The sequence below is a fragment of the Hydra vulgaris genome, chromosome 12 (assembly GCF_038396675.1).
Source record: "Hydra vulgaris chromosome 12, alternate assembly HydraT2T_AEP".
In the NCBI taxonomy this organism is placed as follows: Eukaryota; Metazoa; Cnidaria; class Hydrozoa; order Anthoathecata; family Hydridae; genus Hydra; species Hydra vulgaris.
Window position 1 is genome coordinate 71,520,014 of NC_088931.1, and position 112,079 is coordinate 71,632,092.

The following is a 112,079-nucleotide window of genomic DNA, read 5'->3' on the forward strand; positions in this document are numbered from 1 at the left end:
GTGAGCAATTGTTGCAAAGCCGCCGTTAACTTACATAGACTCATAAAATGTATGGCTATAATTGGAATCTCCATATAGTAGCATTGTTGAGCAGTTTATATTAGATAGCATCTGCCGAGCGGAAGTGATCTATGTGATACACTGAGTAAAAACCTGATTATTAAGGTCATAAGGACAATATAAGCATCCGAGGAGAAACGATTCTTCACTTATTTTTATTTTTCGCCAGATTTGTTCGATTGGTGTTGGGTTAAGCTGAGTAGAATTAACTTGAAATTAAATTTTGACCTGGAGTTTATTGAAAATCTTTTTTTTTGTAAGTAATTTAAAAACAGATAGCTATATTTTAAATATGGAGAATAAATATTTTTATCTATTTTTATATTTATTTTTTTAAATGAAAATGATAGAGTAATCGTTCAATGAGATTTTTGAAACTTTAAACTTTGACCCTTTTTAGGAGGATATTATTGATAACGTATCTAATAAAAGTTTAAATATTTTTCAAGAAACTCGAAAAAACTTAATTAACACACCATGTTTTAATTCTTTTGACTTCAAAGTATCAAAAGATCATAATTCTTTATAAAGAAAATTCTTTTTCTGTTTTACACATAAACATTAGAAGCATGCAGCAAAGTATTAAAAAGTTGAAATAATTCTTAAGTATTTTTAGATTAGGCGCCTAACGTCATATCTCTTTCAAAGACTTGGTATGATTCAGAAAGTTTTCTGGAATTGAATTATATCTATAGATTGAATTTAATGGCAATTCAAGATTTCAGATGGCAAACTATATATAGTTTGCCAACTTATAAAAAAATCGGCCAAGCAAGAAACGGTGGGGAAAAAAAGGTGGATCAGGAGTTCATGTTTAGATAAATATGCTTATAAAATAAAAAAACTTTGTTTATTAAAAACTAACTTTGAAAGTCTTTTCATTGGTATTATTAACTATAACTGCAGAAATATATAGGTTTAGGCCCATATAGTTAAAATATTTAGGGAAAAGTGGGGTGAGGGGGTTGGGTTCATTTTGGAACAATGAGGTAGTTTAGAGTAGCAAATAAATATCTTGCTCAATTGTCATAACAACAACTGCAATTTAAAATATTCTCATTAATAACTACCTACAAACAACATATAAAACTGAAATAAATGTAGTTATTTTTAATGAAACAAGGTTAAGCAAACCTCTGTTTTATATATTAAAATCTTAACCAACGTACGGTTTTTTCCCTGATGCTCTTAAAATAGGTAAAATAGTTCCAAAATCAAAAATGCAGTAATCATTTTGGCACTAATCAATTTAGCTTTGCAAAAAACATATTTACCTTTGCAGTGTTTGTTGATTTATCCAAACCATTTGAAACAGTCGATTATTGCATTTTCTTAGATATAATAAAGCATTACAATATAACTAACTCAATCTATAGCTGGATCAAAAGTTGTCTCACAGATCGAAAGCAGTATATGCATAATCTATAATCCGCATTATTTAATGTCTTGTGCAGAGTTCCTCTTGGGTCGATCTATGGTCCGCTCCTATTTTTGATTTACGTTAATGACTTTTAATGCATCATTAAAACTGAGTTCAATAAGGTTTGCTCACAATAATAATCTATTTCTTCCCAATAATTAAACAACTATATACGGATATTAATATTGAGCTTAATAAAGTAAATATTTGGTTTAGGGCAAACAAACTATCCCTTACCTTAATGTTGAGAAAATAAATTATACTTTGTTCCACACATAAAAAAAAATTAAACACGCCTCAGTTGCCCAATCAGTTTTTAAACAATATACTTGTTAAGAAGCAAGTCAATGTAAAGTTCTTAATCATGAAAATTTATCCTGGTTACCCCAACTAAAATATATTCAGTCAATTACCAAAACTATTTGCGTTATACGTTAATTCGCAAAGTTTCAAATTGATATATTTTGGCCTGATTCACTGTTTAAAAAATCATTGCTATGTCAACTATGCCAATATACTATGGGCAAGTACGAAAATAACAAAACTTCAACAAATTTACAGGTTAAAATAACACGCTTGTAGAATCATATTCTCAAACCGTAAACGTGAACATGCAAAACATTTTATGAAAGATATGAAAATGATAGATGTGTTTGAAATATCTATCTATCAGCATTTTTATATAAAAAAGTTATATTATGTATATAAAGTTTTTTTATTTTATTTAATTTTATCTCTTACTTTAAACACTTATATTTTTTATTTTATTTTATCTCTGACTATGAATTTAATGCCATACGACATGTTATTTAAGTTTTTATATAGAGAATTTATAAAAGTATTGTGATGATGTGATGTTGCCTTATCTTTTTTAAGCCCTATCTAATTTAATATTCTTTTTTTGAATTTTTTTTCTTGTATTTTTATTTAACCGTTTAATAACATTTACAATTTAAAAGTATATAAATAAAAATATTGCTCGGAGAAGAAAAAGATATTATTTTGTCTCATCACCGAGTCGCCGTTCGTACGTATTTACAAAAACAGTAATATTTATGTATACTTTACCAATTTTTTATTGAAAAATTTAAAAATAAAATAAATAACAATTAGTTTAAGAAATATTTAAAGAGCAATAATCAAATGAAGAAAAAAAAATTAAAGATAAAAGAGCACGTATTTGCAAGAACCATAATATATACCAAAGAGTTATAATATAGAGTGTTCCCGTGACCTACGGGAACACTCTATATTAGAACTCTTTGGTATAATTTATATATATATATATATATATATATATATATATATATATATATATATATATATATATATATATATATATATATATATATATATATATATATATATATATATATATATATATATATATATATATAACGGGTGATGCAGAAGTTATCGGACAAATCCTAATTTCATCATTTGAGCATAATAATTAGTTTTTGTGGTTGCGTAGGCAAAAACGTTCTATAAAATATAAACTTTATTATTTGAAACACAATTATTTAAAATGAGGTTAAATGCAGCTGAACGAGAATCTTTTCGAAAGCGACTAAAAATGTTTTTTGTAAATAAACCTAATATTAAAAAAAAAAAATCGTAAATCATTTTGAAAAGGAAGGATTTGCTCGAAGTACAATATATGAAAACCTAAAAAGACTTGAAACTGTTCAATCGTTTTCTGATAGAAAGCACCCTGGTCGTCCGACATCCTGGACTAGAGAAAAGAAAGCCGAATTAACAATACTTGTCAACAATCGAAAAGGGGTCAGTCAGAGAAAAATAAATATTAAATTCGGTGTAAATCAATCGACAATTGGTCGTCAGTTAAAAAAAATGAATATTAAATATAGAAAACTGAAAAGACTCCAAAATACACTATAGAACAACAAATAAAGGCAAAGAATAGAAGCAGGAAACTTGTTAACCAACTCTATAACACAAAATTGCTTCTAGTCATTGATGACGAAAAATACTTTTGTTTTGCAGGGGATAACATACCTGGAAATTCTGGATACTACACAAACAACAAAAAGACATGCCCAGAAAGCGTTCGTTTTATAGGAAAAGAGAAATTTCCACAAAAATTATTAATGTGGATAGCCATATCTGACCGTGGTATGTCCGAGCCATTGTTTCGCACTTCCAAGGCTGTAGCGATCAATACATCAATCTATATTAATGAATGTTTAGAAAAACGACTTCTTCCATTTATTCACAAGTATCATGGAGACTTTAACTATTTATTTTGGCCAGATTTAGCAAGTTCTCATTATTCTAAAGGTTCTCTAAATTGGATGAACCAATATGTCTATTACGTTGATAAAGAATCCAATCCCCCAAATGTGCCTCAAGCACGACCAATTGAAAATTTTTGGGGACATTTGGCACAGAAGGTTTACGAGGGAGATTGGCAAGCTTCAACAGAGCAAGTTTTGATTGATCGCATTAAACTAAAACTACAAGAAATTGATTTAAACTTTTTACAGTCGCTTATGAAAGGCGTCAGAGCAAAACTGAGATCAATTGCAGATAGTGGTGTTTTTTCATATAAAAAATGATATATTTTTATTAAAAGATAAATGCTTTATTAAAAAAAATATAATAGTAGTTTGTTTTTTATTTATAAATAAGTTATTGACGTTTTTATTTTGTCCGATAACCTCCGCATCACCCGTTATATATATATATATATATATATATATATATATATATATATATATATATATATATATATATATATATATATATATATATGTATGTATATATACATATATATCCAATATGGCGGCCAAAACTGTTCATACGATGAAAATATAAAATCTTATGTAGTTTGGTTTTCGAGGTCATTGCTTATAATTTAGGAGTTAAATTAGAGTAAAAACGTTGTAAAATTATTTCCAAAATTATACTATTATTAAAAAAAACATGAATTTGTAATTTTAATTTTTTTTTTTTTTTAAATTGGTAAAAGATTAAGTCAAATATATGTAAAAAAATTGTTTATGTTAAACCACTTGTATATAAATTGAACCACTTGTATCTAAATTGGATGTTGAACCACTTGTATCTAAATTGGAATCGTTCCTTGTCTCTTGTCTGGTGACTTCAGGTTGTTTTAACAATTTTATAGCTTCTTGATGTAGAGATTTTTCCGGTCTCTGGGGCAATTTTCTGATGATCAAGAGAAATGGATCTGATGTCAATAAGAGCCTATTAAAAATGTTTCTCATATTCGATTCTCTAGAGCATTTTCTTGAATGATGTAATCTGAAGTTTTTAATGTTCTTATTGCGTGACTCTTGGGCATCTTCAGAAAGTTGTCCAATTGGTAAAAGGGCTTTTTTTATAATTTCTGCTCCATGGATTAACACTCTATGTTCAGATGTAGGCATGTAATACTACGGATATAAAGCAACAAATAAATGGGCAGTATTTAGAAATTGTCTTTATATTTTTCATCATCTATATCAAACCCGCTCGAAATTACCTGCAAAATAACATGAAGTTGGTGAATTAAATTTTCATCGACTCCTGTTAGCAGATATAGCAGCATTTTTAAAAAAGCGGCGCGCTGTATTTCCATCGTTAGAGCTTTCATATCCTGGCTTAGGTTGATCAACGATAAACCCCAGTTTTATCCTAAATTGAGTTTGTATTTCTTCCTTACGTATTTTCCTAAATTGAGTTTGTATTTCTTCCTTACGACTTTACCGTCTATCATAGTAAAGGACATACAATAAGTTACTAAAATGGATTTTCAGTTTTTTTCATTAGCATATGGTGCAAGACCCTCAATTTGCAGTTCAATGTTGGTAATTTCTTTCAATGTTGACTGTACATCTTCATGTACAAACTGCAATCGTATTGGTCTGTAAAATCGCGGAGATGATAGACTAGGATTTTTCCACACAATAGTTGCTTCACCCGTCACGTAATTGTTGTTCATTAATAGTAAAGGTACAAGAGAAGTATAAAAAATGCTTTCATCAGATTTTCCAGTCTCATTAAATTTTTGTTTATTAAACACTTTGACCGCTACTAATTTTTTAGTACTAATTTTTGCAGAATTTCCGGATTTAAAGAATCAATGACATCAGCCTGAAGTTGTATAACTCTAGATGTGGTATGATCAAGTAAAGCTAGTAGTTCAATTTATGCGCACGACTCACTAACAGTGTGTACGACTCACTAACAGTATGTGTACACAACTGATGGATAACAACGTTTTTTTGCTTTTTCTACTTCAAGGTATGATGGGTATAATTTGCATTTATGTGCCTAGCTACATTTCTTGATAGTTGATAAGAGTGCTTTGATTCTCCTTTCTCGATAATTAAAGAAAGTGCTTCGTCTGGGGTTAAAGGTACTTCATTTTGTGAATGAACAGTGGATATATATTTTGAGGCTCTTGTTGGGGTTGTTAAAGCGACATCCTTAACAACTTGAGCAGCATGTACTTGACCAGAAGTCCTTCAACTCATTTGAGCAGCATATGCCAATTCTTCTGTAGAAAAAGTAGAACGTTCTTCTCGAGTCTTTCGCCTCTTTGATCTATCACTAGATAAAACAAAAGATTGCGAAGGTCGCCCATATGTTCCTTTTTTATTATCATTCTTCACAATCTTCTCAGATGTTGTGCATTCAGTATTATTTAATTTTGAAAATTGTACGGTGCCCTTTAACCATTCTTCATTTTATTTCAGAAAAAATTCTTCCTATTTTCATGCTGCTCTCCATCTCGATCGAAAATTTGCAAATAACCGTGATAATGACATTTCATCCTCACCTACTTGTATCACATGTTCCGTTTTTTTGAAAATTGCATCTGTCAAAACATCAATGATGAATTTATATTCATTTTTTAAACTGTCTTTCACGATAAAGAATATATCTTTTCTTGACAGTTCCGTATTTGAAGATTTGGAAGTCTCTGTAAAAAAAATACAGTTATAACTGCTGAGAGTTCTTTGAGGACTATTTTATAAAATTTTGAGATTATCATAAAAAGGAACGAGAAGTAACTTGTAAAGCAAATATTTATAATAATAAATTATTGTATTAAAATGTTATTAGTGCTATTAAATAATGTTAATCCACTAATTTCCATGACCATTATAAGACACTAATCTATATTTATAGATTAATGTCGCACCACGCATTCCTCCATAAAAACTACTATCTCTCTATTAAAATGGTACTCAATGGCAGCCAGTTTTTTACTATGTTATATTTAACACTATAAACTATCAATTCCTTGTCGAAAAAAGGTGGATAACCGCGGTTAAATTTTTAAAACTACATTAGAAAATCAATTTTAGAAAAAAAATTTACAATTTTTTATGTGTACTTGTCGCGCGATTTAAATATTAAAAAAATTAAAATTTAAGCAGCCGTGGCGCAGTGGTAGCGCACTTGCCTCAGAAAACTAGGATCCGTGGTTCAAACCCCCTTCTGGGCAAGTTTTACAACATTGGTTTTGAAGGAGGCGTGAACTTCCAATTAAATGCTTATCCCCGGTGCTCTGTGATAAGACCGTTAGGACTTCTTGTGGCACCTAAAAAAAATTGAAAAAAAAAATAGCAATAACTGTGCATTACCATATATTCTACATACCTCCAGAAAGTGATTCCATTTTTCTAAATTACAATTGAAAAAGTTTCTTTAGTTTAACTGCACTTTAAAATAGGCAAGAGTTTTTCGACGTGTCCACTTGTTTAGTGCGTACCGAATGGAGGCTAAATGATGTCCAGGTCACCCTAAAGCAGGCATATACCTGCCCTGTTCAAAATTTTGTATTAGGACTATCTGTAAACGAGATCTGAATGTAAAAAGACAAAAATATTAAACTCAAAAATTTGACTTTTGGCCACGAAATCGGGATTTCGTCCCACGGTGCGGTGTGTCTTTTAGAATATGTAATTTTAACCTTGTTCTAACAGGTTTTATCTACCTACATGATTCAGTGAGGCCTGCCTTGATTATAAGCTTTCGTGATTTTATAGGCCTTTATATCCTCAGCTGTATAAAAACTTGGTGATCAGTTTAGGTTTCAGCTTTTATTTTATTTTTTATGCCTTTTTTTAAGATTTGTGATCATTTCTGTTTTTGGAGGGCACATCCAGTGTTTTTTAGTACAACATTTCTTTACAGTTCATATAGTTATATCACAAAGAGAGAGAGTGTACTCTCTCTCACTTTGTGTTACATACATATATAATATATGTATATAACACAAAGTATAATAAAAAATTAACTTTTTTAAAGCATTTGGTGTTCCTGTATCATTAAGCAATAGAGATAAGCTTCGCCTAACCCATAGTTTTGAAACAAAAAAATGCGAAAAAAAGAAGAATATTAGAACTATCAGCTATAAAAAAAAGTCATGTACAAACAAATGAGTTGGTTAAAATAAGAATAGCTTAACTTCAAAACACATTTGAGTTAAGTCAATATTTATAATTACAATGCGTCATTATATTAAGTTTAGGACTGGTATAAGTCATCAGTGACCCCTGGGTGAAGTAGTATGTAGGGATTTTTCTACATAAACCAAATAAAGAATTTAATAAAACCTAATAAATATCAAATTGAGGAAAATTTAACTTACACCATTATAGTTCTTACCAGCTCAAATGATCATTAATTTTAAATGATGTATACAATTTTTATAATTTGGACAATATACACATTAATTAAATGCAACAGATGGCCTTGGTATTATAAGTTGTGGCCATGCTAACAACATGAAATTACACTACAGAACTAACTGCTATATATATGTATATATACATATATACATATATATATATATATATATATATATATATATATATATATATACATATATATATATACATATATATATATATATATATATATATATATATATATATATATATATATATATATATACATATATATATATACATATATATATACATATATATATATGTATATATATACAATATAGTTAGCTCTGTATTGTAATTTCAAGTTGTATACTTCAATATATATATATATATATATATATATATATATATATATATATATATATATATATATATATATATATATATATATATATATATTCATATATATATATACATATATATTCATACACACATACTTTAAAACTCTATTAACATCTAGAAGGAACCTACAAGATGTGGAAACACTCACAGGGCTCGTTTAACAATCCATAAGACAAATGTGTTCTAAGTACAGAGAAGTACTAGCCATTCTTTATGTAGTTATGCTATATACCTTCTAGCATACTACAGAGAAGGATTAAGGATTAAAAGGTGCATATAGTGAGGCTTATACAAATTTTTTTTTCTACTACTAATTTAGGGAGAAAAAAAAGCAAGAAACCCTGTTGGTTCTATTGAGAAATATTCTTGGAAACAAGTTGAGTGTTTGGATGAAATTTCATCCTACCCTAATGGTTTTAAAATAAACTTTTCTGAACTAACAAGTAAATTTTCTGTGACAAACAAAAAAGGTAATAGCTTTAAATGTCTGAGGTATAATATATTTACAAAAATAATAAACTAATAATAAATGTATTATGCTAATAAATTAGTTTTACCATTTTAACAGTAATAAGTACCAATAAAAAAACAAGAATTTTCAACAAAACAGTTTTTATGTATTACACCCGCAAACGGAGGCCAAGTACTGAAAACACTTTTAGAATCTATGAACTGTGTTCTAAAAAGATTAAATCTAAAAAGAAAAATGTCAGATAATACATACTTTGATGGCTTTAATATTAACAATATACAATATAGAAGAAAAAAACGGGGGCATTTTTAACCTTACTTTCACTTAACATAAAAAGGTTGAACTTTTCCTATTTTATTAATCATTCATGTTTTAACTCATTTATAGGTTAAACCTGCCATACATCAGAGATATATTTTTGCCATGCGAGCCAACTAATAAAAATATAAAGCAACAACTCAAAAAAAATAGACGATGGAACGTATAATTCAGGGGAAAAGATTGTACCCCAAAGATATGAAAAAGTATTTATATTATCTGAAAATCAAACAATTAAAAAAAAGAGGTTCATATTGAAGGCAGAAAAATTTCCTTGAAAGATATATGACTAAATATGTTCAAAGACCATGAGATTTTTATGAAATTGTTGATGCTCTTAATAATATTCACAAATATAAAAATGAGAATGACACCCTAACTAAAAAAGACCTGATAAATATACTTAAAACTTACGAAAGAACGAGGAATATAATTTTTTGGCATAATTGCTCCAGTATATCTAATCACACTCACTTTCTTGTTACTCTTAGCGTAATGTATGATACAGTAATATTTTTAAGTAGCTTTGAATATAAAAAAAAGTATGGAGAGGAAATAAATGTTCAAGCAGAGGTCGAAAAGCCTTATTTATACATACTTGGTAGATATCCCTCTAATGCCCTGCAACTTTTGCATAGCGATGACAGGATTAATGACATTTTGAAATTGAGCAGTCCCTAAGAATTCAAGGGAACACTTACTTTAGATGTTGCACGAATATTCAAAGGTGACAATCCAGCAGCACAACTGAAAGCCGGTCATCAGAAGGGTGGTAATTATTTTTGTTGGGCATGCAACATGCATGCAGATCTTTCTGATAATATTTCTATATCACTAAGCTTCCCATACACTTCCTTACAAAATTGTATAGACCATATAAATGCAAGTAACACCTCACAGCTGGCAGTAAACCAAGGAAAAAAATTATATTCATGTCTAAAAAAAGATCAGATTGAACAAGAGCTTTATGAAGAAATATTCAATTTCCATTAAATACATCTGTCAAAAAATTAAAGAAGCTTTTGGCAAATGAAATGCATGGAGTGCAAGAGTTGCCTGCCCTTTTTTTTAAAAAACCAGATTTTTCTTTAACACAACTAAATCTTTTACACTATGAAATTTTAAATAATGAACCAATCCATGATATTTCAAACCATATTAAAAATATATTTGATGAGTTGCCATATTTAGTGGAAAAATAATATAAAAAATTGTAGAAAATATAATTTTCAATGGCATTGAAGCAAAAAATGCTGCCAACTATTGAAAAAGTTTATTAATAGTTACTAACTGGATTCTAGAACATTATAAGGTTGGTCACTTTGTTTTAAAATTTTTACTAACTCTGTGCAAAATACAAAACATCCTTTATATGCCAGAAGAATCTAGATCAACAGTATTCTTCGTTTAATAAATACCCCATTTGTACATGCAATAATTATAAAAGAACATTTAGAAACAAATTTAAAAAATAGCAAGCGAAAATTCTTTGGTGCATACTATCACACATCCCATGCTCCACTACAGTATAGGTTGTTTGCAGATCTTATGTCTAATGTGGAAAAAGAAGAAGCAATGTTTCAAAATTTGAAACTGTCTACAAACACATCTTCTAATCATCATTCAGATAATGTTATTTTTAATCCAATAATCCGCAACCAAGCAAAAAGATATTTAAAGTAAGGAAAACATTAAGTAGACTATGTAATGGTTGGTAGAGTTTGTTTCAATACTTCACAAATTCTACCAACCATTACATAGTCTACTTAATGACACAAAAATATAATTTACTTGGATTAAAATAAATAGCGATGAAAATCGAAAACTTTTAGAAAATCAGCTGACTATTTGGTAGAAGGCATTAATGTATGGTGGAAAAAAGTTGAAGATGGAGTAGTACTATTTGATATAAACTACCCCAATAATTCGAAAAAAATATTTTCCCATTTTCGTTCCTCCTCAATGCAACAACAGTCAAAGTACTTAGAAAAATGCTGGAAACATTGTTTGGAAAACAAACATAAAATTCCCGCTTATAAAATCACAGTTGGTGCAAATGTGTTTTATTTAGACACACTTCAATACTTTCAAGATTTTAACACTGAAAATATATCTAGAAATAGTATTTTATCACTAGATATAATTTTGATTTAATTATATCAAAGTTTTTCAAATTAGTATTAAGAACAGTTATTTAAATAATACAATTATTCTTAATAACAACATCTAATGTTATTATTATTGTATTATAAAAGAACGTAAATGTTATAAAAAATATGTTTATAATGTGTTTACTACATAATCATTATGTTATATTAATATGTTATAACTACTTAATATGTAGTATGTGTATGTAGTTATAATTATATAAGAATATAATCGTTATGTAGTGCATAACCATTGAATGTACAGTTACGTATTAATGTTGATGACCCAAAAGAAATAGCTAGTGAGTTAAATAAATTTTTTGTATCTGTTGGCCCAAATTTATCTAAAAACATTCCAGACATGCTAAATCCTATAATTAATTGTGTTTTTCCACTTAAAACAAATTTAAATGCTTTTGAAGTATCATTTTCAGAATTTGAAAGTGCCTTTAAAATGCTAAAATCTAATAAAGCAGTATGTCCAGACGACATCAGTGGAAACATAGTCATTAGTTCATATAACAACATAAAAGATATTTTATTTAAGGTTTTTAAATGTTCAATAAATCAGGGAATTTTTCCTGAACAACTGAAAGTAGCTAAAGTTACTCCTATATTCAAAGGAGGTGAACTAAAAAATGTAAATAATTATCGTCCAATCTCAGTTCTTTCTGTTTTTTCTAAAATATTTAAAAGAATTTTATTTAACAAAATATTTAATCATCTCTCTGTTAATAATATACTTTATAACAATCAGTATGGTTTTAAAAAGAATAACTCAACTGAACACGCAGTAATTCAACTCACTCGATGCATTACAAATTCCTTTGAAAAATCACAGTTTACTTTTGGCGTTTTTATAGACTTATCTAAAGCCTTTGATACCATCAATCACGTCATTCTCATAAAAAAACTGAAACAATATGGTATCACCGGTGAAGTCTTGACATTATTAAAAAACTACTTAAAAAATCGTAAAAAATTTGTTTACATTGATGAATCTAACCCTTCAAATGTTTTAGAAATAGCCTGTGGAGTTCCACAGGGTTCCATACTTAGACCACTATTATTTCTTATTTATATAAATGATCTATATAGAGCCTCTAACTTAATGACAATAATGTTTGCGGATGATACCAATCTTTTTCTATCCAACAAAAACATCAATCATTTGTTTCATGATATGAATATTGAACTGAAAAAAATTTCAGACTGGTTCAAATCAAATAAACTTTCGCTAAACATTGAAAAAACCAAATATATTCTCTTTCATCCAGTTTCAAAAAAGCATATTCTACCATGCAAAATGCCTGTGCTTATTCTTGATAACATTCCTATAAAAAGAATCACGTACACAAATTTTTTAGGTATCATTATAGATGAAAATCTTTCGTGGAAGTACCATATCGATAACTTATGCCATAAAATATCCAAAAGTATTGGAATTCTTTATAAATCAAGAAGTATTTTAATGAGACATACTTTAATTAAGTTATATTACTCTTTGATACACTGTCATATTAGTTATGGCAATGTCGCGTGGGGGAGTACGCACAAAAGTAAGTTAAAACCTCTCCATTGTCAACAGAAGCATGTAGGACGTCTTATAAATTTAAAAGATCGTTTTACTCATGCAAAGCCTCTTTTATTTAACATGAACATTCTTTATATTTATGAGGTTAATATTTTCAAGGTTCTTTGTTTTATGTTTAAATGTAAAATTAATTTATGTCCAGTTTCTTTTAGTGATTTATATTCATGTAAAGAAAAAAACAAATATATACTCCGAAATAATAATTTTATACGACAACCAAAATGTAAAACAAATATCGGCAAATCCTGCTTTCCATTCCGTGGAGCATTTTTATGGAACAAAATAGTCTTAAAAAATTTTGATTTTACTCATGAATGGAGTTATCCAGTATTTAAAAAAAAACTAAAAGAAATAATTTTTAAAATTGATGACATATTTCTTTATTTTTGAATGCTTGGTTTTGATGGCTTCATAAGATAGCTTTATATTTTAGTTTTGAATATATTTGACCACGAACGATATTTATATTTTTGTCAAGTCAAGAGTTTTTATCTTGTAACTTTATTTTATTGTATTTAACTTATTTAATTTATGTTCTAGCGGCTCTCGATGACAAGACCTAGTAGTCTTCTGCGAGTCTCCGCGTTCTTTATATTAAAAAATATATATATATATTTTAGTATTTATATAATATATTTTAACGATTTATTTTAACATGTAACACTAGTTTTATTCAGATTGTAATAAAAAGAACAAAAAAAAAAAAAAAGGCAGGTCTTGCGTCAGTGCAAGTGCCACAAATACAGAGAAAAGCTGGGATATCCTTTACAGCAACAGAGTACGTAGAATTAGCATCAAAATCCATTGTGAATATCACAAGTAATCCTATTATCGAAATAGGGCCAATAACAGAGATTAGTGACCAATCATCTATACAAGAAACAGATAATAAACAAGTTATCATAATTGCAGCAGATAAAGGAGCAGAACTACAATATTCAGAAACATTCAGAAACTAAAACATTACCGAAACTTAGAGAGTGACTGTAGAAATGGGTAATTATGAAGTACCTGTAACTGCAGCGGCGGACCTAATTCTAGCAGAAAAGATTATTCAGAAGCAACCAGACAACGTTGTAAGCGTCAATGAAAATGTTCCTGCCAAATTTCTAGAGCTGAAAATGCAAAGATGATTGATAAAAAGCAATTTATTGTATTAGGGCCAAATCAGCCAAAAAAACATTTAAGGTTATCTAAATATTACACTGAATCAGTTAAAGTTAATGACATTGAAGTTGTGCAGATGAGGTCATGGCTGATCTACTAAAATTTTGTCTAGTAATAGAGAGTACTCTATTACTAGACAAAATTTTTGCATTGTTTGTTTATGCTTTGGATGAAGAGAGGACGCAAATTCTTTACGTAATGGGTTTGATAATTGGTCAAACTTAAATCACATCATAACAAAGCATTGCACCCAGAAAAACCATCGAAATGCTGCTGAAGCTATGGTTCATGTATTACCAGACTCCAAAATTGATAAAGTATTAAATAATGAAACCATGAGACATCTGAACAAAAAATGTAAAAAAACGGAGAAACTACACCAATACCTAATACAAGTTATTGATGCTATTTGGTATTTGATTGCAGAGAGAATTTTTTTACGTACAAATGAGGAAGCCAACTTTTACAATGACTCTGAAAAAAATCTTTCAATGTCGTGCGGGTAAATTTCTAAGTTTGTTAAATTTACTGAGTCAATATGATGAGGTTCTGAGTGAAAAACTTTCAAATATTTGCAGTACTCAATAACAATCTTCTGGAAGGGGTGCTAGAATTACGTTTCTTTCTAATTAAACACAAAGCAAGCTAATCCATACTATGACACAGATGGTTAAGAAGGATATTTCAGAAGAGATAAATAATTCAGTATTTTTTTCACTATCAGCTGATGGTACCACTGAAATAACACTAAGCAAGCAAACTTTTATTACTATTGTATAACGTTATGTTACGCTTGTGCAGAAGAGGCCGTTGTAAAGGAACATCTGATTTTAATGGTTGAAACTGAAACAACTACTGGTGAAGAAATAAGTGAAAAGATAAACTCAAATCAAATAACATAGATATTCAAAAGTGTGTGGCTAACGGGTGATGCGGAAGTTATCGGACAAAATAAAAACGTCAATAACTTATTTATAAATAAAAAAACAAACTACTATTATATTTTTTTTAAATAAAGCACTTATCTTTTAATAAAAATATATCATTTTTTATATGAAAAAACACCACCATCTGCAATTGATCTCAATTTTGCTCTGACGCCTTTCATAAGCGACTGTAAAAAGTTTAAATCAATTTCTTGTAGTTTTAGTTTAATGCGATCAATCAAAACTTGCTCTGTTGAAGCTTGCCAATCTCCCTCGTAAACCTTCTGTGCCAAATGTCCCCAAAAATTTTCAATTGGTCGTGCTTGAGGCACATTTGGGGGATTGGATTCTTTATCAACGTAATAGACATATTGGTTCATCCAATTTAGAGAACCTTTAGAATAATGAGAACTTGCTAAATCTGGCCAAAATAAATAGTTAAAGTCTCCATGATACTTGTGAATAAATGGAAGAAGTCGTTTTTCTAAACATTCATTAATATAGATTGATGTATTGATCGCTACAGCCTTGGAAGTGCGAAACAATGGCTCGGACATACCACGGTCAGATATGGCTATCCACATTAATAATTTTTGTGGAAATTTCTCTTTTCCTATAAAACGAACGCTTTCTGGGCATGTCTTTTTGTTGTTTGTGTAGTATCCAGAATTTCCAGGTATGTTATCCCCTGCAAAACAAAAGTATTTTTCGTCATCAATTACTAGAAGCGATTTTGTGTTATAGAGTTGGTTAACTAGTTTCCTGCTTCTATTCTTTGCCTTTATTTGTTGTTCTATAGTGTATTTTGGAGTCTTTTCACGTTTTCTATATTTAATATTCATTTTTTTTAACTGACGACCAATTGTCGATTGATTTACACCGAATTTAATATTTATTTTTCTCTGACTGACCCCTTTTCGATTGTTGACAAGTATTGTTAATTCGGCTTTCTTTTCTCTAGTCCAGGATGTCGGACGACCAGGGTGCTTTCTATCAGAAAACGATTGAACAGCTTCAAGTCTTTTTAGGTTATCACATATTGTACTTCGAGCAAATCCTTCCTTTTCAAAATGATTTACGATTTTTTTTTTTTAATATTAGGTTTATTTACAAAAAACATTTTTAGTCGCTTTTGAAAAGGTTCTCGTTCAGCTGCATTTAACCTCATTTTAAATAATTGTGTTTCAAATAATAAAGTTTATATTTTATAGAACGTTTTTGCCTACGCATAAAACCACAAAAACTAATTATTATGTTCAAATAATGAAATTAGGATTTGTCCGATAACTACCGCATCATCCGTTATGTCTTTTGATGGTGCGAGCAGTATGCAAGGAATAAAAAAAAGAAGTTGCAACACATTTAAAGCTGTGTTCTCCCGAATGCTGACACTATAACCTGCAGTAATCGATTGCCTTGGACAAATTTTCAATTACATGGAATTTAAAATGAATATTCGAAGCAAAGCACAAGGTCTTTAATCCCAATTTAAGTCATGAAACAATTGTGACTTTATGTCTCTTCAAATAAATTTTTACTATCTTGGGTCCCCTAAATGAAATTCTTCAGGGAGCAACACTTTATTTTTCCACTGCTATAATTTCTGTCGATGTATCACTGGAAAAGCTTCAAGTACTAAGGGACAGTGCTGGCCAAAATTCTATTTTATCTGCTGTTAAAATTGCAACTGAAGCTCAGCTTGAACCGCAAACATTTGTTGAGAAAAGAATTCCCAGAAAGAAACGACTAGACTTCGATGAAAGAGAAGATGAGCAGCTTACTCAGGGTAAAGATCAGTGGCTAGCAGAAGTGTTTTATACAGTAGTGGATTCAGCAATTGCAGTTCTAGGATAATAAAACGTTGTCTTCTTTCCTCGCCATTTACAATTTTATGGTGAAGATTTTGCTAGAAGCTGTATTCCCCTTGTTGCAGTTCTATACAAGATACTCAATACAATTCCAACAAATTCAGCAGAGTGTGAGAGAGTTTCCTGCAAACTAAAACTTCTCAAAACTCGTCTAGCAAATTGGTTGACATCAGAGCATGTTGGGGATCGTGTTTTCTTGTCAGTGGAACATGAGAAAATGGGAATTTGACGCATTCAGATATAATAAAAAACTATCCTTTTACAAATGAGTTACGTAATATTTTGTATCCATAAAAAACTTTTTTTAGTATAAATATAATTTTCCTTGATCACTTATTTGTACCTCGTTAAGAGTACTTCACTGGGCCCCTCTTCTAAAACTTCGTACCTACTTTTTAGGTGCCACCATGTCCCTGATATATATATATATATATATATATATATATATATATATATATATATATATATATATATATATATATATATATATATATATATATATATATATATATATATATATATATATATATATATATATATATATATATATATATATATATAACAACATTATTATGCATAATATGGTACGCATACTGCAAAAATTATGGCTCAATGGTTGTGTACTTAACTGTACATTCAATGGTTATACACTACATAACGATTAAATTCTTATATAATTATAACTACATATATATACTACATATTAAGTAGTTATAACACTACATATTAAATAGTTATAACTACATATATAATATACGTAGTTATAACTAGATAAATAATATATGTAAAAATATACATATATATATATATATATATATATATATATATATATATATATATATATATATATATATATATATATAGCATTACTATGTATATCTGATGATATATATTATTACTATGTATATATGATATATAGTATTATTTAATAACATTATATTGAGATTTATTATTGTTATCAAAAATGAATTTTTATTCATGATATAGAAAAATATATCACTTCTAATTATTAAGTTAAGTTTAACAAAAAAAATATATATTCAACAAAATACTTTGTTTCTTTACTAGGGGAGAGTGGGGCACCATGACACACTTTTAGTTTTTGCTTCCTAACTATTTTTTTAATAGGCTTTTTTTTTAAGCGATTAGTTTAATTTGTAGAATAAACTTATGCCTACGAAATAAATTCTATAAATTACCAAAGTATAACATGTTAAACTTGTGAGACTTGTAAAAGTAAAATTAGAAATTTGTATCAAGGTCCCCACCCATGGGTTACCTTGAAACACACAATGAGCATCATTCAAAAAGTGAATAAAAAGTATATAACATAGAGGAAAAGCAGAATTATTTTTAAAATATAAACAAAATAATATTTATAATCCTAATAATGCATCGAATGGTCCAAATCACATTTCAGAAGACCAGATAATATATCGTTTCATGATAAAAAAAAAATTTCAAAATATAGTTCTATTAGTTACTGTTTCACTATATAAAAATGGTTGTCACAACTCTTAAGATGCCTCCACAATTACAATGTTTCATGGTGCCCCATGTATCATCGTGCCCCACTCTTCCCTAAATATTTTCTTACTCCATCGCAAAAGATATGTTAAGTTTTAAACAATATCTAAACAAATGTTGCAGACTGGAAAAAAATATATTTGTTGAGAACAAATAAGACAAAAAAGTTTGAGAACTTGCATTAATGCGGTTGAGATGTACTCCAGTCTTAATAAAAAATCATATTTTTTTGATTGTATAGAATAGACTAGAGATGTAACATCAAAAGTGATTTTGCCGAATACTAAATACTCGGCTAGGCGCTCGGCCGAAGCACAGAATATTCGGCTGCCAAATGTTCGACGACATTTAGTTGATTTGAAGGTTATGTCTTGTTTAATTGAATTGTATATGTTAACTACGCTGTGGACGTTTATGCTTCATTTGTGACTAGGCCGTGGCACAGCATGCATTATTTGTTGAGTGTTACATCAAATTGTTTTAACTATAGTTATGTTTAAAAGCATCATACTTTTCAAATCATTCAAAAAGATTTCAAAAATAAATAGCTCAGGTATATCTTGCATTTCTGAGGTAATTTCAGAAGTTGCAAAAGATTGATATAGCACAAAGAACTCTAAACTTTTTTTAAATAATATCTTGCCACAACCTGCCTTTTTTATTGAATCACATTCTAACTCTAATTTCAGGGGTTTAGTTATCACAATCTTTCTCGGAGAACCATTACCGGTGTCTAGTAGCACCGGTGATGCTTTATCTCTACTTTGACGAAGTGAAGATGAAATCTTCGAGTATTTTTAGTATTGCAATTCTATTGTAATTTTCATACAAAGTCTTCGTATGAAAAAAAAAATGTAAATGAAAAAAATTAAACTGATGTCCACAAAAAATATGCGCACATATGATAATGTGGAAAAGAAAAAATCAAATTGCAAATGAAATTAGTTTTTACATGAAACTGTTTGCTTATATTGGACAAGAAACCCTTACAAGTTGTGGTCAGCAAACGCAATTCATTCTCCTTACAGAACTTGCTGAAATTTTCTTATTATATGCTGGTGACAGTGTTGTGGGGATAGTGAATAGCTATTTGTGGAAGTATGATTAGTTTAAGAGGAAAAACGCAATCATTTGCTACCAAAGAAATTGTTTTTATCATAACTTGCCACCTATAGATTTTAGGTATCAAATACGTCAGTTATTTGAAAATAAAAAAAATTGTTATATCTAATCTGCTTTTATATGTTTTTTTCGTTACAATCTGGAATTTGGTATTTTTCCATATAGTATTAGTAAAAAAAGTAGCCGAATAGACCGAATAATTATTACCAAATATTTTAGTTTTATAAATAGAAGTTATTTTATTTTATTATTAAAAACTGTAAAAATATATATTTTTAAGTTACCGTTATTGGCCACCAACTGGCATAACCGAAAGCTTTAATACATTTTTATGTAATAATATTTTAATAAAAAAGTTTAAAAAGAAAATAAATTAAGCTATTTATTTGGTGACGTAAATTTATATAGTTTTAAATGCCACGCTAATAACGACATCAAAAAGTTACGCGATGATTTATTTCAGAACAGTTTAATTCCATTAGTTAACAAACCAACAAGAGTAACAACTACGTCAGCTTCTTTAACAAACAACATTATAACAAGTGAATTTTAAAAGACATCTTTAAATAGTTTAATATATAGTTAAATAAAAACTTCTATGTGGATGTAACTCTTTATTTTTTTGAATTAATTTTTGTTTAATATTTGAAGGGAGTATAGATATACTCACTTATATATAGATAGAATACCCTTATCAAGTGTATATATATATATCTGATGAGTATTGATGAAACAGTGTTAAATGAAAAAAAATTTTGTTAAGTGATTTTCTACTAATTTATGATTGCTCTGTTCTTTTAAGAACATTAAGCACTCCATTTTGTAGAATACATTTTTAAGTTGTTTAAATATATATAATAACCCAGTAAACACAGATTGGTTCAGAATTGGTCAATATTTAGTCAAAATCGATCGAAAAACGGAAAAAACGTTTAGCGACCTATTATTGACTAAAAATCGACGCTTGATTTGAAATGTATATTTCAAACTATTTTATATATAAGTTTACTAAACGTCAATTTAATGCCTAGAATATCGACTTACATTAGTAACATTGTAAACCTTTAAACGACCTTAATTAAACGTAAATACTTATAGATTTGAAATCTACGCTTTAAATTTTTAATATATACGTTTATTTAACGTCGATCAAACGTTTACAATATTGACTAATATAAGTTGTTATTCTAAACGTTTAATCGACGTTTAATAAACGTTTATTGTACTATAATATAGTAATATAGCCATTGGTCAGAAACTTCTCTTCACTGCTTAAGTCACGCGGTTTAGATAAGCATAATTAAAACTCATTAAAAAAAAATTATTTTATTAGCTAAATAATTAAATTAGACTTTAATACGTTTTCAAGATCCACTTCCTTACAACAACTGAATGCAAAACGACTGATAAATAAGTAATAAACGAGTGTTAGGTGCGCCATTTTAATTCATGGAAGTTACTAAACTACTATACAAATCTACCTTCCTAAAGGCCAACAGATCAATTAAATTATTAAAATAAAATTTACATAAGTTTATAACTTTATATATAGTTTTATAAAATAAAACTATAGTATAAGAAATGTAGTATAAAAGTTTATAAACATATTATGATAGTTATTAAAAATACCAAAATTAAAACCAGGTCATTTATAACTATACCTTATTTATAAATTTCATCGCTTTTATGACAATATCTTATTTATAAATTTCAAGACCTATATAGCTCTTATAACTTATATAAAGTTAAAAAGTTATAACGTAATTTTAATTTATATTAGTTTTAAAACTTAAATGAATTGAAATTACGTTAACTAAATCAAGGAAACTATTAGACAAGATCTAAAAGTTTAATATACGTTTACTTAGACTAAATCTAAACGCTTTATATACGTTAATTAGATTAGATTTAAACGTAAGTTAGACAAAATCTAAACGCTTTATATACGTATAATAATCCTATAACAAACGTCTAAAAAACGAAAGAGTATAGACGTTTTATGGACGTTTGTTCTAAACGCTAATCTGGATTTTATTCTAAACGAATAATCGATCCAAACGTTCTGTTAAAACGTTGTTTTGACGTTTAATAGACGTTTGTGTGTTTACTGGGAATAATAAAAATAATAATAATAACAATAATAAAAATAATAATAATAACTAGACATTAAAGTGCCATTATTTACAACAATGACAATAGTGATGAAGTAATTCAGAAGTACTAAAATAAGTTAGCTATGAGTTTGAAAAGCGTTTATAAAAAGTTCATATTTTAGTCCTTTTTTAAATGTTTCTAAAGAGGTTGAGTTTCGCGTGTTCATAGACAAACCATTCCAAATTCGAACTCTGAGCCCAGAGAAGTTTTTTGTTGACGACGTGTAAGTTGAAAACTGTCTAATGATCTAGAATTTTGTTTTGAAGTTCGGACTTCTAAGAGTTCAAATAAATATGCAGAAGATTTAGGTAATAAAATTTTATATGTGATTACTGATATCTTATAGATTATTCTTTGATTTATTGGAAACCGATAAAGAGATTTCAGCAATATTTCTGAATTTAAACGAATAAGAGAATGGAAAAAGATTCGAGATAAACTATTTTGAATTCGTTGGAGTTTTTTAATATTTTTTTGATAAATACCAGATAAAAGACTGTTACAATAGTCAAGCTGAGAGTTAACAATGCTTCATGCAATTGTATTTGCAGCTTCTTTAGTCAGACATGGACGAATGTGGCGAAGTGCACGAAAATGGTAGTTGCAGGATTTAATAGGATTGTTTATGTACTTTTCCATAGAGAGCGATGAATCTAGGGTGACACACAGGATTTTTACTGAATTTATCGTAGTTAGTGTTGTTCTAGAAAAAACAATTTTTGAATCATTTTTATGTTTGCTAATTTGTTTTCTAGATCCAAATAAAACAGCTTCTGTTTTATTTAGGTTAAGCAGAAGTCCATTTTCTAGAAACCACTTTGTTACTGCATTAGCACACAGATTGATTTTGTTAATGTTATCTTTACCTGGGCTGATGACAGCATAAAGTTGGGTATCATTAGCATATTGATGATGATTGGTACCGAGTTTAGCTATAATACGATATATAAGTGAAGCAAACATGGAAAATAGAAATGGGCCTATTACACTACCCTGTGGTACTCTTGTTGAACTTGCTATCAGTCTAGATTTTTTTAATCCAATAGAAAATAAGACTTTTGAGAGTACAAGTATGATGTCAGCCATTTTAGTGCAATATCTATGACACCAAGTTCCTCCTTAATACGGGCAATCAGCAGGCTGTAGTAAATTGTATTAAATGCTGAAGATATATCCAGAGATAGGAGAATAGTGTTCAAAGCATCATCAATATTTAGCCGGATGTCATTGCATATCTTTAATAGTGCTTTTTTGGTTGAGTGATTCAATCTAAAACCAGATTGTAAAGGATTGAAGTTATTAGATGAAGTTACGTGTGGAAGTTATTTGAGCAACTTTATAAGAGGCTAGAAAAATTCCAGAAAAGTTTGAATGAGAGGTCAGCAAGGTGAGCTATAACTGAACCGAAAAGTTTGACACATCTGTAGGTGTGACTGTACCAAATGTTGTTAAAATATCTACCGGGGGATATAACTCTGCGATGAATTTAGATTTTGGGTTTTTTGCAAGCCTTTCCTGGATAGTATTTTTATACTTTCAAGTTTGCGTATGAAATATTGACTTATTATGTTGCATTTTCCCTCTGGTATTGTGTTTTTAATTTTAGAACTATTTGAATGTAGTAATTTCTTGACAATATTCCATGTTTCTTTCTGGTTACCATATGCTGAATTTAGTTTTGCCTTATAATGATTACATGAATTTATGAATTGCTGCTGATGCCTTACGGCATGCAATTTGATATAGTTTTTTATCTGATAAGTTTCCAGTTTTTTTATAACAACGCTCCCGTTTAAGACGTCTGACTTTTTTTTTCTTGGCATCTAAAGATAACAATTTATCATCATGTTTACCAGGTCGCATTGAATATTTCCAAATGGGTGAAAAATGATCGAGAACAGTTGTTATATTTGCTCTTATTTGTTCAGCATAATCATCCACATTGTTTTCAGGTGATAAGCAACATAGCATCACTTGCAATTCTTTTACAAAGCATGACAAGTTTAGTTTTCTAAAGATTCGTTTTGAAAACCAAACAGTTTTACTATTTGAAAGTTGATGATAAAGTGCAACTCGAATCATATAGTGATCTGAAATACCCTCATCAGTTACTTGAATATATATATATATATATATATATATATATATATATATATATATATATATATATATATATATATATTTATATATATATATTTATATATATATAAATATACATATATATATATATATATATATATATATATATATATATATATATATATATATGTATATATATATATAAATACAGGGGTGGCGCCAGCGTTTTTGGTCTTCGAGATATCAAACTTCCAGATATGGAGCAAACTCTAAACATATATATGTTTATACTTATGTCAAATAAGGATCCTTTGCAAAAAATTGCGATGATTGGATCCAGGGAACAACAAAGACTCAAAATTTTTGTCCCTCTGCCGCAAACGTGAGAGCAACAATTCGATGAAACAATTTTTGTACTATTTTCAAGTAGACTTATATTCATCGAAAAATTTTAAGTTTCATAGTATAATTTCTGAGCGTTCAAAAATTATGACTATATAAAATTTGCAACCCCCCTCAAATTGAGTGGAGTTTATATGGTCATATTTTTTGTGTTTTTATCTTATAAGAGGCATATTTTGATGCAAAACTATGATAATTTTTTAGTCTCTCAATAAGGACAACTATTACTTATTTTACTAGGACTGAAGGATATAGATTAATGATATCAAAACACACTTGGATCTATCACTGTCAATGTTTCATGATTTACCTAAGGTTAAAAATTGTTGAGAATTTTTTAAATGTGTATTGTTTTTATTGAGGATGGGTTGTATCATATCAGTTATGAACTTTGAAATTTTGTATCCACCCGTTCCAATAATGCTTACGATAACTCGCATCGGGTAGTTTTTTTAAGGTTTGTCGGCTTTTATGACTCCATACAAACGAGGTTGTATCACTCGGGTAAAGATCTTTATATTCTTTAGCCGTAAATCGATCTGCTTTATTTCGTTTTCTGAGTTTGTTTTGAACTTTACGAATTACTTGTGAAGTTGGATCATAGTTGAGTTTTTTTGTTTTGCCTCCTAAATGTTCTTGTATATATCTAAAGCTATAAAAATTAATAGTGAAAATGTAGATAATCCAAAAAAAATTGCAAGTTAATTAAACAAATTTTTTTGTATCTGTAAGAGCAAACTTATTTAAAAACATTCCAGACATGTTAACTCCTATAAAATAATTTTGAGTTTCTACTAACAACTAGTTTAAATGGCGAACTAAAAAATGTTAGTAATTATCGTTTAATCTTAGCCCTAGCTGTTATTTCCAAAATTTTAGAAAAAATTTTATTCAACCGAATATTTAATCATCTCTCTGTAAATAATATACTCTATGATAATCAGTACAATTTTTAAAAAAATTACTTTACTGAATATGCAGTGGTTTAACTCACTCGATGCATTACAAATCCCTTTGAAAAATCTCAACTTATATAATCATTTTTATAGACTTATATATATAGCTTTTGATACAATCGATTACAACAATCTCATAAAAAAATTTAAACATTATGGTATTGCTGGCAAAGTCTCAATATTATTAAAAAATTACTTCAAAAATCGTAAATAATTTGTTAACATTAATACATTCCTCCTCTTCTAACGTTTTAGAAATGTCATATGAAGCTCTACAGGATTCCACTATTATTTCTTACTTATATTAATGACCTTCATAGAGCCTCTAACTAGGGATGGCAATCCCGGGATCCCGGGATCGCGAAATCCCGGGATTACAGACAAATTCATGATCCCGAAATCCCGGGATTAGTCTCTAAAATTTCCCGGGATTTCGGGATTGTAATAAACAATAAATAAAAACAAAAATTGATTAAACTTAATTTATTTATTTAAAATGTCTAAATTTTCGCTATAAAATTTGTTGAGCTGCTTATTCTCCATGCAATGTTTTCCTTTTATTTTTTAAATTCTTAACGTTGGCGTGATTGTCACAAGTTCTTTAACATTAAAAGTTATCAAATACGGAAGGTATATTAAATAAACTTTATTTATTAATTCGAAGTATAATTGTTTTCACATAGGTTCATTTTGAATTATGAATAAAGATAATTAGTCAATAAATAGCTTAAAATATAACTTTTTTTTTTCAATAAGATAGAAATTAGCCTAATACCATGACTAACTAAGCTGAATTCAACAGCACAAATCTCATATGGAAACATTTTTTAAAAGGAGCAGATGAAACAGCTTTATGCAAAGTAATTACATGCAAAAAAATATTAAAAATTGCTGGTGGTTCAACAAAAGGTCTTCATACCCATTTACTTTCCATACATAAAATTAAATTAACATCGCAGGAAACAAGTTTATCCACGACACCTTCAACTTCAAAAGAATTATTAGAACCGAAAAAGAAAAAACCGAAAATCACAAGTTATTTTCCAACAACATCGAAAAAAGATGAATGCCTACCTGAAGTATTTGCCCGTATGGCAGCAAAAGATGGTATATCATTTAATACAATTTGCAACTCTTCTGATATACGAGCTGGGTTAGTTGCACGAGGCTTTAAAAATGTCCCAAAATCACGAAACACTATTCGAAAAATGGTGTTAGAGTACTATGAACAGGTTAAAAAACTAGTTATAAAGGAAATAATTGATCAAATATCAAGAGGCTTCAAGTTTTCCTTAACGCTTGATGAGTGGACTTCTTTTGGAAACTGCAGATACATGAATGTGAACGTACACGAGTTGAAAAGTTATTGGAATTTAGGTTTGATTCGCATTTTAGGATCTATGCCAGCAGAAAAGTGCGTTTCACTTCTAAACGAAAGACTCAACAATTTTAAAATAAAACTTGAGGACGATATCATTGGTATTACCACGGATGGTGCAAGCGTCATGAAGAAACTTGGAAAAATTATAGAAAGTGATCAACAACTATGCTTTGCCCACGCTCTACAGCTGGCAGTAATATCAGTTCTTTATAAAAATGACCCCAATTACTTGGAAATCGATGAAATTTTAGATGATGAGCACACTACCTTTGCAAGTTTAGAGAACCACAGTGATGAAGAAAAAGATAATGATTGTATTAATGACTATGCTTCTGAAGAGGAAGATTGTATTCAAGATTCAAATAATTCATTTTTGTTTTATGAAACCTCTGAGGTTACTATTAAACACCAAGTTTTTGGACCTGTTTTAACAAAGGTCAGGAAAATTGTAAAAATCTTTAAAAGGTCCCCAACTAAAAATAAAAATTATTTACAAAAGTACGTAAAAATTGAGTTTGGAAAGGTCATCCATTTGATTATGGATTGTAAAACCCGATGGAGCAGCTTATTGCTTATGCTCGAAAGATTTTACAAATTAAAATATTGTGTTAAAAAGGCATTTCTAGATTTAGAATTAGATTCCAAAATTGACGATTCAATTAAGATGGACGAAAATGAATATAAAATTGTATCTGATTTAGTAGCACTTTTGACTCCTGTTAAAGCCACTGTGGAAGCACTTTGTCGACGAGACGAAACTTTAATTACAGCTGACATTGCAGTAGAGTTTATGTTGACCAAAATAAAACAACAAAAATCTGAAATCGGGAATAAACTGTATGCTGCTTTGAGTCACCGAATTAAAGAGAGGAGAACACCATTAAGTTTATTATCTTCATAATGGCCAGGTTACATCAACAAAAATCACAGATGTTTTTGTACCAAATACAAGTAATCAAAATAAAAAGATTATAGTAAGCATGATAAAGCGTTTTCATCCCGCAGATATAGCATCAGCAGCAGACAGCAGTTGTGATGTTCAGCTAAACCAGGTTTTAAGAAGCAACGAAGGTGATAAGAAAGTCAAAACAATTAGTGAACAATTAAACGAAGTTATGGAAAAAGGATTGATAGCTATACGAACAACACCTATAAGGGTAGAAAGTATAACTTCTAAGATTCAAAAAGAAATGTTTTTAGTTGAAAGTGGTGGCACAAGAGGTGATCACCTTCAAAAAGTGTATAGCTATATTCTATCTACACGACCAACAAGTGTAGAGTCTGAACGAGCATTCTCAGCCGCTGGGTTTTTATGCTCTAAAAATCGAACACGATTAAACGATGAAATGATGGACGCTTTGAGTTTTTTAAGGTGGAGCTTTCAAAACGAATTATAACTCTTATATATTAATGTATACTTATATTATTTTTAAACATTGTTATTTTGTGTTATCGTTTAAAGGTGTTATTTATAGTTTAAATTACTTTACTTCATCAGTTAAATTAATCATATAATAGTGTTTGATAATTAAAAGTTCTTCGCAGGCTTTATCTTCTATGATTGTAAGTTTTTCATTCAATCCCGGGATTTCCCGGGATTTCCCGGGGACAAATTTGTAATCCCGAAATCCTGGGATTGAGAATTTCCGGGATTTTTGCCATCCCTACCTCTAACTTAATGACAATAATGTTTGAGGATTATACATATCTTTTTTTATTCCTCAAAAATATCAAAAAATTATTTCTTGTGCTCAATGGTCTTAAAGGACATATCAGTTATATTTTAAAACTGTATGTATGTGTTAATATATGTGTGTGCGTGCAGTGGCGTAGCTAGCATGGGTGACACCCGGGGTGGACATTGATGGTATCATCCCTTGAAAACAGTTAAAATTAACATTATGTAAAAGAAAAAAAACTAGATAAGCTTGAAGTATGATTTTAATTCAACAATTTAATTAAACATTACAAAAAGTATTCCTGCACCATCTATAACCTATAAATATAGTAATATAAGTAAAATAATTAAAAAGTTAATAAGGAAAAAAAAATGAACAATATATCTTCAATACTTTAAGCAAAACATGAGACTTCTCAGCCTTGGCATTTCTTTTAAAAGCTCTACTTCGGATAGCTCATTATAAAAAGTGGTCAATCTCTGAACACCTCAACTCTTCTTCAGTTGCTGATAGAAGACACTTAGCTTGAACAGCCTCAAACATTTGGTACTTCCTTGATCGCTGTTGATCTGGTCTGCAGTTCAGAAATAAAACGATCAATACACTCCAGCATTGCCCTATTGGTTTTTTCTTGCATAGTGAGTCCAGCATCTCTGAGTTGTTCTCCTGTCATTCTCTTCTTGAACCTTAATCTTTATTCTACTGTTTTTCAAAATTGGTCTGCTTTTAAAAGTGCCTCTTCAATTGCATGCTCCACTAAGTGACTGCACTTCTCGTGCAGAAAAAGTCTTCATGCCTCTAACTTGGTTACTACTTTGTCAAGAGTTAAGCCTTTAGTCTGCAGATACTGCTGTGTCAAATTAACTTCCTCAAGTAAAGCAGCCCAAAAGTAAAAGTAGCATAAAAACGTGAAATCACAGACAGCAGGTAAAATACCTTGTGCTGCACCTCTTGTTTCCACATTTTCACGAAGATCACATAGAGTTTTAATCGCCGCCACATATTCATCAAACTTATCTTTTACCGGTTTAACAGCAGCATGATGTGCACTCCAGCGTGTTTTTGATAGCCTATTAACCAAAATTGCAGCGTGTTCAATTAAAACATCCCATCGATGGGTGGAAGCAGCAAAGAATAAATACATTCTCTCAAGAGTTCCAAAAAATGTTACACATAAATCATTTTCAGAAAAAGAGTGTTAAGCGAATAATCTACGCATCCGATAAAAATAGCTTTCTTGTTCTTTCTTTTCAGAATGGCTTGAACACCTCCATTAATTCCAGACATTGCGGCAGCATTATCATAACCTTGCGCTCTGCATGTCATTATGTCAACTCCATCACTTTCTAATCACTTTCTCACCATTTAAAGGAAAAAATCTAAGAAACACTTCTCTAACTTTCCGTGGTAGATTAACACATATCTGATTGATGACAATCTAGATCGTCATCTGATATCTCATGACTATGTAATTTTGGGCTCAGCTTCCACCACTGCTGAAACCCAGTGACAAATTTTAATTTTTGTTCTGTTACATTAACAATAAAGAGTCTGCAGCAAAAATTGTACAATTTCTCACTGATGAGCGAGTAAACCATCCATGACCGCAGTATTTTCTCACCATTTAGCATCTTCGTGTAGAAACATTCTATAGACAGATGGCGCATATCTCCTTTAGTCTTTGCATATTGCCTTGCCACTGTACTGAAAGACCCATCCTTGTTCTAAAAAAGAACCACTTCCTCTTTTGATAATTTCAACTCTAAAATAATCTGGAACAGGTGCATTCCAGAAAGAAGCATCAGATAAATTATTCTATTTTTCTCATTTTCAGCATGCACTTTTCTTTCAAAGTCATTCATTGCTATTTCATTGTGTATTTCCGCATCAATCTTTTAGTGATTCACATCCTTTTTTTTCTGTTGTTTTGTTATTAGGGTGCCCCAAAAAGACCTAACGGTCTTGTCACAGAGCACCGCGGAAGTGCATTTAACTAGGAAGTTCACGCCTCCTTCCTTACAGTGACGCGAATATATGTCCAGAGTTCGTTATGAACCTGGATCTCCTGCTTCTAAAGCAAGCTAACCACTGCGCTCTAACCACTGCGCCACGTCCGCAAAGTAGTTAGAGCCACTTTTTAGCTTTTCGCAGCTCTCATCCACTAGGCCTCTATGATTTGTGCATTCCATGTGGCAAGATGGAACATTCTATACTAATATATATATATATAATATATGTATATATATATATATATATATATATATATATATATATATATATATATATATATATATATATATATATATATATATATATATATATATATATATATATATATATATAATATGTTGGTAATGATGGCTATTTGGCAAACAGCTAATTCTCAGTTAAATATGATTAGTCAACGCTGTGATCAATTTTAAAAAGATTTTTTGAAATGTTGGTTGTTCTTAAAATAATAATAACGAATGGGTTTTATTAATAAAGTATATAAATTATTATTTATAAATATATAAGATCAATATACCTTAAATTAAAATTCCTGTTTAGTTGTAACTGTACATCCAAGGTAACCACGTATTTTATTTAAATAAATTAATATTTAAAATAAATGTTTATTTTGTTAGATTTTTAGAATTCGTTATTTTTAGAATTATTTTGGAATTCTTTATTTTTAGAATTTGATTTTAGAATTTGTTAGATTTTTGGTGTATCTTAGTAGATTTTGGTATAATAAATTAAATTTTTTATCATTTTTTGGTGTCACCTCTTGATGGTGTCACCTGGTGCGGCCCGCACCCCTAGTGATGCCCCTGGGTGCGTGTGTTAAAGAGCATAGCAGTTATAATTTATAACTGTGTTTTCCTTTGGAAGTGAGGAAACTAGCTTATCAGTATGGAAAAGCAAATAGCATAAAAATGCCTCATAATTGGAGCGCAAATGAAGCAGCTGGAGAAGACTGGTTTAGTGCTTACCTCAAAAGGCACAAAAAATAGTTAATAACAAAACCTGAGATAACAAGTCAAGCACATGTTTCCAGTTTTAATCCAACAAATGTTCAAAAGTTTTACAACAATTTACAAACTGTTCTTAATCGTTTAAAGTTGGAAAATGGAGATATTTGGAATATGGATGAAACTAGTATTACCACAGTTCAAACTCCAGATCATATTGTAGGAAGAAAAGGTTTAAAACAAATTGGACGTGTTACTTCGGCTGAGAGAGGCAATTTAGTAACTGTGGCAGTTATTGTTTCTGCCAGTGGAAATTCAATTCCTCCGTTTTTTATTCCGTTATTTCCTCGTGTAAAATTTAATAGCTATTTTTTAAATGGTGCTCTTAATGGAAGTGAAGGCGCTGCAAACTCATCTGGTTGGATGACCGAAGTTTAATTTTTGCAGTTTCCCATCATTCTGTCAAATATGCCTGAAGTACAAAAGAACAACCCGTTTTGTTGCTATTAGAAAATCATGACTCTCATTTTTCAGTAGAGGCTTAAGATTATTTCAAAGAAAATGGGGTTTTGCTCATTTACTCCTCATTGCAGCCCCAAACTTCAACCACTTGATCGAAGTGTATTTGAATCTTTTAAAAAATACACAAACACAGCTTGCGATGCATTGATGACAATGCACCCTAGTTCCAATGCAAAAAAGCTAAGATAGTATTAAGATGAGTAAAAGATCAACTAGTAAAGGAAGTATACACTTAATGGAAAAAAGCTTGAATCGTCCAAATAGTTCTGTAGAAAAGGAGTGTTTTTGTTTGATTTGTGTTAGAATGTTCTCTAAAAGTAAACCAGAAGAAGTCTGGGTTCAATGAACCCAATGCCACTTTTGGGCTCACGAGTCATGCATAATCGGAAACTCTTTGTTTTTCATTTGCATTAGATGCTGCTAGCAAATTAGTTGAAAGTATTCTTATAATAAAACGATATACGTTTTAATTTATATAGTATAACCATAAATTGGGAATACTGTTTTGTTTTCACTTTTTTCACTTTTTTATACTTTTTAATTATGTTTACTCTTTGACGTAAAATGTTACAGTGACTTGATTCAAAAGTTTGATGATATTAAAAAAAGTATATTTCACTTATAATTCCTTTAAAAAAATAGGGGGTGGGGGTTAAAATATTATTGGAATACATATAAACAGGACTTTAAATTTTAATTTTTATTGTTTTGAGTCAACTTACCCCTTGTGTATAAGCAGTCAGCGCAATTTTTTTTTTTTTTTTTGAGGGCCCGGGAAGACCCCAAGAATTTTTTTTGTAAATGAATGCAACTTTTATAAGTTACCCAAATTCATACTCTTTGAGAATATACTTTAATATTTTCAAAAAAATGTGTCGTTAAGCCTAAAGAGTTCATCGAGTAAAAACCGAGTAAACTAGTCCCTGTCTTCCCAACTTTGGCTACTTTTTGAAATGAAAACTTTCAAGTGTTCGAAACGTAAACTGTTACTTTCCTGGGGAGGTCAATTGAGGCATTATCAATAATTCTAAAAGAAAACTATCAAGTTTCACAGGATAGCTTGTGTTTCATTGTTAGTGATTTTCAAAGGCACATTGTTCCGTCATTTAATACACAAAGGACCAAGGCGTCACGGAAAGTGGAAGCTTTTTTATCTAACAACAGTAATTGGTTAGATTCTGAATATAGTGTATTTTTATCAAAATCAAAAAAACCAATAACAGACCCCAAGCCATATACATTGTTTGAAAAACGTGGAAGACCGTGCATGTCTTATGAAGATTTGTCAGAGACCAGTAAAAAAAAAAGTTCCACATTAATTAAGGAAATTGGATTCGAGCACATCTTTAATGCATATCTTCAGGCATTACATTCAATAAGAGAAGAAACAGAAGCAAAGCTTGTGAAGGTATTATAGATTGCCGAGAAAGAAAAAAAGATCTCTGTCTCAAGTTTTATGGAAAACACAAACGCTTTACTGACGGATGAAGAAGCACTTAGTGTGTTTGTTGATTTAGATTTAATTAAAGCACAATACTTGAGGAAGTTGACATACAAAAAAACAGTTCTTTATTCCCACCATATTACAAGTCGAAAGAAATCAAACAGACCTGCTATCCACCATCTTCTGCAATAGATATTTCGAATACAGATGCAAAAATTGTGGAGCTGAAAGATTTATTGGATCACACTGTAGTTAAAATTTTGACTATAGACTCCGTGTACAATAATAAATTTGAACAATTAATTTTGTATAGTAAATGGGGTTGTGATGGCTCCACTGGCCGAAGCGAGTACAAGCAGAAACTTTCAGAGGAATCTGAACTTATTTCTGATGCAAATTTATTTATTAGTTCTTTGGTACCAATCAGATTAGTTGATGAGGTAACTAGCGCAGTTGTTTGGCAAAATCCGACTCCTTCGCCTGTACGTTTTGTCGAACTATATGCATAGAATTTTGCAAAGAGACTCTTGAGAAAAAAGATTGTTGTTGATGAAATAAAAAGCCTAGTATACTCTTTACGGTCATCTATAATTAACAAAAGTTGTAAAGGAATACAAGTGAAACGCGAACTTTTTTTAACAATGATAGATGGAAAAGTGTCTCAGGTATTAACGGGTACGCCTTTTGCGTCTACATGTAGATCATGTGGAGCTACTTCACGACAATTGAACGATTTGACTAAAGTGTCTCCGTGAACTGAAAATGAAAGTTCTTATCAATACGCACTGTCGACATTACATGCCTGGATTCGATGTATGGAAATGGTATAACATATTTCCTATAACCTATCTATCTGAACATGGTCATGTAAAAGTAAAGAAAAAAAATGACAAAAGAAAGTGAAGATGACTTTAAGTACAGAAACGTTTTTATGAGCAACTAAGGTTAATCATCAACAAACCAAAACAAGTAAGTTGTAATACAACGATGGTAATATTAGAGATTTTTTTAACAATGCAAGCAGCTCTTCTGAATCACTTGAGTAAATGAAAAATTGATTAAGCAACTTTACATAATTTTGCGACTTTACATAATTAAGCGACTTTACATAATTAAGCGACAGTTACATAATTTTAATGCTACAGAAGCTGCCCACATTTATGTGAGTAATTATAGCCGGTACTATATGCCTTCTTCAGCACACGAAATTTTAATTCACGGAGAAAATATCATAAAACATTTTGCAGTACTGCTTATCGGTCAACTTTCAGAAGATGCGCAAGAATCCGGTACTAAAGATTATAAAAAATTTTGCCTTCGTCACCTCAGGAAATGTTCTTGATTAACTACAAATGAGAACGTATTTCATACTCTTCTGTAAACTTCCAATCCTTACATCACCAGCAAAATGTCCAAGAACTTGATGAAGATACTTAGCACCTTTTAAAAGTCGACCTATAATTTATTCCATTAAAATTCACTGTATAAAAATTGTTATTAATAAACTATTATGAATATTTCTATAATAAGTATTTTATTAACTCTTGAAAATATTCATGCAAATATTAAAATATATGCAAATTGATTAAATACACGCAACAATTAAAAAATCAAATTAATAAAGCAATTAAGCCTTAAAAAAGAAAACGTTTGTTAAAAAGTTTAAAAAGTACGTGCTTATTTTTTGTCTAGAGTTTAGCCGAAAGCTCGTATAAATGTTTTATATATATATATATAAATTTAATATGAATATATTTTCCGATTGAATAAGCACTTTTTGTATTTTGTTTTGAATACTTTTAAAAATTTTTCATATAATTTAAAAAGAACATGTTTAGTTAAAAATAAAATTAAAATGACAATTTTGAAGTTTTTAATTTTTATTTACAACTTTTATATTAAATTTTTTTTTTTTTTAAAAAAAAAATACTTCCTTAGAAGCGTCAAATACTAATTTACATTAGTGCAAAATTTCGACACTTAATCTTTAGTAACAAAAAAGTTATTGACTTTTGATCTAAAACAGATCTTTATTTTCCACAGTGTAGCGTTATTTTGTAAAAACGATTCAGCACTAGAGATTTCACAAGCTTATATACTTGTTATTATAAACCCTGTGCCGGGTACCCGTACTTGGACCCGGTGTTTTTTACCGGGTACCCGAAATCAGGAACTCGGCATAAACTAGTTCCGGCACATCTCTAGCTTTGACATTGAAGAGTTACTAGATGAGATCTGTATTAATACCCTTAAAAAGACCCTTGCTAACTCATGCCATCCCATAACTACTAAATAAGCTCACAACAACAACAGAAACTTAAACAGATTTCCATTTACTCTGAATACAGTAAAGACCACTACCTATCAAAAACCTTTATTCAAAAATATCTCTGCACTGTTTGTGATGATATTGTGATGACGTCTCTCTGCCACGAAACATTGTGAGCTGCATTGCCTTTTCAATGCACAAATGATATATTTTTTTACCTGCATTTTTAACAAGCTTTTGTTTAATATTTAAAGACAGATAAAACTGTATAATTCATTACTTGTAATGCTTTTGAATTTTAAATAAAGATTTATAAAATTAAATAAAAATATAAAGTGCGATATTATTATACTGATTGATATTCCTATATTGAAGAATGGTTAGACTCTTACAGAGTCCTCTATAGAGGACTCTGTAAGAGTTTAAAATTGTGAATACGATAAAAATAAAAGGTACAACCTTAGCAGATGCAAACTTTGCAATGGATTGTATATATGATTTCCATGAGAGGTTCCTAGTGAATGACTAGAAGTAAAGTATACTTTACTTCTAGTCATTACTTCTACTAGAAGTAAAGTATACTTTACTTCTAGTAGAAGTAAAGTATACTTTACTTCTAGTCATTCACTAGGAACCTCTCATGGAAATCATATATACAATCCATTGCAAAGTTTGCATCTGCTAAGGTTGTACCTTTTATTTTTATCGTATTCGCAATTTTCTTACGGTCGCTTACGTTCTCTATCTCTTCAATTTTTATTATTTATCCCTGTATGGAATACTGCTGTCATACTTTGGCTGGCTCTTTTGATAACGTTCTTTCTTGTCTAGACTAGGTCCAAAAAATTATTGTAAAAGTTGGGCTTGTTCTATTTTCCAAGCTCGAGCCACTGTCATCATTCAAATACTATTTTGATTGCTACAAATACTATTTTGATCGCTGCTCAAACAAACTATCATCTCTGATTTCATCAATCAAAATTTGTTTTTACTTGACACGTTAGTTATTAAAGCCGCGTCCTTATAAGGCCGTTTTCCACAAGACGAAATATTCTCGCGAAGCGAATTATTTTGTCGATAACTGTGCGCAGATTAAACATTTCTCGCAATTATTCTGATGCAGCGTTTCTGCAGCGTAAAAAAAAGTCGGATTCACTTCGACTTTTTGCGAATCGCCATTAGCGAAAACCAATAAGTTTTGAAAATTATATCACGTGATGTCAACAGTAAAGTGGCAAAGAAACAAAATTCTTAACTTGGCGTTCTTATTGATTTTCTATGAACTCATTCTAAACATAAGCAAGCATTAGTAAATTCATCAAATAAAGAGCAAGACATAAACCGAAAATTTACAAATGTAAATTTGCAAACTGTCAATACGGAAAGTTACACTTCATAAGAAAGTTTATCTTCAAGTGGCCACACGAAGATAACCCATTTTGTGAAAAACCCTACATGGTGGAAAACGGCCTTTTCTGTATCTGTCGCTTTATGCTCTGAAAATTTTTATTCGTCTCGTTTTTTTCTTGTACAATGCTTTACAACTTTTTCTCATCTTCTTGCTCATCCTTTAAAACTTTTTCTCATCTTTTCCCGACTCATACAATTTACTATTTTTTTAAGTCTTTACTCAACAGTTTTCTTGCTCTTTAACAATTTACATTAACATTTATCGCGACAAATTTTCCCAAGATATTTAGCTCAAAATTAAAACTTTTCGATTTATCTTCTAGACTTCATTTCCGAAATATTTTATAAGTTAAAACAATTTATTAATAAAAAAGAATAAATTGTAAAACACAATTATTGGTAGCCTGCATAATATTTAAAGTCTGTAGATCAATCAATTGTAAACTTGTAAAGTAAACTGATTATAGCCTAAGTATAACAATTTCTACCTTGAGCATATACAACAATTTTTACCTAGAACAGATACAACAAATTCTATCTAGAACAGATACACTTACTTAAGTACTTTAGATAAACACTTGATATCTTAAACCAATAGAGTTGTTATATAAACCAATAAGTTTGTTAAAATGGAAATATTCTTCAGACATAAGGTGGTTTCCCTAGAAAAAATTATTTTCTTTTATTGTAATATGATTTTTATATAGAATAGTTTGTGTTTAAACTTTTTAAAACTGGAAAGAAATATAAATTTAAAGAATATAGGTTAAGGACAAAATGAGCATTTTTTACTATTTTAGGAGCAAAACTATGTTGTGACAATAACTTACAAGCCATTAATGTATATAATATGAAATTTAGTACACTGATAAGTCACATATATAAAGGGAATGAGCGAGAAAAAAAAATTCACATACCATCTAAAAAACTCATAATTGCAGTCAACGTAAAAAATTACAACCCTTTACGTAAATACAAAATTGAAATAAATTAAAATGAAACAAAAAATCAGTAATTTCTTTCCACTCAGTTTCTAGGAATATATTTGAAGAGTGTTTCCTGAAAATTTCAAATCATAAAGTTTAGTATTTATGAAAATATGTTTGAAGTACTTAAAATTGCATGAAAATTTTGCTTTGTAAAAATGCTATTTAAAACATATAGGGATCATCCATAAATTATGCAACGAAAAATATATTTCCAAAACGGAAGTAGAAGATATTAAGCTCTTTTACGCGGCGATTTTCATTAAACTAAATAGGCTACTTTTTTTTTTTTTCAAATCAAGACTCTGCGAGAGAGAACTTTTGATCTTTTTTGTTTTGTTCATTGTGAAAGCTTGCGTTTTGTAATTTATAGACGATTCCTTGCACAAAAAAATGCTAAAAATAATTTTAAATAATGCTAAAAATAATTTTAAAATTCTAAAATCCTAATTTTCCAAGCATTTATTTCAAAAGGCCTATTAAATATAATATCATTGGAAAAGGTATAGAAAGGCTTTTTTTGAAATTTGTTTTTTTTCTTGTGTAACCGCCTTAATAATTGTAATGTAAATATTTTTGTTGATGCCAATTAATAATATCTCGAATACAAATATGTCATAGTTAATTTTTATATTAACTTGTGTTGACACGTCTGTGACCTAACAATGAAGAATGTGCATGCACATGTAATGCAAATGTTCCTAAAACTCGGTCTTAAGTTATTTAAGTTAATACCACCTTAATAAAATTTACAAGAAAAGTAATTCCTTTTTGTATGTTTAAAATGTCTATAAAATCCTCAAATTATATTCATTAATGCTTCTTCATTTAACTTTTTTTAAATGCAAGCATTTTGAGAGAACTCTTTTTAAAAATTATAGTCGATTTTATGTCAATAATCAAATGTGCTGCACTTCTAATATACCGGCTATCGTTAGCTAGATTCTAACAAAATTGACAAAACAGTAGTAACGCCGTGCCAGAGTTCTCAACGTTTTTCAATAAAAATTTTCAAGCCTGAATGAGAGATTGCTTTATACTCGTAATACTTCTTAGAATATATACATGATCAATATATAAATGACTGCTTAAATCAATTATGTATATTTTTGTAATTATCTGATTATCCAATTTTTCAACAAATTTACCTATCTTGTCATTGAATAATAAAAATGTACGCATGACATTTAAGTCAAACTAGAATTGATTTGAATCGTTCATTCATACCTAAGTATATCGATATTAAATACATGGTATATCAGTATTGTTGTTTTGATTGATGAACTTTGCAATTTTGTCGACCTAATACCAAACCAAAAAGAACTTGATCTTAAGGGATTTGTGTTGTTTAACCTTTGCTTACACTTGTATTAAACACGCCAACACAGCATTTTTAATTTTAACACGTAATTGCTCGTTTGTATGATTTATAATGTGAGTGTTACCAACTTCTAACTGAATCATTGCATCGATATCAGGCTAAATTTCACATTAAAAAAAATTTAATTAACTAACGTTTTAAATAAACAAATCTTAATTAGTAGCAAAAAATTTTAATAATCAAATAATAATCAAAACTCTTATATAATTATAAAAACTCATAACTACACTTGTAATCCTTTATATGTCCTAAAAATCCTTTAAACCATTTTCATGGTTACAAACTGTTAATGTTTGTAACATTGTTCAACACGTAAACAAACAAACGTTTGGTTTCCTTTCCACAAACATAGATGAAAAAGTAAGAGGAACAACTTTTAAGTTTATATGCAACTGATAACGTATAATTATTACAAATAATAAATTAATAAAAAATATTCTAAACCTGTTTAATAAGAGCATTTTTAATTTTTGTTCAAAATTTAAAAATGCTCTTATTAAAAGAATGAAGACACTAGGGGAAGTTTGTGTACCTAGGGCCACCCCGCTTTATTTGAAAACTGTAAAGTTTTAAGTTATGCTTCTCAGTCGGATGATTATAAAAGTGTTTGTTAATAGATGACTTTTTTCGTAGCGCTATCAGATCTTGTACCTGTGGCCATATAGTTTGCTTGTACCTATGTGTGTGTTCCTCTGATAAAGGATTTGTTTGATCATAAGCTAGATTGTTGAATTTTGATTGTTGCAGAGCGTTTTTTTATTTCGCGGTTGTTTTGGGATTACCATTTTACGCGTAGACTTATTCGCAAAATGGTGGAGGCCTGGGAAAAAAAATCCTAAAACATTTTACCCCCTTTTTAAAGTAAAATAATAATATAGTATAATTTTAAACTTTACTATTTTAAACAACACTTAAATTCATCGACAGATTTTAAATTTCATTCAAAAATATTGCAAGTTACCAAAGTTATGATCATGCAAAATGTAAAATCTTTATTATTTTTTTTTTAAAAACAAGCTTTGAAATTTTGAAATTTTGCATGATCATAGCTTTTGTAGTTTACAATATTTTTGAATAAAATCTAAAAAAAAATCTAAATTTAGTTTATGTTGAAAATTTTACTAAATCACTGCCCTCACGTTTTGGGAGGTGGGAGGGGTCAAACGTTTTGGGGTTTGTTTTTCCCCCATAGTCTACCATTGCGATTTTTCGGATGTATATATATACATATATATATATATATATATACATATATATATATATATATACATATATATATATATATATATATATATATATATATATATATATATATATATATATATATATATATATATATATATATATATATATATATATATATATATATATATATATATATATATATATATATATTCGCAAAATGGTGGAGGCCTGGGAAAAAAAATCCTAAAACATTTTACCCCCTTTTTAAAGTAAAATAATAATATAGTATAATTTTAAACTTTACTATTTTAAACAACACTTAAATTCATCGACAGATTTTAAATTTCATTCAAAAATATTGCAAGTTACCAAAGTTATGATCATGCAAAATGTAAAATCTTTATTATTTTTTTTTTAAAAACAAGCTTTGAAATTTTGAAATTTTGCATGATCATAGCTTTTGTAGTTTACAATATTTTTGAATAAAATCTAAAAAAAAATCTAAATTTAGTTTATGTTGAAAATTTTACTAAATCACTGCCCTCACGTTTTGGGAGGTGGGAGGGGTCAAACGTTTTGGGGTTTGTTTTTCCCCCATAGTCTACCATTGCGATTTTTCGGATGTATATATATACATATATATATATATATATATACATATATATATATATATATATATATATATATATATATATATATATATATATATATATATATATATATATATATATATATATATATATATATATATATATATATATATATATATATATATATATATATATATATATATATATATATATATATATATATATATATATATATATATATATATATATATATATATATATATATATATATATATATATATATATATAGTAAAAAACACTTATCTAACTTTTATCTTCGACTTGGAGTTTCACCATTGCTGGATCATCAGGAAGAGTTCTCTTCCTAATGATCCAGCAATGGTGAAACTCCAAGTCGAAGATAAAAGTTAGATAAGTGTTTTTTACTAATTAATTATTGCTCTGTTCTTTAAGAACATTGAGCACTCTATTTGTAAAATACACTAACATAATTTACATATATATATATATACATATATATATATATATATATATATATATATATATATATATATATATATATATATATATATATATATATATATATATATATATATATATATATATATATATATATATATATATATATATATATATATATATACATATATATGTATATATATACATATATATGTATGTATATTAGTAGAAAATCACTTAACAAAAATTTTTTTTCATTTTACAGTGTTTCATCAACTAAGATTCATCAGAAATGCATTTCTGATGAATCTTTGTTGATGAAACACAGTGTAAAATGTAAAAAAATTGTTGTTAAGTGATTTTCTACTAATATATAATTGCTCTGTTCTTTTAAGAACATTGAGCACTCTATTGTGTAGAATACATTTGAAAGTTGTTTAAATATATATATATATATATATATATATGTATGTATATATATACATATATTGAAAGTATACACGTTTGAACATTGAGGAGGGGGTCCTAAATCAGTGGTTTTACTGCATACGTACTTTATGGATGTCCCCAAACATAAAAATAGAAAATACAACCTCGAAACTTCCAAGAGAAAAGTAGTTGTATTCTATACCAAAAATATTAGTAAAAAAATAACAAAATACAACTCACAAAATGGATAATGTGGCCACTTCCTGTTGATTCAACTTCTGCATTATTAATGCCTTGCTATAAAATTATTTATGTTAAATGTAAAAAAAAAAATTGTTAAAAAACTATTTATGTCAAATCTAAAAAAAATTTTTGCTATAAAATTATTAATGTAACTTAGTCATTTACAAAAAAAAAAAAAATACTATAAAACTATTAATATTAAAGTATGAAAAATATTGCTATAAAATGTTAATCAAATGTCAAAATATTTATATTACTTAGTTAAATTTAAGTAGAGGCTATTTTAGACCATTTTCGATAGCGTCGACCGTATTTGGGCGCCACCCAAATTAAAATTTGAGGACTTTTTTTTTTTTTTTAACGTTTTTATTACGTTTTTACGGCAAATATCGCTTTTTTCGTGAAAAAAACGCCGATTCTCCGCTAAAGTTCGCCGGAACGAGGAGGTACCGCCGCCCAAATTTTTTTCATAGAATAGGCCCTGCTAAGACAAAATAAAACTTTCAAAATATTTTAAACTAAGAAATTATTTTTTGATAAGTTTTGAATATGCTAGTCTTTAACACAACAAATATATTGTTTAGTTTTGCTTAAAACAATCCAGTGAAGAGTGAATCCAGTCACTACACACAGTCATTCTACTTTTAGTAATCAAGAATTAAATTTGAAATGAAAATAATTCATTAAAAAAGTAACAATACCATTTTTAAAGCAGAGATGAACTGATTAACATCAATGCTTCCGAACAACTGCTTACCAACTTTCGATCTTAAAAAATAGTTAGTTAGAGTTACTTTTATAAGCAAAACTATTTATCACAAAACTACTAAGAAATCCAAAATAAAATACATTTCGTTATCTAAATCAACTGGTTTTAATGTATGTCTGTTGTCACGTGTCACAACTTTAGCTCTAACAGAAGCAATTGCTAATCCATCTTCAATTTGTTTAGGACATAGTGACTTAGCAACCTAATTAAAAACTAAATATAGCAACAAGGTGACTTAAAAACCAAAAAGAAACAAAAATTAGAAAAAATTTATATAATAAACTTAATAATTGAACAGCCAAATTGAAAAATGCCAGCAACGCAATAGAAAATAGAACATAACTTAAAAGTTTATTTTCTTATTATAATTAACTCGAAAATTTAAAAAAACATCAAAGTTTTTTACCTCAGGTGAAAGTGTTACTTTAGCAAATGTTTTGTGAAGAGGTATATCAATTACGTCCATGTATTGGAAAGCACGAACTGGTATATCCTTAAAAATCAATATAGGTTTATAAACTTTGTTATTTATATATGCAGTTTTATGTAAACTTATTATAAATATATTTATTTTTGAGTGTGTGTATATATGTATATATATATATATATATATATATATATATATATATATATATATATATATATATATATATATATATATATACATATATGTGTGTGTGTGTATGTATATATATATATATATATATATATATATATGTATGAATACACACATATATGTGTATATATACACACATATATGTGTATATATATATATATATATATATATATATACACACACACATATATATACATATATATATATATATATATATATATATATATATATATATATATATATATATATATATATATATATATATATATATAATATATATATATATGTATATATATATATATAAGTATATATATATACATATTTACATAAAAACTTTATTTAAACTTACAGTGTTAATAGTTAAATCTGTTCTCTGTGGCATTAACACTGGTGGTGTTTGATATGCTTCTGGGATAACTACCAAACCTGGCTAAAAATTAAAATAGTTATATCAGATGCAAGGAACAAGATTGAATACACATAATTATATACAAATATGGGTTATAAATGGGTATGGGTTCAAATACTTTTATTCTAGATTTTCATTACTAATTTAAATATAAGTATTTAATATTAAATATATGCATATACTAAATAACCTCTTAATTTGCTAGTACTCAAAATCATTGCTTTAATAATAAAATTATTGCAAAATAAATTTTAAAAATTATTAATATTCCAGCCTATATCTAACTTGATGTCTTTGAATTTCATAATACTTAAACTTTTGAATAAAATTGTACCTTTATATCTCGTAACAGTTTATTGGATTGGTGAAAATTAAGACGTGGATCGATAGGACAAAACACAGCCTACATAGAAAATTTATTTTATTTATATTATATGTGTAACAAATTTAATTAAATTTATACAATCGATGATAAATAGTCAATATAAAACAAAATATAAATGGTAATTTTTAAAAATTAAAAAAAATGTTGTACATAAGTTGTATGCGTAAATTACAAACATGAAAACAAAAGTGAAACAACACAAGTAGAAACAATTAAGCAACATTTATGGTTGTTGCCACTGAAATTACAACATGAAAGTACACCCTGAAATTACACCCCGTAAAATGAAAGTAGTCATACTCAGATGCTTTTTTATAAAACTATAATCAACCAGAATTAACAGATGCTTACTGACATGTACAAAGAGTAATTATTCTTAATAAAACCTAAAATTAAACAAATGATTAGGCAATGATTGTTTTATTATTTTAATATTATTATGTTAACAATACTAGAAGAAAACCGACTGAAAAAGTGAATAATTTTATACTAGGATGAAATGACCACTCTTGTAACTCATCGAATTATTGTTGTTCATTGTTGCTGTTCAAATAAAGAATATTGTTAAAGCTGCAAAATACGGATAGACTTTAGCAACCACTATTTAAGTTGGAAGTAACCAGTTTTTAAAAGTTAAAGGTTGCTAGAAAGTGAGAGTCAACAAACAAAAACAAAAAAAACAAAAAATTGACAGAAGACTTTGGAAACTTTTTTTAATCAAAAAAAAAATGTAAAAGGTGAATATATACAAATGATATGATTAATAAAAAAAATTAAAAGACTGATTACATAATGATTTGGAATGATCAAAGCAACCTCCCAAGTTTATAAAAGTAGAAACTACAGATGCCATTTTCAGAAAACTAAACGCCAGAAAATACCTTTTTGCATCGCCTTCTTGCAATGATAAAATGACATTTGTTCTCCATAGAGTTTTTCTTGTGAAAAAAAAAATAAAGAGATGATTCTAATAAGAAGTAGGAACTGATATATAATCTGATATTTTTGACTTTTGACGGAATTTTTAATGGCCTTTTGATGAAATACTTAATGGCTGAACTCATTAGGAGATAGCTGAGTTTAGAACTGTTCACTAATTAGAAGATAACTGAGCTTAGAGCTGTGCACTCATTAGAAGATAACTGAGCTTAGAGCTGAGCACTCATTAGGAAAAAACCGTGCTTAGAGCTGTGCACTCATTCAAAGATAACTGAGCTCAGAGATGTTCACTCATTAGGAGATAACAGAAGGTAATCCATAGCCACTAACAAGAAAGCACAAGCAAAAACTAATATAATTCCATAAACTAGGAACTCAAAGAAATAAAGTATATTTGTAAAGAACATTTTAAAAATATCAGAAAATACTTAAAAGTAAAAATCACAACTTAATAGAACACAAAACATATAAATCATGTGTTTATAAGGTCTATGTATATTATTCAGTACAAAACATTTTCATGACAATTCAGAAAGCCATTCAAAAAAAGAGAGGCAATGCAATTAGTGTCCTTAATGAATAAAAATGAAAATTCTAAAATTCAACTGTTCTTTTTTTTTTTAAGCAAATTTACACATAAGAAAGCTGAGAGAAACCATTATTTAAATTTTTATTAGAGACAAAATAAAAAGAGTTAGAGAAGAAAATGACAGAATAAACTAAAAAATGAGACAGAAAAATATGGAAAGGAGGGAGAATTCCAAAGCATAAATGTTTGAGGAAAAACACTTGATGAATAAATGCTTTTTTGAGCATAAAGGAACTTTTATAGTAAAAGGTTTGCGGACTCAGCTGAAGCAGATACAACTTCATGAACAGTTCATTTTCAGGCCATTTTTAAAAGAGAAAGAGCATCTTTAGAAAAACCAACACAAAATATGACAGCAGTATTCTGTATAATAAAAAATGAGAAATTTATTGAGGTTGGAATGGAATCAGGAGTAAGAAAAAGGCAAGCATGATAAATAAGAGGGCGCCTTTGCAGATGCTAACTTTGCAAGGAATTGTTTACATAGTTTCTGTGAGAGGTCAGTTGTGAAAGATAACCAGAGAAGAGGTTAAATAGAGAACTTAATAAGAGTGTTGATATTTATTATCAATTTTTATTGGAACAATTATTAACAGTAAACAACTGAGTTTTGTTTTAAAATTCACAAGCCAGTGAAGAAGAGTGCAAACCTGCAGAAAAGAAATCACTTTCTAGATTGGCTGCCTATTCTAAGCAAATAAAAAGCGATGAATTTTAGTCGAGACTGAAACATATAGCTATGTCATTAATAAAAAAAGCCACCATAGAAGTAAAATATCAGGAAGATAGTTAATAAAGATGAATAACAACACAGGACCAAGGATGGAATCTTGTTGTAGCCCAAAAGTTACTTTTGGGGTACTACAAGCAAGGGTGCAGAATTCATCGATTTTTGGGACTCTGAGGTCAAAAATGATGGACTCCTTGAACTTTTGTTTTGTTTAAAATGTTTGATTCTCAAGATTTTACAGATAAGAAAACCCCGAAAAAGCAATAGGGTACTAATAAATTTTATCGTATGAATTAAAAGTAAAAGTTAGTTTGTCCCATAGTAAATGAATAATAAAAATTAATAAGAATAACGGAACTCTGAATAAAAAAAGAAAACTGTACATTTTATGTGTCAACACTCTTATTGCAAATTTTTAAACGATCAAGTATTATTTATTTTTTTTATTTATTTTTTTTAAATTAAGGTTTTACAATAAATAGTGTAGGCATAAACTGCCTGTCAACCTAATTATATAATACTTGACAATTACAGAGTTTGTATAGCTAATAGAAAATAAAATGTGGATTAGTCATAGAGTAGCCATTCATTTTTTAGATGATTGTCTAGAAGCAGTTTAAACGTTTTTAAAGATAACGCTGATACAATGTGATTAGGAAGAGAGTTCCATTTATTTATTATTCTTAGAGAAAAAAAATTCATACGTAAATTTAATCGCGAAGATTGTTTTTTTATTTTATATATATGACCACGAGTAATAAATTTACTATCTATTTCAAAAAGACTTCTGTCACTATTGTTGTTTTTGCACCATTTGTAGACGTTGATTAGGTCTGCACGAAGTAGCCTGTATTTTACAGTTGTCATATTTAATGCCAACAATCTTTGTTCATACGGTAGATCCTGTAATCCATTGATTCGTTTCGAAGCTCTTCTTAACACATTTTCTAGTTGCCGTTTGTCTTTGAGAAGTCCAGGGTTACAGATTGATCCACAGTATTCTAGGTGAGGGCGGACTAGTGCTGAAAATAGTTTTTTGAAGGATAATAAGTCTGGATATGATGTAAATGTTCTTTTTATTATTCCTATTATTTGTGTGGCTTTGTTGACTTAAATAGTTGTATGTTTGGAAAATAATAAGTTCGAATCTATGTGAACACCTAAATCTCGTTCGCAATTTGTGGTTTTAATGTTTACTTCTATATTTTTTTCTGGATCATGCATATTATAAGTATGGGATTTGTTGTTGTTTCCTAAGTGCATTACAGAACATTTATCAATGTTAAATTTCATTCCCCATTTTTGAGACCATGTAACAAGAGCGTCGATGTCATTTTGTAATTCTTGCGCAGATTGAGTATTTTCAATAGAACGGAAGATTTTGGTATCGTCAGCAAAAAGAGCAGCTTTTGATTTGATTACTTCAGGGATATCGTTGACATATATAATAAAAAGTAAAGCTGAAAGGACGGAGCCTTGGGGAACTCCACTTTTAACGGGTACCCAGTTTGAATAATTTCCATTAACAACAACTCTTTGTCTACGATTTTTCAAAAAGTTTTTAATCCAATATAGTATTGATCCATTTATACCATAAGCTTTAAGTTTCGAAATAAGAAATTTAAGTGGAACTTTGTCAAAGGCTTTTTCAAAATCAAGATAAATGTTGTCGATGGGAATATTATTATCAAGTGATGACGTCCAATAATTAATTACAGTTAAAAGGTTAGTTAAGCAGGAATGATCTGGACGAAATCCATATTGGTGTGGACTTAATAAGTTATTTTTAATCAGGTGTGTCATAATATGATTTTTTATAATTTTTTCAAAGATTTTTATTAAAGTACAAGTTATACTGATAGGTCTATAATTAAGTGCTTTTGATCTGTCTCCTTTTTTGAATATGGGTGTAATTGTTGCGTCTTTCCATATTTGGGGTATTGATCCACTCTCAAGTACTTTGTTAAAAATAGTAGATAGATGTTTAGACAATTGAAAGCAAGTTTTCTTAAATATTATTGGGTGTAATGCATCAGGGCCTGGTGATTTAGATGAGTTTAGACTTTTGAGGTATGTTTCGATATTTTCCGGACTTAGATCAATATTGTTTGTTAGTGGATTTACATTTTTATATGTTAGGTTAAATGGTGGTGTTGCTGTTATTTTTTTGTTTGAAAAAGTATCAGCAAAACAAATATTGAATAGATGAGCTTTATCTAGATCAGTAGTTGCAACAATATTATTGTATTGGATGTCAGGGAATGCTTCTTTGTTTTTTCTTTTTGATTTGACATACGAGTAAAATGCTTTTGGATTTTGGTCTATGTCTCTCGCCAGTTTTTTTTCAAATTCAATAATTGCTTTTCTGCACGCAGTTTTTGCTTTGTTTCGTGAAATGCGGTACTCATTATATGTTTCTTCATTTCTGTTCAATATATATTGACAATATTTCTCTCGTTTAAATTTAAGTTCGTTGATTATTTGAAAGTCAATCCACTTTGAGCGTTTTTTATTATTAAAGTTAGATTTTGGGATATTATTGTTGATAGTAGTTTTAAGTTTATTGAAAAAGATACTCCATAGTTGGTCTGAGTTGGATGTTGAACAGAGTTTAATATTTGCAAGGTCTTCATTAATTTTGTCATAGTTCCCTTTTGTGTATAAATGCATTGTATGGTATTGTGGTAAATTTATAATAGATTCAATCGATACAGCAAAGTAGAGTAGTTGATGATGACTTTTGCCAATGGGTGCTAGATGAGTTAAAAAGGAGATCATGTTTTCATCAGAAGTAAATAAGAGGTCAATTGTAGAAGGATTTTGATTTTGTCTGATGTGTGTTGCATTTGAAATATGTTGGGTTAAAAAAGAATCGCAAATATTTTCAGTAAATTTAATTGATTTAGAGGAATTTGTAATAGGCTGTTTTGGATTTTGCCAGATGATATCTGGGTAGTTAAAATCTCCTATAATAAGAATGTTTGGATATTTGTTTGAAAGTTTGGCAATATGTTGATTTATGCAGTTAGTGTTTTCATCGTTACTATTTGGTGATCTGTAATATAAACTTAACAATAACTTAGAAGTTTTCGTTGCAATTTCACAACTGAGCGATTCAGTTGGAAATATATCTAGGTTTATTAGGGATGACTTTAGTTTGTTATGTATTGCTAAACCTCTTCGGCAAGAACTATTCTTGTGATTTGTATGTAGTAAGTAATTTTCAATAGCAAACTCGAGATCATTAACTTCAATTTTTTTATTTTTAGGCAGAGTTTCTGTTAAAAAAATAATTTCGGGTTTCAGATTGTTTACAATTTGTTTGAGCTCGTGGCGTTTATTTAGGAAGGAGTCGATGTTTGTGTATATAGCTTTGACGGATTTAATTTCAGTAACTTTTTTAATGGTTTGAAAATTAATCTAATTTTTTATAGTTTTTTTATATTTTTTGTTTACTGAAATTAAGTTTGATGACTTCGTTGCGCCTAATGCACCATCGAAAGGGTGAGTTTGGTTCATTTTCAAGGAGAATTTGGTTTTTCTTATTTCTTTCTTTTCTAAGTTGAGAATCGATTTGCCTTTCGGCGAGTGTCATATCTGGATTAATGAAGACGTTTGTATATTTTATCTTTTTGCGCAATATCCTAGCGGCAAGTAAAACTTTATTACGTTCGCTGTTTTCAGGAAGTACTGCAATAATGGGCGGAGGAGTTTTTGAGTCTTTTTTGTTTTTTAATCTTATTATTTTAATAGGTTTTTCATTGCCTTTACCAATTTCCTCAAATATCTCGTCAATTATTTTTTTGTCGTCGTTGTTTTTTTCAAGTTCATTTATTTTTTTTGATTCTGGAATTCCAAAAACGATAATGTTCTTTTCACGCTTTTTTTTTTCTTCCTGTTCAGATATTATAGTTTTGGTAATTGAGTTTACAACAATAGCTTTTTCTGCAGATTTATTTTTGTGATAAAGATTTGACCAAAATGTAGCTGAACTATTTTCGGTTTCTTTTTTCGATTCTAATAATTCAATTCTTTTTATAAGTCTTTGAATAGTTTCGTTTTGATCACGTATAATATCGGATAGTTCCGAACAGCTAAGTTTACCTTGCTTAATCATGAATATTGTTATGACGTCGTGTCTTATTACACAGGGACTGTGTAATAAGACACACGATGAAATTATATTTTAGTTAGAATAATAGCTTTTTTAAAAATATTTTATTGAAACCACATTTATTTTGTAGCAGGATTGTGCGTAACACAACATGAAATGCATTCTAATGGAATGAAATGGTAGAAATACTGCATACTTCCTGGTGACAAATATTATACTGAGGTATAATATTTGTCACCAGGAAGTCATATTTTATGTAAGTCTCGTTGTCCATCAAAATGCACCCACTCGATTTTGTCAAAACTTGGGTGAAAAGTTTTCATGCTCGTGTTTTGGCAGAGGAATTTTATTTGCCAGAACGATTTGGACATTTAATTGCTAAGAAAGACTTGTAATTGTAGTATTTCTTATGTTCGCAGACAAGGCAGGATTTTTTTTAAAAGAACAACGAATTTTGTTAAAAAATTTTTTCTTCCTCATCCTTTAGCTTGTTTGATGGATAAAGTCTTCCTATATTGTTTTATAACCCTTCCAATAGTAGATTTAGGAGTTATAATAGCTTGTGAGACTCGTTTACACTTCTATGATTTTCTTCATGAATGTACAAGATTTATTTCTAATTTTCAAATTGCTTTGATGACATTTTCATAAACTATAATTTGAATTTCCTTTTTTTCTGTTTTTCGACAACTACTATCATTAAGGGCCATCCATAAAGTACATTTTTTTTTTTTTTTAAACATCTTCGCTTCCAACAAGGCTGCAAGCAGCCACTACTTAAAGTTGGAAGTTACTGAAAGAGAAAAGATGAAGATTGTAGAGCAAGATAACGATTGACGGACGACTAAAAAGATCGCAAATTATATGAATCAGGAAAGCAAGATGAAGGAAGCGAATTCCAAAGAGCTGATGTTCGAGGAAAAAAACTAGACAAATAAGCGTTTTTGGAGCACTTAGGAACAGTCACAGAAAAAGGATGACACTTAACTGAATAACGAGTAACACGAGAATTATAGTAGATGGCACAAAAGAGGCTAGCTCTTTAGAGCAGTGCCCATTATAACATTTGTAGAAAAGAGAAAGAGAAGCAACACTACGACGATGTGATAATGGTTGGAGGTTGGCTGCAAGAGCAGGTCCAACTATGTTTACAATGCGTTTTTGCACCTTGTCTAAAAGAGAAAGGACATCATTAGAAGATCCACCCCAGATATGGCAACAATATTCCATACAAGGGTGGATTTGAGATTTATAGAGATAGAGAATAGAATCCGAAGTAAGAAAGTGACGAGCTCGATAAAGAGATGCAACCTTAGCAGATGCTAATTTTGCAACTGATTTGATATATGGTTCCCAAGAAAGATTGGAAGTAAGAGTTAATCCTAGAAGATAAAGAGTAGATGACTCATCGAGTACATCACCGTTCATAAATATAGAAAGATCTAAATTATTGCGATAACAATTGGCTGAAAAAAATTGAGTTTTATCTGTATTGAAGTTCACCAGCCACTGTGAGCCCCATGCTGTAGCAGAAGTGAGATCTTATCACAACAAGAATAAATGGTAGTATCATCAGCAAACAATGTCACCTTAGATGTGAGAATATCTGGAAGATCATTGATGTAAATTAAAAAGAGTATAAGGCCTAGGATAGAACCTTGAGGAACCCCAAAAGTTACAGAATAAGAAGAAGAGTGCTGTCCATCGAGGACAACTTTTATGCTATGATTGGAAAGGAAGGATTCAATATTCTTAAAGATGTTGCCAGATACACCATAAGAAGAAAGCTTATGGAGAAGACCAGCATGCCAAACTTTATCAAAAGCTTTTGAAATGTCTAGAGCGATGGCCTTAACCTCTCCGCCTTTATCTAATGCTTTCTAATGGTTTCTAGCAGTAATAAACAGACGTCTGTTTTCTGGAGAATTGTTTAGATGATAAATATGGAAGTAATGGTTTCGATTGGCAATCGCAGCAGCACAGTGTGAGGAAAACCATGGAGGAGAGTGAGGCTTGACCTGGAATTGTAGAGAGGGAACAAAAGATTCCATGCCAGCCTGAATCCACAAAGTTATGTAAGATGCGCATTTGTCGACAGGAAGACAAAAGATTTCTATCCAAGGGCCATCATGAAGAAAATCACGGAAAGAATCCCAGTCAGCTTTACTGTAGTTGTAAAAGCTATGATAATAGGGGGATTCAGGTGATAAAGAAGAATGAGATATTAGTTTTAGAGAGATCAAACTATGATCAGAAGCACCTAAGGGTGAATGTGGAGAAACTGAGCACTGACTAGGATCAGAAACAAGACATAAGTCGAGTAGAGAAGGTAAATGATTCGGGTTGTCAGGAAAGCGAGTTGGAAAGTTGACTATTTGAGTTAGGGATTGTGAAAAGCAAAAGTTGTGGGCTTTAAAGCCTGCAGAGTCACTGACACTAGAGCCAAGCCATTCAGAGTGGTGAGCATTAAAGTCACAGACAACAACTATATTAGCTGATGGATAAAGAGAGAGGGCTTGGTCAATATGATCAGAAATAACATAAATAAGAGTGCAGTCTTGAGATGAAGGAGAGCAATATAGAACAAATAGAAAGGCAATAGAGTGAAGGGTGCTAAACGAAAGCACATGAAAGAATAGTCTGTGGATTTAAATCTAGTTTCATGACAAATGGGTGAATTCTTACGAATGTAAATGCCCAGGCCAAGCATGTGACTATTGGAGTCTTTACGAATTAAAGGAAGATAACCATCAACACTAAGATCGCAAGATGAGACAGCTGAACTCAAATTAGTTTCACAAAGAGCAAGTAGGTCTGGTGAACATATGCAGGTATGGAGGGAGGGGGGTTTTCCAAAAGCATACCAACACTTACAAGGGGGGCAGAGGTGTTAAAGACAGTGAGTATGTACGGTGTTTGACGATCTATCCTAAACTTGATTTTATTATTTATTTTTTTTAAAACACTGAATTTCACGTGTGTAACAAATCAGTAATGTGTTTTTTTCTGACTTTAGTCACAACTTTTTTTTTTAATTTCTTTATAAATAATGACGAGAGAAAAAAGAAATCAAGTGACAATCATTGCAAATATTTTTTATTTTTTGCAACATAACTTGATTGTTAGCGAAATGAGAAGCAAAAGACGTCAAATAAAAGCAAACTTTTTTTGAATTCTTTTTTTTAAATTACTGTACACAAACTGGTTTTATCATTTCTCTTAAAATGTTAAAGTATGTTGTAACATTTTAAGATTTAAATAAGTACAGAGAAACATCAAATAAACTAAATTTTTTTGTTTTTAATGTCTTGAAATATTTATGCATTGGCAAAGGGGTAGGGGAGGTCTTTAATTTAAAAAAAAATGTGTACGTATGCAAAGGAGGAGGAAGGGTCTTCGAAAGTGTACAGGTTTGTACAAGGGGGAAGGGGGTCCTAAATCAGTAGTTTTACTGCGTACGTACTTTATGGATGTCCCCTTCCTTGATTAAATTATTGTTATTATTATTATTTTTTTTTTTAATGTGTTAGTAATTTATTTTAAATGTGGTTTTCGTTTCTCACTTTTTTTGATTTCATGCTTTTTTTGCATTAAGTTATTAGATTCAAGATGAGAGATTAATTAATGTTTGTTAATTAAAGATTTTAAAAACTTGCTTATGATAGGAAGAAAACTAATGGGATGGTAGTTAGTCTAGTCAGATCAATTTCCATTATTTTTGAAAATAGAGTTAGCAGGCTGGAAAATAAGACTCTGTTATACACTTATTAAATAGTTTTGAAAGTGTAGACGACGGCTCCAGAGAACACTTCTGCAAGATAATAACAGGTATGTTATCATCTTGCAGAAGTGTTCCACAAGCTGTGGAAGAGTCTATGCAGAAATCACTTTAGATACAGAAGCTGGAGTGATACAAACGTCAAGCAACGGATCAACTGTTGGCTATAACTGATCAACGGATCAATTGTTGGCTATATCAGGTAGAACGCTACTAGTGGAATCAAAAATGATACTAATGAGAAGTTCTTAGCAAACAATTCAGTTTTGTCATTAGGTGAGGTGACAAAATCTGAACCATACAAGAAAGGTGGAATAACAGATTTCCCCTTATTATAATATGATTCCCTTATTGTAATATGATATGATAAAAAGATTCTCCAGAAGTCTGTGGAGCCTAGTTTTTGAGATGATATACAAGATTTTGTGGCCTGAGAATAGCGAGCTTTGGCATTAGACAAAATCTTTTTACAACGGTTTCTAGCAATATTAAAAAGACTTATGTTTTCCAAAGAATCATTACGCAGATAGATATGAAAGTAATGGTTACAATTAGAAACTGCAGCAGTGCAATGGGAGAAGAGCCATAGAGAAGAGTAAGGCTTGACTTGGAATTGTCAAGAGGGAATAAAGGATTACATGCCAACCTGAATCCAAGAAGCTATGTAAGAAGCACATTTGTCAGAAGGAAAATGAAAGATTTCTACTCAAGGGCCACCACAAAGAAAACCACGACAAGAGTCCCAGTCAGCTTTAAGGTAGTTGTAAGAGGTACGATGATAGGGGGATTCTGATGATGAAAAAGAGTGAGATAATAGTTATAAGAGATCAAACCGTGATCAGAAGCACCTAAGGGTGAAAGTGGAGAAACTGAGCACTGACTAGAATCAGAAACAAGGTAGTAGAGAACGTAAATGACTCAGATTGTCTGGAAAGCGAGTTGAAAAGTTGACTAATTGAGTTAGAGATGAACATCATCCATGCGCAATATGGCACTGTTAGTACTCTGATACTTTATGGCTGTTGATGGAACCAGCCTCTCTGAGAGCTACCACAGAGTTTGGGAAACTTGACTATCAGCCGGCCTCAGAACCATAAAACTGAGTTTTATAGCTGTACCCTCATAAGGAGATAATAGAACGAGTTGCCTGGTCATAAAAACAGAAACAAAAGCAAAACATCCTAAACTGGAAACAATGTCAAAAGCCTAATAGATGAAGAAGGGGTGTGAGGCTGGTCAACAGATAGAATCTCTATACCCCTTAGTACATAAGCCTTATTAACTACAAATTAAATTATAAAGTTATAAGAAAAAATGAATTCAATATATACTTCATCAATAAGCCAAACCCCATTTAAATAAAAAATTATTCATGCACAATAAAACCATGTCAATTAACTCAGATGTAACACGATTACAATGATTTTGGGTTATGTGCTTCAAAAAGGAAAACAGTTTCAAAACACTTTTTGGAGATATGAGCAATGATAAAGCAACAGCAGGCATCTGAATAAAACTTTAGAAAGGACTCAATTGCTTTTAATGGGTCAAGTTTTAAACATATGTCCAAGTTATTTACTGTGGTGCAAAACAATTTAATATGGATTACTGGAGTGCTAGTTTTGATTGGTATATATTTTTGCTGCTTCTTATCTTTTCCTTTTTTTTCTAACATTATGAAAAATTCAGCTTTCTAGATAATTGATGTAAAAGGCTTCTTAAGCGAGCTTTTGTGACACATGCAGTTTCCTCACCACTCAACTTGTTTATTTTTTATCAGGTACCATGAATTAAAATGCATCCTTAAAAAAAATTGCTGCGCAAGAAAATTTTTGTTTGTTTGAAGAGGTATTTTTATAAACATTTTACGTGTTTTTTGTGAGCTACTAAGGACGCTATTTTCCACTTTAATAGCTTGTTAGTTTAACTTTATAATGCTTTAAAAAATGAAAGATGCAAAAATGCAAAGACTAATCTCCATTTATAAAATGATCAAATACTAATTTAAACTTGTTTCAAAAAATACTATTTCTTATGAAAGGAAATTTAATTTTGAAATGCTTGAGCAAACTTTGCAGCTTTAAATTGTTGACCGTGTTGTTATGTCAAATTGTTGACTTTTTTAAGATTTTTTAATTGTATTAGCAAGAATTTAAAGGTAACATTTTGTGTGCCATAGTTTGTCTTTGAAAAAGTTTGTTGACAAGGTAAACTTTTAAAATGATTTAAAAATATCTGCATGTTAGCAAATTCCAAACCTATATGGAATCTGGCTAAATAAATTGGATAATAAATAAATAGATTGGGAACAAGTACACAAGGAGGTGTAAACATCCTGGTTAAATGCCCTTCTGCAGTACTTTGTGACAAGACTTTTTTATTTTGGAGCACCTTGACAACTAAAAAAAAAAATACCAGGAGTCCTAAAATCTTCATGGACTCCTAAGACTCAATACTCTTGGCAAAAATAGGGAATTTAGGACCACAAACTCCGTATCCCTGACAACAAGGTTCTAATCTTTTAAGTTCTAAGTTTTAGAATAATATAAATCTTTAAATTCGAAATTTTAGTTCCACTGCAAAAATCTGTAAACTTGATCCTTTTATTTAACAAAAATACAATCTCAACCATTGGTTAGCTGTTAGGTCAGAACTGCTAAATGCTGAAAATCATTCTTAGGACTGAATCAACAATAATGATTATTTTTTATCACAGACTGTAATAGATTTTGAATTTATTTTCAGTAAAATCATATTTAAACAAATTAAATTAAAAACTAAATTGACTTTCATAGATAATTAAAAACTAAACTTACTTTCATAGATAATGGCTGATAAGGTGTTAAAGCTTCAAGGTACGGGAATTCAGAATCTAAACGATAACTTAAATAAAAATCATCATCATTACCATTACCATCACCACCACCACCATCATCATCATCATCATATTATCATCATCATCATCATCATCATCATCATCATCATCATCATCATCATCATCATCATCATCATTATCATCATTATCACATCATTATCACATCATTATCATCATTAAAACTTACCAATAAATATAACTGTGTTTCCACTTTCATGACCCCACAAATTTAAAAAATGTACTACATCTCCAAAGCGCAATGATGGATGGCCAGTAAAAACTATTGAAGGAGTTTTCAAACTGCTGCTCAATCCACCTAACAACAAGAAAAAATTTCATATTAAAAAGTTTAATACTTTATTAAATAATGTTTCTGAAAGCTTTTTTTAAAAATATTCTGTCATAATACAAATGGAAAAAATATTTTTTACTGTGCAAATTTTCATAATGTTTTATTCTTCCATTTTTTACCAGCTGAAATGAAGAATAGACATCATTATATACACTTACTATATTTACTACTGTAATTTATATAAAAAGTACATCAATTAGATTTTATATAAAAAGTCAAAGAGACAGTATAAAAATATAGGGGAAAACCTTAATGAATGAAACAGTTTTTGTGAAAATACTCTTTTTATCTTACTTTAGTACATCATAGTGCAAGAGTTAATCAAACTATTTTTAATATATAAATTAAAGAACTTAAAAAACTTAAAAAACTTAAAACAAACAAAATCAGTTCCACATATGTCTATTTGTAAAAAGAGTGATTTATTGGATCAGGGCATTTATCCCATTCATTGAGAACTACTCATTGAATAGGAAAAAACAGTTATTGAATGTGACAAATATAAATAAGTAAAAAATGAAAAGAAGTTAATAGTAAGTTTCAAGTAAGTTTAGCAGTAAAAGTTGTTTCTACTGCTAGAGATGCCAAACACCATGCATATGGTATACATGTACGCAATTGGAGCATCATAAGAAATTTTTACTTTAAGGAGGCATAAACATGTTTGCATATTGACAAACCTAACAAATTTTTATTTTAAAAACCAAAATAACTCAATGAATTTTATTTAAAATAGAATATATGATTTTTTTTAAGTGAGACGAAAATTTTTTTTTAAGTAAGACGAAAATAGTGCAGTGTAAAAGTTTATATTTCATTAATATAATTTTATATATGTTTCCATTAATATAATTTTATATATGTTTCCATTAATATAATTTTATATATGTTTCCATTAATATAATTTTATATATGTTTCCATTAATATAATTTTATATATGTTTCCATTAATATAATTTTATATATGTTTCCATTAATATAATTTTATATATGTTTCCATTAATATAATTTTATATATGTTTCCATTAATATAATTTTATATATGTTTCCATTAATATAATTTTATATATGTTTCCATTAATATAATTTTATATATGTTTCCATTAATATAATTTTATATATGTTTCCATTAATATAATTTTATATATGTTTCCATTAATATAATTTTATATGTTTCCATTAATATAATTTTATATATGTTTCCATTAATATAATTTTATATATGTTTCCATTAATATAATTTTATATATGTTTCCATTAATATAATTTTATATATGTTTCCATCAATATAATTTTATATATGTTTCCATTAATATAATTTTATATATGTTTCCATTAATATAATTTTATACATGTTTCCATTAATATAAGTTATTTATTAGCTTATTAAGTATCTAACTTACTTTAAAAAACTCAACAACAAAGCAACTTATTAGTTATAAAAAATTTAATTTGTTTAACCAACAAATTAAAACAAAACTAATTGCTTTTCACAAAATAGTAATAAAAGTTAAGTATATTAAAGGAAGTCTAAAAGATATTACCTAAAAAAATTTTTAATTACTTAAATCTAACTTTAAAGTGAAAGTATATTGATTGATTACTTTGAATTTCAAACAGTTTAAATTTAAAGTAAAGGATTGGCCACACTCGTTTAGAACTGCACCATTAGAACTGGGATTAACATTAAATGAAATAAAAAATATGTGACCATAACTAAGTTGCCAAAATATTTTTTTTCAACAGTTTGTTTGAACAAGTCCCATTCAATAATCATTACTTTATCCTATTCAATTAACTTCCCACATTATCCATAAATATAGGGTCAGACTACAACATTACTTTTACGTGAATGGTTTTAAATTTTAAAAACTAGAGACAAACGTGTATTTAAAAATGGAGTTTAATTTTCCATAACTTCAGTAATCACTGAAAAATCAGAAAAACAAAATTATTTTTTAAAATTACTTTTTGTTCTTCAAAACACGATATCATCTAATGCCATTATGCTTAGACCATAATAGGAATAATGATTCGATCTATTGAATGGATGTTCTCCCCTATACTTTTGTAATACTTTAGTATACTAAGTAAAAACTACAAACCTCATGATGTAAAAAAGGTGGTTCAGGCAAATACACTTTTGCTTGTTTATTTGTATTAAGCCTATATAGTAAAATTATTCATTAAAAATATTGATTATTAAAATGAATTAAAATCTAATTATATATATGTGAAATACAAAAAAAAATACAAAAACTCAACTGTATATTTTGGAAGTTAATACGTAGAGCAATTAAAAATAAGTTAATAGAGAGCATGAAAAAATCCTTATAGATTACTGCTATATACTCCTTGAACACTTTACTGATAAATTTTGGGGTATTGCTATATACAGCTACAGGGGTGTACACTCAGATTTTTGTCAGTCACCAGAAGGGTGACTGAAAGTAACCAGTTTGTTAATTTTGGTTGCTTAACAACTTTTTTGAGTTGCCGGTTGCTACTTTTTATAAAAATTTTCAAATTCAGCAGATTTTTCGCATATTCTAGTCATTTATCATTATAGGACTAAGTGTAGACTAGAAACAACTTGGTTAAATAAAAGTAATATTGTAAACTATTGATAACATTCACATTCACCGGAAAATTGTTTGGGTAAAATCTCTAAAATATATTTTGCTCTAATTTTGCTCTAGATGAGCTGTTTTTTTTTTGTTTTTTTTTAATTTTTCTTAATTTTTATATAAGTGTTGACTAAAAAAGCCTAAAAAACAAGTATATTACAAAAATATATACCTTAACTTGTATGTATGGGAAATGTTTGGATATCGGCAAAAAATAACTATTAGCAAATTCCGGAATTCAGAATAGTTAGCAAAACTATTCTGAATTCCGGAAATATCTGGAAAAAGATAATCCCTGATTTATAGATAGATTTAATCAGTTAGATAAGATATTTGTAATCGTAATGTATGTTCTTAAAGGTATTATATCAAAATAACTTGACATAATATTGAATTAATAAGAAACAAAAAATACATTTGTGAAAAGAATTCTCTTAACCAAAAGTACTTCTCCCTTTTTATATTAAATAAAAGTAATTTTAAATTTCCTTTTGCGTATAATAATCTATGATTATCTATGATGGAGAGACTTTTATTTTACATAATAAATTAGTAAGCAGACAATTAGAAAAAACTTTAATAAAAATTTAATAATAAATTTGTAAAAATGTAAAAATAAAATAGTATTGTTGCTTAAACAATAAACCAATTTAGTTTTTATTTAGGAAGTATTTTATTAAATACGATAAAACGCCCATACAATTTTCCTATGTTCTAATTAATAAAAGAAAACGCAAAAAAAAAAACTGTGACACTTAAAAATAAAGTTTTATTATTATTTTAGATAGTTACTTTCCTTATAGAATTTTTAAATTAAAAAAAAACAAAAACAAACTAAAACTGACGATAAAAATCAATAATCTCCCTTTGATGCAATTGAGTTGCCATTTTGGGTGACTTAATTGCATCAAAGGAATATTTTAAGTCGCTCTTCACAAAATTCGGTTCTCTAGTACCATTGGACAACCACGAGTGTACACCTCTGATGCAATTGAGTCGCCATTTGAGTGTACACCTCTTGATGCAATTGAGTCGCCATTTTGGGCGACTTAATTGCATCTAAGGGATATTTTAAGTCGCCTTTCACAAAATTTGGTCCTCTAGTACCATTGGACAACCACGAGTGTGCACCTCTGACCTAGGAAACTTTCCTGACAAATTTTGAAAATCTTTTACAGGCATCCATATAAGAAATTGCAGTTTGAAGTTTTTGGAAAAAATCTAAAAAATTGTAAAAATTCATTTTTGTTTTTCACGATGTGTCACAACATTATTGCACTAAGATACTAAGCCATACAAAAAATAACTAATAGAACACTTTTATAATTTATTAGTAGTATCAAATAGTTGTTCTAAAAGTATCAAGTTTTTACAGTTTTAAAACAAAATATCTGCAATATCTTTAAATAAAAAAATCTGGAATAATTTCTTCAAAATTTTAAGCATGTTTCTTTTGAATTCTACAAAACACTAGAGAAGCTGGGTTTTATATCTTTGCCAGTGAGTAAACTTAAAATGCATTGTTACTGTTACGTGTTTACTAAACAATTCATGTGCAGACCAATGTCGATCTATAAACTCAAAAATGTGATAAAAATTGTGTGTACTTTAGGAGCATTTTAACTGGAAGAAAAAGAAAAGAACCTTTGAAATTTTTAATTTTTTTCTGAAGTCCTTTCTTAAGTGACCTTACAAACATCTCTAAATTTTCAATAGAAACTTGAGCTTCACAAGCCTTTTCAACAAATCTTTGCAGAATGTCAACATTTTACTTAAGTTTCTGACATTCATTTTCTGCAAATTGGCCCCTAAAATGCTTGAAGTTGATTGAAGTTGAATATGCAACAAAGCTGGCCATTCTCTTACTTCTTGCCAAAGTTTTTTAAGATTTTTGAAGAGAACTTTAGTTAAAGTATAGCAATACAAAATTTTATTCTTTTTTCTAATCTCTTTAACTTGCATAATGATGAAAATGCAAGACTAAAGCTCAGAGGACACATATAATACCAATCAATGCATATTTTTGAAGTGATGCTTTTGATTTAAAAAAAATTATTAAAATCAATTAGTGTATATCATAGTTTCCAGTTTGACTTGTACACTAATAAAACTGTCATTGTTGACTTGTACTCTAATAAAACTGTCATTGACTTGTACACTAATAAAACTGTAATTGTTGACATGTTGACATTTTAGAACTGTTTAAATCAACTTTTTTTTTTTTTAAAGAAGTATAAAGCAAGTGTTGCAGATTTTTTTTTCAACTGAATAACGGGTGATGCAGAAGTTATCGGGCAAAATAAAAATGTCAATAACTTATTTATAAATAAAAAAACAAACTACTATTATATTTTTTTTAAATAAAGCATTTATCTTTTAATAAAAATATATCATTTTTTATATGAAAAAACACCACCATCTGCAATTGATCTCGATTTTGCTCTGACGCCTTTCATATGCGACTGTAAAAAGTTTAAATCAATTTCTTGTAGTTTTAGTTTAATGAGATCAATCAAAACTTGCTCTGTTGAAGCTTGCCAATCTCCCTTGTAAACCTTCTGTGCCAAATAATGCGGTAGTGGTGTAGTGGTAAAGCGCTTGCTTTACAAGCAAGAGGCTCCGAGTTCGATCCCCACCACGTCCCTGGTAGTACCGCGCTCAACTTGTTTCTCCGCGCAGCGGCCTTGTTTGTCAAGGTTCGTGTTTCGGAGTTATAGAGTTGAGAGAGGGTTATAACCACTATTAAGTAGCCTCCTCATATGTAGTGGCCTTCTTGGCCTTGAGGAGGTGAATAACAAAAAAAAAAAATGTCCCCAAAAATTTTCAATTGGTCGTGCTTGAGGCACATTTGGGGGATTGGATTCTTTATCAACGTAATAGACATATTGGTTCATCCAATTTAGAGAACCTTTAGAATAATGAGAACTTGCTAAATCTGGCCAAAATAAATAGTTAAAGTCTCCATGATACTTATGAATAAATGGAAGAAGTCGTTTTTCTAAACATTCATTAATATAGATTGATGAATTGATCACTACAGCCTTGGAAGTGCGAAACAATGGCACGGACATACCATGGTCAGATATGGCTATCCACATTAATAATTTTTTGGAAATTTCTCTTTTCCTATAAAACGAACGCTTTCTGGGCATGTCTTTTTGTTGTTTGTGTAGTATCCAGAATTTCCAGGCATGTTGTCCCCTGCAAAACAAACGTATTTTTCGTCATCGATGACTAGAAGCAATTTTGTGTTATATAGTTGGTTAACAAGTTTCCTGCTTCTTTTCTTTGCCTTTGTTGTTCTGTAGTGTATTTTGGAGTCTTTTCACGTTTGCTATATTTAATATTCATTTTTTTTAACTGACGACCAATTGTCGATTGATTTACACTGAATTTAATACCTATTTTTCTCTGACTGACCCCTTTTCGATTGTTGACAAGTATTGTTAATTCGGCTTTCTTTTCTCTAGTCCAGGATGTCGGACAACCAGGGTGCTTTCTATCAGGAAACGATTGAACAGTTTCAAGTCTTTTTAGGTTATCATATATTGTACTTCGAGCAAATCCTTCCTTTTTAAAATGATTTACGATCTTTTTTTTTTTTAATATTAGGTTTATTTACAAAAAACATTTTTAGTCGCTTTCGAAAAGATTCTCGTTCAGCTGCATTTAACCTCATTTTAAATAATTGTGTTTCAAATAATAAAGTTTATATTTTATAGAATGTTTATGCCTAGGCATAAATCCACAAAAACTAATTATTATGCTCAAATAATGAAATTAGGATTTGTCTGATAACTTCTGCATCACCTGTTAAGATTTGCTCTAAATATAAAATCTAAGCCTGCTTTAATTTAAAGTTATTGTATTTTTCTATAAGAGTGGAGGGTGACCATTTTTAAATGTGATGTAAACCTCTTTTTAAGAAGTTAAAATATATTTTTTAACTAAAATCTATGTACATTTTAGGGACTAAAATGTAATAAATATGTCAAAATGTTTGTTGTTAATCATTTTATTTATAAAAGTATGAGTATTGTTTGAAGAAATTAATACCATCAAATTGTACACTTTGTTCTTTGTTGTCAGATTGTTGTTAAATAAGCTATTAGTAAAAAATCACATTTATTGTCTCATTTGTTTATTTTCTCACTATTCTGTCTAATGATTTAATGTTTATATATTTTTTCATCTCTGGCTTATCATTTTTTAATTACTCTGAATCTGTTTTGTGTGATAGCTATTGTCTCTACTTATCAGGCAAGATTTATATTTCTCATACTATTGGAGTTACCACATTTTCTACCATATTTCCTACTAACTAATTTTGTACTAACCACAAACTATCTTAATTTAGTTTTGATGTTTTTGAGTGGTATTTACTTATTATATTTATAAAACATATTGCAGTCATAAAAGAAACGGTAAGTTACTCTTAATTATTAATTACTATTTTCTATTTGCTTTGTGTTATTTCTATACATTAAAATTGTTTATTTTAATACATGCGCATACATGCATGTGTACAAATTTGTCTCTTCTAATGTAAGTGTACATGATATTTATATGTATTTACAGCTTTGTTTATGGTCACACCACATGCATCCCTCACCACCCTCACAAGATCTCTAAGAATGTTGGAGCTGTGTTAAAAACTGGGATAGGGATTGGGATTTTCGGCATTTATAGTCCTTTTATATTTCAATATTGACTAGCATGGTGTAGAGTGCGAGCGGTGAGATCTGTTGCAAGGACACACCCCTGATAAGTGGCGTTAGTGCAGGTCTTAAGCTCTCCGGAACGTTATTGGTGATCGCAGTGCATTCCTAAGGAGGGAAATCACCATTCATCCACTACTTAATTCTAATTGGTTATTATGGCACCAATATTTTTTTTACCTTTTACACCAATGAATTTTAGCGCTTTTGTGAGCTTTATGTTATGAATTTGTTACATTAACGACATTTATATATTTTTATGTTACACAGGTGATTATCAGTTTTGAATTTATTATCTAGAGTTTGGACCATAAATAGTATCACATTTATCAGACTATTTTTTTTCTTTTTATATTGCCCAGCTATCATTTATTATCATTTTATTCACTATTTTGTTATCTACTTATTTTATTGTTTTAGTATGGTGCAATTATGTTAGTAATGGTTACCATTAATAAACCAGCAGATTTATATTGACTTGTTTATTCATAGATCATTGTCTTATCATTTGCTAAGAATGACTAGAGGTTAGTTATGGTTTCCCTTTTCCTGAGTTACTAAATTTTATTTTTCCTACTAAATAGTCTTTACATTTATGTTTTTTACCTTAATGACATCATCTACAATCTGATTCTATTATCACATCTCTCAGGTCTACGTAACTAGACGGCTCCATTGGTCACTTTTTGCGATCTTTGTGTCGCATAAACAAAAAAATTTATTCTTTGTGGCTGGTGAGCCCTGACTTCTTCCAATGTATACCACAACGACAAAACGGACATTAGGCTATCCCGCTGGATGTGGTTACGACGCTCAATAACCTAATGACTAGGATGACACTCACGCACACATTCATTCGGAAGCTCCACAATGCGAGTTGGATCAGCGTTCGCTGACTATGTGCTCAGATCTAAAATCTCACTTCATAGCACATCATTCCACACCAGTACAGGGTCGTAGCTCCTTTGGCAAAGAGTGATGGCGTGTGGCCTACGGCGACTAATGTATGCATTTGATCAATTGAAATCCATTATGTAGGTCTTACATCTGGCTCTGATGTACTAGCCCATAAGCGCAAGTAGTGAGTGTGTTTAGCTTTCTATTCACTCGATTTGAAAGTGAACGAAAACATAACGAGACCATACTAGACAACCAAACAAAACACACTAATGCACTACATTATCACACCTGTAGATATCAACAGTCTTTAAAATCAGTAGATAAAATATTTGTTCTTTGTTGCATATGTTTTACACATAGAGTGACTAGAGCGTTAGTTGTTTTTCACCACGCCCCCTTAGCATTCGTTCTTCGTTCTTCTACTTCACAAAAGTCTTGACACATTTTGTATTTTCTTATGATTTTTATTTTTTATTTAATGACACCATCTAAAATCTATTTTTATTTTCATGTCTCCCAGGTCTACGTAACTGGACGACTTCGTTGATCACTATTTGGGATCTTTGTGTCGCATAAACAATTACAAATTGTTACTAACTTTATTTTTTGTAAAAGTTTGTTATTATTGTGTAAGAAAATTTTAATCTTAAAGAAAATAAAAAGTAATAAACAAAAATGAGATTTTGAAATTTATTGGCTTCTTTACTAAAACCTTTTAAAGCAATTTCTTACATAGATGTTGGTAAAAGATTTTGAAAATACTCCAGGAAGGTATTATAGGTATATATAACAACACTCTCGCCCCCCCCCCCTCCTCCTAAAAAAAAAATTTTATTATTCTTTTAAAGTATTAACATTCAATATTTAAAAGGTGTAATACATTTTTGGATTTTTTGCATTAATTGTTTTTGTGTTAAAAGTGAAAGTACAATAGCCACTCACCACTCAGCATAAATATTAGCATAAGCTAAAGAACTATCTGCTACTGGTGATATAAAATAAATAGGAATAAATGAAAGACCAGATCCATCCATAAATGCACACAAATATTCAAACAAATCAAAAATGACTCCCTAAAGAACAATCAAAAAATAAACCCTAGTGTGTTAATTTTTTTTCTAAATGTAAAGTAGCTATATTTCTTAAGCTTAAATTTTCTTTCTAAATTTCTTCTAAATCAAAGTCTTTTTGGTCATTATTTTTGATCATGTCACTAACTGTAATTATTCACAGAACAAAGTGTTTATTAAAGATAAGGTAGTAATAACCATTAAAGGAAAGATAGTAATTATTATTAAAAGAAAGGAAGTAATTACCAATAAAAAAAAAGGTATTAATAATCATTAAAGAAAAGGTACACACTAAAAATTAAAGGTAGAAATTTTTAGTTAAGGTAGGATATGTGATATACCCTTAGTAAGGTACAATTATACCTTTAAGTTAGAAAATTGTATGACAAATAATTGTTTTTAATATAATTTTCTACCCTAAAAGGTAGAAAACTATACCTTACTAAGGGTATATCACATATCCTACCCTAAGGTAGAAATTTCTACCTTTTTTTAGTGTGTAGTAATTACCATTAAAGCAAAGGTAGTAATTACCACTATAATAAAAGTAAATACCATTAAAATACTCCTGATCTGAAAACAAGTTAATGACAGAAAAAGTAAGAAAATAAAATATAATAGGTTGAATAAATTTTTTTCTAGTTAAAAAAAACTTATTCAACCTATTCATGTCTCATTTAAATAAAAAAATGACATTATGGGAACCTGCCCAAATAAACACAAGTAGAACAATGTTAAACTAAAAAAAATCTTTTACATGCTACATAAAGTAATTTGACACTCATTACACATGAGTAATTATATACATACATATTTACATTACACACACATAAAAATGTGTACTAAGCTATGTAATAGAGTAATAGGGTGGATAATACTTTTTAAGTTTTTGAAACTTTTTTAATTTTTTTTTATTTTTAACATCTTCGCTTTCAACAAGGCTGCAAGCAACCACTATTAGAGTTGGAAGTTACTGGAAGAGAAAAGATTAAGTTTATAGAGCAAGATAACAATTGACAGATGACTTAAAAGATTGCAACCTATATAAAAAAGGAAACCAAGATGAAGAAAGCAAATTCAAAAGAACTGATAATTGAGGAAAAAAAACTGGACAAATAAAAGTTTTTGGAGCACTTAGGACTAGTCACAGAAAAAAGACAAGACTTAATTGAATGACAAGTAACATGAGAGTGAATTTTAGTAGATGGCACAAGAGATGCTAGCTCTTTAGAGCAGTGCCCATTATTGTATTTGTAGAAAAGAGAAAGAGAAGCAAAATTACGACAATGTGATAATGGTTGGAGGTTGGCCGCAAGAGCGGGTCCATCTATATTTACAATGCGTTTTTGCACCTTGTTTAAAAGAGAAAGGGCATCATTCTGGATCTCTATAAATCTCAAATCTGTCCTTGAATGGAATACTGTTGCCCACCTATGGCAACAGTATTCCATTCAAGGACAAATTTGAGATTTATAGAGATAAAGAATAGAATCCAGAGTAAGAAAGTGGCGAACACGATAAATAGATGCAACCTTAGCAGGTGCTAGTTTTGCAATGGATTTGATATATGGTTTCCAAGAAAGATCGGAAGTAAGAGTTAATCCTAGAGAAGGAAGGGTAGATGACTCAACGAGTACATTACCATTCATAAATATAGGAAGATTTAAAGTATTGCGGTAACGATTGGCTAAAAAATATTGTGTTTTATCTTAATTAAAGTTCACCAGCCACTGTGAGCCCCATGCTGTAGCATAGGTGAGATCCTTTTCAAGCTCTAATGCCTCCTCCAAACAATTGGAGAGTGTTGGCTTCTTATCAAGACAAGAATAAATGGTAGTATTATCAGCAAACAATGCCAAAATGGGAAAGTGGATAAACTTTTTTTAATGAAAAACCATATATGATAAAATGTGAACAAATTTTTTTTTAAGCATAAAATATTTTTAAGTGGGGTGCAGATTTAATGTTTTTTTTTTTCCTTTTAGTTTTTAAGCTTATGAAAAAAAAAATCAAAGGAATGTTAAAATATGTTGCTTTAAAAATTTAAAAATAGACATAAAAAAATTAGTTCCTTAAATGATGTCTTTTAAAGTGTAAACAAAATGGTTATAAGTATATTTAATTTTAAATATAGTTTGGACTGAAGTTTATGTTGGTTTTAGTGTGTTATGTGTTTAGAGTGAAGTTTATATTGGTTTTAGTATGTTATAGAGAAAGGGTCTCCTATCCAAAAGGTTTACTTCAAGGGCATGTTATAGATAATCAAACATTTATTATAAATATTAACCTTGAAAAATAAAAGATCTTTATGTTATAAAGCGATTTACTAGCAATGAAAAAATGAAATTATTTAATCAGTACTAAACTATGCAAAATTGCTTAAGTACAATAAAAATATCATGCTGCATCTCTGAAGAATTAAAACATTTTAAATTGAGATATATGGCCAGTAAATTTATATCTTTAATGAACTTAAAATAATAAAATGAAAAAAAGTCTAAGAATTAGTTTCAATTCTTTTAAAGAGATTGTAAAGTAAATTTCATTAAAAGTGAAAAAGATGAATAGGAGGTCAGGGGGTAGAGAAGTTAATTTAAAAAAAGCTAGAAATTATGACAATGTAGAATGATTATTTGAGTGCGATTCAGATCTCAGCAAGAATAATTGCTTTATCTGAGGGTGATTCAGATTTCAACCAGGTTGAATGTTTCTTTTGAGGAGATTCTCAATGGGGAATCAACATATTTACTTTTTAAAAACTGCATTTAACATAGATAAATATAAAAAACACTAGCAATATATGTAATATGTAAAAAATCATCTTTGGTTCATAAACATGTATAGCAATGATGTAATTTTTTGTAAAAAGGAAAACACATAGAAAGATTTAGATGAAAGAAAAGTAATCTAATTTCTACAATTAAAAACCATTGGTTCACGGGTGTTATCTGAATATGTATTGGTGAAATTGTGTTTTTAACTAGAATAATTTAACAAATGAAAAAACTGTTCACTGCATAGACAAATGGAGTTTAGAAATGTATTTATAAAAATAAATTATAAAATAAATCTTCCTTATTTAAATTCAAATAAGCAAAACATACTAGGTTTAAACATTTTTTTTGGCGATTTGTGTTTTTACAAATTTTTTAGCCCACTTTTCTACATAAAAAACATAGCTAAAATTAGAACTCTTTGTTTTAGTACTGAAAGTTTACATTTAGGTATCAGCACTACTATCATTGGAAGCGCTACCAAAAATGATAAAACAAAGTAAAGAATTAAATCAACAACAAAACAATAAAAATAGATGTATTCATGTTTATGAACCAAAGATGCTAGTGTTTTTTAAAAGCAGAAAGATAGATCTTAAAGATATTTCAGCTATTTTAAATTAAAATTAAACTAAAATTAGAAAGGGGAAAGAACTTTGGACAATAACCAAAATCAGAAATAACTATAAAAATTAACAAAACAAATATAGAGCAATTTTTCTGTAGCAGAGTATGAAATGCTTTTATAATTTTTTATAATATAAAACTATTAAAATTAATATTTGAACTATTAAATACAAACGTTTATTATAAATTTATAAAATTTATTATAACATAGTATAAAAATTTATATTATTTAACATTAAGAAAACAAAATAAAACTACTCACAGAAGGAAAACAGGGAATTAAAACATTGCCTCCATTCTTTAAAGTCACAGCTATAAACAAAAAAAGAAATGGCAAGAAAATAAACTATTTTCAACAATTTAATTAAATAAGAAAACAAATACATTTTAAATGGATTATACTACCATAAAACTATGAATGAAGGACGTATATGTTAAGATTATGTTATATAGATATTATTATATATAGGGTAAGAAATATTAAACCAAAGAGTTTAAATTATCTAAAAGTTAAAAGTTTTAAAAATTAAGAAATATTAATCTTAATAGTTTTAACTAACTAATATATATATATATATATATATATATATATATATATATATATATATATATATATATATATATATATATATATATATATATATACAAAACAGCAAAAAATAAAATTGATTAAAAGTATAAAAGTACATATTACATCTATTATAGGTACCTTAATATACATGGTAAGAAATAATGAGTCCAATAGTTTTAAGAGAATATCTTAATTGTTTCTGTTTTATAAATTTCCAATTCACCTGATTTTACTACTATTAATCTAACTAAACGTTTAAGTTATTTTATATAGTTTCTGATATTTTATATAGTTTCTGATATTTATATAGTTTCTGATATTTTATAAAGCTCCTGATATTTTATAAAGTTCCTGATTATTCATCATTCTTATTATTTCATGTAGATCATGAAGATATCTAGATATGTAGATTGTGTAGATTTCATGTAGATATTTTATACTTGTTCTGAATATGTCATACTTTTATGTATTTCTTTATATTTCAAATCTTTATGTCTTATTTCACCAATTAGCTGAGAAATCTTGCTTTTTTTAAGACTTATTTAAACTTGGCTGTTACATCTCACTGTTGATGACTTCTCATATGGGCATATACTTATGTAAATATCAATTAATACTCATGTATCATTTGATACTTATATATTGATTGATACTTATGTATCAATTTATACTTAGGTATCAAATGATACTTATGTATCAATTGATACTTATGTATCAATTGATACTTATGTATCAATTTATACTTAGGTATTAAACGATACTTATGTATCAATTGATACTTATGTATCAATTGATACTTATGTATCAATTGATACTTATGTATCAATTGATACTTATGTATCAATTGATACTTATGTATCAATTGATACTTATGTATTAATTGATACTTATGTATCAATTGATGCTTATGTATCAACTGATACTTATGTATCAACTCTCTTATTTATTATTAAATCAGGTTTGAATCTTCTGATATTTCTTTTATGTCCTTCTTTATTCTTTTTTTTTTTTTATTATGCTCCGTCTTATCAAGACTGCACACTAATAATATTTGAATAGTATTTTAAATCAAATAGGACTTAACTCTATTTCTTGATTTGTACCATGTTTCTTTAGCATGTACTCTGTTTCTGTTTTTGTTCACCATCAGTTCAGACCACCTGAAATTTTGATCCACTTAAATCTACATCAGACTTTCTGTTTTACGACTATCCTTTGGCAGATTGGAATCATTTTTCTGATTTTTTTAGAAAAGGTTCTTGGGCTGATGACTTTTGATTCTGCTGAAAATTGTGACTCTTTTGTTATCTTTTGGGTGCAGATTCACAACATTTTTAGAACTCTTGAACAGCTGAGCAAATTACAAGAAGTGTAAGCAAAGAATTTTTTTCATAATTATTTGGTATTCACAAACTTTTTGCAGCATTTAGGTAAAGTTATAATTTTTATTCAATTGTAATATACTTGGTGTCCCAAAATAAACAAAACCCACAAAATTTGCAATAAATTTGCTGATTTTAACCCTGTTGTTTTTATTTTTCAGATTTAAAATCAGTAATGAATAAAAATTATAAGTTTGAAACCCCATGGCTTGAAAGTTAAAAAAAAATTTTTTTTTTGCAATTCCCTGATTGATTAGCAAGCGGTGTAATCCAAAATGGTCACCACATTTGCCTGACTTATACCTCTGACAACCCCACAGACTTCTACCTGTGGGGTATGTTAAAGGACAAAGTTTATCAGTATAATCCTCAGACTGTTGCTGAATTGAAATTGTCTATTATGCAATCAGGCAGAAAATTTGTTCAATAAAAAGAAAAGAATGTCACAAAGTGGTTAACAACTTTGCTTGCTAACTTCAAGAATGTCTGAAACAGAATGGTAGTCATTTGGAGCATGTGTTTAAATAAACTTTAAAATTAAGCTAAAGGCTCAACTTTCTATATATATCTGTTATTATGTAAGATCTTAGAAAATGATAAAGCTTTCTATGTTTGGAGTTTTAATAATAAATTGAAATTGAGTTAATGGGTTTTGTTTATTTTGGGACACTCTGTAGAAAGTAGTTAGTACTGCTTTTTTATTTTGATACATATGTAAGAGAGATAAATAGTACATATATCAATTGATTAAATAGAAAGAACATGCAAAGAGTTCTGTTACATCAACCACAAGTTTGTGTGGGGCAGTAATTAACCTTTTCCGTTAACTTTTTTTTTCTTCTTTCGCTCAAAAATTAAAGCAAATTTAGCATTTTGTTATTTAAATGATTTGTAAGTTACTCCAAACGTAAGTCATTAAATAACAGACATAACTTTTCTTGATTAAAGCTCGCTGAACATTTCTGAAAAATATTATAAATATCATATTTTAGAATTTTTTTCAGTAAAAACTTATAAAATATTGTAAGTTTTTGTGTGCAAGAGGTTACACAAAGTTTGTAAATGCAACTTTATATAACTTTAAACTTAAGCAAAAGTGACATTTTCAATTAAATTTAACATCCATATACGGTTGTCAGGAAGCCCAGAACTTTAGCTCATTGAAAACTTTTGGATAATTTCGGAACCTAAAATACCTAATTCAAAGCAAACAAACAAAAATAATTAATACCTAATTAAAAGCAAACAAAAATAATTTTATGAATTTCTTAGTGAAACTTAGAATTCAATTGGTATTAAAGTCATGTCAAAGATTTTAAAAGTTTGTAAACCAGACATTCAGAAGTAACAAAGAGGTGGTGCAAAAAAGTACTAAAATGAAAATCAGACATAATTGCACTTTTAATGATAGTTATTAACAAAAAATTTCCTTCTTTTTTTGGTTACAAATTTCTCTCAACACTTAAAGCCAAAATACAAACTGAACAACGAATGTTGACAAACATTGCATGAAGAAACAAGTTGAGCAAGATACTACCAGGGATATGTAAGGGTTTAAACTTCGAACATCTTGCATACAAAACAAGTGCTCTACCATTAAACCACTACTGCATTTACAATTATATACACACACACACACACACACACACACACACACACACACACACACACACACACACACCCATTTTCAAAATAAATGATAAGTTATATCAAAAACTAAGGTTATCACTCTAGTTTTTGATAGAACTAACTGATAGAGACTAATAACAAGTTAAAATAACTTTTGTCAAGATAGTAGACCATTTAAACTGATTCTCTGAATAACTAAAGTTACCTAAATTGCTGCAAAAATCTCGCAGCATAGCGTCAGGATTTACAATGCCAGTTGGAGTAAGAGAATTCAAAATACATAAATCAGAATTTTTCAAAGCATTTTGCTCCATTGGAAGACTATGTGTTGCATATGTAGACGAAGAGGAAATATAACATATCTAAATAAAATTATAATACACATTGTGAAATTTATAAAAAAAGAACAATATGCTTTTATATATCATGTAACAAACATAAAAATTTTATTATAATAAAATATTATAATATAACTATTACAGTAAATACTAAATTATTGTAATAAATAAAATTTTATTATAATAAAATATTATAATATAACTATTACAGTAAACACTAAATTATTGTAATAAAATAAAAACCAAGAAGAATTCAAAATGATAAAATAAATTATTAAAAAAAAATAATACAAAACCTTTTAAAAAATGCAATACAAATATAATCCACTCAATCCAGAAAAAATCTCAACATTTTTTTACCTTGTGATAATCTGTTTCAAGTACCCAATTTGATGAACCAATAGCATACCCTGAGCTTACAGCAGTTACCCTTATTAATCCTAAGACATCCTACATAAAAATAAGCAAAATGAATTAAATTCTATAGATTTTTAAATAACAAAAAGTATTTAAATAAATGCTATATAAAGCTGCAGATATAGGTCTGCACAGTACTAATATATTTTGCAAACTACTATTTGTAAATGACCTTTTGGAAATTCCTTACTGAATGATGAGTCACCTGAACTTGAGTTTCGGTTAATGGAGCAAGTGATGATAGCTTTCTTGAGCAGCAACCATGCTAGTATTTGTAGAAAAGAGAAAGAGATAGAACTTTACAAAGATGGGACTGAGGCTCCAGCTTAGCTGCTAGTGCAGGTTCAACAACATTTACAATGCATTTTACTACCTTGTCTCAAAGAGGGCTAAAATAGAAGAACTAGCTTAAATAACAACAGTATTCCTTAGAAGGACAAATAAGAAATTTAATAAGGGTAAAGAATGAAATGAAGAGTAAGAAATCAGCAAACTCAATTAAGAGGTGTAACTTTAACATATGTTATTTTTGTGATGGATTGTTTATATGGTTTTTATGAGAGGCCCGTAGTAAAAAATAGTCCTAAAAGACTTTAACTAGAAAACTCAGTAAGAGTGTTTCCATTCATCAATATAAAAATATACAAAAAATTGCAATAATGATTAACAGAAAACTTTTGTTTGGGTTAAAATAAAAACTTATGATTTTAAATCCCAATGGACAAAATCCTTTCAATCAAAGTACCACTGATTTACCATCACATTTAATCTGGAGGATGGAGATTATATCAAGACATGTTTTTTGAAAATGTCTGAATACTCTGCCCTGCCACAGCAAAAGAAAACAAATCCAATTGTCAAGTCCCACATGGTATATACGAATTGGTTTTACATATTTCTGTGTATAACCAGGGATGTGAGTCTGAGAATCCAGAATCCAGTAGTCCCTGTTTTTACCCAAAGTCCTGCTCATCATAAAAATTGTTGGGATTCTGGGACTGCAGGATTTATTTTAATTTTATATCAGCATATGAACTAACTAAATTTATATATATATATTTTTTTGCTCCACTTATTTAAACTACTTTACATTTTAATTGTGGTTAAAAACTTCTTTTTCATGAATGAATAAAGTTCTTTTTTTTTTATTGTTTTAATAAAAATATTTAACATTTTTTTTATTGTTTTAATAAAAATATTTAACATATTATTTTTATAATAATATAAAAATATATAATAGTTGCTGTATTTAACTGAGAACATTTTTTTTTTAAATGTATTTATTCTCTAATTTTTTTTTTTTCTTAAAATCTTTTTATTTGTTTTTTATATTATATTATTTAGTTTTAGCTGCAAACATAATAAATGAATAAATAATTTATAGGTAAATTTAAAATTCTTAATAATAGGATTCTTAAAAATATATGTTTAGAAAAATCTCATTTTATATAACAGTAGCAATTTTTGTAGTAATGTTTCATAAAACAACTGGCTTCTTAGTATTAACTGATTTCTTAGTAAATAGTAAATAAATTGCACACAAGTGATAATAAAGTTATAAACAACTAACTTTAAAAGTTTTTAAAATGAGCAGAGATAAAAAAAAATATCTTTGCTCATTAAAATCAGAGATATAAAATTTAATCTTTTCATTTATTTTTTCGTAACTTTTTCCAGCTGATGAGAAGCCATTGCAATGAATGAATTATTTTTAAATAATTTAAAATTATCAATTGCACAATTGCACTTTTTTTTCTTTCTATTACTGAATTAAAATAGAATCATCAAAGGTCAACCCATCTTAATGGAGGCAAACAAAAAGAGATAAACAAAATTTTTATTTCTCAATTGCATTCATAAAACAATTTCTTTTAGCATTAGGTATTCAGTTTAAATTTTTTTAACGTTGCATAAAATTTGTTTTAATATTAAAAAAAAAAATTAAGTTACTTGGATATTTATCAAACTTCTATTTTTAATAGAATGAAAATCTGTGCACGCAAGCATTCTTTTAAACAAATTAACATTAGCAGATAATTTAAACGTTAGTTATTTGCAAGTTCAAATTTTAAAAATGTATTGGTTTTATTTAAAATTATTATTTTAAAAAGAATACAAGTTCGTTAATTTTTAAGCATTAAGTTATTTTCGTATGTTTAGTTTCAATCATAAAGAATGTCATAAACATAAAGAATAATCAAAGATAAATAAAATCAAACATAAAGAACATTCAAACATAAATAAAATCAAACATAAATAAAATCAAACATAAATAAAATTAAACATAAAGAGCAATCAAACATAAATAAAATCAAATATAAATATATATATATATATATATATATATATATATATATATATATATATATATATATATATATATAATAAAATTTTAATAGCCAACAGTTACATAACTTTATACCAGTAAGAGCACAAACGCATTGAATAACGCTGTGTATGGCAAGCCCCCCAGCACATAAATTAATCAAAAAGCATGTTTTTGCCATACATCACCTATAGCAGACATTGCTTTTAAAGAATATAAAAGGTGAATCATAGAATTTGCCGTACACAAAACCTTCAGTGTACACTGATAGCTAGATGCCGAATTATGCTTAATTGACATTATTCCGGTTGTCATTATCCTGATTTTTCCGTAGGAGAATACAATGGGAATTTTTTCTCTTGGTTCTGAGCAATAACTGCAGCCGTGGCGCTGTTATTGCTCAGAACCAAGAGAAAAAATTTTTCTAATGTGTTTTCTTAATGATATTATTCTATCATATATTAAGTCTTTTTAAATGTAGCAATTGAAGTCTATTAAATCACTTACATGGAAGTCGAAATAAAATTTGTTAAGTTTTTTTGTAAAGAGTCACTATAATTTATCATTTGAATTTAAAAAAAAACGCATTACCACATTTTGGTTTAAACACAAGTTTACAAGTTTTTATAATAACAATTTTAATAACTTTTTTTTGTGGGTTATTTTACTTTAGTATTTAATTATTTATTTTTTAGCTATTTATTCAATTTAATTATTTAAGTTTTGGGAAGGGTATAAAATAAGTAAAGACTGATGCACAGAGAAACAATTTGAGCACGGTACACAAACTCAGAGATTTTGAGCAATTTTCCTGCTACACCACTACCCTATGTATACTTGAAAATAATAAGTTTGTTAACTTCAATTTAAAAGAATTTTTTGAGCATTTAAGGCACTATTTCTTCCCTAAAAGCTCTGTTTAATTGACTAAAAAAAGTTAACAAAAAAAAAATTTGGAGTTCAGAGTGCAAGGAGTCCCTATTTGTTGACCCCAGAGTCCGGAATCCCAGAGCCCATAAAAATTAATAGGAATTTTTGTTCCTGAGTATGACCCATGGTAAAAGAAATCATTTCCCAGCATTAATAATAAAAAAAGGCATATTTTTTTGACTTGTTTCTTTTTGCCTTATTGAGGCAGTACTTGTTTGGTGATTTTAAAAATGAATAAGGGGTTGTCAACAAATTACATCACGCGATAAGGAGGGGGGTAGTTTAGTAATTGGTGGGGGTATTCAATTTTGTGATGCAACTTTTTTTTCTTTTAAGTCTCAAATCTAGAAAAACTATTAAAAGCATGCCTAGTCTAAATCATAAACCCTCAATTGATGTATATACACTTGACTGCGGCTATTCCAATTTAACTTAAATTGTATTAACATTTTAAGTTGACTTAAGTTTTATAAGAATTGACTTTTTAAATTGACTTTTTTTAAAGAAGTTATTTAAATGATATACTTAGCAAAAATTAAATATCTTTTGTGGTTATTTGTCAGTTTAGTCACTGTTAATTTATACAACTTTATATCTAATTATAGGATTGCAAAAAATAATATATATACACTTCACTTCCCCCATACCTGAAAAGTCAGTTGATGTATATAACTACACTGTGGCTACAATTAAGTTTATGTATCTATCGATTATTATGTGAAACTTTAAAAAATATAAATAATAAATAAATATAATCATAATTAAACATCAATAATAGTTAAAACATATAAAACTACTTTATAGTAAAACATAAAAAATTTAAATATCAATTTCTTTAGAGGAGTTGAACCCGCATCCTTGATAGCCGCGCCTAAATATATGCTAGATGAATCATTCATGGCTCTACGCAATTATAATAACATTGTATAAAATTATAGAACTTAAAGATTCTTTTGCCTACAAATAATAGTTTTTTGGTAGGTTGATTATTTGTATGCACACACCAATAATGACTTTCAAAGTAATATTAAATAGTATTAATTAAAAATTATATGTAAAATGTATTCATTAGAATACATTTTAGATAATTTGTTGTTCTAAAATGTCAATAAAGCTTGATTTGATCTTCAGTAAACAGATTTAAAATTTACAACTTTGCAAACAAAACTAGAAAACTTGGAAAGTAAAATTTCCAGTACATCATAAACGGGAAGAACTTCCAAATTCTCAAACAACACCAGCCTGGTGGCATTTGGACTCTTGACAGTTTTTATATCTACATATATTAGTAAGCAAATATTTAACAACATGAACATAATTAAAATTAACTTAAAACCCTCTCTCTTTAAATGTTGCAAGTTGTCAAAAACTAAAGATTATGAACTTGATGTAAAACAAATGTGACTTAAGGGGCCATCCATAAATGATATCAATGATTTTTCCTGGTTTTTTGATACCCCTATTCCTTTTGTCAAACTGTCAATATTTAGCTGACACTCTCTTAAAAATAACTTTAAAAATAACGTTTTTGTTACACCTCCCCCTTAAATAAAATCAAAAACACTAATATATCATCATTTTTTTTAATAGTATTATTTATTTTTTTTAAATTGATGTTTTGATAAAATCTGCTCATAGATGATATAAATATAAATTACAATCTACTGACATCATTTATAGATGGCTCTTACTCCCTTGATCATTTTGTTCACTTTTACTAAATTGTTTGCTTATTATTGCTTTAATTAGTTTACAATATGTGAATATAAATATGTAATATATATATATATATATATATATATATATATATATATATATATATATATATATATATATATATATATATATATATATATATACATATATATATATATATATATACATATATATATATATATATATATATATATATATATATATATATATATATACATATATATATATATATATATATATATATATATATATATATATATATGGGTGTTTCTTATTTTTGAAGATTCGATTTTTGCACGGGCCACCCTGCCATTTGGTTCATATTTTAGGGGTCGCTACCGACCCTACAGAATTGCGCAAATGTACCCTAAAAATGTATATGTTGCGTATAATGTTATGCAACAAAAGTGGTTGGTGCTTAGCGTACAAACCTCTTTTAACTAGTAATTTTTTTACTTTTAGTGTGTCTATAATGCTTAAGTGTTCCTTTTGCAGGTTAAACTAGTGTAACTACTGTAGAATGATGGCTTCATCAACCAGTGCAACGATAGCTACCAGAAAGAAAACGGAGATATGGCTTATTGGATAGATGTCCTCTTCTTTAGATAGTGTTATGCTTCCATCAAAAAGGGAAGTGTTGGCCCTTTTCTTCCATTACAAGCAGATTGCCAGGCTAAGCATTAGGGAAGCATTACATTTCACAGCAAACGATGTTTTTGAAGTTTGGTCAAAAGCCTGAATACTAGTGCAATAAGAGTGGCACGTTGTCCCTAAAATCGAAAACATTTACAAGGAATGGGAAAAGTTGAAGAAAAATAAAGAGAATAAAGCTAAGTGTTCAGATTATTTGAAACAAAACGAAGACCAATAGAATAAAGGGTTAGAAGAACTATTCGATATTGCCCATGCCAACACATTGGAAATGATCACCATTCAGGAGGATAAGGACTTTCTATTATGCCAAAGAGAGAAAATTTGGAGAGGCAAAATAAGAAATTGGCAAAGCAAGAAGAAGTATCAAGAAAAAGACAAAAAGAAATGAACCGAAAAAGGGACCGAGAGGAGATGGCAAGAAAATCTCGAGAAGAAACAGTTGTTCTTTCATCATCATCTGAAGGTGAAGATAACCCTAAAGAAGATAGCATAACTCAAGAAGATACCTTGTCTGGTAACCAAGATGACCCTGAGTCATCAACTTCAGGTACATCGGCTCCAAAGCGTCCTAGACGTGGCAGGAAAAGTATACTGAATAAGAAGTTGGCGGCTAATTTAGATGTGGCTAAATTGAGTAACCGTGGGGCGGCACTTGTGTTAACACAGGCATTACAACTTCTTGTTCATGATCCAACAGAACACAATGCTAATCCAGCTTCCATTCGAAGGGAACGAATAAAACACCGCAAGAAGATAGCAGAAGGTTTAAGGAAGGAATTCAAACCAGAAGTTCCTTTATGTATTCATTGGGATGGAAAATTACTTGCTGACATCACTGGTAAAGAAACTGTTGACCAACTTCCAATTCTAGTATCTGGAGTAGGAGCGCAGCAGCTTCTTAGTGTCCCAAAATGTACCATCAGGAACAGGTGAAAATACGACATCTGCAGTGCATGATGTGTCAGTGGCATGGGGAATTAACGATCAAGTAAAGTGCATGTGCTTTGATTCTACTGCAGCCAATACTGGGCCAAGAAATGGGGCTTGCATTCTTCTAGAGCAGAAGTTTGGGAAAGCTTTGTTGTGGTTGGCATGTCGTCACCACATTCTTGGAAATTATTTTTGAAGCAGTAGTTTTGCTGTATCTCGGCCCTTCAAGTGAACCTGACATACCACTCTTTAAAAGATTTCAGAAAAGTTGGGTCTCATTTGATTCTACAAAGTACCACACAGCACAGTCTGATAAGAACGCTTCAAATGCTCTTACCGATATCACTGATTAATAAATCGTCATTTGCAAAGATCAACTACAAATCTTTCAACCTCGTGACGACTACCGAGAACCTTTGGAGTTGTCTATTGTTTTTTTGGGAGGAGTACCTTTGAGGGGCATTTCATTTAGAGCTCCTGCCGGTCTACACTGTGCTCGCTGGATGGCAAAAGCTATTTATGCGTTGAAGATTTGGATGTTAAGAGACCAATTCAGGTTGACAAAAAGAAAGGAGAAGGGAATAAGGGATATTTGCCTTTTCACGGTTCGACTGTACATTACAGCCTGGTACAGATCTCCTAAAGCAACCTCAGCTCCTAGACTTGTAGACTTGCAGTTCTTGAAAGACTTGGATACCTACAAGACTCAGCATCCTGAGATCTCGAAAGTTGCTGTGAAGAAGTTAAAATGGTATCTCTGGTACCTATCTGAGGAACTTGTTGCTTTAGCTTTTTTGATGATGAGGTTCACCCTGAGACGAAGGTCAAAATGGTTCAAGCATTGAACAATGTTTCAGTTCAGATACCTATGAAACGGGCTAATGTGGACTGCTCAGTTATCCAAGAAAAGAAACTGGAGGACTTTGTCACATTTAATACACAAAGATTTTTCAGCATCACAGGACTTCCATCACACTTTCTTCAAAACAGTGTGAGCAATTGGGAACATGCTAATGAGTTCAAGACTGTAAAGTCCACTGTTTGAAGCATGAAGGTTATATATATATATACATATATATATATATATATATATATATATATATATATATATATATATATATATATATATATATATATATATATATATATATATATATATATATATATATATATATATATATATATATATATATATATATATATATATATATATATATATATATATATATATATATATATATACATATATATATATATATTATAGTGTGGATGGTAAAAACCAGCTCTAAAGTCCTTTAAATTGACTAAAATAAGAATGGTTGTAAGTTATGACTGCAGTTATGATTCCGTTATGACTGCAGTTAAAAGTGCTTCACTTTTTTTAAATAAAGAAATAAAATATTACTATTCTCTCTGAAAATCCAACACATTGTATTTTAGATATAGAACTTGAAACATCTCGAGCACTAAAACAAAAGTTTATTTACTAATGTACTATTGCATTTAATTAAAAAAATTTTAAAATAAGAGAAACCAAAAAATAAATTTTTATGCAAAAATTAAATGAACAGTTTTAAAATGAACACACTTGTAAATTCCTTCCCATGTTACAGCATCATGAAAATCACATAGAGGAGAAGGTAAAAATCTAAAAAAATAGAAAAGGTAAAAATATAAAAAAAATAGAGAAGGTAAAAATCTAATAACTACATAAAACAACTCAAATCTAAGAATATTTGAAAAAAATTTAGAAAATTTTAGAAAATTTTTTTCACACATTTTAATAGATGTATCTATTAAATAAGACGTAATAAAAAAATAAATCTTAATCCTAAAAAAAATTGTTAGATTATTAGTTTGAAGAATAAAATCTAAAGAACTTTTATCAAATAATAGAGATACTTAAGAATGAAAATACTTTTCTTTGAAAAAGTACTTCCTACTGTTAGTTTTTATGTTCACCCTAACACCAAAATTTGGTTAAAAATTATACCTAAGTACCAATCACATCAAAAGTAAAATAAAAGTTTTTATTTTTACCTTAGTTGTTTTTGTTTTACCCTTTTCTGAGTTTGAAAAATGAACATATTACAGAGAAGTCAAAAAAAAAAAAGATTAAAATAAATCAAGGTGTAAAGATAGGTATGCTGTGTGTGTTGGTAAGTTGTGTTACCTCAGAAATACATTTAGATCAGTTGGTGGATCAGAAGAGGCATCAAGAGCAAGAGTAAGGTGTGCCTGGGCCATGTTTAGATGATTATCTCTGCTTCTTACACAAAGCTATGCATTAAAGATTAAATGAAACTTGTACACCACATGTGTACAGAGCATTATTATGTATGGCAGTGAAACAGTGAAAGATGATAATAAGATAGATGTGTGGTGTGACTCACGAATGATGTAAATAATAAAAAAAGCAATGCTCTTAAACAAAGATTTCATATAGTAAGTGTATCTAATAAGGCACGTCAAAGAAGACTAAGGTAGTTTACAGCATGTAAAGATGATGATGATGATGATGATGATGATGATTTACAGCATGTAAATGATGATGATGATGATGATGATGATGATGATGATGATGATGATGATGATGATGATGATGATGATGATGATGATGATGATGATGATGATGATGATGATGATGATGATGATGATGATGATGAAGATGATGATGATGACAATGACGATGATATAAAATAAGTAACTGTCATACATATATAAATATATATATATATATATATATTTATATATATATATATATATATATATATATATATTATATATATATATATATATATATATATATATATATATATATATATATATATATATATATATCATCTCATTCCTCACAACACTAAACACAACTTTTCTTTCGTTTATTTTGGTTATTAAAATGTAAAATACATCACTTTTGTATATCTTTATTCTTCCACAGAGTGAATTTCTTTTTTTGAAGAAAAGATTCATTGTAAGAAACCAACTCTTCCATATATAATCTAAAAAAAAAAAAGAATGTTTTAAAAATATATAATGCAATACCAAGTGACAATGATATTGTTTTAATAAGGATTTTAAAATGATTGCTTTTGTATAACTGCAGCTCAATATATTACAAATATTAATAAGTTAAACTTTCAGACATTTAATTCATACAGTAACGAACAAAACATGGTGGACAATCTCAGGTTCAAAACAAAACTTGATCAAAAATTGAAAAAAGTATAACAATTGAACATATCAATTAATAATAGTTTATTATATTCTTAACAAAATTTTAATTTAATTTTTAAAAATTTTCTTTGATTTTGAAAATGGGTATACTGGTTTCAAAATCAGCCAGGATACATCACTGGTAGTATACAATCACTAAAACAAAACCAAGCTGATCTTTGAATGGAGGGTGATACTATTTAACAACAGTCGCTGCAGTTGGTAAAGTACATGTTTAGAGCTCCATATTCTACATATTCTGTTAGCATTTAATCATCTTGAATGTTAAACAGGCCCAGTTTTTCATTAATAATGTTTTGGCTAAGTTGATTATATGATGTCTTAGTGGCAACTCATTTGTATAGAAATGACATATGAACAAAACAAGTTTTTTTCTAAATTTTATTTCTACATGTTTGATGACTCCAGTGTTTACGCTTGTAGAGTCTCCTTCAACAGCCATTAAAGATTTGTCAATCTCTCAGTCAACCATACAAAAAATATTATTTGCTACTATCTCATGCAAAGTGTAACATTTTTTGTTGCTTTCTCAGGAGTAAAGTAAAATATTTTTGTCAGGTTCTATACAAACAGAATAGTTCTCTTCTTTCCCAGTTACTTGAAACTTTGCATTTGACCCATTAAGTTCAATCATTTTTTTGGTTTGAGCAATTATCCCATCACAAAATATACATTTTACTTAACTTTTTTAATATTGTCAGAATCCTTGTTAAAATCAGAGATGGTTTTTTCTTGCACTCTAGAAACTTTACAATGGTAGATAACTAACTTTTTATCATCAGACATTATTAATCCTGCATCAATAAATGTTGGTGTAGCAATTAGAAAGTGATAAGGGCACCAGCCCCGGCTGAAAATGAGACTTTTTGCGATCCCGGCCCCAGCAAAATGTTAAGATTTAGCAGGAGTTGATAACCGGGGCTAGAAAAAAAATTTTAACTTTTAATATATTATAATTTTATAATTGCATTTACAATTTATTAAATACTAGCATATATTTACATAGTTTTAAACTCTAATTTACTTCCAACAAGGTTGCAAGCAACCACTATTAAGTTATGAGTTTCTTTAAAACAGAGGATAGGGTTAAAAAGCTCGGAAATAGTTAATTGAAGACTTAAAAAGCTGCAAGTTGCATAAAAATGGAAAGCATGAAGATGAGTAAGCGTTATAAGGTTTTTTTGATGTGCAAGGAAAAAAACTTGATAAATAAAAGTTTTTATAGCATGAAGGCATAGATACAGTAAAAGGATGCAACTTGTTGAATAAAAAGCCAAGCAAGAATGAGTTTTGGTTTATTGTAATAGCAGTGTTTCATAGAAAGACGTGCGATCGCACGTCATTGTATGTCCAGGCAAATCACATTTTGCTTTGACGGTTTGACCGTGGCTATTTCAAAAAACATTTCAAAAAGCGCTGAATAAAAATATTCTGAATTATACCTTAAGTGAAATAAATTACATTGAAACTAAATTAATTTTTATTAAAGTATTATTGACAGTTGTATATAATTTCTTTAACTTATATTATATAAATTATTTAAGTATGCATTTTTATAATAAATGTTATTAAAAAATAAAAAATTATTTTGTTTTTATAAATGATGACTTTCTAAGACAACGAAAGTCTCTTTAACGAATTGTAATATAAAAATCATTAAAGTTGATACATTTTTAAAAAAATTTTGTTAAAAATAAAAGACAAATGTTTTTGCAAGCCGTTACAATTAAATAAGTTTGATCTTTAATGCTTTTATATTATTGAAACACTTTTTAATAAAGTAACAAAACACTTCTAATGAATTTTTACATTAAGTATTAATAAACTGTTTGTTTTTTTGTTTATTTGTTTTTTGTATAAATATTTATTTTTATTATAAACGTTAATTTTTTATAACAAATTTAACTAAAAAAACAAAATACAAATGCTAAAACAAAGAATGAAATTTTTTTTTTTGAAAGTTTTTTAATGCGTAATTTTTTACTAGTTTACATTTACATGGAAACTGATGTTTTTAAATTAGTAAAAAAAAACACTATAATTTAAATTAAGCAAGAGTTTTTTATTTATTTTATTTTAAACAATCATTAAAAGTAAATTGTTCTTTTTATTTTAAGGGTTTCCGATAATATTATATAAACATTAAAGAAGATAAGAAATTATTCCGAACATAATTAAAAACATGATTTAAATAAACTAAGCATTTTAATTTGTTGAGTTTTGTTTTAGTTTTTTTTTTTTTTATTATTTTCTCTTTTGTCAAGATTTTTTTTTCTTTTTTAAAGTAAAGTTTTTTTTAGATAAGTTTGAGTAAATTTTTTTAGCGCATTTTTAAATTTTGAAAACTTGTTAAAAGCTGGTCAAATTGTCAAAACAAAGTATTTTTTGCGTGGTCATATAATTGTGTGCGATCACAAGTCTTCCTGTGAAAAACTGAATAGAGATGATGGTTCATTTAAGCATTGACCATGATAGTATTTGTAGAAAAAGAAATACAACCTTGCAACAAAGGGAGAGTGGGTCAAGCTTGGCAAATAAAGCCTAATTACGTTTACAATGTGCTTTTAGTCTTTGTCTGCTTGTTCTAAGCAACCAAAAAGTGAAGACTTTTTGTCAAGGCAAGAGTATAAAGTTGATTCGTCAACGTCTAGAACCTAAAACTTGAAATAAGATACAAGATTTAGTAAGCTGAAAATAACAGAGCTTAACATTGGACAGGAGCTTTTAACACTGGCTTGTTGCAATAATAAAAGGACATTTGTTCTTAAGAGAGATATTCTTGTAAAAAAGATGAAATAAATGATTACGGTTTAATACAGCAACTGCTCAAGATGGTGAAAAATGTTGAGTAGGATCAGGTTTGACTTAAAATTGAAGAGACGGCATAAAAGCTTCCAAGCTTTTATTCCAGAAGGAACAAAAGCTTCCAAGATGCACATTTATGCATACATAATATGGATATAAACATATATGTTTGCTATTTATTTAGATGCTGGCATACAATATCCTTTTATATTTATAAAAACTTCAGTATTTATATGATGTAGTATTTGCCCAAAGAGAAGATGATCAGATGCATTTGTGTTGTGACTCTAGCAAGATAAGAAAACGAGGCATAACCTTTGACGGATTAAAAAAAACGTTGTATCTAACAACATTTGTTAGAGAAGATTAAATTTAATTTAGGTAATTTAGGTATCAGCACATAGAGAGGTAGCAGCTTCAGGAGAAAATGGTTGTGGTAGAAAAAAGAAAATTGAAGAGAGTGCCTGACATATTGTATGAGTGAGCTTTAGTTAAGGAAAGTAAATGCTCTTGATTTATATTAGAGAAGCAGCATAAAAGAGTTAATATAAGAGAAACAGCAAAAAAGAGGAAGCTTAAGCCTGATGATGATGATGAAGATGATGATGATGAAGATGATGATGATGATGATGATGATGATGATGATGATGATGATGATGATGATGATCATGATCATGATCATGATCATGATCATGATGATGATGATGATGATGATGATGATCATGATCATGATGATGATGATGATGATGATGATGATGATGATGATGATGATGATGATGATGATGATGATGATGATGATGATGATGATGATGATGATCATGATGATCATGATGATGATCATGATGATGGTAACGATTATGATGATCATATTGATCATAATGATGTTTATACATTCATATACATACAATATATAACATGAATTTTGAATAAAATAAAAAAACTTTGGGATGTAAAAATGTTTATGCAGCCCCGGTCACAAACCTGGCCATAGCCCCGGCTGTATTTTATCAAACCTGGCCCTAGCCCCAGTCAAATTTCAGCCCCAGTCGCTTATTAGTAGCAATTGCAGCTGCAGCACTTGCAGACACCCAATATTTATATTTAAATTAAAACAAAAAAATGAACATGTTTATTTTTTTGTTTTAATTTTAACAATTTATAATTTAAATTATAAATAAAATAATTAAAACAAAAACGGCTTAACGAAAATTTTATATTCTAAAATAAAATAATTAAAATAAAAACAACAAAACAAACATTTTACTTTAATTATATTAAAATAAAAACAAATAAAAAATTTAATTTAAATTTTAAATTAAATGATTAGAATTAAGTCAACAAAACAGATCTTATAACTCGAGTTCATTGTGAGTGTTTATTTTCTTTGCTGGTTTAAGATCAAAGTTAAACATTCTTAGATAGAAGATCCAAAACATGTACTTTACCAATTGCAGCAACTGTTGTTAAATAGTATCACCCTCCATTCAAAGATCAGCTTGGTTTTGTTTCAGTACTAAAAACATTGTTGTGTCCTAATACTAAAGAGAATAGAAGTGTAGTTATTAATAAGCTTAAAGATATTTAGAGTTACTGGAAATAAAAATCTACAAAATAGTGATTTTTCTCCCGGACCAAGAAAAACTCTTGTTCTGAACTTTAATGCTGAAAAATTGGTAGACCTGATATAATGGGAGTCACTGGTTTATAAACCAGTCCTAACTACCTCTCTAACAACTGAAATCAAAGTGCTTTTATCAAATCCTATGTAGGAGCCAAATTAACCATGTCATGGACAATCTGTTGAATGTTGCATAAAGCAAGTCACAGAAACTTCAATTCGAGTGTACACTCATGAAAAGAGAGAAGGATTTGTCCAAACTTATGAGGTGAGTAGAAAGTTAATAACTAAAAATAACAGTAAACAAGACCTTGAAAATTTGACACAAATTTTCAAGGTCTTGTTTACTGTCATAAAAATAAATTAAGTATACATATAAATTTTTGTAGTAAATTTATAACACTTATTGGAATAATTTGGTATTTCAAAAAAATCTTGCTGTATTTCTAAATCAATCAATATCAATAAAATTATTACGCGATATTAGGCCAAAATGTATTTCTCAATCTGTTTTTAGTTTTCAACTAAGATGTATAATATCTAAAATTCAAATTTTAAAATAAAAATCTTCCGTTTAAATTTTATACAAATTCTTGAGGAAAATATATTCATATAATTTTACATCATCTCAATTGCTAAAATATTGTATAAAGCCTTTGTTCATTTCCTTGACGAATATGCAGCACCAATCTGGAATCCGTCAAAGAAATATGATATATCAGTTCTTGAAAAAGTTCAAAGTTATTATTATTATTATCATTATTATTATTATTATTATAAATAAACATTTATATCCTAACTGTATATACTTATCAAATAAAGTAAAAAACTAATATTTAAATCATTTTTTTTTTTTTAATTTAAGTCAATATAATGTTTTTTATAATTTAATTGAAATTTGAAATAAGAAAGTTGAAATAAGAGAGGAATTTAAAAGTGAAAATCAAATGTGAAAGTTTGAAAATCAACCATGCTAAATTAGCAGGTTTTATGCAAGAGTTATTAATTTGAGTTCCTTGAATATACTTATATTTGCGAATAAATAGAAAAAATCAGCAATGTGACAAAACACTTTATTTTTGGTATTCAAAATAAATATTCATAAAATAAAATATATATTTATTTGCTAAATAAAATATAAATTTATTTACAAAATAAAATATTCATTTATTAACAAAATAAAATATTTACTTACACATGATAGTTTTGATAAACTTAATTTAAATAATTTATGTACCAACAGCACTATATATTACAATGTTGCGCATGAGTGAATCAATACAAACAAACATAACAACAAAAACAACAAAAATTTCTAGAAAACAAGTCTAGAAAGCTTAGACTACTTGATCCCATACAACCATCAAGAAGAATATTTTTAAATTTATTTATGTATAAAGGTTCCAGCATGGTTTTAGTTAGTTCTTGCTTGTGGCTAAAATATTCTAAAATTTAACTTGCCATTATTATGACAAATTTTAAAAAGCATAAGAATTAATATGTGTGTTCTTATGTTCTATTACGGATAGTCCTATTTGTTTGACCTACATACTAGGGTGTGTTGATTATAGACTTTTTAAATTAAAAAAATTGGGTGTTACTAAAAGGTGCAGAATTTTATGGAGAATCCAAATATGGTTTTAAAATTTGAATTAAAAAATTTTTTACTTAGGTGGTTTAACTTTTGTTGCTATTTTTTTAATTTAAAAGTTTTGAATAAAGCAAAGTAAAATATTTTTTTCAAAAACCTATTTTTATAAATTTATGTGAAACAAACTATCAATTGTTTGTTGATTTACACAGTTTGCAATATAATAGTTGAATTATTTTATTTTAATGAATTAATTAAATTACATTATTTGTATTATTAAATTTTTAATTAATTAATTTACATTAATTTGTATTATTAAAATATTACTCAATTTTAGCTATATATATACTTGTTTCAACTATGCCATTCTTCTGCATGTTTTTACTTTAACATTTAATTAACATAAGCAGGTGGCTCTTACATCAAAATGTAAGAGGTCTGAGAAAAGTACCAATAAAAACGAATATAAACTTAATAATTACAAAAACCATAAAATAAACTTGAAACCATAAAATAAACTTGAAACCATAATATAAACTTGAAACCATAAAATAAACTTGAAACCATAAAATAAATTTGAAACAAAAAAATGACTCCTTATTGTGATTAAAAAATGTTTCATTAAAAAAAATGTTTACCTTCCAAAGTGCAAGGTAGGCTCAGTTGCAAATACTTTACCATTAAACCCAGAATACTAAAAATAAAGATAAAAATTAATATTAAATACTAAATTATACTTTACTTGATCATCTTTAACAATTTTCTTTTTCAAATCTTAATCAAGTAGTTTAACTTGTCAGAAAGAAAATTTTATTTATTTATTGCATATGATTAAATCATTTTAAACTAAATATAAACTTCTGTTGCAAAATAAGTTAATGCTGAAAGTTTAAAAACTCCGAAAAGTTGATGTCATCTTAAAGCTAGTTGGTAAATTGTTATCAACAAGTTAATCAACAAGGTTGACTAGTTAATGTCATATTAAGCAGGTTTCAGTAGTTTTATTTTTTTGAGGAAATTTGATGAAAAAAATTAGAAAGTGGTAAGAAGACACAATTTAATCAGCAAAACTCCCAACTGTAGGCTGAAAAACATCGAGCTATTGGCACCATCAAATTAGCAAAATTTTGAATGCTAGAGTCAAAATCTTGAATGCTAGAGTCATCTGTTTAATAACATTGTTCTAACTACAATATATATTATACCAATATATAAATCTATAAAAAACTATATATTGAACCCTGATTAAGCAATTTTAATGAGAGAGGAATGCAAAGAAAAAGTGTATTTGATTGAATTATAAGAATATATACTTTAAGTCATCAAAATGTTGAGTCAAAAGATGTCTTTGTTATAAAATTGTCATTAAAAAAGCATATGCATATACATATACATATCTGAAAATAGAATGTAAATGTAATACATTTACATTCCAATTGTGTTTTTTAACACAATAAAATTAAATATTAATGTTGAGGCACCTGCTATTAGTACTATTTCTGTGTGGTTTGCTATCAATGTACTGCATTTTAGAATGATAATTCCACAAATAAATTATCTTTTCTAAAAGTTGCGAATTTTTTGTGATCACATATTAGGTCTTTGGAAATCATTCTCTGTGCTGTGGAGTTTACCAATTTTGTAGCACGTTTTTTGTACTGATTTAGTCTTATATCTTTTACCACATACAGATATATAGTGCTCTTGAAATAATACCAACTTACTGATCTCCTAAAATCCATATTTTAATATGCCACTGTTTGGTTCGCATCATATGCTTTGCTTAGATTGCAGCAGTTAACTTGGGGCCTTAAAACTGTAAATCTTTTAATTTTCTCCAAACTGTGTGTTTAGGAGCATCCTTGAGAGTTTTTTGAGAGCATCATTCGTCATATGATAGCCTTGAGAATTCGATCACAAAAAAAAATTTAGTGCATCTAATAGTTCGGCCAGGGATTGTAAATTTGCAATTAAATAATTTGAATTGATTTTAACTACTTCCACATGTATACATATAAACCCTTTTAAATATAATACAGAAATATTTTGCATAACTTTGAATGTGATAAACTTAGGTCTGTATTCACATCTTTCTGTTTAATTGAGTTTAACAGAGCGTTATGCAAATTCTTATTGAGCAAAAAAAAAATTTTTAATTATTAAAAATAAATCAAATAATAAAATAAAATTTTTGATAAAATTATTGTAAATTAAAAACTATATATTATTAGCAAAAATAAATAAAAAATTTTTACAAACATAATAAATTTTATTACCTCAGTTACATAAGGAAGAGCAAGAATGTTATAAAAATTAGTCAAAAGTATGACATCTATTGTTGAGAAATCAATCAAACCACTCTAAAAATAAAATGAAAATAAAAAAAAGATATTATTATTATTTTGAAAAAGGTGGCTTTAAAGCGGTTTATTTAAGTTTGATATTTCAAACTTATTTTATTAAACAAATAAAAAAAAGCTTTTAATTAACTTAATTAAGGTTTTTTTAATTTTTTTTTAACAAAAACTCTTATTTCCTTTAAAAGTATCTACTCCAATTGAAAGCAATAAAATTTTGGTGTCTAGTTTACATTAATATATTTGAATATTTATTGAACATGGTATAAAGATTAGTATACAGTTTAGTATTTTCTTATGTTTTAAATGGTATTATATATGGCATATACATACAGTGCATGTAATGAATAAAATCGCCCAGCGCAATATTTTGCGCTGGGCGATTTTATTCATTACATGCACTGTAAATAGGGTATTGTATATAAATATTATTAAATTATATTATATAACAAAGTATATTTGTTATACGTATTGTTTATTGAAACTTTTTTTTTAATTTTATAGTTGCATTTAGCTTTAAATAGTTTAATAAATAGACTTTAATATAAGCTTAACCGATTCGAAGATATCAGTGAATATATTTAGTTTATTAACTTATATTTGACAAAAAATATTTGATACTCCAACGTTTTGATGTTTTTGAATTTTAAATATAATAGTCATTAATTAATAGAATGTGATCGAACCTGTATGAAATTGAACCTTTAAGTGAAGTTTTAGTTTGATAAATTTTTTACGCTAGATATTTATTTATAAGATATTTATAAATATTACGCTAGATATTTACAAATATTGGGCTAGATATTTAATTTTTTAACATTTAAGTTTGGAATTTTCATTTAAATGTTGCAAGTTTTGATAATTTATTACATGGACTTTTATGCAATTCAAAGAAAGTTCTAGTTTAGCAATTCAAAGAAAAGTTTTTTGTCAAATGGACCCTAAAAAACTATACAAATTAGCGAATGGTTTGACCTAACCAGGGTGCAATTAAGAGGATAATATGATAAAGTTTAACTGGAATTTAAAAAACAAAACATGCTGTATTTAGCTTTCAAATAGAAGAAATAAATCATTTTTTATAGCTTTCTATTCACTCACTGACGAGTCCGCATTTTTTTTTTTTTGTGGAGGCCAAAACTTCACAGCGCTTTTTGAAGCAATTCTTTTGATCGTACAGTCCTGAAATTTTACAAATAATCTTTTGCCGACTAACAATAGCTATATTTGTTACATTTGATTCAATAAGTATTTTATATTTACAAATACCCCACCTCCCCGTTGGTTAGATCTGGAACTCCAAAAAAAATATCGGAAACCGAGAGGGCATCAAAAAGTGTTAAGTATCAATATAAATTTAATTAAAAATTTTACAAATATTCCATTTGTTAATTTCAAACAAATAAAAACGCGTCCAAAAAAGAACAAACACATCAACTGAGAAGAAGACCCAACCAACATTTAAATTATTAATAAAAAAAAATATGCTCCAAATATTTTTGTTAATTATTATATACAGAATTCAAATTAAATTTTTATTGAATATTAATCATAATCAATAAGTGTAATAATTCAATTTTATCAAGACTAAAAAGCAGAAAATAAAATAAATAAAAAAAACTTTTAAAAAATAGCTTTCTATTCAATCGACTAAAAAGTAGAAAATAACTTTTTTCTGTTTCTGGTACTCGTGGAAATCATGTACTTAGTAATAATCACTTTTGTAAAGCCAATACTGGAAGACATTGAAGGCAATTCATGTACTTAGTATATAGCTTTCTATTCAATCGACTAAAAAGTAGAAAATAACTTTGTTCTGTTTCTGGTACTCGTGGAAATCATGTACTTAGTAATAATCACTTTTGTAAAGCCAATACTGGAAGACATTGAAGGCAATTCATGAAAGTTGCAGAAAAAATGAAAAATGTGTAACTTCAATTCTAGTACTCCTCATGCCTTGAAAAGATAAAATTTAAAAAAAAATTTGCCAACAATGCAAATCACAAAATAATACAATTCACAAGACAAAACAATTAATAAAACAATGCAAATCAAAAAACAATGTAATTCATAAAATTATTATTTAAGATTTTGAAAGTTAAAATATATAAAAATATATATATGTTATTAGATTTGAAAACTAACCTCAGGGCTTGAAACTTCAGGTACTCCATCAATGAAGACTCTTCCTCCAATTTCGGAAGCCAATACTGGAAGACATTGAAGACAATTCATGTACGTATGTAAACAAACAAACTCATCGAAGTAAAGGAATAGAAAGTTTGGGGCCTTTAGCTTTATGTACATTTAAAACGAATTTGATTTTGAAAGCATCTGACTTAAAAGGCGCCAAACTTTCTATTCCTTTACTTCAATGAGTTTGTTTGTTTACATACGTACATGAATTGCCTTCAATGTCTTCCAGTATTGGCTTTACAAAAGTGATTATTACTAAGTACATAATTTCCAGGAGTACCAGAAACAGAAAAAAGTTATTTTCTATTTTTTAGGCGATTGAATAGAAAGCTATTTTTAAGAAGTTTTTTTTATTTATTATTTTGAATTTATGCCACATAAATTAAAATTAATGTCACGCATAAATTATGCGCGACGTACTTTATTACAAATATAACTTCTTTATTTAACAATATGCAAACTCTACTGTTTAAACATATTTTGACTTCAGCAAAAAAATTATAATTATATTTTCTATAAAATTAACTTTAATTTTCTCCCTCGCAAGTTCTTCAGACGAGCGCAATTTTTTACTTTCGCAACAAAACTAGAGAGCACTATTTGTTGCGCCCGGAAGGACATTTACGGGCATGTTTAACATGCACAGAGCGATTGCTCCTGCTTCATCACAAGGCCTGCATATAGTATTTTATTGTTTAATAGATAGTAGTCCATAACAGAACTGCACTCAACTTGTTTTTACATACAGTAACCTTGTTGCCAAAAGTTGTGTTTCAGAGTTATAGAATCGAAAAAGGGTTTAAAAAAAGTTGCAGAAAAAATGAAAAATGTGTAACTTCAATTCTAGTACCCCTCATGCCTTGAAAAGATAAAATTAAAAAAAAAATTTGCCAACAATGCAAATCACAAAATAATACAATTCACAAGACAAAACAATTAATAAAACAATCCATATCAAAAAACAATGTAATTCATAAAATTATTATTTAAGATTTTGAAAGTTAAAATATATAAAAATATATATATGTTATTAGATTTGAAAACTAACCTCAGGGCTTGAAACTTCAGGTACTCCATCAATGAAGACTCTTCCTCCAATTTCGAAAAAATTCTATAAAATATATACAAATATAATCAAACAAGGTATAACCTTACCCACTGATGAAACTTTTAAAGTTTTTTGAGTTATTTTTTAATTGTACTGCTATATAAATCCCTTTTTAAAAACAAACACATTAAAAAATAAATTTCTTAAGTAACTGTTTCAGTTCCAAGTTGCTGCTTTATTTCAGAACAAGTCCATTGCTTAAGTGAATCTTTCTTATTTCTGAAACAAATATAATATATACATTTTTTTTATTCTATCTAAAAAAAAAAAGGTCTTAGAAAGTTTAGTATCTATATCATTATCTGCAAAATATATAAAAGATTTTTAACAATGTTTTTCTTTTACATAAACAAAAAACTAAAGTTAAGATTGTTAGTCTATACTTTTTAAATGAAAATACAAAAAAACAATAAAATTCTGCACACATGTGAATACAAATATATTATGCTAATAATCAAAACAATAAACACAACTATACTACTGCTGGTAGTAAAAGCTAATTAAAAATATAAACCCACCTACATACTGCTGCTAGTGGAAGATAGTTAAGAAGAGGAGACAAATCCAAATGACAATCCAGCATGATTGTCAAATGTTTAAATTTCATTACCATGCATGGCGAACATAACCCTTTACTCAGCACGTACTAAAAAAAAAAATTTTAGTATATCAAAAATTCTTTCAATATTTCAAAATATTCAAATTCATTAAAGATATTTATCTTGTATATAACAATTTCAGTAGTCAAAACGATGGACATATTGTCCATCATTTTGACCACTGAATATTGCAGATGTTCAATAATGTAAACTAATTGCACAAAAGTAGTTATTTGAAGCTAAAAAATTGGATCATTACAAAAAAAGCATTTTTTATTCAAACAATTTTTTTTTCTTAAATTGATGATTTAATTTTCTTATAAAAAATAGTCACAAAGTAAATATCTTTAAATTTGGCTATATAGAATAAAATAAAGGCCTCTAAAAGCATACTTCATCAACTTTAATAATTTAATAGAAAAAAAATTTAAATCTCGTAGGTATAAACAAACTAATATTCGTATTATCACATTGCCACTGTCTAAACATACTTTTTTTTCTAAACACATGGGCTCACTTTGGGATTAATGCAAACCGTAAATGTAGGCATAATTCCGAAAAAATTATACAACCTTAAATTATAATAATTTTGGGGAATCACTTTGAAGTTTTCAATTATTTATGTTTTTTCTCAAATATTCATGTGTTAAAAATTTTCTAGAAATACTCATTTATGAACCAATTTTCAAGTCTTTAAGTCAATTGTTTACAGAAATCTCTTTAAAATTCGCGGTGTTTAGTAATAGTTAGAGTCAGAACTGAAAATACACATCAGGGTTGTTATACACTCGTAAAAAACGGGTATATAAAAACCCCCTCCCCTAAACAACTAATTTTCTCTAAGCCAGTCATCAAAAATGGACCTTAATTAGAAAATGTGAGAGATCATGGACATTTTCTAAAGTTGGAAAATATAACAACACACCCCAATCAACAACTGTTATTTTTTTAACACCGCAAATTCAACAATTTTTGATTAAAAACTTTTAACATTTCTTACTTAAACTTTTTTTTATAGTCTATATAATGAAAGTAACACCAAGTTGGATGTTTTTAATACAATTGTTGAAGTGTGTTCTTCTCTAAAAGAGTTCATTAAAATCGCATTTATATACATCTCAATTGTCTAAGTCTTGAAAAAAAGATTTTTGATATCAATATATATTTGTAACATACTAATTTGTAAAATTATTCTGAAGAAAGTATACAATAATCTGATTTCTTTGCATTTCTCTTATTTTTGGTTCTGCTTTGGTTTTTAGCCAGAATAAAGTTGTCTTTTCACCCGCCCATAAACATTTTTAGAAGCTTAAGATGTGAGTTTTACAGCTCTTTCTAGCAATTGAGAGTTGTTTTTCAGATCAGTAAGAGAGATTTTATTACCAGTTTGAATGGCTTGTAGTAACTCATATAAAGAAACAAACTGAAGCAGGACACTCAACCTGTATTAAAGAAACCTCAATTAAGTCTGTCCAAACACAAGCTTTGAAGTTCATGGGCATAACTGCCTTAGCTTTGAATTTAGGCTTGAAATCTGGATCAATATCCCTGGATAACCTCATCTGCATTGCAGAATTTGATTAAGAGCACAATCTCTCACAACTTTTTCATCATCTAGTAATAAAGAAAGTTTTCTTGACAGCAGCAGTAGGAGTTACCGTGAAGATTTTTCAATACAATCTTTTGAATTCTACTATCCTGTTTATTGACTAACTGTATTGTTTTATGTAGAAGCTTTGGTGTATCTTTGTAATGCTGTGAACTTTTTGCAGCAAACCACATATGACAGTTAACCTAGATTTTGTACTTTGTGATGAAGTTTAAACCATGTGTGGGTATAACAATTCTTGCATAAACCATTATAATTCTTAAAGCAAGAATAAGCCACCATGCATGGAAAACTGGGCCAGGTTTCTTGTTAGCATATTTTGTAGAAATGGAACCTTTAGCTATTCCAATACAATACTCATAAAGTTTACGCTGGTCAGTACTAAAATCACAAACAATGTTGGTATTCACATACAACTCTATCTCAGAATCTATGGGAACAAATTGAATTAAAGGTTGTTCATGCGTAAGTATGTTAAATGCTTGTTTACCAATAGGGCCTTTATACTTTTTAGGGTAATTGATTTTTCCATCTATTTCAGATATAACATGGCGAAACAGTAGTTCACACTGGTGAAGCAAATAACCTACTAAATGAATGCTACGTTTTGAAAGTTTTTCTAATTGGACAACTAAACCAATAATTACACCAGTGTTAGAACATGTATTTTCAAGAACAATTGCTTTTAAACTTTTAACACTACCATATTCAGTTAGGACATTTAATGTTGCTGAAGCCATTGTACTACCTTTACCATTTTCTATTATAACATGGGTCAGATAATTACCAGAAAATGGATCATTTTCACAAGTAAAACTGAGATGATGTTTGTCTTTGGTGGTTTGATACAACACAGGGTCCCCATTATTCTTGTATTTAATCGCATGAACTAATAAATTTTTGTCTTTTTTCCATCCACACTAATTACTTTCAGTTGTAAAACTTCTTGATGGTGCTTAGATGTAATTGAATTAGCCACTCATGCTTTTTCACAAAATACCTTTTCAATTCAGTTATTATCTGAGATTTTTTATTATTAGTCACTATTCCATAGTTTATTAATGCAGCTTTTGCTATTGCAGCTGTAGCAGCATCACTAACTTCATATCATATTGCAGCCTTAGCCAAATTAGTTAAGTCTGTGTAGTTTCTTTCAACAACTATTTGCTCTTCAAACTTATAACTTTTAGCTGTATCTAAATTTAAGGATTCAACACTAAAACTATCATCTGAATCAACTTCCGATGTCGTTTGAAGATTTCCTTGTCTAAATTCCTTTCCAGTGGTCTCCTTTTTTTCTCTAATAAACTTTTTTTCAACCCTCGTTGCCTCTACATGGTCCGCATTGTCTAATTGGAACTTCCTTTTGGTCCTATTTTGGATCTTTAAAAAGTTAAACATGGTATAAACAATTAATATTAACATAAATCCGAGTACATGATATAAACAACTCAAAACATTATTACCACGATCAGATTATATCAAACAATGGGACTTTTTTAATGTTTTATAAAACTTTTATAAAATATTACAAAACTGCTTATAAAATGTTTATTAAATGTTTTTGTAAATAGTATTTTGAATTCTATGTTTAATTTTTAGAAATAATGTTTATTAGTTAATTCCTTTAAGTTACAACATTTTTAAATTCACTTCACCACTGCAATGGTCAATGTTATGTATCACATAACAGGTGCACAATCCATAAAAAAAAAGTAGTAAACAGGTAACATACTATTTAAATAATGTAAAAGTAGTAAACATGTAACATGCTATTTAAAACATGTAATATGCTATTTAAAATAAGTAAACTAACTTGTTTGTAAATGCATACATATAATGCACCTTCTTAAAACAATTAGTTTACATATTAGTTTGGTAAATAGTTTTTTTTTAATCGACCGTAAAGCGCTATAGTTTTCTATAAATTTGCCAATTACCAAAAACCACCTAATAGTATTTTATTTCAGACCTTAAGTAACTTCATTATGAAAAATGCACTTCATTATGAAAAATGCATATAAATATACAACCCTCGGAATTAAGGTCGGCATTCGACAATGTCGAGCCTAATTCTGACCTTGTTTCTATGTTTTACAGTAAGACCTTTGTATCAAATTTTTTTTGACGACCTGATGCTGACCTCTAAAAGATTGAGGTCGGCAAATTATTGCTACAACTCCAAAGCAAAACTTTTGAAAAAATTTTTGAATTCTTTAAAAAATATTACGCGATAATTAAAAAGGAGGCTACTTTTTTGTGGTTACTACCTCTCTCAACATTTAAACTCCAAAACATAAATCTTGACAAACAAGGTTGCTGGGGGGAGGAACAAGTTGTGTGCAGTAATACCAGGGACGAGGTAGAGATTGAATTTGGAACTTTTCACTTATGAAGTGAGCGCTCTATCAAAACACCACTACTGCATTTCTAATATCTGAATATATATACCAAATATTATAGTAAAAGGTAATTGCTGGCAGTGCTGATAATTAATTCTAATGTTAATTGCCAACAAAAAATGTTGAGATATAAATTTATCTCCCAAGTTGTAAGTTAGCTTAGTACTGTAGATGTAAACACATTTTACCAGATGGTGACGCAGGTTTAGATTCCAAAAGATTTTTTATTTTCTGAAATACTATCTTTTATTTAGAAGTGCAAATAATTTATCTGCTATAATAATTATTATTGTCTACTAATTATTATTTTATTTTTAATTGTATTATTAGTTATTTTTTTTTTTTTTAATTTGCATCAAAGTGTACTCGCATTGATGTAATTCAGTTAACACGGGCAAAAAATGTTTAACATGTTGTGTTTTTTATTTAGTTATTCTTTAAAATTTCTCACTTGACGTAATTTCAACATGGATGAAAAACTGTTTGTTTTTTTTAATTAAAAAATGAAAATATTTGAAAAACTTTACTTGATTGTAATATTATATATATATATATATATATATATATATATATATATATATATATATATATATATATATATATATATATATATATATATATATATATGTATATATATATATATATATATATATATATATATATATATATATATATATATATATATATATATATATATATATATATATATATTAATATAAATTTAATATATATATATAATATTTAAACTACTTAATTCTGGTTATTACAGCAAACCATTACCCAGTACAACTTATATTATGCAACTATTATACTGTGCATCTCTAGCACTTTGTAATAACTACAATGTGTACTTATTACACTGTGAACCATAGTTCACATTACACAAAAGAATGATTATACTGTGTATGCACTCAGCAACAAATACACAGTACACCCTTTTCACAATGCAACTATTACACTGTGCAACTATTCATATGTGCAATTATCTATTACATGAAAAAATTGCTTCGTGCAATTATTATATTGTGCAGCCATTATTAGATAATATTGTACAGAGTAATAGTTGTATGATGCACTTATTACACTGTACAATTATTAGTTTTTACAACCAATAATCTGGAGAAAACAACATACCATATAAAAATTAAACTCTTATCCCTTCACTATTTAAAAAATTTGATTTTGACCATCAAGTATATGTTAATTCAAAAAATTAAATAACTTTAAAAGTATTTAATCAAAGTATTGGTCTTATCAAAAAGTTTTATAAAATCAAGATTTGATTTTATAACTAATAAAAGAACCATCCACGTTGTTTTATGTAGTATCACAGCGACTTTTTGTATCACTTGCTGAAATATATATAACCCATATATTTAACAAATGGTTAACTGTAGACAGCGCAATTTGCAGTCAATTTACAAATAATTCTTGTAGAGGTGAACTGAGTGTGCAAACATATATTACAAAATCCTACGGTAATTACTCCTTTAAATACTTTGCAAAAATAATTTATAACATGTTTATGTTATAAATTACAAAAACTTTTTTGATAAATATATTACTTTTGATGTTGTTGTTGTTGTAATACTTTAATAAATACTGTAATCTAATAAATATTTGCTTATTTTAGAACAGTTTTACATCTTATAACAAAAATTGTGTTATTGTATACAATAATTTTTTATGTAACGTAATCAAAAATTATAATTATTACTTACCAGTTTCATAATCAACAATCGATCTTTTATAGAACTTGCTCTATTAGCATAAAATTCTTAAAAAAAAAAATTCTAAACAAAACCTAATAATTTAATTGTTTCTTTTAAAACAAAAGAAAAAAGGTGAAGAACGGTGATATTTTTTCTTTTAATTTTAGTCAACTTTTTTTACTAGCTTAATAAATCCTAAACTTGAATTTAATTAAATCTTTATTTTTATATTATAACTTTTTTTTAAGCCACAATCGTTTTAGTTATTTATTATCAATTTTTTCATTAGAAAACATAAAACTTTTTTTTTTTTTTTACATTTTTTCACTTTTTTTTTTTTTATATTTTTTCACATGGCTAATTAAAACTTTAAAAATTCGGTTAAAAATTTTTCCGTGAAATTTTTTTAGGAGGTGTACCTATTTTTTTAAAACGTATTTTTTTTAGTCATAACCTGAATTCAAAATGCTCGCTTTAGGGCATTTCTATTTCTGTGCGTAATTTTTTTGTTTGTTTTTTTTTTTGTTTTTTTTTTGTTTTTACGCTAGTACTTGGAGCAATATACATACTATTTTGATTATCTTAAAAAACAATTTTAACAAAAATATTTTTTATCATGTTTTAGGGTACCTGAATGTTTAAATATGTGTATTTTTATAATTTTATATATTTTTTGTGTTAATGTCGCAATAGTTTGAAAAATATACAATGATTTTCTAAACGCTATACTCCAGCTAGATATATTTGATGACTACTATTTCTTATTGAAAATGTATTAAATATGAGTTATAGAGATATAATACTTCATTTGAAATATTTACGAGCAATTTATTTTCATAAAACTAACTACATGAACTCGACAAATTTGCAACTTCCGTGCATGATTTTTGTGCGTGGCTATACATGAATGCATTTAAACGATTGCTGTAACTCTACGATACATAATGCAGTCCTGCAACTTTCTGGAAATCTTTACTAATATATTAAATATTATCTAAAAAAAAAAGAATACTGCTAAAACTTATATTTTCCGAGGAATTAGAGTTATTTATCTAGTAACTAAAATTTGCATTTTTCTGTTCGAACATGCCTTAATTTAACATGCTTTTTAAAAAAGTTAAATTTTGTATCAATAAGTTTTTTCACATTTTTGAAATAAATCATGCTGATTATTAAAAAACATAATTTGCATGATTTGGCGGCCTACTGTCTAAATTAAACATTTAAAATAAAAACTTGCGTGTAATAACGAATAAATGTTCATAGCTTACATTCATCATGAAAAAATAAATTTAGCGTCTAACATTCAAAAATTAGTAACTAATGATGTTAAGTTACATGAGGCTCTTCTATTTGAGTTTAGGATGATCTATTTGAGTTTAGGATGATCTATTTGAGTTTAGGATGATCTAAATTATGAAAATTATGTTAAAACTAAAAAAATAGATCTCAAAACGTAAATTCAAATCTAAATTGCTAAAACATTCAAGACCCTGTTTAAGTGATTTGGATTAGATTTATAATTAACACGCTTTTGGCAACATTAAAAATAAGAACATGCCAGAAAGGCATATAAAAATTGTGAAATCGTTTGCTGGTATAACAACAATAGTGGTATATATTGCTACCAGGTTGAGTATAATTCTAAGATTAATATACTCCGGTCATGAGTTGGATTTTGAATCTATATTTTAACTGTATTACTTTGTTTAAAACCTCTTGTAGCTCCTCAGAATAAAAATCAAAAGGTAGTTCTAATTCCTTAGATATCTATTAATCATATTTTAAAAATTTATGAACATTTGGGAATCACATACTAAATATATATTCAAAATGTAATAGCTGTAGTTTCTCAGCAATATCGACCAAATATTTTTATACAAAGATCGTTATGATCACCAGACAGGGCCGTTGCAAATAGTTTTTATAGGGTGAAAAAAAGGGGTTTTGCCGACCATGGACAAGAATGTTTTTTGTAGAATAAAGCCTTAAAAAAATTTTCTAGTTGGTTGACTTTTGCCGACTGCCAGATAAAAATCTAAATTTGTTGACTCTAGAGTCCAAATTTTCCGACTAATTTTTGAATAAATTTTTTCTAGGGGGGTTAGACAACCTACGACCCCTCCTGAAAACGGCCCTGTGACCAGAACCAATACTTCTTAATTAGAAGTGATCCTGTTATATCTCACATTAATTTCGAAAAATATATAAATCTGACAATTGAAACCATTTTTCATGTAAATTTGTATTGTGCTAATAATAAATAGCGAAATAAGTTTTTTTTTGTTGCTAATAATTGCTTTTGCCTTTTTTTTGCTTGGGACATTAGATAATTCGGTATTTTGATTTTTAAATCTAAATTTTTTTTTATTGTACATTAAATTTTTGTGTATTGGTGCACGTGTATTTGTGAAAAAATATATTATGCGTATTCGCTCGTAGTCTGCGTAAAACTTGTTTTTAATAACCAATTTTGATTTATTTATTTATCTATTGTAAAATATTTATGCAGGTAATGCCAAATCAGCACAATAAATTAGGCTGTTATCCTATATGGCCCTGATACATTAAAATATAAATAAATTTACCAGTTACTTAAGAATATAAAATAAATATTAAAACATTAGTAGATTTATCACATAATAAAATAAAATTTAGAAATTAGAAATATCCATTAGTTTAGTTTTAAATTCTCTTAGGTTCTTGTTCTGGCGAACAGCGAATGGGAGACTATTATACAAAATTACTCCTTGATAAAAGAAACCTTTTTTCGTGGATTCAAGCTTTACTTTAGGTATGTTCAGTGATATTTCATTGTTTCTTGTGTTTGCTGAATGAAAAATTGCCTTAAAACTGTTTGAAAATACACACGAACCAAGTTCTTTCTTTAAGATCTTAAAAACGCAAGTTACAGCTTTTTTTTCATTGACTTCTTTAAAATGCGGCAAATTTATATTAACGTTTGAAATTTTATTTGCATTTAATATTATTTGGTTTATTCTACTATATAAACGGATTGATGCGGTATAATTGGGTTGCAGTGTGTTTTAAGTTGATTAAACCACAGTAAGTAAAAATTGGCAAGATCATTGAGACGTAAGTTAATTTAGCAGCGTTTATTGTTAGCAGGTGTAGTGTTTTATTTAGTAAGCTAATATGCCCACTGATCTTATTACATTTAACATTAAAATTGTTGTTAAGTGAAAGGGTTGGATCTAGATGGATTCCTAAATATTTGTATGTTTTGGTACTGTTTATTTGAACTTCAATAATATGTAGATTTAAGCACCGGCATTTAGATAATTTTCTTGCAGTTCCAAAAAGCATTGCTTCAGTTTTACCTTCTTGAAGGTTTAACAATAAATCATTTATTTCAAACCATCTTGATAATCCGTTTAAGTCTTCAAGTAGTTTTTCCTCTATTAATTGAATGTCATTATCAGCTACGAAAATAACCGCGTCATCAGCATACTTGATAATCGAGCTCTGTAAATTTTGATTTTCTGATACAAACAATGCTAGTATTGATTATTACACGTTATATTATGTTATGGTTTATTATTTTTATCGTTTTTTCATTTTTCAGGCTTTGGTAACAGCTGCTCAATAACCAACAGCTCGAAAATAAGTTTACCAACCACAAGAAATGTACTATGTCATTTTACAAAGTAAAATAGTTACTAATTATTAAAGTCTATACTTATTAAGGAAAATAATTATAAATAAAATACTAAAACAAATAAAACATATTTTTTGCCTTATTTTAACATAGTCAAATTTAATGAAGCTTTCCATAGAGAAAACCATCAGGAAATTAAAAAAAAAACTAGAACATTCTGAAAAACTAGAATACTCTGAAGTTAAAGACCAAAACTTTTTATGGTTCAAAAGATTTCACTTAAGTGAAGATTCAATTAAATGAAGAAATTTATTTTTTAAGAATCAAAATTTAAAAAGAGATTCAGTTTAAACACACGTCTATTTCGAACAAAGTTTAAACTTAAAGAAGTTTTTCGAATAAGTTGCCAGAATTTCTCAAGTTGTATTATAAACCACATACAGTGGTTTTCATAAATTTAGCGATAAAAACAGCGATAAAACAATAACGAAAAAAGATTTCGATTTAGTTTTTTTTCCACTTATTAGATAAATACATACAGAATACAAAATTTAAAAAAAATTTACAAAAAAAATACAAATACTAAGTAATAATTAGGTACAACTACAGGTATTAAAAAAATAAGACAAAAAAAATTATTCATAAATTTATACATTAGGAGGCGTAATTTATGAACCAATCAATATTTTGTGTATCCGCCTTTTTCTTTAATACAACTAAGAACTCTTCTAGGCATAGACTCAACAAGATTTTTACACATCGCTTCTGGGACCCTATACCAGGTCTACTTAAGGACGTCTTTCAGCTGGCCAAGTGTAGAAATTTGAACCTTTGTATGCAGTATGTGCAGTAGCGCCATCTTGTTAAAGTTTACATGGTTTATCATTGAGCATAAGCAGGTCAATTGATGGTTGTTTTCTAGTACTTCTACGTATATTCTGGAGTTGATTCTTTTGGTGTATGTTTGACACATACCATAACCTTTGTAATTGAAGCATGAACAGATTGCTATCAAGCCTCCTCCACTTTGTACAGTTGGTCTAATGTACTTGGCTTAATACTTTTCGTGAGCCATTCTTTTGACTGTTATGTTAGATTTGCGATTGATAAGCTCAAAGTTACTCTCATCATTCCACATAATGTTTTTCCATTGTTCTATTGTCCAATACCTACTTTCGCGACACCATTTTAGTCTCCTTTGTTTATCATATGGACGCAGGAGCGGTTTCTTCAAAGCAGAGTAGACACCATTCTTGTATTTGATAAGTATTCGGCAGACTGTGCTTTGAGAAATAGATGTATTTCGAGTTGTATTGAATTCTGTGGTCAATTCTTTGTAACTAATTCTTGGATTAGGTCTGACAGCTCTAAAAAGGGCACTATCGTCCTTTCTGGTGGTTGACAAGTGTCTACCTGGCCTCGTTTTATCGTTGGCACCACCAGTTTGAAGAAAGTTTTGCTTCGTTGTCCGAATGCATTTCTTAGAAACTCCAATTAACCTGGCAATTTCTCTATTACTTTTGATTCCTTCTTTGATGTGAGCAATAATTTGCCATCTTTTACCTTGAGTGATACGTCTTTTGCACATTTTTCGCGTCTTTTTAGTGCAAAACTAACTTAACTTTTGTTTATTTATTGAATAATGATTAACTAATTCCAGGTAAGTCATATTTATATAAGGTTTTTTTGACAAAAACAATTAATTTAGGTCTATTAATGAGAAATATGGGAAAAAAACTACTAATTAACTATCAATTAAAAAGATATAAGACTTTTTTGATTGTGCGTCTAAATTTATGAATAAAATAAAATCAAGCTTATCAATTAAGTTTTTTCTGTTAATTGGTACAGAATGAGTAATAAACATCCTGTAAAAAAAATTAAGGTATTTTTATAATGGAGTTTCATTTCCTCTATTAAATTATATATCAAACATAGCGGTAGTAATTTTATTTTATTTTTATTTTAAGTATTTTTTTACATATATGTAAAAAAAAATGAGTGCGTCAAAATTTATGAAAACCACTGTATATTCTGAAATTATGAAAATTTTGAAAATCTATATTATGAAAACCACTGGATATTCTACCATAGTAAATGTTGATTTGAAGTAGGACTCTAGGATCAATTTTTTTTTTTAATTTTATGCCGAATATGTAAATGATCCATAACAAATTGAAGCAATAAAGTTGGTCTTAAAATGCATAGTTTTTGTTACGGCCCTTAAAAAATCTTTTTTTCGTGGTATTGAAAGTTATAAAAAATTTGCTATTTTTTTTTAAAAAAAGGGTGTATATTGAGTAGGCGAGTCAAAAAAAGAAACTTTTTTCTAATTTAAACAATCATACCCTCTTGTGTTCTATATAATAAAATAATTGGATTTTTAAATTAGAAGACCTTTGAATATTTAACAAGTCTCTAATACGATCTAAAAAAAAGTGATTTAACATAATATACAAAATTAAATAAAAACTAAAAAAATTATAATTTTTGATCCCATCATTTTAGATTTTATTACATAAGAACTATACAAAAAATTTAATCAAAAAATCCAGTTTTTATAGTGTTAACTCGTTTCAGGTGTGTAAGTTAACATGGTTCATCCTAAAGTCAGTCATTGCTTACAACAGCACAACAAAAAAGTGCTTACTCTATTTGTATGATATAGACACATTGAGTCTCTATTTGTATGATATAGACACATTGAGTCTACAGCATTTTACAAGTAACTATTTGTGATTCAATCTGAAAAATAGGAAAAGCAATTTCAGTCATTTATGACAGAATTTGTAAACAAAACATTTTTTCTAAATAACCTTAAATAAGTTGACATTTTAATAGGTGATTTAAACTGATATCTTTCATTCTCCATCTTCGCGTATTTTCTTTTTCTTGTATTGTAGTTAATATCGCATTTAAAATATGTACTTTTGCATTAGTTTTTGGCTTGTGTTTATCAAATGGTATTGTTTTAAAATGTGTTGATCAAATTTAAAACATTATTTTATTTAATAAAACTTAATTTATAAGACTAAAAATAAACGCACAAAAAAACAACAACTAGACAACAGTTTTACAACTCTTTACTTTTGTCATATGTGCTTGACGTAAAAACTCTGTATCAAACATGTTATAAAACCCACTCTACCTAATTGAATTTCAGAAACTAAATTCATAAAACAAGAAATTTTCTTTCTTTTAGATTTTAAGAACTATTATATATATATATATATATATATATATATATATATATATATATATATATATATATATATATATATATATATATATATATATTAGTATATATATTAGTATATATATTAGTATATATATATATATATTAGCTAATATAATTGCTCTGTTCTTTTAAGAACATTGAGCACTCTATTGTGTAGAATACTTTTTAAAGTTGTTTAAATATATATATATATATATATATATATATATATATATATATATATATATATATATATATATATATATATATATATATATATATAACTATATATACTGTATATATATGCAGTAATGTTTCATATTAATTGATTCAAACTTAGTTTTTTTTAAACTTAATTGTATACTTTTTTAAGTTGAAAGAAGTCAGGACATAAAACATGCTGTTTTTATATTTTTTGTATGTCAGCAATGCACAAAAATCACAATTTAAGCATGAAACTTACTTAGTACTTAGTCCTGACTTCTTTTAAGTTAAAAAAGTTTTGATATGCTATGGCATATTATTTAAGTATGATAAACAACTAAAGTATAGTGTTGAGAACCAGATGTTAAAGCTTAAACATCACAGTTTAAGCTTTAACATCCGGGTCTTGACACTATATTTCAATTGTTTGTGAGTTTATATTTACTTGTTATTACATCAGTACTGACATTTTACTTGATGAGTTTCTATGAATTTTCAATGAAGTTCATGTCTTGAGCACATACACGAAAATCAATTTTTTACCATTAAGAAACCACTCTCGCAGTTGTGAAATCAAATTAGGCTATATGATTGTCTTATATTATTCTTTTTTCATCATTCCTTGAAAAATTTAAAGCTAGCTGGTATTCCTGCTCAATATGCATGATCAAACTATTATAGATACTGTATGCATAACAGTGTGCACAATTCATTCTAGCTAGTATTCTCTTAGCCTGCAATTCTCAAACTCGAATTTGACCAAAACCTTAAAAGCGTATTCATCCTGAGTAGATTCATAGACACGACCTGATCAAAGTAATCAACATTGATTTTTAATACTTTTTCAAATTCTGGTAAAATAAATTGCAGTAAAATATCAATCAACCCAATACAACTTTTTGTAAACTCATTGTTAAAATATGACCAGTGTAAGTGTAAACAAATAGAAAATTTACCTTATTCCAGTCTTAAGGAAAAAATAACAGAATGATACCTAACAAGATGTTTTTAAATCATGACAGATGATTTAACTTCTCTTTTTCAAGAATCCAAATAAAATGTTGATGTAAAAATGGCAGAAATTTAGATTACACATAAAAAATAAAAATTAAACAACCTATCAACCAAGAAAAAATTAAAGTAACTTACAAAATCTAGAAGTATTTGAGTCAAATAATGAAACAGTACTGTATGTATTTATGTATATATTTATTTATGTAAATGATAACATGCTGCAGGGTGGTCACACTTTTTTCGTCTGAAAAAATTAGGATAATTTAGGAGATTTTTTAAGGTTTTTAAGGAGATTTATTGAGAAATTTGAAAAAAAAAAATACAAATCTTAGGAGATATTAGAAGGATTTTAAGAATAAAGTGGCACTAAAAAAATTTCATTTCATTTAAAAACTGTAAGAATGCCTAGCTAAGATGATTAAGATAAAATTAGGGCCCAAACACTGTTATTTAAAATAATCTAATATCTCTACACATACAAAAATATTAACTTGAAACGAATCAATTTCATACTTGCATTAGAAATTTATCAAACTAAGTAGATGATTTTATGACTAAGTAACAAACAATAAATAATCAAAAATCATTAAAATACACAGCCAACTTCAAAAACTAAACTTTATATTTTATATTATCCAGTCATAAAAAGAAATAATCAAATCAAAAAAACAAAACAATTAAAAAATTTAAACATCCACATCTAAATCTCAGCTTTCTTGTTAATAAGTACTTTTTTTGCTGCTGAAATTTTTTTTAGTAAGCCCTGTTTTCAGTGGCATTTTTTAGCGCATTAGATTTTAGAATTGCTGACTTAATTTCTATCAATGATTTTTGTTTTTCCGCATAAAAAATTAGCTGCAGTAAATTCTCAAATGTTTCCACAAGAAAAGGACTGTCGGTTTGGAAAACTAACAAGAAAGAATTTAACAATTTTGCAGTTTCCTTAAAAAATTGCAACTTTATAGGAACTATAAGATCTTTATAGCACGAAGAAAGGTATTCATAACTAGCATTTTGCCCAGGCTTACATTGATCAGGTTGCTTGTTTTTCGGTAAATTTTTCAAAAAGTCAATAATCACAATAATCTTGGGCCATATTTCCATTGCTCTCTTTGCTCTCCATCCCTCTCTTTGCTACTTTCACATTTTCAGTCCAACGATGGCTACAGAACTGTCGACCATAGTCTGAAGACTGAGCTTGAGTAAGATTTTCAAAATCAGTACAACGAGAAGGGCTCTCATGGAATATCTTATACAATGAAGACAGTAATTTGTTCAATTTCCATCTGGAAGCATTTGTACCATGGCCTACTATATAACACGGCCGGATTTGTTGCCTTGAACGCAAAAAATTAGTGGGCCGATTTTAGGTTTTTAGCTTTTGAATCAAAACCTGAAGGTAATTCTATAAAGACATTAATAATATTTAA

The 112,079-nt window shown here is 28.3% G+C and overlaps 2 protein-coding genes across 4 annotated transcripts; both read right to left on the bottom strand.

Moving 5' to 3' along the window:
* Nucleotides 1–15,272: 15,272 nt before the first annotated feature.
* On the bottom strand, nt 15,273–16,324 carry LOC136088309 (uncharacterized). Its single transcript, XM_065812004.1, has 2 exons — nt 16,268–16,324; nt 15,273–16,217 (listed from the first exon to the last, which is right to left on the bottom strand). The coding sequence occupies exons 1-2, from the start codon at nt 16,322–16,324 to the stop codon at nt 15,273–15,275; spliced, it is 1,002 nt and encodes a 333-aa protein (XP_065668076.1).
* A 22,603-nt stretch (nt 16,325–38,927) lies between these two features.
* Nucleotides 38,928–102,771, bottom strand: LOC101238721 (integrator complex subunit 9 homolog). 3 transcript variants are annotated; one of them, XM_065814305.1, is made up of 24 exons: nt 102,605–102,771; nt 96,792–96,919; nt 96,426–96,492; nt 96,214–96,276; nt 92,889–92,972; nt 91,251–91,306; nt 84,277–84,363; nt 82,950–83,009; nt 82,767–82,827; nt 74,749–74,838; nt 74,256–74,412; nt 70,731–70,780; nt 66,940–67,070; nt 59,858–59,918; nt 57,832–57,874; nt 57,588–57,716; nt 57,342–57,397; nt 44,325–44,393; nt 43,931–44,011; nt 43,372–43,458; nt 43,046–43,167; nt 42,898–42,964; nt 42,194–42,250; nt 38,928–39,388 (listed from the first exon to the last, which is right to left on the bottom strand). In XM_065814305.1, the coding sequence occupies exons 1-24, from the start codon at nt 102,611–102,613 to the stop codon at nt 39,269–39,271; spliced, it is 1,935 nt and encodes a 644-aa protein (XP_065670377.1). In that variant the 5' UTR covers nt 102,614–102,771; the 3' UTR covers nt 38,928–39,268. The 3 variants fall into 3 exon arrangements, with proteins under 3 accessions (XP_065670377.1, XP_065670380.1, XP_065670378.1); XM_065814308.1 differs by lacking the exon at nt 102,605–102,771 and adding an exon at nt 102,449–102,576; XM_065814306.1 differs by lacking the exon at nt 102,605–102,771 and adding an exon at nt 102,018–102,392.
* Nucleotides 102,772–112,079: the final 9,308 nt, after the last annotated feature.

Bases quoted from the DNA above. Each gene is read 5' to 3' on its own strand.
- LOC136088309 (XM_065812004.1), bottom strand. From the start codon at position 16,324: ATGAGGTTAAATGCAGCTGAACGAGAACCTTTTCAAAAGCGACTAAAA. The intron at 16,218-16,267 runs GTAAATAAACCT...CATTTTGAAAAG, and splicing joins AGCGACTAAAAATGTTTTTT to GAAGGATTTGCTCGAAGTAC.
- LOC101238721 (XM_065814305.1), bottom strand. The intron at 96,493-96,791 runs GTGGGTTTATAT...TATTTGTTTCAG, and splicing joins CCACTAGCAGCAGTATGTAG to AAATAAGAAAGATTCACTTA. The intron at 44,012-44,324 runs GTACAATTTTAT...TTTAATTTTTAG, and splicing joins AACTGTTACGAGATATAAAG to CCAGGTTTGGTAGTTATCCC.